Here is a 144,179-nt window from a genome sequence, read left to right on the forward strand (position 1 = left end):
CTAGACTCGAGTGTCTAAGTACCACTTTCAATGTGTGCATGAAATTCTTACATGTGATGTACAAACACACTCTTTAATGGCCACTTGGAGGTTGGGGTGCCATAACAATACTTTGTTTTCTTAAAGTGTCAACTGCCTTGAGAACCTGACTCCAAGTCAAATAAGTGTGGGGTATGTAAAAATAAATATATTAAATATTATGGATTTTCAGATCCCCCCATAAGATCTGTCCCACTTACTATGCCCCATTTTATCAATTGCTCTAGTATAGTATTAGTATATGTATTGAATAGAAATGGAGACAGGCTGGTAAGAAACCCTTACACTTGCTTTTGATTTCAAAGGTAGAAATAAAATTTACATGCTTCTCAAACACCAGGTACACCCTGAATTCATCTATTGATGGAAGAAGCTTCTGTTCTACTGCTCATGTCAATTTAACATATTTGCCTCGGCAGATCAGAGGAACTGCTGTATCTTGCAAGAGGATGTATCAGCCTGCTTTGATGAGTCTTGTCATTCTCACTTATTTCCACCCAGATCGATACAAGAGTTCATGGAGCTGCCTACAGATACAACAAAAGCTAACCGTTAGAGCAACAATGCAAAGGACTAGCTTCTCCATTGCGAGCCTGACTAACCAAATACTAATTTAGGTTTAGGTACTCTGTGGGCCTCCAAAGATTGATGGACTCAAACTCCCATAATTCCCAGTTAGCATGGCAAATGTTCGGGGGTGACGGAAGCTGATGTTCAACAATATTTAGAGAGCCACAGCCTCCATATTCCTCCCATAAGTTATCATCAGAGGTCCTTCTCTGAGTCCCTCTGCCTTTCCAAATGGGAAAGATAACCGGGGAGTGTACCTTCTCAATTGCGGTGCCCCATATGTGCAGTTACCTCCCTTGGAAGGATTTCCTGATGCTGAAGTTTGGTGCCAGGCTTTCTGTTAGTACAAATGTTCCTGCACAGCATCAAAACTGATGCAACCATCTGTATTAGCGCTACTGATTTGTGCTGCTCAACTCAGGTTTTGATTGCTCTGCTGTGTTATGTTTATGTTTGATGTTACAGTGGTACCTCGGGTTAAGTACGTACCGTAATTCGTTCCAGAGGTCCGTTCTTAACCTGAAACTGTTCTTAACCTGAAGCAGCACTTTAGCTAATGGGGCCTCCTGCTGCCGCCGCGCCACCGTAGCACGATTTCTGTTCTCATCCTGAAGCAAAGTTCTTAACCTGAAGTACTATTTCTGGGTTAGCAGAGTCTGTAACCTGAAGCGTATGTAACCTGAAGCGTATGTAACCCGAGGTACCACTGTATTTGATTCTGGTTTGATCATGAATGCTTATAAGATGCTCCGTTAAACTGAAGGACAGCATTAAATTATTATTATTATTATTATTATTATTATTAGGTAAAGGTAAAAGGTAAAGGTACCCCTGACCATTAGGTCCAGTTGTGGACAACTCTGAGGTTGCGCGTTCATCTTGCTCTATAGGCCGAGGGAGCTGCCGTTTCTCCACAAACAGCTTCTGGGTCATGTGGCCAGCATGACTAGGCCACTTCTGGTGAACCAGAGCAGCACACGGAAATGCTGTTTACCTTCCCGCCAGAGTGGTACCTATTTATCTCTTTGCACTTGACGTGCTTTTGAATTGCTAGGTGGGCAGGAGCTGAGACCGAACAACGGGAGCTCACCCCATTGCGGGGATTCGAACTGCCGACCTTCCGATCGGCAAGCCCTAGGCTCTGTGGTTTAGACCACAGCGCCAACCTATTATTATTATTATCACCAGCATTATCATTGTGCAGGCACTGCATTTCAGTATCATTCTTGAGCCCTCTGAGAGAGCCCTGACACTGACATGTATATGTTCTAACATTATTATTTTTTGCCCCAAAGTTAGGCTGAAGGATTGTATGAAGGTACTTTTAAATTGCTTCATAGACAGTTGACTTGCATGGTAATCTATTCTAATCTATTCTAATCTGTATCTATTTGTATCTGTCTATATCTTTATGTATCTCTATGTATCTATGCATCTATTTATCATCTACCAATTCACACACAGATCTATTGACAGATTGATATATACATTTCAAAAGCATATCATGAGTTTGGAACTGTTGAGAGTTGATTCATGGTGTTTGATGGAAATGCACTTGAACTTGGGGAACATGCAGGCCACAGAAGAGCCAACGGCTATCACTCAGCTGCTCACCTGAGTCCCAGCTACTACACCTGACTCCTTCTTCTGTTTTGGGGTAGCGAAAAGACTAGAAACCAGGCAGCTCACCTGAAGCCCAGCTGCACCACCCCACTCCTCCCTCATCGATTTCTGACAGTGTAAAGACCTAGAATCCTAAAGAGGAGAAAATATATGCAATGAGAGCATGTGCTGGAGAGGGTAGGAGTCCAATTTTTGCCAAAGTGTATTATTTTATGTAAGCTACTTTGAGGATTCTTTTAAAGGCAGGGCAGAAATCAAATGAATGAATGATTGGGAGGCAGGGCTGAAATTGCTTTGTATGTTAATCCCCATTCACTAAATGCCACTTGTGTGCAGTTGGCAGCATTGCCAGAGACTTGTGCACTCCATGTGTGCAGGGAGCCAGTTTGGGCAGTGAATAGTAACCCTGCAACCAGGTGGTTATGTGAATCTACCCCATCAACAAAATACTGCTATTTTCCCCCCCTTTTTAAGTAACAGAACATTGGAAACTTTGAGTCCTGATGTGTGCTTTGATCCACAATATGTGGAATCAAACTTTTTATTTATTTGGTGTATTTATACCTTACCCTTTTCTCCTAGGAGCTCAAGGTGGTGAACGTGGTTTTCACCCACCTCATTTAATCCCCACAACAACCCTTTCAGGTAGGTTAGGCTGAGAAGCAGTGACTGGTTCAAGGTCACCCATTGAGCTCCACGGCCAAGTGAGAATTTGAACCCTGGTTTCCCAGGTCCCAGCCTGATACTGTAACACCTACACTGATCCAAGTGACAAGAGTAATAAAAGTGCTTCCAAATGTATATACCAGCTCTGTAAATGGTCCCTTTCTCCACAGCTGAAAGTTATCACTTAGGAGTTGCTTCCTGATAAATCTGGAAAGAATCTAATCTTGTAGCAATCTGGAGGAGAGTTTACATGACCACAAAACGTTTGGCGCATTTGCAGCTAAAGTGTCTTTTAGACTCCATGTTGTCTGTGTGCATGTTTAATTTGCTCAGCTTCAGGTTCTACCAGAACCTCCAGCAAATTATATGTTCCAGTGGCAGTCATCTCATACTTAAATATTATGACACCAATTCACAACAGGTGAAACAAATTAAGTGGCAGAGCATGGAGTGCTATCCAACAGAAGGCTGAATGAGTATTTATCTTAGCAAGGGATGATTCTGAGTGATGGGAAGCGATGGCAGGACTCTGATAATCAACACTCAGCAAAGGGCTCTCCAGCTGACTTTTTGAAACTAGGAAATCATCTGTGTTGTATGAGGAGTTTCTGCCAGTAGCTAATTTGATAAAGAGTGCTTCCTGGGCTCAGAGTTGTCTCTGGGTCAAACTAGACTGGTATGCTTGGTTTTGAGTCACTAAAAAGAACTGATAGGAGTGGGGATTTAATCCTTTGTCTCTTAATAGAAGCCAGGCTCATGGTAATGGCATACACTGCACATGTTCAGAAATACTATTGTTCCCTTTCCATATTCTATAATTGAACCTTAGCATGCTCTCTCTCTCTCTCTCTCTCTCTCTCTCTCTTAAAATGAAAACTCCAACCAGGACTGAGCTTAGGTTAAGGACCCCTGACCATTAGGTCCAGTCGTGACCGGCTCTGGGATTGCGGCGCTCATCTCGCTTTATTGGCCAAGGGAGCCGGCGTACAGCTTCCAGGTCATGTGGCCAGCATGACTAAGCCACTTCTGGCGAACCAGAGCAGCGCACGGAAACGCCGTTTACCTTCCCACCGGAGCGGTACCTATTTATCTACTTGCACTTCGTGTTTTCGAACTGCTAGGCTGGCAGGAGCTGGGACCGAGCAACGGGAGCTCACCCCGTTGTGGGGATTCCAACTGCCGACCTTCTGATCAGCAAGTCCTAGGTTCTGTGGTTTAACCCACAGCGCCACCCGCGTCCAGCTTAGGTTAACCCTGCCACAAATTGTGCCTTGTGAGCTGAAAGTTTGTGCTCTTGGACAAAACTCCTTGTCCAGGTCATAACTTGAGTCGAGGTTCATCAGGCTCACTTTCAGACATAGAACTACAGAACTGTAGAGTTGGAAGGGACCTTCAGGATTCATCTAGTCCAACCCCCTGCAATGAAGGAATATGCAGCTGTCCCATATCAAACCTGCAACCTTGGCACTATTAGCACCATGCTCTAACCAGCTGAGCTATTTTATTGTATTTCTATCCCACCTTTTTTCTCCAAGGAGCCGAAGGTGGCACACATGGTTCTCCCCTTCCTCATTCAATCCCCACAACAACCCTGTGAGGTAGGTTAGGCTGAGAGGCGGTGACTGCCCCAAGGTCGCCCAGCCAAGTGGGGGATTTGAACTCTGCTCTCCCAGGGGCACTCTAACCACTACACCACACGTGCTCTGCTTGCACATACTGAACAAAACAATGGCCAGTGTGTCCCTTTGAGCGAGCGCTGCTCCTTCTCCATTGGACAACCGTAGCGTCCGAAGGTCTCGCCTTTTCTCTTGCAGAGCTGCTTTCAGGAGCTGTCCAAATGCTGATCCCCTGATCAGAGACGACGCCCAAAAGCGCAAGCTGGTACCTCGATCTCGCGGCTTGGGAATTACCCCGCATCCCGCATGCAGGGGGCAGGGAGGAGGGCGAAGGGTCCGGCTCTTTTACGCAGTCTCCTGGAGAGGGGGCTAGCGGGGTCCTTCGACATCGCAGCGCGTGAGAAACCGGGGCTCGCTCTTCGCTGGTTTCTCCCTTCTCCTGCTACCACCTCCTGTTCACCGTTCAATATTTCCTAGGAATGGTGAGATGTCAGTGGACGCGCAAAGCTGGAACTCGGGCGCGTCGGAACAAGCATACCCAAAGGATCGCCCCCTCCCATTTGGGGAATTCTTTGGTTACATGCAAGATCCATTGGGTCAAGGCTGGATTACACGGAGGTCTCTTTCACAAGTGCAAAGAGTCGATTCCGCTTTCGCTCAAGTTGTGCAGGGGAAATTGTATCATCATCGCGCGGTAGCAGACCCTTGCCTGCAGATTACTCCTTCTTTTCCGACTCCCAAACTCGTCGGCTTCTTATACACGTGTTCATCTTCTTTGGGGATCCCGCACGAGCTGTTTCCAGGCTTTATTCTTTACGTAGGCGTGGGAGCGCGATTTCTATCCAGAAGGATGCCAAGATGGCATTTGCACAGCAATACAATACAGCATGCACGTGTAAACCTGTTACTGCGCATGCTTGGAGGTTTCACAAGGAAGGAAAGTACAGAAGGTCTCAGGTACAATATCTTGGTATCTCCAGGTCGGACTGACAACTTCTTCTGTCTGAAATTTTGGCGAACTGCTGCCCCTAATACAGAACTAGAGGGACCAACGATGTGACGCAGTATGAAGCCGCTTCCCATGAGAATCTTTTTACTTTTATGATTACTTCAAAGCTCCCAAGTCACGAAAGTATACGAAAAGTTAAAGGCAGCCATGTTGGCCCATAAGAAAACATAAATTCAAAAAAATCCATGTTAGCAATACCTTTATTAGGCCAACCAAAATGTCACAGAACAGTCAATTAATCAGTCAATCATTTTATCTGTATGCCGCCTTTCCGAAGTTAACACCATGCTCAAGGCGGCTTTCAGCATGTAAAAAATTACATAACTACAAATGTAAGAAAAGTAGTCATAAAGAATAAAACATCAAAAAGTACACAACTGAATCGAACAGTTTCCACATAAATCATAAGATCCAAAATAAATATACAAAAAAATAACAACACCCACCGCAGCAACAACCTGCCTAAACAATACCCCAACCCAAGATTCGAGTTCGCCGGAAATCTTCACCAGGCTGGATGGCAAAAACAGACCCCGCAAGGGCAGCGGAGGCTGCTGTTCAAGGCATCCTTTTATAATCTGAGATTGCTTTAAAGATGGAGTGTGGGACCCGGAGGAGACATGCAGAAAAGAGTCTCTTTCAGGTGGCCTGCAAGTTTCAGGTCGCCCCCAGGCGTCCTGGGGAAGAAAAGCCAGGAAACGGCCACCCCCGATCTCTGCAACTACAACAGCCGCAGTTAAGAGAAGCGTTCCTGAACCTAAACCGCGGCTGTGGATTTGCCATTAGCTATTGGATGGGCTTAATTTCAGCCAGCATTCGTTCCCCAGCGCTGAGCCCCTGAAGTCTTGGAAGCACCTCCGTGCTTCTGACCATGGGCAGAGTGCTCCCCCGCCCCTTCTGAATCAATCTCAGGCAGCTTCTCCCACGCGCTTAGACTCCCGACGGATTTCCATCCAGGTGCGCGCGGAGGGGTGGGGGCAAGTTAAGCGCAGCGACGGCTGGCGCCCATTGGGATTGGTAGGGCGGAAGGCAGGGAGACCACCAGCAGGGGGCGCCAGAGCCAACGGCAGGGGCGCCCCCCGATTCCAGGGTTGCCCCCGCGCTCCTCCCTGCTGCTCTCCACAGCCCGCTGCACTGGCTCCTCTAAGTCAGAAGGCAGCCAGCGGCGGCGGCTGAGAGCAGACTGCGGCTGGCAGGGTCCCGCTGGCCCGAATGGCGTATTCTTCTTCCGCGAGCAACAGCTCGTCTGTCCGCCAGGCTTAAGCTCCCGGCAGCACCTCTTGCTGCGGAGAAACGAAGCCTGAGGAGGAGGAGGAGCCGCAGATACCAGCAGCCGGAGTCGCCGTCGCGTCCCGCTCCCGCCCGGTCTGGAGCCTTTGGCTCCTGTGCCGTCGAGGAGCCTGAGGCGGGGAGGTGTTCGAAGGCGCCTCCTTCCCGCCTCCCGCCGGCGCGTCCTCATTGGCCGCCGCCCGCCGCCTCCCCCCCGTCGCCGTCGCGTCCTCAAACCCGCCGCCTTCTCTCGCTCTTTTGAGGCTGCCTGCGAGGAGGAGCCGGTGGCAGTGAGCGCCGGCGGCGGAGGCTTGGCGACCGAGGAGCCCTGAGGAGAAAGAAAGAGTCTGCGCGCGCGCGTCGTGTGAGGGAGCGAGCGAGCGAGCGACACCAGGCTTCCCGCTTCCCCTCCGCCGGGTCGCCTCGCGCCCTCCATTGTCTCTCTCCGCCGGGTTCCCTCCAACAGGTTCTGGGGCTGAGGCGCTTCTCGCGGCTTCCCGCTTTGGCGCCATTCCGCGCCCTTTTCGCGCCTCCGGGCGGCGGCGGCGGCTGAGGCGCCTCGGAGATGGTGCTGCGGGCTGGGGAGGACTCGACTCGCGGCGCCGCCTCCTCCTCCTTCGCCCGGTGGATTCTGGCTTTTTGCTGAGGGAGGGAAGAAGAAGAAGGACGCCGAGGGGTGTGTGTGTGGAAGAAGACTGGGGCGTTCGGCCGCTTGGCTTTCCTTCAGACCCGGCTTCTGCCTCGAGGACTATGGAGTGATTCTGGGCGCCGCCGTCCTCCTCCTCCTCCTCCTCCTCGCGCGCGATGGAGTCCCCGGGCTGCTGCTGGAGCGCCCTGGGCTTCTTCCTCTTCTGCCTGAGCTCAGGTGAGACTCGAGCGGGGCGTTCCAGGCTCCAGCCTCTCCTTAAGGCATGGGGGGGGGGGGAGTCTCGGGGTGTGTCTCTCAACCTCCCCCTTCCCCACCCCGATGGGGAATCGGCTCAGTCTGGGGAGGTGGGGAAGAGGGAAGACGGAGGATCCGGGCAGGAAAACGATCCGAGAACTTTGCGAAAGGGATGCTGCGAAAGTAGGTCATGTAAATAGGACTGGCTGGTGCGGCTGAGCCGAGGAGGAGATACCTGCGCCTTCCAGAACGGGAGTGGCAGCAGGATCGGGGTGGGAGAAGAAGGAGGAGGGTTGGGGGGGGGAGGTGGAGAGGAAAAGTTAAGGGCGTCGGTAGTAATTTCTCTTTTCTTTTCCCCGCTTGGATCCAGCGGTCGGCTTTGGCGTGGACCCTTCGCTGCAGATCGACGTGCTGGGCGAGTTGCAGCTGGGGGAGTCGGTGGCCGGAGTGGTGCAAGTGCAAGGGCTGCACAACGGGAGCAAAGCTTTCTTCTTCCAAGGTATGGGACCTTCATCCATCCATCCATCCAGGGGTGCCAACTTGAATAAAATATTGGGTGGGGGAGGGAAGCGCCGCCCCACACAATCTATCGCAGGATATGGCACACACACACACACACACACACACACTATTTGAATGGCAATTCCCATCAACTTTTTTGGGGGGGACAGGGCCCCCCTCCAATATTTTATTGTTGGCGGGAGGGACCCCAAAGGGAGCTCTGTCCCTAGGAGTTGGCTCCTATGCATGCATCCATCCTTCCTCATTCTCGCTTTGGCTCCTGGGCTGGCTCTGCGGGCAGGGTCAGCCCAGGCCACCTGAATAATTCCTGAACTTGCTGGCAAATGCGTTTGATCGAACTTTTTTGCATTAACTGGATGGCAGGCGATGCTCCTCTGGGCTTGCGATGCGACTTGGTCCATTTGCTGAGCGATGCTCCTGCCTGCCTGCTCTGTTAAGCCTCGCTGATTCTCCCCCTCCCTCCTTCCACTTTTGTCTCTCTCCCGTCACTTTTCTGGCCCCTCTTTTGATGGATAGGCCCTTAATTAATGGTCAGCAGGAAAGCTGATGGCAGATGGCTTATTTTGCCAGGCGTGGGGAGCCCTGAATAATAAACAGATTCGTCTGGGCTGGCTGAGATTGGTTTATTTGGGAAGACACGCCAGGCTAAGCTCTTGTTCTCGCTGATGGTTAGAGGAGAAGATAAGACTAGGGAGAAAATATGAAACTAAGAGTGTGAAGAAGTGGGGAATGGGGATAACATACTGCATTCCCCCCCCCATAAAAAATGTCTGCAGGAAAAATATAGAAGCCCTTGCAAAAAGATTTGTTAACAGGTTATATGCCCTTTATCCTTGTTAAATTTTGAACTTTTTTGGGAGTGGGTGGGAATTCTTTGTGTACATAATGGGTGGTATAGTCATACTCAGAGTAAACCTATTGAACGTAAGTAACAAATCCATGACTTTCATGAGTCCGTTCTGAGCATGACTTAGTTAGCTAATCACCCACTAATTTTAAGGATTTTTAATAAATCTAAATGTTCCTTCCAAGAATAAGGAGGCAGTTGTCTTTTGATTCGATTTTGCATTAATATATTCAAAGACACTTCTAATGTAGGATTCCAAAAAGCAGCATTTATTTCGTGCAGTTTATAGTCTATTGTATAAAGGTAAAATATTCTGAGATAAATGCTTTTCCCCATCCCTTGTAAGTGAAAAAGATTACATACAGAATTAGATTTTTAAATCACAATGCAGAACATTTCTGAAGCTTATCAGACTGTTCATTTAAAAGAGGGCTGATATCATAGTGGCGTTGGGAAGGAAATGGAACAATGTTGTATGTGCGTGCTGAATGTTGCTATGTAAAGTTGGAGAACATGGTTCACACGGTGAATTAAGAAGAATTTTAATTTGCTTCTATATAGCCCATAGTCTATGTGTATCATTTGTTTTCTTAGGAGTTCCAGTTATAGGGTTTTTTTAAATTTTCTTTTAGTACAAGAGGCAAAGGGAGGCCTTGCAAAGAAGCTGTAATTTAAGGAAAAATCCAGGCAATGATGTTGGCTTGAACTTCTGAATCAATAAGATCATGTATCAAAAGCTGACTACCTAAGTCACTGGAGGACTCTGTGGAAGGATGTTATTCTACATTCAACCAGAGTGTGTCACTGTGACCATTAACACAGAAAAGTCAGAGCATACACTTTTAAAAAGAGAAATTGACACCTGCTATTTTTAAACAGAAAAAGCCTTCTTTCAACAGGATGTAGACATCTACATGAAAGGGCTCTTGACAGAATAAAAATCTAAAATTCCAATTTTGAGGCTAGTAATATGAACATTTCAGGACTGCACATACAGTGGTACCTCGGTTTAAGAACAGCCCTGTTTACGAACTATTCAATTTAAGAACTCCGCAAAACCAGAAGTAGTGTCCCGGTTTGCAAACTTTACCTCGGTGTAAGAACGGAAGCCAAACTGTGTAAGGGCACCAGTGACTGGAGGCCTCATTAGGGAAAGCGCGCCTCAGTTTAAGAACGGACTTCCAGAACGGATTAAGTTTGTAAACCACTGTATCACTGTGTGCATTTAAAAAACAAAACAAAGGCAATTCCAGCAAAGAGAATTTTAAAGTTTGGACATTTCTATTTCTCCTATTTTTGCTGAGTCTGAAGACTTAGCCTGCATTTCTCTTTTAATTTTCAGAAAAAAATGGATGCTCAGCATTCATTTTTTCTTTATACACCTGTAATTGCAGATGCGTTTTAGCTTTCCTAAATTTGCTATGCATCTTGTAAAGTGATATAATTTATAATTTCTTCTCCTTGGAAGAGAGCCAAGCAAGTAAAGCAATTCAAAGACTTTACTTTCATTCTGATTCTTGTTGTTGTCTCTTTCTCTTACCATTCTCTCCCCCCCCCCCCCCCGGGAGTTGCGAAGAGGCAGCTTCCCCAGAATTTGTAGAGTTGGAAGGGCTCCCAAGGGCCATCTAGTCCAGCCCCCTGCAATGCAGGAATCCTGCCTGCAGCTATCCCTGGGTGGGCTTAAACCACCAACCTTCTGGTTAACAGCCAGATGTGCTGACCCATTGTCCCACTGGAGACATTAAGTTTATCTAGTCAGGGATGCCATCAAGGTTATATTGCTTGAAAGATGTGGCATATTAAAATTAAATAAAAGTAATTTATATAAATTGGGCAAATCTCAACCAGTACCGCTGGCCTTATGCAATTATTTACCCATACAAATCTCCCCAGTCTCTATTTTCTTGGCTTTGCCCAATGAACCCAAAGCGCTAACAACTTGGGTGCTTTTCACCTAACTGGCATGCATAAAAACTGTTTGCTCATGGTGCAATATAGTCCACTATGTATTTATGAACCATGTGGACAGAGTTGACTGGATGGATCTTTCTCATCTCATTGGCCCCCAATGAGACGGAGCATGCAGATTGCATGGGCCTCTTCCACCAAACTTTCCATCTATGTTGTTGTAATAGTTGCACAAGCTTGTGTGTGAGTATGAATGAATGAAGGGGGGGGGACACAGTTCCCGCAAATGAATATTTACAAGGATAATGTAAAGTGGGAATGAATAACTATAGAGATCACATTGGTCACATGTACATCTATTTCAGCTATGGAAATATATGTGTCTTAGGCTGTAAACTTGCCATCGAGACATCTCATGGATGTTTTTAAGACTACTCTGGAGTACATTGGCTGAAGCACTAATTTTTCTCAAGCTACAGCATACGGTAGTGAACCTTCTGCCTCTGAAACTTAGATTTTGCATTAAGATGTTTGCTGGAACACTGAATATTAATAAGAGAGTACTAGTTTGCTGTGAGGTATAGAAAACAAGATGTCCTTGACCTCATAAGCTGATGCACCTTTTCATGGACTTCTTTTTGATTGAGTTAATGAAAGTTGAAGATAAATATCAACAAAACCATGTCATAATAGATATAAAATGAAAACAATGATATAGAAATGAAACATATAGATTGATTCCTGGGTTTATATACATTATACCTGACTGAAATGACCTCAAAGAAGCTTCTCTGACTTTGTGAATTTTGCAGAGTGGGTTCTCCTGGGCATTTGTTGAATGGAATGGAATAAAACAGCCAAACAATCAGAAAACATACATAAATAAGCTTCAATATCTTTTATGATTGGTTAATTCTATTACTATGATCCAATGATGCATTTTACCATGTTTGTTTGCAAAACAAATCAACGTAGGTAAAAAAATAAAGGCAAGTTATATGAACACTGGTCATTAACTGCAAAAATCCATATTTTGTTAAATAATCCACCCTCTGTTATAATTATTTCTGGGATGAGTCATAGAAAACATATTGACTAAAAAGGAAATGGACAAAACGCAACACTGCACCATTAGAATTAATGAATACAGCTGTCTACTGACTTTATTTTACAGTGCTTGACATATTGAGGACAATTAATTACGTTTTTGATAACTTTAATGCATACTGACCAGCTGAATGAGAGCTGGTGCTCAGTGTTAGAAGATGGGAGACATTCAGAAAAGATGTTCCTTTTTTGTTAGAACAGTTGGCATGTATGTATATAAAGTATGCTTAGTTATTTCAGCAAGCAAATGCATGCACACACCCCACCAAGCACCAACAGATGGGGTGGAATTATATGGTGGGTTGTGATAAAGCACACCATGGAACAGAACCACCAAAGAGCAGATTTAATCTGTCAGCATGATGCATGAAGGAACTTCACAGTTAGTGGCTCCTCAATGGTTCTTTCTGCTGTCAGAAAACAAAACTAAAACAGGTCAATTTGTACTGTGGTATAGCAATACTATGTAGCTATGTTTAAAACTTGTTATTGTTATGGCGTTACAGTTTTCATGCTAACTTTATTTCTGTCTACATTTTTGGAAACAATGTTTGATGTGACTCTGTGATGGGACGATGAGCTGCTTGTGTGTAAAATCCAAGTCCCTCAGAGTTTGGTCAAGTTTGTAAACCTCTGTCTGTAACGGAGCCCCTTAAACATGGCTCCGTCAGTCGCTGGCAGTTCCCTGACATCCACCTCCCCTCCAGGGCCCCCTTCATCCCCTCTCGCCCCCTCCTCTACGGGCGGTGAGGAGGCAAAACCCCGGAATGAACTTCCTTCATCTTCCGATGTCTCGAACACTTCTCTCCACCTGTTGCGGTTCCTGGTCTCGAAGTACTCCTCCTCCTCAGAGTCCAGCCAGGCGTTGGCTTTTACTTGCTCCGGTATTTCTTCCTCTCTTCCCTCCACAGCTCCTACCATCCCTTGCCATTCCTTCCTCTGGGGGCAGACTCTGGCAAAGTGACCTGGCTGTTGGCAGAGATAGCATTTCCGGGCGCCTTTTCCCTCCTTCTTTCCCCCCTCACTGGGCTTTGAAACTGCGCGCGCGCGCGCTGTTCCGATTTCCATCGGCTCTGCCGGCGGGAAAGTTGGCTCTGGAATGTCTGGAATGCGGAACTCCTTCCAACGTTCCCCCTTCCCTTCCCGCCTCTCCAATGCTCTCGCCTCCTGGCGCGCTCCTATGGTCAGCGCTGATTTGGTCAGCTGGTCCATAGACTCCGCCCTGGGCGCCCGGGAAAGTTCGTCTTTCACAGCCGAAGAAAGCCCTTCTTCAAAGAGCATTTGAATGGGTTCCGCCGATAGATCCCACCCCAATTTATGGATCAACATGGTGAACTCAGTCCAGTACTCACGGACAGATCGGCTCCCCTGTTTGCAAGCCATTAACTGTCTGCGCACCACTCCCTGTTCAATATCGCTGGAAAACATCAGATCCATGGCGCGAAAGAACTTCATCGTGTCCTTTAGGACGTCACTATTCGGTGCCATCAGGGGTCTAACCCAGTCTCTTGCCCCCTTTTCAAGATGCCCAATCACGAAAGCCACTCGTGATTCCTCGTCAGGGAATTCATCAAACTGCAGATTGAGGGCATATTGCATCTCTGTCCTAAAGCCATGATAGTCTTTGGGCTCCCCCCCAAACTTCTGCACCAATCCTGGTACCTTTCTGGCGAGCTGGGTGTCTTTCCCCTTTTTGTCTGCATCCTGAGCCCTCCTCTCCTCAAGCCTCGCCGTCTGCAGCGCTAGCTGGACCTCCAACACCCGGTACCTTTCTTCCAGGCTTGGACCCGCTCCAGCTCCTGCTTCTCCGGTTCCGGCTGGGTTGCTCATGATGCCTTCTCCTGCACAAGCTGCTCACGGAGACTGTCGGAATGCTGTGATGGGACGATGAGCTGCTTGTGTGTAAAATCCAAGTCCCTCAGAGTTTGGTCAAGTTTGTAAACCTCTGTCTGTAACGGAGCCCCTTAAACATGGCTCCGTCAGTCGCTGGCAGTTCCCTGACAGACTCAATCATAGCTGATTTTCTCAGGGTGCAAGGCAAACGAAGCAAACTGTTGCTGGTGTAGGGAACTTTGAAAAAGTAGACTTTTTTCAGAATTTGGCTTGAAGACACGGGGGAGAGAGATCTTTTGGCTTTTCATGAGTGTAAGATGAAAGTATGAATGGACTGGAAGCATCCTGCTTTGTCTATAAGCATATAAGCTATTTCTTTAAGAGATTCTCACTTGGTCCATTCAGGACCTGAGAGATGGAGACTTTTCCTAGCTGATATATGTTAAAAACATAGCATGCCCATTGCATAATGCCTTTCTACAAAGTAACAAAAAACAAGCAGAACTAGTATATGGATTTAAAAGGCATCTTCTGCTGCAGAATGAATAAAGCTGAGATACTTTCCATTCTCTACGCACATCATGCCGCTTCTTATAGCAGAGGGTGGGGTGGGGAGGTCCCCTTTTAGCCCAAGGGCTACTTTCTTTCATGAGCAACCTTCTGGGGACTACATGCCCTTGGTTAGCAGAACCAATGGCCAAAAGAAAAGACAAGACTGACTCTTTACTTTGTACAGCAGGCTACATCCTAGCCATGCAAAACCAGAGATTTCCAATACACACTTACTTCTCCATCTAGGCAAGCAGGAATATTACAGTTCATGGACACATTCTAACCAGGTATAATAACTCAAGGAGGGTGTGGAATTTTAGGCTGTGTGCATGTTACTCATATACTCCATCTCCAGTGCATTCCCACGACTGGTGTCTAAAGCTGTGCACTTATGAAGCTGGCCACAATCCATATCTATCATTGAGAAATACTGTTGTTTGATGCATTTCCCCCTCAAACTAGTTGTAATTATTATTATTATTATTATTATTATTACACCCTCTCCATCTGACTGGTTGCCCTAGCCTAGCCACTCTGGGTGGCTTCCAACAAATATAAAAACATAATAAAAACACCAAACATTAAAAACTTTCGTATACAGGGCTGCCTTCAGATGTCTTCTGAAAGTTGTATAGTTATTCATCTCCTTGACATCTGATGGGAGGGTGTTCCACAGGATGGGTGCCACTACTGAGAAGGCCCTCTGCCTGGTTCCCTGTAACTTCACTTCTTGCTGTGAGGGAACTGCCAGAAGGCCCTCGTAGCTGGACCACAGTGTCTGGGCTGAACGATGGGGGTGGAGATGCTGCTCCAGCTGTACAGGGCTGTTCCTTGTGATTTGAAACTGTAAAGCATATTTGCTTTACTGCTAAGCTGAGGCTTGTGCATTTGAGACAGATGACAGCTTTATGAATAGGAGTGTGTGTGGGGGGGGGATTGCAGGTGCAGAGAAACTAAACAGGAATGAATGTGCATCAGGTGAAGACATCCACACCACGACTTGTCTCATGGGTGAGCCAGCCCTGCCCAAAATAGAATGGAGTCAAACCACATAAACTATTCTACCCAGTGCTTCATTTATGAGAGACGGGGAAATGCTGAAGTTCTTGTCCAAATGGAATTATGTCCCTCTGGTCCGGAAACCTTGGTTGCTTGAAGTAACCTAAGATATTGCAAAGTTGTCAATATGATCCCCTGGGCCTTCAGTTTGAAGGGCTCTAAATAATTAGCAGTTATTGCTTGTATGGTAGCTTACAAAACATGAAGCCAACTTAACACCTTAGGGTTGTATCAACTAAGTCTTGTATAGTGTAGGCCCACTGAAATAAATTGGCATGACTAACTGAAGTTCATAGATTCTAGTGGGTCTGTTCTGTGTATGACTTAGCTAGAGACAACAACATTTAGCTATGCTTTCAGATATGCAGGAGCACGTTTCCATGTTTGCCTTTGCAGATATTCTATTAGAAGGCAAGAGATAGACTAGATTTGAAAATAATGTAGGGATCCTGCATTATAATCCAAGTTAAAAATCTTTGTCCTTGATTTTGTTTTCCTTCACTGGTTTTGCTACAGTTTCTTGCTTTGAATAATTATAGTATGTTAAGCAATGATTGAGGTGGGTCTTGTATCAATTCTTTATCTGAGCTGGAGAGGGTGGAAGCTTAAAAAAGACTGTTTAAGTAGCAAGTGCTGCTCAAAATGCCCTTTAATGCTTGCAAGAGTGTATGTTAAGAAAGTACCCTTAGTTAAAGCAATTTTAATAGTTTTTTTAAAAGCAAATTGCTGATACACATTGTTTCCCTGGTTTTGAGGATGAAGCTAATTAATAAAATAGGTTACAGAAAAATGCTAACTAGGTAATGTGCTAAATAATAGGGATCAAGTGTGTGTGTGTGTGTGTGTGCATGCATGCATGCTGAGAATGAGTGTAGGCCTTGTTTTTAGTAATTGTATTATGCATTTGAAACACTAGTTATAACCCTGCTGAAATTGCTGTGTAGTGAAGAAATAGTTTAAATAAAATCGACAATAATAATATGTTTAAATAGACTTATTCATGGGAAGAGATGGAACTCTGCTTATGGGTGTGATGAAAAAGCTTGTCACAGTTAGATAAATGGGGGGCTTTCAAAGAGCATGAACACATATGCAGTTAACTTATCAGCCACAGACAGGCACAGATGGTAGTTCATGAAATGCTCCCTGGTCAGGATATAATAGGACAATAGATGCAGAAATGCAAAATAGTTTACAGTTGAAGAAAAAAATAATCTATTTTACAAACAATGCATGTAGACCATAGTTCAGCTAAACTTAATTTACATTTATCAAGGAATAAGCCCTACTGAGCATAATGAGACTTACTGTTGGATAAACATACATAGAGCGGCACTGCACACCACACTGAAACCAATGAAGCAAGTTATTTGTGACTAACCTAATATTTTTCTATTCATATAAAGCCAGTCCAATTAATTTCAGTTGTGCTTACTGCTGGAGAAGGGGGCAAAGGACTGCAGCCTGTGCCTATGCATGCTTGCTCCTTAGGAAGCATGCAAAGTCCCACAGTCTTCAATGGAACTTACACTGCAATCCTGTGCACAATGACTTGAGAGTAGGTTGCAGCTAACTTTAGGGCCAGATCAGGGCCCTAAAACTTAAATACTGCAATAAGGGATATATGAAGTTAAGCAGGCTCCTTTGGAGCCCATCTGATAGTATTTTATTTTAAAGTGGTGGGATATCCCTTTGATATTCTAAGCTAGCTCCCTACACAGTCAACATCCATGATGCTATTAAAAAACATGGCTAAATTCTATATGATTTCATTATATCCACTGCTGTGTGTGTGTGTGTGTGTAAGATACACACAGCGAAGCACACACACATATACAGTGTGTCGAGAATGCAAAGGTATAAAACCTCCATTTTGGGCTAGAACTGGGTACAAGTGGCTTCTTGAAATTATCCACCCTATTTGTGAGCAGATAAATTGGACAGTGTGGGGAGAACCATGTGGTGGGGTAATTCTGCAGAGTGAGAAAGCCATGTAATGAGGTAACAGCTGTTTTGGATCCACTGGATATAAAGCCCGGTGGCTCCTTTAAGAGAGTAGCGCAGGTTTCTCTGTTATGCCAACTTGGAGCTGGCATGACAAAATAACAAATCCAGCCCAGCTTCCACGCTTGCTGACATGAGCTGGCAGGGCTTTGGATATAGCTCTGCTACTGCAATGCCCCACCTCTGGAATGACCTGTCAGTCTATAATCCTTCACACATATTCTGTACTTGGCATTGTAACTCACCCTATGACATTCAGGTGAAGGGTGGGGATATAAAGGTTGGAAATAAGTAAACAAACTCCATCAAGCACAGTGTGTTTTCAGTAGATGTGTTCTGTTAACCATTTGTAAACACAGTCTGAATTGTAGTCTAACAGCTCCACCCTAAACATGTTTATGAAGAAGTAAGTTCTATTTATTTCAGTTGGACCTGCTTCAAGTGAGCATGCTAGGGACTGAAGACCCAAGTTTTAGGCTTCAAGGCAAAAATGTGACAAGATTTAAAATGGTGCTTGACAGTCTTCTAATTGAAAATTTCTTTTTTGCTCAGCATGGTATGCGTTTTCCATTGGCTTGTGAATTGAATATTTAGGGAAATACGAAAAAAGTGAAGTCTGCATTGAAAGCTGTGACAGTTGTGCTTTTTGTGACAATGCTGTGGTACCTAAAAAGAGCATGATAGAAAAATGCTGATTTAACACACATTTAAGTCAGTGAGAATATAGTAGGCTGCAGTAGCTGTAGAAGTGCATGCAATTACAGTCAATCTCCATAAACCAAATATACTTTTGTTGGAATACGATGTGATTAGACAACAGTGGCTCTGGAGGGTACTTTATGAGGGTACTATTCAGAACAAACTGCAATCAAGTACATCTATAGGATCCTTGACAACACAGGATTGTTATAAAAGATATATTCATCTTTAGAGAGATTCATCACCTATAAGTCCTCACTCAAATTGGCTTAGATTTCTAAGGTTTAACTAAATGGGCTGAGGCTACTGATATTCAGCCTACTTCCCTGTGTTAGGTCTGATCAGTGGTAACCTGGAGGAACCAAAAATTTCAGATAAACTCTGTAGGGGTTGTAGATAAGTGGTCTTCAGATTTTCAGACACCGGCTCCACCTTTAATTATAGCCTTTGATACAAGAACCAGTTTTAACTGGTTTAGGACTCTGTGCAAGAACCTAGCAGCAGATGCTACTTTAGATATCAGGTTCATGGCTTCTTTGCATCCCTAGCAAAAGAAAAAAGACCCAAACTTTTGAAGAATGGTGGCAGCACTGAAGGGTGGCCCACCATAGGTTAGTTTGTGTGTTCCATTTATGTGACGTGACCCAGCAGCTGAAGACCACTTTTGTTTTTTCATTCCGAGAAGCACAATTTGTCTTGCCATAACACTGCAGGGTAAGAAGGGCTGTATTCACCAAAGGAGCCCCATCCCCTATTGCATTTTGTCATCCTTTGTCTCTTATGCCCTGCCACAATCTGGTGTCTCTTGTACTAATCTGAATGAAAATGTGTGATTAAAAATAGATTTGTGCTTTTGCAGAATCACAGTACTGATGTCTGTCTTTGTAATAAATGTGCTTATGTTCTCATCATGGCCATTGTCAGAGGAGAAGCACGTTGTTGCCTTGGAGAACGTACTTAGAGAGATTCTGACTGTTTGATTGGCTTTTTCTTCTATCACATTTATTAAAAAAGTAGCTGAGTGTGGAAATAGCATTGTAAATAATGAAAGTGAATATCATTGCCAGATATGTATTCTTCTTTCCGGATGTTCTGCAGAACTAAGTCCTCTTCCCAGCCAATCTAGTGAAATCATTAATTTATTGCTGCATCATGATTCTGACACTTCTGGAATGCTTGCAGAGATTAAAGCTCCTTTATCAACATTCCCAAGACTATGATGTCTAAAGACCTCAGCTGTTCACAAGTGGCTGAAATTAAATTCTGACTGTTCAACAAATCTACACTTAAAAATTGATTTATAGCTGAAACAGTTAGAAGCTGATTATATGACTACATACTCCAATTTGGTTGAGGAAGTTTTGTCAAAAAGCCTTTTTTTGGGGTGCGGGGTACAAAGTATATGACCCGAGGTATGCTTATTTCCATTGAATGAAGTTTAGAATGAAGTAGCTGATTGTAGAACAAGGATGCTAATATAGTATTTTCTTAATAAAATGACTTGAAGATTTCACTGCCTGAGATTTTAAGCATGGCCAGTGCCACTGAAAAAAGTTTCTATAGAATTAATTTCCATATGCCTGTTTAGGAATAGGGCATCAGCACAATATTCTCACAGTACTTTTCACAGCTTGCTTGCACCAAGCCTTGGTAATAAATTTAATGCCATTATCACCTTTATCAAAGCATGTTGTAAATATGAAATGTGTAAATGAAACATCATGTAAGAAAGGGAAGTTTGGAGTCTTTCTTTATTACCTTGGGGGCCACATTGCCATATTGCTTGGAGTCTAATAGGATTAAAAAAACATCTGGAAGGCTGTAGGCAGGTGTAATGTTAAGTGTATACATGCTTCTTATACAAACCATATGTTGAGCCTTTGTATTGAAGATACTCTTGTGGCAATTTGGTTTGACTGAGACGGTCCAGGAAGCTACTGTATGCCTCAGGAAGCAGTATTTCATATCTGTAGAAGCGTAGGAGCAAGTTGTGGTTATTCACTTGTCAGGTTATACAAAGGACAGTTCATTTAAGAAGCATATTGTTTTCCAGAACTCCGCCCTGGTAAACCCCGGTTTTGCTTAAGCAACAGTTGTGCAGCATAGCCTCTTTCTCTTAGTTAAGTGGCCAAATGTAGCATGGAAAATGAGGAGATGACATCTTATTACTTGCATTCTCTCTGCTCTTCTGCAGCAGCAACTTCCTCCTTAAGTTCAATTCCACAGGCCACTAGAGGACTCTCTGTAGTATATTTTGCTGGGCTCAGCAAGAACAGTGGTAACATCCCTTCTTTTGGGAAACCTTATTGTGTATCTAATAATCTCACCAATTTAGAATTGTCATAAAGTGGTCATGTTAACTGGGGCTGTGTGAGTTGTTATAGCCAGATGTAAACAAGTAGGAGACTTCATTCAGTTTTGATATTACCTATTCCTGTAATGACCAGTGTTTAGGAGTGATTTAATTATGTCTTTTTTTTATAAGTTAAATTCAGATATAATTAAAGCAATGCTTCCTGACATCAGTTACATACCTCCTCCACCCACAGGATGAACTTTTATCTATAAAACTTTCTCATAGCTAGGAATGTCCAGTTAGTAGCTGCATCAAACTTTCAAATGGATATCAGGCACCTGAAGGAGTTTTGGGAAACAGTAGTAGGCAACTGTATTGGCTTCATGTGGGGGAAGCCATGGCACTGTTCAAGGCTGGTGCACAGCTACAGAGAGTAGTTTCAGTTCTAGAAATAGGTGAATTCAGGTATCAGTAGGAAAGAAGCACGGAAGAGCGAACAGTTCACATTAGGAATGTAGGATGTAGGCATCAGGACCATGGACAGAGCACAGTAGGCTGTATGGAGCCTGGCAGACAGATGAGCATCTCTCAGAAAGAGTAGCTCAAAAATGTAATCTGTCAATACTGATAAGTGTCTTGGAACACTACTTGTCACTTCTGGGTGTGGTATGGTAATGATGGCAGGATGCTGGGTGCTGCAGAGATTCTGAAGAGCATTCCTTGCTATTCGAGGCAACTAGAAGGGAAATAATCCTAGGGACTGGTGATCGTTGTGGTGGGGATTTAAGATGATTCTGTTACTTCTTTAGTGGAGGAATCTGTTCCACTGTGTTTTCTCATTACAGTGGTACCTCGCATTACATACGCTTCAGGTTACACACTCCGCTAACCCAGAAATAGTGCTTCAGGTTAAGGACTTTGCTTCAGGATAAGAACAGAAATCGGGCTCCGGCGGCGCAGCGGCAGCAGGAGGCCCCATTAGCTAAAGTGGTGCTTCAGGTTAAGAACAGTTTCAGGTTAAGAACGGACCTCCGGAATGAATTAAGTACTTAACCCGAGGTACCACTGTACTGTTATCTGAGATATCCCAGGGACAAGAAACTTATGGGTCTTGGAATTATTATTTTTCTCCAAACTTTTGACATGGTACTGAAGCAGTTTCTGCTCCTGCAACTATCTTTTCACTGAGGGAGAAAGTCTTAACTCTCATTTCACATGAATTTTGGGCTCTTTAATAGATCTCCTTTGAAATTTAATAGACAAATCAATCTAAATTATATGGGCTCATAGGTTCTGGAACCTATGTTCCAGGCTAGGGAAAGAGAACATGTGACCACCGAGACACCAACTGCCACGCTCACTGTAACTGAGGGAGCTGGTGTCCAACAGCATCCGGAAAGCAGCAAATTCCTCATCCTTATTCTAAACCATGATTTCTATCAATAGTAAGCCAATAAACTCTGCTTCATCTTGTGTGCTCTTGTGTATTGGAGATATATTTCCATATTTGGGATTAAATTTAAGCTTTGCACAATATAAATTGCTTATGTAAATTACATTAGACTATAGATGCCGTATTAATAAACCTTTCAATAACAGTATTCTGGAATTCATACCTTTGAAATATTTCATGAAAGTGCTCATTTTTAGGTAAGTGCTTAGGTTGGAAACGTTTTATTAATTCATGAACTATTACTTTAGGAGGCAGGTGTCACAATTAAACTTGCGCTAACAATTTGCTGAAACACAGTGGATAGAACATTTTAAAAATTGCTCTGATAGTTCAAGGGCAGCCAGAATAAAAAATGGGTTTGCATTTCAATTATCAGCACATAGACATTTTGCTGAACTTTTGTCCTGGTTCTTCTTCACTGGCACCCATTTGAAGTCTACCTGGATCATTTTTCATATTCCTCAAGGAAGGGTCAAACAGAACAGGAAGTAATTGGTTTGGGTGAGAAAAACACCTAGAGCTGGGTCAGATTGCAGTAGGCTTAGTTAAGTAAAGTTCCCAGACATTTCATTAGTAATATGGGTGAAATTCTAGTAAAATCTGTTTAGGTCTGGATGGATATGGGTTTATGAGGTCAGGCCATCCATTGGAGAAGATATTGCAAAAATATTACTTTCTATAAGTATTGTAGAGTAGCCATGACAAGTGAACTGTTTTCATCATCCCTGTGTCTATCAAAAGGTAGCTATATCTCACCAAATTCAATTGGCGTTAGAGTTGAAGGAAGTGGCTAAAATATGGTTTAATAATGAAACAGTCTCCATTCCAATTAACACTGGGAACATGCTAATTGAACATTTTGCAATCATTACTGATTTGCTTATTCTTCATTTATCTTGTTTCATTTCTACCAAAAATTAACTTTTGATACTTATTATTTTCTTCTCTGGCTCTAATTATTTTTTAATACATTTATATATTTTGCATAAGTTTCTCCCTGAAGCTTTTTATACATGTCATTCATGCAGTACAGCTCTGTGCATGACTGTGCAGAAGTAAACCCCACTAAATTCAATGGGACTTACTCCTCAATGAGTGATTTTATTATTATATTACAGTTGATTTATTAATTGTCTTCTAAGCCACCTTCTCAAGGCAATTCAGACCCAAATGATTAAAAATGCAAATGCAATGAATGCATTAAAAACAAAAACAAAACTAAAATCCTAACAAGCAGACACTCATAGTAGAAAACCCATTTACTCAACTGGGAGTATCATAATAAAAATATTTATGTTCTGAAAATGAAAGAGATAGCCACTGTTCTGGCAGCTGTTTCAGAGAGCTTCTTCCAGAATTTCCCCCCCCTTTAGATATAATAGTTATAAAGCACCTGATAATCATCTTAGAGTTACTAGTGGATAGTTTGTAGCTATTAGTCATTGTATCCATTATATTTTAATGTTAAATAATGCCAAATACGTTTGTGTCAATCCCTCTGATTTTTAAAAAATCAATTACAACAGTATCCTCTTTTGGCCTCATTTACTAGGCTAAATTGGCCCACCTATTCTAACCCTGTGTCTGTCCAATACTCATTTTTATATGTCAGATGAAAACTGGAATCAGATAAAAACCAGGGAATTTTAACATTTTTTAAACTTTGGAAATCATCACAGTTGTATCTGTTGTCTCAATCAATAGAACGATGGACTTAGCTCACGGGTATGTTATGCCTAGATTGCCACCTCTCTCCGTTAGAGAGATATTTCCAAAGCATTTAGAACCTTCCATCCTACCTGAACTAGCAAGCATGGTTTAGAAAGTTTAACATCAATCCAAATCATGGTGTAATGGGAAAATAATTTCTGTATAAACCTGCATCTCCTGCACAAATCATTGCTGGGCACATATAGAAATAACTGAAAAGAAGCCTATCTTGTTGGCAGAAAAGCCAGAAAGCCGTACTCCTTTCCCTTTTAGCAAGTGGTACCCAGTTTTGGCACTGAAATCTAACAGCACACCCAGCTTTAAACCTACCTGTGCAGGGACACATTGAGAGTAGGCAATGGGTGAACCAAATCTTTACTATTGCAGCAGACTCCATAATGTAGTCTTTTGATTCTTCTCTTTTAAGAGTTTTCACCAAGGCAAGGGAAGTAAATACTGTACAAATTCATTTCCAAAGGTTGAGTGAGTCAGATTTCTTTGCAGATGTTGAGGCAGAGTGAGTTGATCTTTGTGCAAACTGACCCATAACCAAGCTGGGTAGGTCCAGGAACTCAAGCACTTTATTATAATAATGCTTTATTGATAGAAAGTTGCAAGGTTTAAACAGGTTTCTAATAACAGCACAAGGTAAAGTAGTTTGGAAGCTTAAAAATACCAAAGCTATCTTTTCTGACTAACAACTGAACAACCACTTACGCAGCATAGATGAAGTTAGGTAGGAGATCGCTGAGCATACAATCACTTTTCAGATTTAGCAGCATAACAGGCAATAGTAACTACATTGTGACGAGAGCTCCATTTAATGACTTAAGCCAGACTCAAGCAAAATGCTGGACCCTATCCCATGACTTGATGTAATCAATCATGATTCTTGATTAAAAGAACCTTCAAAACAGTGCACACTCATCCCTCCCATCTTGAAGGGTTAGAATGGTCTCAGCATACAGCCTGCTCCCTACACCCAAACTCATAACAATATTGTGGTGACGTAGGCAGTCAATGCTTAAGGTAGAATACAGCATAATTTAAGAATTACATTCTTCCACAACAATCTTAATTTCTAACTGCAAAATCACATTCTCCCTTAAATATTTATAAACACTAGTGCTTATTAGAAAACATACTGTTTAAAATTTTAATGCTTTTGATTTGAATTGTGGATTTTATTCTTCATTCTTTGCAAAATGTAAAGTACCATTGTGCTTTGTAGAAGTTTGCTGCATGTTAAGACCTTGAGGTGAAAAATATTTCTCCGTGTGTGTTTTTCCTTCTGTCCTTTGGGGAATAAATTGTTTATATTGCCAGAAATTGTTAGTGCACATCAAACCATCATACAGAATACAAAAGCGTGTTACTTGAGTCTGTTAGTATGCCATGGCTAAAAAAGAAAGAACACTGGGAAGTAATTGTATTTGAGTTGCTTCATAATTTATTAAACACTTCCATTAAATGGTAAAGATGTATTGCATTCAAAGAACCATATGATCCAAAGCAGCAAGGATAATAAAAGTATTCAAAGTTTTTAAACTATCAGTTTTAATTTGATATTCTTTCAAAAATGAAATGCTTAAGTATTCTCAATTGGGCTAAATCCATCCTTGGTGATCTCTAGAAAGAATTGGCTCTCATAAATAGTGCCATTTTATGCTCAGATTTTAACAATAGATTTCTGTGTAAGTCTTTAGAGACTTTAATTGACAGGATAACATTTTATTCTTCGGTATAAATACAAGACTATGTGGATCCACACTAAAAGCATGTAATGGTTTGGTCCAAAAGATGGTTGACAGCTTTGTGGGACTGAATTGTCAGTTGAGTAGTTAGTGGGCTACATCCAACAGCATTGCTCAGCTGATGTTGTGGTTTCTATCAATGGAAGAATGGGAAAACTAATTCCAGAGATTTCTGTTCTCTTGCACCTCTCTTACACACACCTAAATATCATCTATAGGGTCCCCCAACACCCTGGAGCAGATCTGGGGAATGCAGAGACTGAAGGCAAGGGGGGGGGGATAGCTGGTAATTGCTGCTTCCCCTTTTTGTTGATGGAAGCACTACTGTCATCTGAGTTACATTGTGGAATACTATACAAACTACAGTTTCAAAGTTTAATCAACTGTAAATATTTGTCTTCATGCTTAGTACTACTGATACATAGAGTACTTTTGGTAAAAAAAAGCAACTCTCATTTTTTGTTTCATTCTAGGTGCTTCAAGAAATGTAAAAGCATCTCCAGAGAAAGCAGAACTCTTTTTTCAGAAGCTAAGAAATAAACATGAATTCACAATTTTGGTGTCACTCAAACAAACTCGCTTAAATTCAGGTGTTATTTTTTCTGTTCACCACTTAGATCACAGGTAGGTGCAGATACCTAATATTTATTGTTTTTTGCTGGCATGCTGAAATGTGAAATAAGATTAAAATAAATCAGAAAGAGAAACCTGAGATTAATATGCAGCATAACCCAGTGCATTTATACTCAAGAGGTAAACCCCACTGAGTTCAGTGGGACTTACTTCCAGGTAAAAGTGTATAGGACTGCTGCTTTATGCTGCGATACTAAGCATATCTATGTAGAAATGAATTTTGTGGAAGCAGATTGGAGTCACTTTCCACTAATTATATGATTGGAATATTAGCTGACATATATGCAACACTACTTTGAAATTACTGTGGCTCATATGACTGTGAATAATGTAAATAGATAGAAATTCACAAGTTAAGATCTATCAACAGATTATATAACTAGTATCTATCAACAGCTGTCACCATTTAAATGTCTCCCACTGCTAAGGGCATAAAAAGTTTTTCTACCATTTGCCTGTCACACTACTGTGGATCTCATCCTCCTCTAGTGTAAATCAGCTCAACCTCATTGCCTGTAAAAGACCTGTACTATTTCACAGCATCTGTTGTCTTACCTGTGTGCCTTCTTACTATTTGCCTCACTTACTTTCAAACAGTGAAGACTATCCAAGGTTACAGAAATAACAGCGATAGTAATAAATGGAAAAGCAATGCTGTTTGGTTTAAGGAAAGCAATGCTGTTAGGTTTAAGAGACTAAACTATGTGACCTGAGGGCATTTGAGAATGATTTCATCATGATACGACAAGAAAATTGTTGTCACAGTTAAAAGAGGTGTTATTAAGATTGTTACGCATCTGCTGCAGCTGCTGAAACAGTCAGCATATGACCCTAGCAAAGAATTGTCAACAATGATCCATGAAACGATATGAATTTTCAACTCAAACTTCAAGCTCCTATAGCATCTCATTGAAACAAATGGGTTTTGCTGCCATTAAGTAGCATGTGATTGGCAACTGAGCTATCATGCTGTAATAGGGACATTTTCATTCTTTCTAACAGACTATGGGAAAGTTAAACTACCTTTAACTATGGTAGGGATGGTGTATACCTTTTATGTTATTACTGTTGAACAACTTTATATTGTATCTCACAGGGATTATAATGATTGTTAACATGGTAATTTTAAATTAAGTGTTAAAAGCTCCTTAGAGTGCCTCTTAAATTTATGTTGTCAATTGCACATGCGAAACAAGAGGAACAATGGCAGAACCTTTCTAAGAAGCTGTTTTTGTAAGAATTCAAGTCATTTGAAATTGGTACAGTTGGTTTGGCTAGAACTTTGTACATGCTTACGTAAGCAGATGCCTGAAGATATAGAAAGTTTTTCATCACAGGTGCATATCATATTTAATAACATTTTAGCATCTTTCAGATAATGCAGAGTAGCAGTGAGCTCGAAAGGCACACCACATCCAACATAGCTGGGACTATTATAATCCCAGAAAGAAGATGGTCATGGTATAGGGATACTTTGGGCTTTAGCGGCACATCCTGAAAATATTATTGGAGTTTTATTGAATTTTCTTGGTGGGTTAAATTTCTCAATTCAGTCCCTCAGAGAATTAAAACAAATATTCAGAACATGCTCCTGTAGAGGTTTAGGCACATGATTTGTCTGATTTCTACTCAGAGGTAAGTGTCATTGACCTCAAGGAGGCTTACTCCCAGGTAGGTATGCATAGTAGGAGTAGGGAACCTCAGGCTCAGGGTTGAATGTGGTCCTCCAGGCCTCTGCATCTTGCCACAGGCCACACCACTATGAATCCTTTTCTGTGCCCTCTTTGAATATTTGTTCTTGCTTGGAAAGCCACTTGCCATGTGGATGGAAGATAGAGATGTGCGTGTGTCTGTGACTTTTGTTTGTTTGGAATATAGCCTGCTGTACAAAGGTAAAAGTTGGAATAGAAACCAATATAGCTCACCTACTCCCTACCTGTGAATGTGAGTAACTCCCAGAGCAAAATGTTAGGTCTGCTGCCACCAGCCCTCTTGTTTTCTCTCTGTCCTTGAATCTCTCAAGTCAATGAGAGATTGATTTTATTTAGGGAATTGTGGGAGTTTCCGGTTCCTTTCAGGGATGGGTCCAGGGAATCTAGGCACAGTGGGGAGAACACAGTCAGTCATGTGGAGCCACAAATCCACATCAAATGTCAGCAAACCATTTTAAGAGAGTTTATGAAGAATAAGGTTAAGAAGACAAAAGGGAAAAGGCAGGACAGCTTATACAACAAAATAAATACACATTTTAAATAGAATAGAATAGCTGATGGGGAAGTTGTTTGAAAGTCAGCCTTGAGAACTGCAGTTCTTGCAACACCTACTGTACACTTTGGGCCCACCCACTTTGACATGCAGCCCCTGGAGACCACACCCACTTTGACCATGCAGCCCATGGGTAAATGTGTCCCTTGGACTGAGAGAGTTTAGCTGCCCTTGCTGTAGAGCTTGTAGAGCTGGCTCAGCCCACTGTCTAATTATGATAATGTGCTTTAAAAAAATATCTCCCAGTGGCCTTCTTCAGACTCTTACTGGGCTGGTCCACAATGTGTATGGTGGAGGTGTGGTTGTGTGCAATGCCCGTCTTACATGGGTATAGTATGAAATGTCGTGGGCAGTTCATCTAAGGGCAGTATGTGCAACAGCCCATTTTTCTCTGTTTTGGGGTAGGAGCGGGAAAGTGTATAAATCAGACCATCACACGTATGGGCTTTCATGTGCAACACCCATGTCACATGTGATGAAAAGGTGGGATACACCTGTATTCTCCTTCACTATGTGAGTCACAGGACAGTTGAAGTAAGGGTCCAAATTGGACCTACATTCTCATGTGCACTAGTGTCAGATATGGGACAATTGCAAGCAGTTCAAAATATGGTAGCATAGATGAAATTTAGAAATTATAATTCAACAAAACAAGATTAGTATCAACAAATCAGATTATTAGGACAATGATGGCAAGACTGACTTTCTGCAGATCAAATTCCTTTTCTGTAGTCTAAGTGCAGCTATAACATAAAAACTATGAATACAGCTTCTGATTAATGAAAGCATCTTAAGCTGTGTTGAATGAAATACATTTTATTAGAAACTAACCAAGTATGATCTCTTAATTATATACAAATTAATGATTGCCACCAATTGCTCCTCTATTACACTGAACCATGGAGTGTGAATCTATTATCCATTTTGTGTGATTTCCTCATTAATCTTTCATCTTGTTGTTGATGATAAGAGGTCATCAGTACTAATAAATGTTAATCCCAATGCCCTAAGAAATCTTTGTGGATTTTGGTTTAAATAATGAGCACAAATGGGTGAAGCACTTTTCCCTTCAGATGAGCAAATAAGAAAATGAGAAATTAGAAAAACTTCAAACATAGACTATATGTTTTGAGTTGAATACTTATTTTATTAAATGATGCTAGTCAGAAACAGTGAGCTCATTGAACTGCAACTGTGCTCAACTTAAGACTGTGCTTGTACAGTTTATTCATATCTACTGAAGGAAAAACTGAAGTAAATACTTGCTTTGGTGTTTAGATACATGGTTACAGCAGAAAAAACAATATAAATGTGTAAAAGGTTTTGGCGTAAAGTAGGGGGTAGATATCTAAAGTGTACAAGACCATTTGCTCCAAAATAAGTATTTGGATTTAGAAGTGGGTATGATTTGCCATAGTCCTCATTATTTTCCTTCTGTTTCTGCTTCATTACCTGATCTCTCATAGTTTACAAGCAACATACCACAGCTACTTTATCTATTACTTGAATCTTGTAAGTTCCATCAAAAGAAGTAACAATGACATCAATTTCTTTTTGTCTTTTTCATCTAATATTTTCTTATCACTCAGTTTTAATAGCATAAGCATCAACCAGATTTCTTTAGTCATTTGGGCAACTGTTTGATCATTCTTGAACATTCTTGACACCGTGAGTAGTGGAAATGTGTTGAAGCAGTTAAAATAAGTATTTGTTTTCTGTTTAACCTTGTCAAGTTGGAATAACCCCAAATATTGGTTATAAAGCAGGTCATTAAATTGATGGATGTCCTGCTATATTTCTCTGGGTTTTTTCCTGGCAGCTAGGCTTCATTTAATTTTTAAACTTCTTGTCAGTGAACAAAATGAATTCTGGCAATATGGTGTAAAATATTCCAGTTTATAAAACTTCCCATGAGCAAACACTTTAATGAGTTATATTTACTGGCCCACCTTGTGTATGAAGCTTCAGAAGTTACTCAGAATTTGCTGATGCAACAAAAATATCATGGGTTCGGGCTAGATTTCACCTCTAGTCATCAGAAAGGCTCTTATTTATAGAAGGCTTTTGATTCAGTAGAGTGGTGTGTGTGTGTGAAATTTGCTGATCCTGCACTCTCTAATACTGTTCTATGGCACCTAACCCTCTGGAACAGCATGGGAGGTGGTTCTGTGACTCCAGAGGGAAGGGCAAAAGTTATCTACCACTTCTCTACCAGCAGGAACATCTGCAGAGAGGAACTCTACTTAGATCATGCTCCCAGTAGTTGAGATACCCCCCCCCCTTTAGCATTGTATTGGCATTGTGTTTTAAAAAGAAAGTTTATTTATAAGTATAATTTATGCAGGTCAGACAGGAAGCCAAATTGTAAAATTTCATTCACTGAAGTTCTTGCTTAAAATTGTTCTCTAATGGTAGAGTCCAGGCACATTTGAGGGTATATTAGAGTTTTTAAAAAGAACATGTAGAATAAAAAAATAGTTCTGTCTTTTTTAGTTTGGCAAATGCTAAGCTTGTGAAGATTTGCATACTTTGCCTTCATCAGTTTTTGCCTGCATTGCATGGTTGGTTTTTTTCAGTAATCTCACTTCTGAACAAATCACCAGTTAGGAGAAATAGAATTCACTATCTGTAGACACTTTTTTGCCACTTTCTTTCTAGCTTCCATTTTTGTAAACAGCAGCAGCAGCAGCAGCAGCAGCAAGCAACAGAATAATAATTTGGGGGAAAATTAAAAGCAAGTTTGAAAAATTAAATGAAAATATCAATCTTTTTTAAAAGGTTCTCTCAAAGCTGAATTTCAGAAATGGAGTTCAAAAATCTTTGAAAATGCTGGAATATTGCTGAATTTTGGATTTTAAAAATTGAATTTTACTTCTGCTCTAGTATAAAGTTTTGAGCCAATAGAATTTCCATATTAAGCATCCATGAGAAAAAGCAACACAAGTAAAAGGGAAATGGAAGGTGCAAAAACCTAATCACGTCAAGTAAAAACAGAATAAAGGCTATTTAGGTGTGATTTCTGCATATCAGGGGTTTGGACCACATTACCATTGAGGTCCCGTCAGACTCTATAATTCAACGATCCTACAAATTATCATTATTATTATTTCCTTTGTGCTTATGCTTGGTGGGGTAGGGAGCTGGATCCAAATGGCTGCCAAATTCTGACTTCTCCAAACCAACCTGATGTTTTACGACCACTACCTCTATCATGGTATCAGGCGAAGTGTTTTCATTTGCCCTTACAGTTTGAAATCAAGCAGCACAGGCAGAGGAAAAGGGTTTTGCACGTGCTGCTGACCAGTACCTGTGAACTGTGCTTTCGGTAAAGGGCTGCATCTTTACATGCCTGCAAGTGATATCATATATGATGTTAGGTGTAGGGCAAGGGTTGGGGGAAATGGCCTTTGAGATTAAGTAGACCAATGGGTAGAAGATTCTGCACCTCTGCTTTAAATAGAAAGATTAGTTCAGGAGTCACTGATACTATTGCACAGCCATGATAATCCATGAAGCTATATTCTATTCAAGGGGTGTAGGAGCTCATTCACCATTCAGTCAGACTGAGAGGTGCATGTTTTATGCACTGCTCCTGTAGGTAATTCACTACTAGTTCATGTGAACACAATTAAAGGGGCTAGATTATTTTGTCGTAATGCCATATCTCTGTTGTTAGCGCTCAGAGTTATGAATAGTTCTGCTTAATTTTGCATTGTTTCACATGTTAATTTTAAATAAATAGATAATTAAGATGTGAAGAGTGCTTTGGCCTATTCTATCACTGTCTTGTTTTGTTTCATTAAAAATTGCCTTATTTCAATCCTTTTAAGATTGTGGTGATAAAAGAGGTAATTCAATTGGCATATATTCTGTCAACTCTACTATTTTGTTTGCAGATATATATATATTCAGTTGGTTTTGACTTCTTGCCAGTGCAATAAAAATTGGCCACAGAACAAAGAATTATTGCATGCATAACTTTTGTTGCTGACTTCAGTTAAGTGTTCATTAATACAGAGACTAGAGTGCTTTGAGACACCTTGAATGTTGAAGAGAAAATAAATGCACTTTGCTAGGTGTGCAAAACAAGTCAGAAATGCCTGAATTTTTCTGTTAGCTGGGAATGTTTCTTTGAAGAGAGAAGTGCAGAAATAAAAGAAAGGCATATGGTGCTGCTTTTCTAAGGAGATTTTTTACTATATATGTATATTTCAATAAAGGGAAATACAGTGGTACCTCGGGTTACATACGCTTCAGGTTACATACGCTTCAGGTTACAGACTCCGCTAACCCAGAAATAGTACCTCGGGTTAAGAAGTTTGCTTCAGGATGAGAATAGAAATCGTGCTCCGGCAGCACGGCGGCAGCAGGAGGCCCCATTAGCTAAAGTGGTGCTTCAGGTTAAGAACAGTTTAAGGTTAAGAACGGACCTCTGGAACGAATTAAGTACTTAACCCGAGGTACCACTGTACAAATACTGGAATCAACAGGAATGTTGTTCCACAAAATGGGGGCTGTCACACTGAAAGCCTGTTGTCCGCAAAGAAAACCCAACACATGGTGTCTTGCTCATATATAAGGGCTCTGCACGATGGAGGCCTCTTCATGTATCATAATCATGGCATAGGCCCTACTCAAAAGCAGGAGCTTGCTCATTGCAGTTTCTTTACAGACAACTGTGCACAATGTGCTGTGGTTGGAGGAAGAAGAAGACATCACATCAGGGGAAGGGCTAAAAGTGGGACCCCATCCAAGAGGCAACAAAATCATGCCTTAGATGTGAATAATGTATAAATTGGATTTTCTCTCGTTTCTGTTTATAAACCAGTATGAATTCTGTTTCCTCCTTATTAACATTGCTTCATGAATTGATGATCCATTTCTGGTGCAGGTACTTGGAACTAGAAAGCAGCGGCCATAGAAATGAAATTAGATTGCACTACCGTTCAGGAAGCCATCGCTCACATACGGAAGTGTTTCCTTACATATTGGCAGATGACAAGTGGCACAGGCTCTCTTTAGCAATCAGTGCATCACACCTCATTTTGCATGTAGACTGCAATAAGTAAGTGAAGAGTTGTGTTTCAATTACTTGAAAGTGCTGCAGCATTTTAGATCATTACTGGATAGTATGAAAGTAATTTCTTGTTCTTTTTTACTTTGCTCCTGTTCTCTCATTTAAAAACAGGATTTATGAGAGAGTGGTGGAAAAGCCTTATCTCGATTTACCTGTTGGCACAACCTTTTGGTTGGGACAAAGGAATAGTGCACATGGTTACTTCAAGGTATGTTTTCCTCCATATACATATATATTTAATTTTAAAGTTAGGATCTTCTACATGGATTGTAGAAGTTATCTCAAATGAATGTGAACTTGGGGCACTCGTATCTCTGATTTCAAGATTTGTACTACATTTCATATGAATTGGCTGATCATTCAGTTACATTTTGGGGGTGCTATATCAGGCCAAAGAGTGCATTTGTAGCTTTATTGCTCAAGTCAGTACTTGAAAACTATGTTTTTGTTTGTTTGTTTGTTTGTTTGTTTGTTTCTTTGTTTGTTTACTAGTGCACTGGTGGTGTTTGTGTTAAATAAGAATGGTTAACATTTTATTTTCCGCTCTGTAAATGTAATATAATGACTTGCAAACTTCAATGAGCCTGACCTGGAACTAAAAGTCATTTATTTGCCCAGAAAAAACAGTACTTTTGGCAATAGTGTGTATTCAGTGTTGATGGGTTTCACATCTATGCAGCCGTGTGAATATAAGCAATGCAAGAACTAAGATAACATATTGAGTCAGGTCAACAAAATCTAATATGGCATTTTGTATCTGATAAGGTGACCAATACAGAAGGGTCAAGGAATATAGAAGAAAGAAGGACAGAACAGGGGAATTTGGAAACTTTTTTTTTTTAATGCTGTACTTCTGTAATGAAAACACTTTTCTCTAATGCATAAGCTCTAGGCACTCATTACTCAGATGTAAGGCATACTCAAGTACAGAATGGGGTATGGCTGCTATTTTAGCAACCCCCACTTTTAAACAATTGCGCACAGAGCACAATTGTCTGTATAAAAAGGCCAAAGTTTGTCTCCTTGTACGTATGGAATCAGCATGATTGGAATACCTGCACAACCAGGTGTCTTCTATATGGTAGAAGGTGCTCATGCAGTTGCCTTCCTATGCAAACAACCATGTTCAGTGCATGGCTTAAAAACAAACAAACCCCCAAACTCCCTGACATCAAATGGGGCTAAAAATGCTGCCCTTTTCCATTCTGTGTTTGAGAATGCCTTACACCTGAATAATGTGTGCATAGGACTGTAGATCATTCTGCATGTTGAACAGAGGAAAGATGCTGATATGGAGTAGCACATGAAGAGATTGTTGCTTACATCTGGGCATATGTTGAGCCCACAGCTTTCTGTGCAAGAAGTACCATTATTGGCTTTCATATGTTGCTTTGAGAGTAGTACCACAGCCTACATGAATTAATTAATTGGCTGCCCTTCACCAACAATTATCCCAGGTTGGCATACAATATTTACAGGAGCATGGCATTATCATCACAAAACAATATATTAAAATGAAAAACAATTGGAAATCATTAAAACACACCAGCAGTCCAAACAGCAGCTATCAATAGCTCAGGACCTGATCAATTCAGTTTATTTCCAAATGCTTGCACAAGTAAATATGTTCTCAAACTGGGCAGAAACCAACCATTCATGAGGCAAGCTGAGGGCATTTCAGTGGAACACCAATGCTGAGAGTGCTCTGATAGGACTCAACATCACATGCAAATTTTGGGTTCCTCAGACTTCTTTTTCAGACTAGATGTTAAGGGAAGGAGAGAAAGGGTAAACAGGATGGGGAAAGCTCCAGACCTGTAGACACCCAGAATTTGTTCTTGTTTTTCCTTAAAGGGTTAGGACACTGTACTGTACAGAAGATTAATTGGACTTACTTTAAAGTACGTTTACTTTGTTTTGTTTTTTTTTAAATAATATTTATTAAGATTTTCCAAAGTACAGAAAGTAAGAATTAACATACAGTCAGAACCTTATTTTCATATATCCACTTTCTGGGACTCCCCCCTTCCCCCACCCCTACCATATTCCTTGTTCATGTTGTTGGCTCCACAAGCTCTCGGTTCTGATTAAAAACTTAATTTGTTTAAACCATTATTCGAATTTAAAATTTCTACATTCCTCGTCAATACCCTTAATAAAGAACAAAAAATTTCTTTCCCAGGGCCCACCCCATTTTTATTCCACAATTTCCCTTTTTTTTTAATAATAAAGACACCCCACATAATAGAAATATCAGAAATAAGAAATGAAAGATATAGTAGATAAAACAAAGCCAATTCAAAAAAAGAAGTTAACAAGCCTAAAGTACGTTTACTTTGGCTTCTGCTGCAATTTGCTCAAGGCACAGCTGCTGGCAAGGCAATTGATATTGTCGGGTTATTTTATTATTATTTTAATTATTTTTCCAATTTCTCAGTTTAGAGATCTGCTCCAAAAGAAGTGTAGATTAAATCATGATGGTGAGGTTACCAGCAAGGCCCCCACTACAGATGGCAGATTCCAGGAGAAGTCTTTGGTAGGGCTGTGCATGGAACCCTGACCCCATTTGTGGCTAATAGATTAGGGAGGCAGGAATAAAACCAGTTATTTGGCAGCTTCACTCATTCATAATTAGCTTCCAAGCCCAGTTCAAGACTCTGGTTCTGACTTTTAAAGTCTTTCGTGCTCTGGGTATTATCTCCTTGAGAGAGCACCGTTCCTTTATAAGCTCTTTATAAACTATTGAGAAAATATGCATGGACATTGTGCTTCTAAAGCAATCCACGCTAAGTAAACTAGATTATTTCCAGTTGGCATATTTTCATCTCTTAGCAAGCCTTCTGCTACACTAAACCTTGTAAATGTCATTATCTGTATTATTAGTCATTCTTTCAGAACTGGGCAGACGGAATATGAATATTCATAATGTATTTGGGAAGTGCTTATCCACATAGGCTTTCCACCCTCTTCAGGTGGGTTCTTCCCCCACCATGGACAGTAGGCAGGCACAAGTGATTGAGGGCTTGTCCATACTTCTGCTTGTCCCCCCTCCCCCCCCCTCCGAAACCTGCCTTGTACTGCTGAATTGGAGCAAATCCCAATCAGGTTTTTCCACAGATTGACGGTTGCTCAGATTCAGCAGTAAAGAGTGGGTTTCCCCAGGGAAAGTGGTGGGGCAAACCAAAAATCTCTTGGACTCGTGCTTTCTAGGCGTGGGATGAGCCAGGACTGCAAAGGAACAGTAATTTCAGCTCCAAAAGAATATCTCAAAGTTGCTGCAGTTAAAAAGCTTTTCATTTCTCCAGTCGTATTACTGTTTGAGAGCAATTGAATTGGGAACATAAGCTTTTAAGTTTGCCTTTCTATTTCCTTCTGGATCTTTTTCTTTGTTTTCAATTTTTTAGCACACTCTAGTGGCCAGAGATAAAAAATATTCCATTGAGAGAAATGCGGCTACAGGGGGTTAGAGACAAGAAGGCTGAAGGCAGCAGCTTTCTCCCTTCATTGGGTTGGACTTGATATAAGGCACTAGAAGCTTTCTCCACTGCACAGAACCAGGAGAGCATTCCCCTTGCCTTCCTGCAGAATAGGAAACAATGTTCAGAGGGAGGAAACCCAATAAATATTTAAATGGATTTTTCTTCTCACTGGAAATTCTGAGTATAAACTCATTGGCTGTATCAGGAGAATATGGTCTGTTCATTGCCTTTGGAGGAAGGACTGTTCTTCATCAGCATCCTTTGAACTGGAATCGCAAGGCCTACATGATAGCCAGGGTCTGCTACGTCCAGAGCAAGTTAATTGATAGTATTGATTGAACTTCCTTTGGCATACTTATGGGTTGCCTTTGACAGAAGAGATGAAAATACTAAGAAACCAGAAGAATGATTTATGTCTAGGAATTGATTCACCGCTGGCTTACTTGGGAAAGGGTTAATTGGTTAGGCTATTATTGTTCTGCCCAGAGAAATGGAAAAAACACTTCTTACTGGGTTCGTCTCTGGGTTCTTCACTCCCCTAGGGATGCAATACTATGTTCATCTGGAAATATATAGAAGTTAATTTTGTATGACCACATTTGAGTACATAGTGACCTTTGCTACTCTGCTGGATTACCTGCATATTTTAAAGGTGTGAAAAGTAGCTGAGTGAATTTGCCCTTGAGTCATGGCCCTCATATACTTAACTGCCCAGTCCAACACTCTGGTCACAGTTTTTGTTTCTTTCCATTTCACTTCTATACCTCATTGTTCTGGTTTTTCCATACATGGATATATTTTTCTCCTAGAACTAAAGCCTTGGACTTTTATTTGTTCCTTCTTGATAAACACCAAATTTCACAGATAAAAGCAATGAACATGAAGGGTTTTGTTTTGTTTTGAAGAAAGGGATCTGGGCTTGAGATGAAAGCAAGGACTGAAATGATAGATTATGTTCACAGAGTTCTGGGATAATATTTTACTATTTTTATGATTATATGCTGTTTTGTGCATGTGAGATCATTTTTTTTAAAAAGAAATGAGACAGCTACTCCTAGCATATATTAAAATAAATCAACAGGCAAACTTGGTAAAGCATATAGGTGAATGGATGTATTAACCACTTAAAATAATTGAAGTATAGAGGGGTAATGACAATGAAAAGATACAGCATAAGTTAAGGTGCCTACTTTTTAGACCTAAATCTCATGCCTTTTTAATGAAATGTCAGATTTTGCAGACTCTATCCCTCCCACCCTAAAACCCAGACAACCTTGCAGAGTGTAGAAAGAATCACAAAACACATATATAGTATGAATTGCACCATCTACTTGCAGTTTTCAGTACCTGCTCGCACAGGTTTTTTTTGTAGCTGATTTATGAAGTTTTGCTAACGAGGTCCTTGATGACTTGGTGCACAATCTAACATAAAAATCTCCTGCTTAAACTACATTGACATGAATGGAAATTTTGCAGTACAATATCATAGTTGTGACTTGTACTCTTGCTTTTCAAATTTTATTTAAATGAGTATCTTAAAACTCAGTGAAAGTACAAATTATTTTAAAATTGTTTTTAAAGGTCACTTGAAAGCTCTCGTTCAGTGACTAAATAAAAGTAATGGCAAAGTCACGGCAACTAGTCTCTTGCTGCTTAATTACACCTTGACATTTAATCTTAAGTCTCTGAAAATGGTTGAATGCATATGTATGTATCAGTGTGTACATGTACAGCTATTTTCTTTCTACTCTACTCTCCTAATGATACAGTGAAGGAGAGCAAGATATAATAATTTTGTGGAAACTGCTTTTTGTGAGTGAAGTATACCTATTTTGTGTGCTAGAATGTTTCACATGGAAATGCTAACTTTCTAATATAATGCTGACAGACAAAAAATAACATAACCTTTCTCTTCCTCCACCCCCATTTGCGCAGGGCATAATGCAAGATGTGCAATTACTTGTCATGCCTCAAGGATTTATCTCTCAGTGTCCAGATCTTAATCGCAGTAAGTCTGCTACTTCTTCTACCATAAGAAACAATGAGATGCACTTTGTTTAATATTTATCCTGCAAGATCTCTCTTGAGATTCAATTGATAATCAATGTATTTTGGCAGACTTGGCCTAAGTACAATTTGACAAATTTAGTGTTTGTAATTTCAGCATGCCCAACGTGTAATGACTTCCATGGGCTTGTGCAGAAAATTATGGAGTTGCAAGATATTTTAGCCAAAACCTCTGCAAAGGTAACAAGTTCTCAGGTTGCTGTTATTTTTGCTTTTTTGTGTGTGGGTTGGGGTAAATTGCTGGAACCATTGCTCTATTTAGGGACTTGTACATATGAATGCACATATGTATATTTTTATGGACTCTTGTATAACACTTTGCTAAATATTTATTTGTTCTTTGAATAAAAAACTGAACCAAAATCAATGAAAAATATTCAGAACCACTGATTGGCATACAGTGGTACCTCTACTTATGAGCACCTCTGGTTACGTATCCTTCAGGATACGCACATGGCAAACCCCAAAGTATTTTTCCGGGTTTTGCCGCATGCACATGTTCAGAAGTGCTCAACCACACCACACGCATGCGCAGAACAAGCACTTCCGGTTGTGAAAACCTTGGGATCCAACTGGAGCTCCGGAATGGATCCCATCCACAACTGGAGGTACCACTGTATGAAGATTTGTTGTTGAGGTTACCTATGGGATTAGTGGCTGTTAGATTAATATAATTCTAGGTTAATATAATTTTAATTACTGTCTTATGTATGATGCTAGAATGTCTTGGAGTTAGTAATTTACTTTATAATTCTTGATTAAGACAAATGCAATATTAGTATTATAACATGGGAGATGCACAAAACATTTTCAAGGTGTTCCCGAAACCCTTTGACCTTCTTATATTTTTAGTGTGCAAAACAGCATTCCTGGATGTTGTGTCTATGCTAATGTGATAATAATTTTACTACACATGAAATACCTGCAACTACTTAATTATGTCCCAAAAATTATACATCAAAAGTTTGCTAAGGGCAAAAAGTTTCATTGTGGAGGAAAATTCCTGCTAAAAGTTTTAAAATGAGTAAGCACAAAACCAAAATAATAATGTTATATTAGAGTGTAGGTATTGTCATCACCTCAGGAATGTACAACATTATGGTGCAGTGGGTAGAATGTTGGACTAGGACCCGGTAAGTCAGAGTGCAAATTCTCACTCAGTCATGAAGCTCACTGGGTAACCTTAGTGGATTCAGTGTCTCAGCTTAACCCACCTCACAGCTTTGTTGTGAGGATAAAATGGAAGCTAAGGGAGCAATGTATGCCACCTTGAGATCCTTGGAGGAAAGGCAGAACAGAAATGTGTGTAGACAGATAGATAGATAGATAGATAGATAGATAGATAGATAGATAGATATAGATAGATATAGCTTGTGGGATCAGGCCAATGGGGTTCAGCATCTGTGATATCCTGTTCTCACAGTGGCCAAACAGATGCCTGTGTGAAACATGCCAGCAAGATCTGAGAACAAAACCAGACTCCCCTCCTGTGTTTTCCAGCAACTAGTGTTCAGAAACACATTGCCTCTGACCATGGAGGCCCAGCATAAACTACATTATGTCTAGTAGCAACCGACAGACTTATCCTCCATGATATTTACACTTAAGTTCCCTCTAAGCAATCATACCCCAATGCCAGAGCAGTGAATATATCTCAAACTAACATTGATCACCACAAGCACTATGCATTAAAAACCAGTTGCCACATATGGCTCTGGGTTGCTAATTATCATCAACACAATCTATTTATTATCTGTAATCTTCTGAATGCATTCAGATAAAAAACACATATGTGGATCAATCCTATTCTCAGAGGAAGTCTTTTCCATAGAAGAGATCTGTATGCTCATTCCATAGATAGTTCCATTGGAATTAATGGGGCAGCCCATAAGCACAAGAGATATAAATGCACACATTTATATCTAGACTAAGGCATAAAACACCCAGTCATTCTTACAGCCTTATTCTGAGTTGTTAAGATGAGGTGAATTATATTCAAACTTCGCATTTTTGTTCTTAAGTGTTTGGATATTCGTTTCCATATTTCACAATTTCCTTTTTTGGCTTCAGTAGTGCTTGATGATACAGGATGGCTTAAATTGTTGTTATAGTTTTAGGTAAGCCTTTTCACAGCTAACATGTCCCTCTCTGTGCAACATGTACCTAGTTGTCCCGAGCTGAGCAGAGGATGAATAGGTTGGATCAGTGCTATTGTGAAAGAACCTGCACTATGAAGGGTGCAACCTACAGGGAATTTGAATCGTGGACAGATGGCTGTAAGAACTGCACTTGCATGGTATGGCTGTAAATTGCGTAGAAATTCAGGGACCTGGTTATGCAGCCTGCTGAAAATGTTTATGCATTTTAGACATGAAAAGCTGTCAGATTAAAAATAAATTTGTGTTGGAATGAATTTACTTACCTACATTGTTCTTTATGCATTATGTTGCATTTTCTGTAGAAAAATCTGGCTCTTGCCTATGCGGCGGGGGGGGGGGGGGGTTTGAGCTGTTATGCCCAGCGCTGGAAGGCGAAAGGAAGAGTTATGAAGGAAGATTGGCATGGCCAGGCATATCTTCTCTCTGACTGATGTTACACTGAACAGTGGGCTCAAGGCTCAGATTGTGGAACAATCCAATAGGAAGGCATATTGCCCATTAGTTTGCTAGGGCTATATAATGAGGGGCCCTTGAAAAGGACTCAAATGTGTTCAACTAGGTTAAATTTATGTGGGACAAAATGAGTTTATATATCATGGCCCCGGTGCAAAAGAAATACATAAACTATGGTCTTTGGATCAGGTAGAAAGTACATATCCACTTCTGAAGTATAGTGTGTCTGTTTTTAGGGTTCTTTTTTACTTAATAAAAACATATTTCTGGAAAAGAAACCTCTCATCCAGTTTCGAGCAATTAAAGTATTTGGAAACAGTAAAAAAATGCAGGATGAAGCAGGTATCAAACATCAGAGAAAGTGGCATATAAATGTGGTGTTGAAGTGCAGTACATCAACCACAATCCAAAGCTCTATGCTTTTCATACCAAGTGGGCCACACAATGCCTTGTTGTTGGGGCAAGGGAGTGAGGCCAAAATTTGATGCCCCTCCAGCCCTTGTGCTGCCTTCCTAAAGCCAGCTAAGCAAGGTGCCAGGCTTTGGGAAGTAGGCACAAGGATCTGGCTGGGTCCTAGAGCCATCCCACCTCCTTTCCAAAGATATAAGAGTGGTAAAAGGCTTTGTGGAGGAGGCTGGAGGACTCTGGGACATTGTCAGAGCCTTCAGGCTTGCTTCCCCAAAGCCCAGCACCTTGCTTACCTGGTTTTGGGAAGGCAGCATGAGGGCTGCAGGGTGTGTGTGTCAAATGTTGCTGAGTGATGCCAAAAGAGGCCCTTGGGCCATGTGTTGGACCGCCCTGCTCTATGCCGTTCTCATGTTTGGGAATGCTCTACAGGAGTGGGAAATCTTTGGGCTCAACATATTGCTGGACTACAACACCCATCATCTCTGACCATTGGCCATGTTAGGTAGGACTGAAAGGAACTGAAGTCCAGCAATTTCTGGACGGCTCACAGAGTACCTACTATTGCTCTGCATTTTGTGACTAAAGTATTTCCAAGATTGAAAAGAACAAGGCAGATTATGCAGAACATATCCAAGTCACTTTCTTATAAGAATGCCTCATTGCAGGCAATTTTTACAGGACTATGATATTATTTTTAAACATGCATAATGGCTGTCTTGTGGAAATTATTGGAAAGGTTTTATTCAATAGTGTTTTTATACTTCAGAGTAATCTTCCAATTTGTTCAACTGGCAGAATGTCAGGATAGCAAATGATAAGTTTTAAGGACAACATTGCATTGCTGTCACTAGATAAAGAACCTGTTATGTGTGTATCAGAAATCTATGTAGATAGAAATATAAAAATATAGATATATAGTATATTGATTCTACCTTCATAATCAAGACAAGAAAAATTGTGTATTCGGTATGAGATGTTATCTTTTTAAAGAAACCTATAATTTAAAATAGCTATTTATCTGACCATATTCTGTCAAATTATTTCAAAACAACCTTTTGTTGCTTCTAGAATGGTACTATTCAGTGTGAGGCACTGATCTGCCCGCTTTCTGATTGTCCTCTTAATTCTGCTCCTGCATATATTGATGACAAGTGTTGCAAGGAATGCCAACGTAAGTGGTTGTTTTTCATAGATGTTTTGATATCTCAGCATTATAAGGTTTCTAAAGCTTACATCCTATGCAGTAGTCTCCAGTTTGGATGGAACCATACTGTAGGCATGATTCATTTAAAGATAAGCATTTGAATACCATTGCTTTCAACAAGTGAATAAGCATATATGCTTAACTCTCTATTGAAACCAATGACACTTTCACTAATGGCTAGATCATGACTGTAATTACTTTCTTCATAATTGCTTACTGCACTGGTTACCTATCTGCCACCAGACCAAGTTCAAGGTTTTGTTATTGACATATTAAAGCCCCAAACAGCTTGGGACTATGCTGTCTAGCAGACTGCCTCCCCTACTCTAGTTCATATTGATCTTTATGATCATCAGACGAGACCTTGCTGGCCATACTGCAGCCAGCAGAGTGCCATCTGGAAACCTCTTGGAAATGGGCTTTTGCATTTATAACACCAACCCTGTGGAATACTCTCCCAAAAGAGATTCACAAAGCCCTATCTGTTGAATGCTTGATATTTTTTCCTAAAAATCAGTTGCTTACCAAGGTCTGTTTGGATGTTTGAAAGTACCTATCCTGTTCAGTGGCTGACTTTCGGTTTTACTTATGGGCTTCCAGTTAATCTGGTTTTCATTTTCATGTCATGTTATTGATATTTTATAAATACAGAATGCTAAGCCAAAATGCCAAAAATGCTAAGCAATATATACATTTTCTAATAAATGGCCAAATGTAACCAATTTTAGTTTTAAATCTCTGTGCAATCCGTATGAATTATGGGAAAACATGCATTTGGAGCACAAAGAATTAAATGAGACTTTCACAACTAAAAAGAGTTTCAGTGTGTAAGTGTGTGGGAGGGGGTGGGTGAGTTGCTATTGAAACTGCAGCTAACAGTGCAGTGCCAACTCCCTAGAGTTTGCATTAAGTGACAGAGATCAGAGCATTGCTTATTTCAGTTATGCTTCTAGCAGGCAAGTTCTCAAAATGATCTTTAAAAATGGTTTTGTATTGTCTGACATTTTCATTAAGTGTTTTAGTAAGGCTGCTAAATGTATGAATGGATGCAGTGAATGCTGACACTTCCTTAAAGGAAGCAGCCCAGAATCAACTGATACACTAAACAAAGATGCTTTTCCAGCCATTATCTTTTCATAAGGCTGTGTCTTCCATGCTTTCCATGGAAAAGGTTCCTGGTTCAGACCATGGTGCTTTAAGGTAGGGCTAGGAATGACTCCTGCCCACTGAATCCCTGAAGATCCATTGTTGGTGTTGACAGGGCTGAGCTTGATGGACGAGGGGTCTCACATAGTATGAGACAGCATCTTCTGTATGTAATATACAAGTATATGTACATAATATAATATCCAGCTTCCAGACCTTATAGCTATTGGATTGTACCCAATGTTAGTCCCAACTACTAGAGAAGACCCATTGAAATTAATGGATCAAAGTTAGTCATGTCCATTGATATCAATGGGTTTGTTGTGAGTGGGACTAGCAGTGGCTACAACCTGTTGTATTTATCATACACTACTCATACATGCATATGCAACATTTTTTTAAAGTCCGAGATACTTCAAATGATGTGTCTAACAATAATGAATAAATAACGAATCATGTAGGTAAATGTACTATGAGCAGGCTATTAAACTTTATTCTGAGAATTAAGTGGTGTATGAACTCCTGAGCATTTATAAGATTCAGATTCCTCCATACTTCAAAAGATGAGCCTTCCTGTGGTGCAATGGGTCAGTGTACCTAGCTGTTAACCAGAAGGTTGGTGGTTCGAGCCCACCCAGGGACAGTTGTGGGAGGGATTCCTGCATTGCAGAAGCTTGGATTAGATGACCCTTGGGATCCCTTCTAACTCTAAGATTATATGAAATAATTAATTGCTATATGAAATAACTAATAATTAATCATTCTCCAGTGGCAGAGATGCAGTAACTAGATTGAATATAATTACCTAACTGAATGTGATTGGCTTGTTTCTGAATTTCTGAACTAAGTTCAAGCTCATATCACTGACGAATCCTTAAATATTTCAATATTTCAGAATTTTCCTTCTAGGTAATCTTTGTTACAGCTGTCAATCTCCTTCCAGACTGCATAGGTTCTTGATTTCATTGCAGTGATGGCAAAGGCAGTGGAATCACACCACAACTCAGAATACAGTAGTCTATAATCATAAAATTCAGTAGCAGATGGGCTTTACAACTGTGTATGAAAATAGGTATTCATAATTAGCTATAGCTCTAGAATAAAATAAAATTCCCAGTAGCAGTTCTGCACACTTATGCTGAAATTTATCATATTTGCTGCAATCTTTCAAGCTCATAAGCAGGTGGGCAGGTGAGTCTAGGGGCACTGAGTGCAACATAGTGTTTCAGCAGGTGAACTAGCTGAGAGAATGGGCAATCTAGTCAGACCCGGCTATTCACAGTGGGAGACAACCTCATTGAGCAATGTATATGTGCGAGCCAAAGAAAATAGCAGCTAGAGAGAGGCTGAGGATGACAGAGTAATTGGAAAAATGTAGGTGAAATTAGATGCTTTTTGGAGGCTGCAGGAAGTTCATTGGTTTAAGGATAGAAAACCCAGCAGGCATGTGTTTGCATTGCCTTCTTGTGAGAAGTAGCTGTATGCTTCATTTCTCCTAGAGAAACATTTTAAATAACTGGTTTCAAACCACTAGAGAAGTCCTTAATGCAAGAAGCAAAGGTCCAGTTCATAAAAAAGGCATCAGTGGTGTGTTTTATCACAAAACACAGTAAACCCTGACATTTTGCGGTTTGAAATTACACCTGTGAAATGAGGTGGTAGGTGTGTGTATTAGGACAGTCTGGTTTTCAGAATGCTTTGTTATCAAATAGCATTACTTCATCCATAAAGTGTTCTCCGAGAACCAAACTATAAAGCTGTGCATTCTGCAAAAGAGGAATGTTAGGAAATTCGGGAGCAAGTATCAAGACTGACAAGACAAGAGCCGTCAGTTATTTGAATCAGATATGTCTACTCTAATTTCATAACCAAAACACACTGTATCCCTCAGTTCACACAAAACAAAATACATTGGATATAGGCTAACCAAAGTTAAGCCCTGTAAAGTTGCATTTGAACCAAATGCCTTTTGATTTAAAACAGTTTAGCTCTATTAGACTTCAGTGGACTAAATTGACACAGATTCAAATAATTGTGCTTAATTATATTGTGCACAGTGCTCAGAAGACTACTTTAGTGATCAATGGAAATAATGGCTAAAAATAATGACCACTTTGGTGAGCTGTGATATGATTAACTCAGTAAAGGAAATGAGCATTTTCTTTTCATATCACTACAAAATGATAGGGAAAAGCAGAAATTATAAAAGACTCTATAAATGATAGGTTAAAATCAGACGAAGAGTTTAGATTAGAACAAAAAGAGAAGTTACGCACATTGGTTGTTTATTTTTCACCAGATTTTTGTACAGTTCAGTAGAAAATGTTGCAGATCTGCATGTGAGATTCCTTTTTACAAGGCTGCTTACTGACAAAGCTGCTAGATTTCACTTCCTTCTCTGTGTGTTTCTCATTTATGGCTTTTCAGACTCCCATCTGTAACTAGTCGTGGAAGTGTGAATCTACTGAGTTTTGCAGTGATGCTTTTTTGTTTTGCGGTGCAGCAAAGCCACTGACATTATCCAGTGCCTTATTTGTGTCAAAAAGAGATGCAGCTGCTTCATTATTTCCCTACTTGCCATCCATGAATTCAGACTTTCCTGGGCTGCACTTCTTTGATCAATACTTTACAACAAATCATGATGTCTTTGAGAAAGCCATAATGCAGTCTTGTAATGGAGGCTAGTAAAGTGGAGTAGAGCACTCAAGGAAATGTCCATATAAATTAGAACATATTTAAGAGCAGATTGGATAAGTGAGTGGTAAGACAGCCTTTGAAAATATGAAGTCACACTAAATGTTCAGAAAAAAATTAAGTCAGTCACCTGCACGTGGATGTGGTATTCCCCTAGGGAGAAAAACATTTGTTCTTCCTCTGCTTGCCTCTGTAATGGCTTGCACATCCTACCACTGGTTCAAGAATGTTCAGTGCTAATTGCCTATAGAGCTCAGATTGCTGAAATGTGCTACTGTACTCCTAGTATTTTTCATGGATATGCCTGTGGTGCAATAGTCTACCCTCAAATATATTTGTGACAGTTGCTAGACCTAAATTAGATAGAAAATAGGTAGTTTCTGAACCAGTTTAGTTAAGAACAAAATACCTTCCATTAATATACTACTACCACCAACACTTACTCTGAACTAAGTCTAACTTCCCTTATATTGAGCTATGGAGGGGTTGGATTGAGTGGTGCTCATTTGCTTGCTTTTGCTGGTTCAGCTGGCTGCCACAGATGGAGTGACACAAACTTTCTTGTGCACCCACTGAATATGTGTGTGGGTAGAAGCCCTGTTGGTGATGTCTCTCCCAGTGGACACTGCTGGAAGATGGTCCCCAAAAGCAGCATTCTGAAGGCTGGACTGTGACAACACAGGATTCATTGGATCCTGAGCCAGTCTCATCGCCAACGCTGGGACCAATTAGAATCCAATTGCTTCACCAGCCTGGAGCCAATCTGCCTACCCACCACCTCTTTTCCCTGCCAAACGCTCTAACAAGTGGGATGCAGATGCCCCAGTAGGGAGTTAGGATCGGTGTACCACTTTGGTTTCAGCTATCATCTTATCCCTCTGTTTCCCCCTTCTAGCTTGAATTCTTCTTTCGCAGTCAAAGAGTTAGTTTGTCAGATAGTTTGTAGCAGCTTAAAGGGGGAAAAGAAACAATAGCCGCTAGTGGCGACACACTTTCACTTTTAGCAACTTTGCTTCCCCAATGCGCACAAGTTGATTGGAGATAGCGCCGGTCTCGCAATTGCTTACTTGTCCTCCGGTGCTTTCCTTAAAGTTCTGATTTATCTTTGATATTAATTTAAGCCCGAATTCCTTGGTTTCGAGAGTTGTGAGCTCCCCCGGCAAGCTCGGGGCTTCGTTTCCCGGAGTTAGCTATGGCTTCCCCTCAGCCCGCTTCTCCTCCCCGCCGCTCTCTTCGCTCCGTTGGAGTTACCTGGCGGCCGGGTGGTCTGCGTTGTGGCTCTCTGCGGGAACCTGAGTGTCTGAACACCCTCCAGACACTACTTCAGGGGGTCACTGCGCCCAAAGACCCCCCTAAATCCTCCGAAAAACCCGGGATTCTCCACCTGGAAGCAATCCCCGCTTGCGATGGCGTCGCTCACAACCGGAAGTTCAAGGGGAAACTCGTTTTCAATCCATTCTTAAAGTATTTGCCTTACAGTGAATAGCGTTGTCAGTATGGGAAATTGTGTGAACGTACAGAAAAGATCTTATAATGCTAATTAAATAACTTAGAGTTATTCTGTTTTGCTGCCTAAGGTATAAATAATAAAATAGAATGTTTAAGGAAACATTAATTCATTAAGATGACGTGGCACACATATATGAAACTTGTCTTCTTTAAGGAGTTAAAGGATCATAATATTTGCAATATTTTGCCAGGGGAGAATTAAAAATATCATCATACAGCAAATGTGCTTTAGGGGTTTTTCTTTGTTTTCTCCTTTTAAAGAATTTATAATTTATTTTATGTCTAGATGTTTAGCTCTTTTCCTCTTCATTTCACCCGCACCAGGGAGTTTGCAGAATACAAAACTCCCTTCAGCTAATTATTACTGTAATTTTGTTTCCTGTGCATAACAACGTTTAAGATGTTTTAAGGGACAGAGTTTTCATATTGACTGGGAAATGTGCAGCTATTTCAGTATTCCTTAGCAAACATTTATTCATATTCGTGTAGGGAGTTCTTATAACTAAAGCTGCTGCATAGCCCAAACCCAGAAAAACTGTGACTGGCTGTAAAAGGTAGACAATATACTAATCATTCAGAGTGACTTACAAGTGAAATCAAAATCCAATAACGAAAAGACCCTGTCAGGATCCTTCCAGCTGGGTAGCAGATGACTCTGTGGGAGGGAAGGGATATTTTACACTTTCTATTACCATTTTGTTGAGCTTTCAAGACAAATATATAGTTATTAGGAAGGGAATGAGATAAGGCTGGCCCTGTTCTATGTTCTATACAACAGTTTAGTGATTCTTCTGATCATTATTTACTGGAAGGTATCTGCCCCACCCCATCCCCCAAACTCTAAGGAAATTTGGAACTCCACAAATGGTGACATGTGAAGAACTGTTCTGTGTAAGGGACAGGATTCCTTCTGCACACATGCAAATAACAACAACAACAACCACAACAACAACAACAACCACACACTCTAAAGGGCCATGAAGAAGCATAAATTTGTGCATGGGGCTTTGCTGGTATTTTCTATACCTGCTTACACAAACTTTTTTGTATTTAGAGAACATTAGCTCAAAGCTGTCATTGACAATTGCATGTTTTTGTTTAAACCTACATATACTGTAAATGGTAGGATTGCAGCTGTAAAAGGCATCTTACATTGTTCTGAGAAAAAAAACTGTTTTTTTCTGGTTTGCACTTTGGAGCATCTGCTTTCCCATAGGCATACTCAAGGTAGCCAACAAAACTTGGCATTGCTGTCAGCAATTATACCAAATCAATGCCAAATAAGTATATTAAAAATAGAAACGTTAGGATGAAAATGCCCCAAAAGTGCAATAAATAATGGAGGACTGGGTGTCACTGGGTGTGTCCTGGGGCCACAGCATGGATGTCAATTAGACTGTGGACCTTGGCCTCTCCTACTTAGCAGTCACAGATATCTGCTATGTCAGCAGGAAATATTAGGTTACCTGTTTGGAAGCTTAGTGTTCCAGGCACATGCTGGATTGTTCATGCAAAGTTTTTGTAACAGAGAAAGGGGAAACCTAGCAACTATCCACAAGGCTATCATCTTTGCTGATGGAATTCGTTATCATTTGTCTTCCTCAGCACCCTTTTTAGATCTGTTCTTCCTTAATATTATTATTTAAGTGACAGTTGAGTCAATCTCCCTGTGACAAGTTATGTGCTAGATTGGGACTAATGCTTGTGTAACATTAGGAAAGCTTGGGAAAGGGCTGCCTGAAAATACCCCATAATTATTTTTTTTTCTTGGCATGCCACAGAAATTCCTTGCCCTAAATGGTGTTTAAATGTGAATGTCAATAGAAACTGGTGTTCTAATTAAAGAACAATGTATAAAGATAATCTCACTGCATGCTAAGTATAGATAGCAACAAAAAACCACCCCACAAAAACCCATTTATAAACCAAAGTTTTCCCCTTTGCAAACAGCTTTTAAAACTGGTGTTATTGTTTTTATATATTTTAAAAAATGATGTAATTGTTATGGCAACGCATTTGAGACTAAAAATATTGACTAGTGAGCAATTCCTTAAGGGTTTCATTATATTCTGAGTACCCTGAATATTATACTATATAATATTCTAAGAACGATATACAGTATATTCAATCTAACCCCAATAGAGTACACAAGGCTAATTGCCAAATACTATTTGAATATTTAGGGATGACCTGTTGCATAGCTGTAGGGCACATGCTTAGCTCTGTTGGTTTAATTTTCAAGGTAATGCTGGGAACGGCTTCAATTTGGAACCCTATTGAGTCTCTTTAGTTAGTGCAGTCAACATGAAGCTAGATGGGCCATTGGCCTATTTCAGTATAGGTTTGTAAACCACAAACTAGCTAAGCAGGTGAGGTTTGACGTAAGCAAATATATTTTCATTTATAGCTTTAATGGAACTCTTATCTATTTAAGTGGATGCATTCAACAAGTTTATAGAAACTGTATCTTATTACTAGAAAAACCTGTGTGTCTATAAGGTGTTTGGATATCAAGCTTTTTTTGCTTACCTACTATCTACAAAATTCCCCAGGGAAGAGCCTTCAGCAAATATCTGTTGGGAGATTTTGGAAGTGAAATTTCTGGAAGCAAGCCTGCAGCTAGGAGCTGTCACTCACAGTTTTCTCCTCAAAGCACTAGGGCATGCCTTGTGCCACTGAAGAGAATTAGGGTTGATCCAGTGCAGTGCTTTAGAGCATCAAGCTGTCATGGTCACTTTTAAGAAAATTCAAGAAAATGAGTTATGCTAGACCTTTTCACCAGTAGGGTGGCTAATCCTGTTCAGCTGAATATCAGTGGAACTAGGCAGTAACAGATTGTTGTAATAATTATACTTGTTCTTCATGTTGCTTCTCCCCTCCATATGGATCACACACCACCTGAGATTTCACATATCTATCATGCAGATAGGTGAGAGGTCAGAGGGTTATACATATGCTGTGAATGTTGTACAGGTCAAGTGTTTGGATTTGATATAATCAAGACATGCATGTTCCAAGTACATCCATCTAATATAGAGAGCTGCAGTGAGCAGAAGCTGTTTAAATACTCAACAATGGAAATAAGGAAATGGAAATGCAGTACAGTATTTAATACAGTATTTAACTATCAGGTTGTTTTTGAAGGGCATGGTAGTGCAATCTGGGCATTTCAGCATATATTCACTTTACAAACTATTCCTAATAAGGTTGCAATGATTTGATAATTAATTTGGCTAGAATCATTAGTCAGAAACACTTTGATTCACTAAAACGTTCCTCACTGATTAGTGCCATGGTTTTATGCGATCTGAACATAGATTTATCACTGAAAAATATAAACAATGGGTTGGATCCAGACTTGTTATGCAATCCCAAATATGTATACTCAGAAATAAGCTTCACTGAGTTCAGCAGGACCTATTCTTGGGAAACTGTGTATGGTGTGCTTAATGTAGAACAACATGCTATGCTCAGTTAAGATAGATCCACAGCTGAAAATAGTGTATCTGGTGGCCCTCAAAAAACATAGCTGGTCATTTGGATCTTTCAGATAAAATAATTTTAGGTGAGGCATTTCAAGGACAGTAAACCAATTTGATCTTGACTAAAATGACATTGCAAATGGGCTATCTCTCACTCAGTGGCTACATTTAAGAAAAGCCCACTGTCCTGTTATTTCTGTGATATTTCTGGAACAGAAGTTAAGATGAATGAAGATAAAACAGCCCAATAGGGAGTTATCAGTGACAGAATAAACACATTCTCATTCCTAGGAGGAATGCCGACAGGCATAAATGAAATCTTCACTGGACATTCACTGGATACTTCAGTTCAATATGACCTGCCTTTCACCCTTATTTCCAAGGTCAAAATACACATCAAAATCCTGTTGGCACAGGAAACTGATACATACAGGCTTGTGAAATTTGCAGTTAAGAGACAGTATGTGTATATATATATATATATATATATATATATATATATATAATGTATATTCTTTAAAAGGATATAGCTACTACAAGTCGGGAAGGCTGAATAGAGCATTCCACATCTTGCTTTGGTGGAAAGTAAAGTGAATTGGAAATGGAACTTAGTGTAATCCATCACCTGGCATAGATGCATAGCTGTCAACGTTTCCCTTTTTAAAAGGGAAATTCCCTTATTCTGAATAGGGTTCCTCGCAAGAAAAGGGAAAAGTTGACAGCTATGCATAGATGGTTCCAGTAATGGCACACTGAACAGGAGAGGGATGATGCTTATACTGTACTAGATTTCTCCATGCACAAATTATCTGAACAGACCTTCTAAGCATATGGATACATGTGAACACATAGACAGTCCCCCAAAAGAAATATGCAACCACAGACAATCACATGTCATCACAGACAATCACATATTATGTTGGCATACATGTTGTAGAAAATACAAGAATGCTATACTTGCCTGCTCCTTTCCATCTATGCTGGTAGTCTTCTCTGTTACTTACCTTGGATTTATAAGATTTTTTATTTTAACAAAACCCCAAAGTGCTTAAAACTTCAACAACAACATTACCACTATTTAATTTCTTTTTCAAGAAAAGACTGAAATTCTCAAAGGTCTTGGGATTTGGCTTTATTATTAGTATGTACTAAATTTGTATACTGTCCTTCACCTGAAGATTCCAGGGCAGTTCACAACTGAAAAATACAAAATGAGAACACATAATACACAATAAAACGAAAACAAGAAGCAGGCCAATAACCCCTGTCCCAGAAACACATTTTAAAAAGCCATAAAATCAGCCGAGCGCCTGGTTGAAGGAAATCGTTTTCACCTGGTGCCTAAAGATATGTAAAGAAGGCGCAAGGTGAGCCTCCCTTGGGAGAGCATTCCCCAAACAGGGAGCCACCACAGACAAGGCCCGTTCTTGTCTTGCCACCCTCTGGACTTCTTGTGGAGGAGGCACATGAAGACAGATAGGAAGTCCAGCTCTAAAGCATCCCATTCATGCTCTGACCTTGAACCCAGTTATCCCACAACCAGACACTTTTCTATCTAATTTACAGTGCCTATGTTTCTAAGTGGCCATTACATTATGTCTAAGCTTACATGATCTCGCATGCTCTGCCAGTGTCTTAAATATGAAATATTCTCGGGGTATTTAATGTAAAACTTGTGTACCTAAATTAAACCAAAGTTTTGTACTGTTTTCAATTCTGCAGCGATATGTGTGTTTGAAGGCAAAACATACTTTGAAGGTGAAAGAGAAACCGTACGTTCAAACTCAGGGGATTGCATTCTGTTTGAATGCAAGGTAAGATCACTGTTAGCTTATTCTCTTCCTTGTAATGTGCCCTTACCCATAGTTAAACCTGGCAAAAAATATGGTAGCAGTGGCTTTCTAGGTTTGCTGCGTTTTGCTAGTTTTTATACCAATCTTAACTGAATATATAAATATTTAAAAATGGGGTTCTATGTAAGTTTAAGTCCCTTAGTAGTATGCTTGTTTTGCAAGACAAATGTTTTGGAAAAGTGGGGTGTTATTGAACAAGAGAATGCATAAGCGGGTTGCTGGTAACGTCGCCGCACAACAGTCGCACAGTTTTTGCCAATGCAGCTGTTGCATAGGATTCCTTTGTTGAACATTATTATTAAAACTCATCTGACACAACAGGTTAGCCCATACCAAGGGTTGGCAAAGTTTTTGTGGCTTGGGCCAGTTCACGGTCCCGCAGATGCTGCGGTGAGCTGGAGTGTGCCTGTATGCATGCATGCGCAAACGATATTTCCTGCGCTCCTTCCGGTGCGGAGGAGGCATGTGCAGCTTCCCATGGGCTGCAGGAAGCTCCTGCAGCCAATGGGAAGGTGGCCAGAGTTGCAGGAGGTGCTCCCTGCTCTGCTCTGCGCCGGTTTAGCGCAGCACATGGGAGCTGACCCAGCAGGCAGCGGGCGTCCATGGGCTGGATAAACGACCCCCCCCATGGGCTGCTTGTGGCCCATGGGCCTTAGGTTGCCAACCCCTGGCCCATACACTAGCCGACAGAGGATGTTGGATATGGTCCTGTTTTGTTTTGATTTATGTTATCTGAGGTGAAAATTGAGAGCAAGTTTGAAGCCTGCACCTTCCACTTTGCCATTTCCCTCATCATTGGTAGAAATGAACAGAATAACCAGGAAGTTCTCACATTTGGGACATGATCCTTATATATAAAATTCTCTTCTTTATAATTATAACTAACTAATAAGCTCTGCACCCTAGCCACATTGTGTACAATATTTCACTAACTTTGTAATATTGTTTCATCATATTTATTGAAAGGTTGAGTAATGTGGGATTTTGTTAGTGCTTTTGCTTTTGCTTTACAGCTGAATTTTATACAAAGTTTCTTCCTCCAAACAATACTTTCCTGACATATGGCTATTGACTTCTGTAGAGAGAGAAAAAAAAGAATATTGATAAAACTGAGATCAGCTTATTTAAGCTTCTGGATTGTTGTGAGAAAGAAGGAACTCTGAAAGAAAAATGAGTTTTGAGTTTCTTCTATCTGTAGCAACCTGCTAGTAATCCATATCAATGAAAGCATCTGTCCTTTAAAAAAAAAAACTTTTTGAAAACATTTTAGGAAAATTACAGCAATTTGGGGTAGAAGGGAAACTATTCTTAGTATTTTAATTAAACATTTTGATTCATTGCTTCTCTATGGTTTTGTGCCTATGGATGTTGTTATGAAGTTGGATGATGACAAAAACAACCTGGCTGTTGAGTAACTTACACTTTCCAGCTGCATTTTTATTACATGCTTTAAATCTGCATATGCACTTAATTTGGTGTTTTTTTTAAAGTACATAATGATCTCCCCCCCCCCAATAGGACTACAAAATGCAACGTATAGTGAAGTCAGATTGTCCCGCCTTGAACTGTCCCGAATCTCAGCAAATCTCCCTATCTAACAGCTGCTGTAAAGTTTGTAAAGGTAAGGCAAATGAAATAATTTACTCTTGCAACCATGCGGGGAAATGAGCGGCTGAGATACAAAGATTGAGTGAACTGGGGCACATTTATATATTTATTCATTTAACCCAAAACCAATCTCCACATGGAAACCAAGGTGTGGGATCTAATTAATAGAATGTGGGTGAGCCAACCTGTGACTCGTTCCTCTACTTTCTCTCTCAAGCATCACCCTCTCAAGTGAGTAAGAAGGCCTTCCTGATCCATCCCATCTTTGGGGCCCCAGCAACTCCAGGCAGATGTTACTTGTTGGTACCAAAGGTGCTGCCTAACCATGCCAGTGTTGTCCCACAGCCCTGAAGGCAAGTCTTAGGACTATGCCACTTACCCTTAAAGATGCCTGAGGTTGCTCGCCAAACCTAAACTGTGTCATAACTACCTGCACCTACCTTATAAAGGTAAAGGGACCCCTGACCATTAGGTCCGGTCGTGGATGACTCTGGGGTTGCGGCGCTCATCTCGCTTTATTGGCATGACTAAGCCGCTTCTGGTGAACCAGAGCAGCGCACGGAAACGCTGTTTACCTTCCCGCTGGAGTGGTACCTATTTATCTACTTGCACTTCATGCTTTCGAACTGCTAGGTTGGCAGGAGCAGGGACCGAGCAATGGGAGCTCACCCCATCGTGGTGATTCGAACCACCGACCTTCTGATCGGCAAGCCCTAGGCCCTGTGGTTTAACCCACAGCACCACCCGCATCCCTACCTTATAATGTGGTCAATTAACCTCTTTAAAGACTATCTCTCCTCTAAGTTCCAGGCTACCACATCAGTACAGAGCAGGCAAAACAAGCTGCCCAGCAAGGCCAATCCGCTCACGAGCAAAAAATCCACCCTCAGCACCCCAAAAACAACCAAAGACTGTCTATAGGGTGGGAGGATAGGTAACCAACAGAATGAAGAGGATGCCAGAAGAATGAGGTGGGCTTAAATAGCCCCCCACCCACTCCCAGTTGTCAGTGTTGCATGCCTCTGCACATGGAAGTCACTTCTCAGGCCTCTACAGTTCCTGAGCAGCTGCAGCAGTTGCTTGCAGCCACAACTGCTTCGAGCATGGTGACCGCGGGAATGCTGAAAAATGAAAAACTTCTCATGCATCTGATGCATGCGAGCAAACATTTATGCCACAATAGATCTATGAATCTTCAAGGTGCCATTCTGTTTTGCTGCTGCCTCAATATACTAACATAGGTACCCTTTTGAAAAAAAGTATCAGCCCGTGACTGTCTGAGGATGGAAGGGAATCTGTCAGCAGAATGGGGAAGAAAGCAATTTGTGGCATTCCCCCCCCCCCCACTCCTGCAGCACACTCCAAACCCCTGTGTGTGTGGGAAAGTCCCCCAATCCACTGGGGCAGATTTAGAGGGGGGTCTCCAGGAGTGAGGTGGGATTGCTGAAAATGGCATCCTTCCATGTTCCAGCTGCTAGAAGCAGGACTGTTGCAGTTACCTAAATAGTAGGGAACATATGGATCGCTTCCATGCTGTTCCTGCTGGGCTGTGATCGTGGCTGATTGTGTGTACTTCATAATAGCTGTAGTTGCTTTATCAGTTAACATGGTTTGGTTTGCTGATAGAACACCGAATTCCCACTTTAATGTTGTTCACTATGGAGAGTTAAAGGAATACGAAGGATTATAGTCTCACATTTATCACATGGCACTTTGAACAGATGGTGTGTGCCGTGATTTGCAATGCAGGGTAAAAGATAAAGGTATTCTCTGGGGTTTTCTTGTCTGCTGTTCTCATCCAGGGCGATATTGGTTCCTTCAAAGCTGTGAACAGTTGCATCTCTCTCTCTCTCTCTCTCTCTCTCTCTCTCTCTCTCTCACACACACACACACACACACTCTTCTGGTTTTTCTAATAGATAAACCATTGCAGATATGAAACAAGTTCCCAGTCTCCTGGGCTTCACAATATACTTGTGTTTCGAAAAAGAAAGCCACATTCGGTTCCTGGGTTATCCAGGCACCAAGTATGTAATTAGTGAAATCAGACATAAAAATTAAATGAAAGAATATGACAGAAACTGGGTAAGATCCTGGCTATCCTATCTATTGAAATAAACTCAAAAGGACGTTTTCACAGATGGATTTAAATTATTTAAATGGCTCTGAGGGATATGTTCATTACGATATTTCTTGATTATTCATGGAGACCACACAGGCTTGAGAAGTGTAATTGGCAGGTTTCATGCTTGTTATCAGAACATTCCCATGTCTGTCTGTGTGTGGGGCAGCTTGAATTTGCCTGTCAGGAGCTGCCTACAGATCTTATCTCTGAAAGCCTAAATTAGTATATAATTAATCTCCTGTACTTGCTCTCTCATAGTGCCGCATAGCCACAAGGAGCATATTGATCAATAATGAAAATGTAACCGCCATCTCCTGTGATGCTCAGGTTCTGACACAAACTGATATAAGCCGGGAAAAGTCTAGCCTAAGGCTAATACTTTGTCCTTAACTAGGGCTCTTTGTGAGGGAAGACAGAACAGGACAAAGGCTGCCATAGGACCAAATACTGCTATTCATAAGCAAATAGAAAAGCCATAAATGCTGAGGGTGACATACAGATTGGGAACAAAGAATGGCTCTTAGTAGACATTATTGCTTCAGAATTAACTACTAATTAGCTGGCTGCCCCTGCTGAGGAGCACAGGAGGTGGCTAGGCAGACAACATACAGCTTCCGAGTCATTTTATTGTCCCACAATGGCAGCTGAAAGTTTCTGCTTGTGAATCACTTGCACTGACCATGGCTGTCACATCCTGCCAAGTGTTGAGGACCATTTTACTGAACATTTGAACACAATGAGAAATCCAGGAATGTAAGTGGTGGGAGGAGAGAGAATCCACCACTTAGAAGGATGTTACAGGTGACATCATATGTATACTGCCCATAAGTTACATCCCCCCATAAATGTTTTCTGCATTTGCCCTTAGTGACTTGCCCATGAATTCTCTCGGAGATTTATGGCTGGATAAGGCTTAAAACTGGTGCCTTGCACTTCAAAACACTAAAATACACTGTTACATTTCTCTTTAGCGTTGGCCATTGTCAAGAGGTGGTAACCGTTAATTAAAGACAGATAGTTGAATTCAGCTATGGTATTTAACTAGATTGTATACCGGACACGGGTGGTGCTGTAGTCTAAACCACTGAGCCTCTTGGGCTTGCTGATCAGAAGGTCAATGGTTTGAATCCACATGACGGAGTGAGCTCCCATTGCTCTGTCCCAGCTCCTGCCAACCTAACAGTTCGAAAGCATGCCAGTGCAAGTAGATAAATAGGTACTGCTGCGACAGGAAGGTAAATAGAGTTTCTATGCACTCTGGTTTCTGTCAGAATGTTCTGTTGCACCAGAGGTGGCTTAGTCATGCTGGCCACATGACCTGGAAAGTTGTCTGTGGACAAACACTGGCTCCCTTGGCCTGAAAGTGAGATGAGCGCCACAACCCCGTAGTTGCCTTTGACTGGACCTAACTGTCCAGGGGTCCTTTACCTTTTTTACCTATTAGATAATAATGATGATAGCACTGATCTGGGTCAGTTGAACATAATTTTCCCTCTTGATCTTTAGAAGCCTTGGTTTAGTTCCCACAGTGGCAACCACCAGTTCAAGTGTTTTGATAATCATAATCAAGTTAGCCTTTGCCAACCTGTGTAGTTTTGGACCATTATTATTATTATTTATTAAATTTGTATATCACCTTATACCTGCAGGTCTCAGTGCTCTGTTAGCTGGGTCTAATGGGAGTTGTGGTCCAGAAAACCTGGAGGGCACCATGTTGGCAAACACTGCTCCTAAGTACTTGAAAATGATAGAGGTTGTAAACTATAATGGTTGTTGAGGAAGAAACTACTCACCAGTCCTGCTGATGAGGTGCTAGGCTCTAAGTATCAAAAGCAAAATTCATATAGCAGCTGGTGGGGCATTGTTGCTCACTTGGCTTCTCAGTGTCAAGTGTTGCTGTCAGGTACCAAGAGGGAAAGTGAGAGGAGCTGGAGGCAGTGGGGAGTTGGGTATGGTGCAGAATGGTTCAGCTGTTGCATTTGCACCACACCAGGCTCCCTGCTGCCTCTCTTCCGCTCTCAGTACCCAGCAGCAGTGAATGCCATTAGAAAGCCAAGTGAGTAATACTGCCCTGCCAGCCACTACCGAATATATGTTTGACAAGTTTTTTTTTAAAAAATCCGCTCTACTTCCTAGTGGGGAGGTGTTGTGGTGGACCACGTGGCCACCCACTCCCCACCGGGGGTGGGGGACTTTGTCCCCCGTTGCCTGGGGATCCCAGCACGCCAGCCAATCCGCTATTTGGGGGAGGCATGGCTGGGACAGTTTAAACCAAGGAGTGAGCCAGAGGACTTCCTCTTTGGCTCGCTTCCTCAATCACCCGCCCTTCCTCCCTATTTCGCAGATTAGGCACTGGCCTTGCTATGGACCTCGGTTGGTTGCCTTGGTTGTCCAAGGGGCCTGGTAGGAATTTTTCCACTTGGCAAATTGGCACTGGCCATTTGGTTTTCGCCTACCTCGTAGCAATCGTCACAACTTTGTTAGGATTGCGGTTAGGCATAGTTTGACCTTGTTTGGGGGAGGGGAGGTGTGGCCATCACCTGCCCCTCCATGCTTAAGGGTATTCCGTTAAAGGAATCCGGGGGTGCTGATCTTGTCCGAAGCCCAGTTGGGGGCTAGGGCCTTGACACGACCCCGATGGGAACACCAGGGGGAGCTTGAGTTGGTTCGCACCGACAGGGCTCCCCCTACTGGTGGTTTACCCTTACCAGACTTCCTGCACATGGGCAGGAGTCAGATATAGTTGGGTCCATTCAATGCCTAAGCCAATACAGCTCACATTCTGTAATTCAATAAAGTTGTGCCCAAAATTTGCCCAATAACATAAACCTAATATCTGTGTCCTTGTGTGAGTTATTTCCAATGAGGGGGTGGCTGCGGGGTTTCGACATGCAAATACAGAAATGGCCATGTGGCCCAAGAAAGACAATGAATGGATATACGTAAACTTCAATCCTAGAAAGTTAAAATTAGTTGGAATTGTGCTGCTGAATTCAGAAGGAACTGAATAGCCTACTTCAGTTGTTTAGCGTTTCTAAGCATCATTTTTACTTACTTTTAGGCCACGACTTTTGCTCTGAAGGACACAAGTGCTTGGAGAATTCTTTTTGCAGGAACCTTGAAGACAGGGCTGTCTGTAGCTGCCGGGATGGATTCCGAGCTCTCCGAGAGGACAATGCATACTGTGAAGGTAATTCTTTGTAAATAAATCTGTTTCAGGTACAATAATTAGTGTGGATTACTGCAAAAAGTATGTATTAATTCACAACTTGTCAAAGTGATGGGCTCATTAAATTCAGGGGACTTAATTTAAAGCATATTAATCAGCTGAAGTAATTATCTCTCCAATTAAGGTTCTCCCTTTCCTAAAAAAATAATAATCTGATCTGTGTCAAAGTAATATGTTAATACAACTGAATTCTTGATTTGGAAATTAATATATTACTATAGTATATACCGTATTTTTTGCTCCATAACACTCACTTTTTTCCTCCTAGAAAGTAAGGGGAAATGTCTGTACATGTTATGGAGCGATGCCTATGGATGGCGGGGGGATCTGCTGCAGTCGTGAGCAGAAGATCCATGGTTCCCCTTCCTTCCCTCCTCCGTGGCTCGCTTTGAAACAGCAAAGCGGGAGAAGAGCCACTGAGTGGGGAGAATAGAGGGACAGAGAGCCTGGTTACAAAGCACGGATCCACATGGATCCTCAGGATTTTTGCACTGGGTCACCCCAAATTCACCATCAGATCACATAGCATGTCCATGGCTACAGCTTGCACCAAAAAAATCACGCACCCACTGTGGCCTGGGGCCACAGTGGTGCAAAAACGTGGTTACAAAGCATGGATCTACATGGATCCTCAGGATTTTTGCATTGGGCTACCCCAAACTCACCGTCAGATCACATGTCTGTGGCCATAGCATGAACCACAAAAATCATACATCCACTGTTTCGTTTAGAATATTTTTTTTTCTTGTTTTCTTCCTCTAAAAACTATGTGCGTGTTATGGTCGGGTGCGTGTTATAGAGCGAAAAATACGGTACTTTTCCCCATTCAGATCTCACTCAGATAAGCTAAAATTTGAATATCGTGTCATTTTAATATAACTCCTGAGTTGTTAATTAATCCCCAGGTATATTTATGTTACCTTAAAGGTTGTATAAAGTAAGCAACAGGAGATAGATTTAAATATCTTGTGGTAAGCATCATTTTAATAACGAATATCTCATCCAAAAGATGTAGCATTGTTCCCATAAGGGGGGGAAAGATGGTGGTTCTCATTGGCCAGCTACAGGCTGATGTGCTGGAAAGCACATTTTTGTTTTTAAAGTTTCTTCAAAGTTCCAGGCCAGTTTGTGATCAAGGCCAGATGACACACATTCTAAGGCATTCCAGTTATTGCCTGATGCCTTTTGATGGAATGAGTTCAGCTGTGAGTCAGCAAGTATTGAATATGGTGGATGTGTAGGTGCTTGTACGAACCACCTCTCATAAACTTGGCTATCATATGGAGAAACATTATTGCTATGTTTGGCCACCTGAATACTCTGAAACATAAAAATGCCAAGGCATTGCAATTATGAGAGATATCCATTATCTTCCTTTCCCACCACCATTTCCTCCTGGCAGGGCATGCTGAAGTAGAACAGCATGTAACTAAATATTTCCTTCTCCATTAATTACAAGTCTGTAAGCAATTACTATGTCAGGTGAAGCTGGAAAATAATTGCATTTGAAAGCTTTATTTGCAAGATCTGTATTAAAATGTAGCTAAGCATGAACAAAATAATTGGTTTTACTGTTCAGGACAAATAAAATAATTATTGGCTTTTATCGTTGCAATCCTGGAATAGGTTGGGTGTTTTTTGTGGCGGTTGTAGAAAACCTTTGCCCCCCCCCCCATGTTGTTGAACACCCTTAATCCATGGTCACTGGCCTTGCTGGTCGTTGGTCGTTGGCACTGATGGAAGCTGCTGTTTGGCAACATCTGGATTGCCAAAGGTTCCTCATACCCAGAGGCTGCAGTTGTAGTCACTGTCAAAATGCTTTCTGCACTTTAAAGCTGAAGTCCACTTCTGAGTAGAGATACATAGGGCTGCACTGCGTGTGGTCTATATTATGCAGTTATAATTGTTTGTGGCTGTTGAGATTGTTAATAATAATAGAAGGAATGTGCTTGATGCCAGCCATGAAGGCAAATGGTAAACCTATTTTTCCACTAATGAAGCATTTTCTAAAGATGCAGTGTTTGAGAGATGAGAGGTAAATCAAACATGCCAATGAAAACACTGGCAAGACTTGTATCACCTGTAGAGTTGATAATTTATTCATGGTTTTGAAATGCTTGTTGGCGTTTTTAAAGGGATTGCATCACGAAATCTCCAAAAATCAGCACATGAGCCTAAGGATATTTGCATAGGAGCATGTCTTATTTATTTATTTAAGTTGGAATTTCTCCCAGTAAATCTGGATGATTTGAAGTTGGTATAATAAGTGATATTTACTGCCTTAACTTTCATTAGCTCTAGTTTCTGAATAGAATGGACAAATTGGGCAATTTTGGTTTCCCTCAGTTTCTTATATTTTCAGTGTATATTTTCATATTGCTTTCTTTTCAGTATTTTCTGTTCATTATTTTAATGTACATTTCTGCTAATACACATTTCAATATGCGATCTTACATATTATATGCATTACATATTAAACACATTTTTGGAAGCAATTTCTCCTAATAGTGTGCATTTTTCTATGTTATTTTCACTAATTACCCATTTTTGTGGAAACTTTCCCCTGACCTATGTACTTTTGTACAATTTCTTTGGCTGGGGTATTTTGTTTCAAAAATTGGAGAACTGTGAATGGATAGCTATGTTTCTGTTCAATTAAATATAAATTGAACAAAATTTCTACTGCATCCCTACTTCTGATTACCTTGTTGAGAGCTCCTTGTTATTAAATGCCCACTTCTGTTTTTCTTGCTGTTAGCTGTCATATCTTCTAAGGCAACATCTGTATTCACCTGCCTCCTTGGCTAATTAGGTGCTGTGAATAAATTTGCCCCTTCCATTTTTTAACAGCTACTTGTAATCTGGCACAATCTCTTGCTTTCTCATACTACAGATCATAAGAAGGTGAATCTAAATCCCATTATGTACAGTGCCATCAAGCAATTGTTAATTTGTACAAAGGGGGAAAAAACATTTTCAGAACTGTTGCTATAGTAGCTTGTTTTAGATATTCACAATGTTATGTCTCAATTAAAAATAAAATAGATAGAAACTCCACTGCATGGGAATTGAGCCATTAATTTCAGTAGGCATCAGGTGTGCCAACTCTAGGGGGCCGAGGTGTCACCCCGGAAGGCAATCTCTATGCTGTTTGAAACCCCATTTGTTCTATGTAGTACAGTATGTCTTGACAAATTTGTCCTTTATAATGGGAGGCAGTGTGATTGTTTTACTGATGTCTTTTTAAAGGTTTATGGTGATTCTGAGTACATATTTCTGACAGAATAAACATCATTTTCAGTTGACTGCTGTGCAGAGTTATCTTTTAAAATTTAATGAGGACATTCAACCGGTGGTAAATTTCTGCCCATATCTTCCAAAATTAGGTCAAGTTTTATTTACTAGCTGAAATAAATAGATGGCTGGATTTTATTTTATTTTAAAGGCTGGGTGGGGAATTGTACTACTTGACAAAAAGCAGTTCTAAGGAGTTCACACTCAATATTAGTTTGTGATTCCTGATTGATTTAAAGATTCCTGCATCATGATACGTTTGATGATGCCAGGGGTTCTAATAGATGCTTGCATAGTCTGAAAGCTGGTGCACAATTTGCTACAGCAGAGTTCAGTTTCCAAAATCCCAGCCCTGTGTTCCTATGCTACACCTAGTTGAGAGGAGAGCAGCCTCCTGGGACATAGACACAGTTCAAAATAACCGTGGCTGTCTCACTGAGCATGTATTTCTTCAAAGCTTGGCATTTTGGAAAGGTCAGCTGCTGAAGATATGAAGAAAGAAGTAGCAAGATATGTATCAGTTTACAGTGGTACCTCTGGTTACGTACTTAATTTGTTCCGGAGGTCCGTTCTTAACCTGAAACTTTAGCCACTTTAGCTAATGGGGCCTCCTGCTGCCACTGCACTGCCGCTGCACAATTTCTGTTCTCATCCTGAAGCAAAATTCTTAACCCGAGGTAATATTTCTGGGTTAGTGGAGTCTGTAACCTGAAGCGTATGTAACCTGAAGCGTATGTAACCCGAGGTACCACTGTACGTTTATATTGAGGTATCTTCAAGTGATCAGAGACAGTCCCAGAGAACAATAACCATTAGTGCCCTGTGTGTTGCAGCCACTAGAACAGAAAGGATGCTTGATATCATGTGAATAGATGAAATCACTCAGAAAGCAGGTTTTCTTCTGCTGCTTTGTACTTTCGCTGGTCCTGCTACACACCCTCTTTGAATGCTTTTATCTAGCCAGTATGTGTCCTTGAACTGTGATAATGTATCTATCTTGCTTGCCAAGATGGAGTATGGAGGTGTGTGTGTGTGTGTTTGTAGATATCAGGGACAAAGGACAGGAGCAAATCAGTAATAACTCACATGACATCACAACTCTTTATTCAAAGAGCTCAAGAGGTCAGACCTAGTGGGCACAGCAACTCTTCCTGATAGGTCTTGCCCCAATAAGGCAGTTGGGAGGACTGAAGGTCCCTGCCTTCCCACAGGGAAGGCCTAAGCCGCCTCATCTTCCTCTGGGTTCTCCCAAGGCAATCTGTGATTCTGTTGATGCATCTGTCTCTGCTCCACCCTCTTCATACCTCTTCTGGTCCTGGGAGACCATGTGACCCCCTAGAAGATTACCCATCACGGAATGTGCCACTTAGGCAGAATAAGGTTCCAACCCCTAGCATAAGAGCCTGAGACAGGAGACCCTTGTAAGAGTAGAACACAACAAAAGTCCACAGTGAGTATGTATGGGGGTGGGGGGTGGACAACCACTATTTACACATGAAATTTAATGGATCTTGCCTTAATGAATACTCTTCATTATGAAGTATGAAGTAGTGTTAGAAGACCATCTTTGATGCTTTAGTTTTTATCTTCTAATTGAAACTATACAATAGTTTCAACATGTAAATATGTGCTTAATTTTCATTTCTGTTTCCTCCAAATTAATCACCTGATGCTTTGCTTGATTAATCTGCCAATTAAACTTTTTAAAGTCTACCAATCTAATGTGTGTGCATAGATACCTATATGTAAATGACACTAAAACAGCAATAAATATAAATATAGTTTTATTAAATGTCATTGTTATCACTGTTAGTAGTAGCTGAAGGCATTTAGATATGTTTTCCTCCCTTATATTCATAATTATAAAACAATTTTTTAAAGCTTTTGCGAAAGGTAAAGCTGGCTGCATCTATGAATCAATGCATCACAACTGGTGATTTGAGTTGTTGCAACCTGATCCTATGAGTAATGTAAAAGGCAGAGGCAAACGCTCCAGTGTGCAAGCTGCTTTCTAGTCTGTGTAAACAAAAGGAAACCCCAGCAGTACTTGCTCAGTTGGTTTCGTTGCTCTGTCCACAGATGCTGATGAATGTGCTGAAGGAAGGCATTACTGTCGGGAAAATACCATGTGTGTAAACACACCAGGATCATTCATGTGCATCTGCAAAACAGGTTACATCAGGATTGATGATTACTCATGTACAGGTAAGAGACAGCAGTTAGTCAGTGAAAAGTCTCCATATTTCCAATGTTTTGAAAACGTTGCTTTGCTTATGGATAACAGCACTTTTAATTCCTGAATGGGAAACAGTGGAATGGAGCGGTGTCATAGCCGTCATATCACGAATCCTGCCGTTTGGCCTGGCCACATCAGAAGGTGGGAACTCTTTCGTCTTCTTGTTGTGCTGCGACACCCCAAGGCTGTCACATCTGAAAAGCCCAAATGGCTTTAGATACAACATATTCAAAGTCACCAGTGCCTGCCTTGCCCCAAGACACCCTGTTTTGAGGAGAACAACCGGTAGCCAGGGGTGTACCTAGGGGTTGGCTAGGTTGGCCCCTGCCCAGGGGGATGCAAAAATTGTGCCTCTTAGCTCTGTCTCAGAGTGGTTATGAGCCCATCTGCCTGTTTGTGTGCTTCTCAAGCTCTTTCCTCCACTGCTCTGGGTGGCTGGGGCAATACATGTAGGCTCCTCTGACAAGGGAGCAAGGGACAGAGGATGCCAGTGCAGCTCCTTGTGAAGGGTGCAAGGGAGTCTAGGTAGGTTGGTGGTAGCTTCCTGCCTTGTTGGATGCAGTAGAGTCCTCTACAGAGTGCAGCTTAGTGGAGGGTCAGTTCCAGTTTATCTTAACCCCATCTAGTGCACTGGAAAGGAAGCAAGAAAGTTAGTTCATTAAAAAAGTTTCCTAAGTGACAGCTACTGTGAATCTAGCCCCAAATCAACTTGGTGGCAGGGCGAATGTTTAATTAGGTTTTTAATTGGGAGGTGGGAGGCAGAAGGAAACTTCATCTCATTCCTCTTCCCCTGACCACACTGGAAGTAAGAGGGGTCAATGCTGCTGTCTGCTGCCTCCCCAGTGCATTCTCTGTGGAAACATGATGGCAATGCAGATTCCTGCAACCAGCATGATCGAGTTGTCCATTCACCAACCGGTGAGCAGATGATTCAATCCTGCTTAGGGTCTGCTTTCCCTGTGAGAGAATACACAGAATCTGTCTTCTTCTCCTTTTTCTCACTGATGGCCCTCCTTCTGACAGCCCCAGGTTTCTCCAGGCAGCCTGATGTGGGGTGATCCAGGGCTGTTCCCACCTAACCCCAGTGAAGCCTGGATCCCACCCTCCCTGTTTAGTATGGGATGTAACAAATCCAGTGCACAGCCCTAGAATATGCACATACTATGGCCTTATCTGGGTTATACCAGATTGTATATCATGCATGTGTGATGATGTCATCATTTCATACCAACATTCCGAGTCCTTTATAGGTCTGCCCTGAGGGGCACAGTGGTGTTCCATATAGACTGCAGTTGTGCAGATCATGAGATCAATTAGTAAATTATTTGCATACTTGCTTTTAATTGCATAGATATATGTTTCTGTGATATCACAATTATATGTTGCTTGATCTGTGGAAAGCTAATAATATATATACCTCATTTACTGGTTTCACAAACCATCAATAAATTGAACCCTATACTTGTTTCCTTTAAACTGCCTAGAAGCAATTATAAGCTGAGTTGAATAAGTGACTTGAAATGAAAATAATACAACACTTGAAATGTTAGTTTGTTGGAACTCATTAGAAGTTCCTTAACTCAAACTGAAATATAAATTTGGTTACGAACTGCAAGTTATTTTCATATAAACTATAAATCTTGGTAACACAACAATAAAACTTATGGCTGTGAAGAGATTAAATTATAAGAGAAGTTTTTAAGCAGCTATTATGCTGCAATTTGCTTAATGACGACTGAGAGCATTTACAAATACAACCACGATCCGTGTTTACAATGATTACTGAAAAGGAAGAGCAGTTCCATTTGAGAGTACCGAATGCCTTTGACCTTATGTTTTGCAGAATGCATCAAAGTGGCATTTGCAAAAATGTTACATAAATATACTTCTTCCTCATCAACATATTAAAGTGAATGATGTCAAACCAGATGCACAGTTCTTCATAGTTGAGAACAGGAACAGTTGCAGAGGTGGCCTTTTAGCTTGGTCCCAAGCTTGTTGCTATGCTACAGAAAAGCTGCAAAAGTCAGCATGTTTTCTTGTGAAATCCTGAACATAGAATCTTTGTTAAATCTAGTAGCATTATTAATGGAAAGCAAAGAGGGTGGTTTTTCATACTTCCATTTTTTTTTATGAAACCCAAACCTTTAATTTTTTTTTTAAAAAACCAATGTTTCCTAATTTCATTTTTTCTTCCCAAGCCCAAATGCAGCTGGGAGCAGCTGTTTATAGCATCCAATTATAACGGGACCTGTTTCTTTCTTTGTCTTGTTAACACACCTGCTCTCTTTGCCCCCATACCTATTAATCAAGCTGTTCTGGAACCCAGATGCCGTCTTGTTCACTGCCACAGCCAGCTTTAATGCAAGTTTAGGTCTCTAAGGGCTTCTGTCTGGTACTTGCCAAATGAAGGAACACCCTATAAATCTGCACACAATAGGGAAGGTGAGAGCTGTAGAAACCAGCTGTCCCCCAGTGAGACAAATAATAATAATTATAAGTGGGAGAGTAGAGCTTTGAGCAAAGCAGACAATTTTTTTAAAAAGCAGATTTTCCATGTGGGCACTTGCATAAATCGTGGAGAACAGGAATGAAAAGGGCAAGAATAATACGCTTTGGCCAGTGCAATGATACACTTTTAAGATACAGGACTGAGACATTGTTTAGATTAGTAACTGTTGAATGGATTCTTTAAAAATGGTATTGTTGACCTGCAAGGGAGTAATAATTCTCACAATTTACATATGTGTGTGTGTTTGTGTGGAGAGAGAGCCTTTAGCACAAACTGCTGAACTTATGGTTGGTGTTTTTGAATGAGTACTTTTACTCAGCAGCCACCCGGATTCTTAGAATCAGTTTGTTTTGCATGGGAGCCCCTTGGTTGTGGGGCTGCATACAAAAGTATGATAAGTTCTTCAGTTCTTTGGTTAAGATATTGTTACACAGACTGCTTTCATTTGTTAGAAGTGGGATTTTTATTTTTATTTTTTTGTCCTTTAGAATAAAATTGCAAAGTGACTCTTCAAACTCATATTGAGTGTGTTTGCGCATACAGTTAATGTTAAACAATGCAGCATTTAAACAATATGGCCTCATTATCTCTGACATCTCTTAATGTCTGTTTTAAATGCCAACAAAGATCACTAGTTGCCTGGTAATTTATTCTGAGTTTCTGGCAAATGTGCTCATCTGACACTTCAAATGCTACTTCACATTCTGCTGCTATAAAACCCCTTACTAATTTGATTATGGTTTCATGTTAATTTAAAAATGGTGTGTGTGTGTGTCATCTCAAGCATTGTAATCCAATGATCATGATGGTGACACATTCCTGTTAATCAGCAGCAGCCCATTTGGGTGTCCCTACTGTTTACAAGTAAGGCAGGATAGTGGCAAGACTGGGACTACATATCCACACTAGTGGAGCTGCTGAAGTTTGTACTTCCTAAATATCACAACAGATGGGCTTTTGGACATGTATGCAAGAAAAACAAGTCACTGTGATCTACTTAAGCTGTAGGATGCTCCAAAGATTCCCTCAGATACCGGTACCCTTTTGTGTAGAAATGTGTCATAACACATAAAACGTAAAATCTGACACTATCATCAGAAAATAGGAAGGTATAATGGAGGTCCATCTGGACTGAGATGAGAGATAGCACAAAGTTGGAATAGATATTGCTCTGGGGCTGCTGTCTAAGGCTGTGAAGGCAGGAGAAACCCAGTGGAGCTGTAGGCAGATAAAATCTGTGGCCATTTGTTTACTTACTATACTTTACATCCTGCCATTCCTCTGGGGAGCTCAATGTGGAATACAGGGTTTGAATACCCATCCTTTTATCCTTACATCCCTATATGCAAGCCTGAGAAAATCAGTAACTGCATACTCCTCAACCATCCTACTTTGAGTGGGACATCCTGGAATGTCCTGGGTGGTTTTTTTGGTCCAGTGGTCTGGCACGAGTCAGCTGGTTTGCACCAGAGCACTGGACCAAAAGACACTTGTTTTTGGTCTTACACTTTGGCACAAATCAGCTGGCTCCACGAGAGCTTAGGACCAAAAAATTATGAGTGTCTCAATCGATCAATGGGATGTTGGAAGGTATGTGACTGGCCAAAAGTCACCCAACAAACTTCATGGCTGAGGGGGGAATTTGAACCCTGGCCTCTCAAGTCCTAGTTAAAAACTGTAACCCCCACAACACACACTGGCTCTCTGAGGATAAATTTGTTTTGAATATTTTTTGTACATGTGTGGATTCAGTCTAAAGTACTTTGAACATACGTACATTCCAGATTTTGTTAGATTCCAACTCACATCAGCCTTAGCCAACATGGCGAATAGTCAGGAATGATGGGAGTTGTAGTCCAACAATATCTGAAGGCCAGAGATTCTCCATTCCTGGTATAAATATATAGAATTTTGTCTGAATTCAATAGCGCTAAGCTAAGAAAGCATGATGAGACAATAAACAATGGTTTGACCTCGATGGAGAGATCATATTTAAACAGGATTTTTTCTTATACATAAACATTTGGTTAGCTAATTTTTTTTTGTCTTTACCATTCATTCACATGTAAAGTCTTTGTATTGTTTGTGTTCATAACCCCAATGACATGTCAGATGAAAATAGAAGATAGCTAATTAGCTTGCAAATTGATGTTAAAATGATAGGAATTTGTTTGTTTAAAAAGCAGTGAATTTACATGGCTTTCATCAGTATTGGTCTTTAATTAATGGGATTTCAGGAAATCAGTATCTGCATAACGATATTACAAGCATGTTGAGGTTAGGATTGCACTGACAAGATAAGAAGCAGAGTCTCATAAAGTGATCACCAGGGGAAAATATATTGTCAGTAACAGTAATTACAGCAGGTAATTGTGTCATTTGCTCTGTTTCAGTCCACTGAGCAATAAACCTACCAGCTGCAACATGATTTCTCCCCTTTGATCTTCAGGGTTTTAGAAAATCTCACACAGCTTAGTAATGAAGATAAATGCTAAGAACATCTGACATTGTATAGATAGGTAGATCTCAAATTAATTGGATTGATTCCTTGGAAAAACGACTTTCCTCTTAGATATGTATTTTTATTCATGCTTTTCATCTCTTAATCAATGTGTATGTTTATTAATAAAATATTGCTTATTGTTTTGGCCAGTGATTTTGTTGAAATGTCATATTAAATAATACCTGGACTGAGAAGAATTAATTTCAGGAAAATTAATTTGGGATCTGATTTAGCCAAAGTTACATACATATTTAATTACTTATATCTACCTACATACATATTTAATTACTTATATCTACCTACATATTAAAAACATTGTGATAGTGTAGGATTTAGGGGCCTACTGGCTTTCTGGAAGATTGATTGCAGATATCCATGGCTCATCAGGTCTTCAAAGTATCAAACAGGTCTTGCTACAGGTTGCTAGTGAGGCCTACACAATAATTAATGGAAACTTGCAGAATATTCTGGGAATGGAAACTAAAGCTTATAAACAGGTGTCGAAGATTACACCCAAACTCTTAACGGACGGTGCTGGCACTAATTGCGCCCCTGCAAGAGATGGGAGTTGCCCCCCCAATCCCATATCATCCTGACCCAGCCAAAGGACCTCTGTCTTCGAAGGATTTAACTTCAACTGGCTCCCACGTAACCATATGGCCACAGCTTCCAAACATCTGATCAGTGTGTCTGGGGCCGAGTCAGGATGGCCGTCCATCAACAGATAGAGTTGGGTGTCATCAGCATACTGATGGCAGCCCAACCCAAAACTCCAGACAAGCTGGGCGAGGGGGCGCATAAAGATGTTGAAAAGCATCGGGGAGAGTATCACACCCTGCGGCACTCTACACACCAAGGAGTGGCGCGACGACAGCCCCCCCCCAAGTGCCACCCTCTGTCCCCTGAAATTTATCTGAGAGATAGTCAGTAAACCTGATTTAGAAATAATTTGTGGAAATAGCTTGCTTGCTCTTAATGAACATATATGCAAATCCAAACCTGCAAATTATTGCAAATGTCTTGCAGTTTTATTTCTTTGAAGTGTTGTTATAAAAGTGTAATTCAATGACCACCAAAGCCAGTATTGCTTTGCCAAAGTCAATGTAATGGACACTGAATCAATTTGTAAAAAACTTTAAATCCTAAAATACCGATTCTCCAAAGCAATGCAAACCTAAAATGAAAAACACACTTAATGCTGCTGATGTTTTTGATTTATGGTCTTTTAAAACATCTATGAAGGTAACAGAAAGTGCATGGCATAATATCTGCAAAATCAAATTAATTCTGGTTTTATTCTTACTTCTCGCTTGAATAGCCAGTGGTTGGTTTTAGGTGTGATTTTTTTCTGATTCGTCACCTAAGCCATGCACAGCATTCTGCCTGCTCCCTTGGAAGAAAAATGGAATGTAAAAATAATCAATGAAGAAGAGCAAATATATCATTTTGTGTATTTAGGCCTTGGTTACAGATGAGTATGAGTTCCTTAAAGCAGTTCTTCTCAAGCAAAATATTGATCTGCACATATGTTTATGGAAAACTGAAAAGGAATGATACCACTCCTCGACTTTCAAAGGAGTACTTGCCAAAGGTTGCCACTGTTGTACTCTGCAGCTTGTTCCTCTATTAACTATGTAATTGATACAGTTACTGGACTGACAATAATTCTGAGACTAAGGAATTAGATAAATGTGAAAAATAAATATTCTCACACTTCCGCCTTCCTTTTTGAATAAAATTAGATTCATTTTATAAAAATGCCAGAATGTTGCATTACTTTAGGTTCAACCTCTTTATTGCAATAATACCTCCCCGTTTGTGGAATGTTCTCTCCAGGGAGGTTCGCCTGGCGCCTTCATTATACACCTTTAGGAAACAGGCAGAAATGTTCCTCTTTATCCAGGCCTTTGGCTGATTGACATCCAATGCCCTGTGTTGGGGAGAGTGGGGGTTATTGTGTTGTTTTTGTTTTTATTATGTATTTTGTGTTTTTATATTATGATTTTTTGTTGTAACCGCCCTGAGACTTGCAGGTATAGGGCTGTATACAAATTTAATAAATAAAAATAAAACATTTCATGTGGGTGTTAATATAAACTATGGAACACAGCCCCACAAGCTGTAGTGCACTTATTTGTTTTTGAAAATGTAATCGTTTTAAACTGTTTTTAATATTAACATGGTGTTTTAATTGTTGTAACCTGTCCTAGGACCTTAGAGTAAGGGCAGGCAATAAATTGTAATAATAACAATTGCAGCAGCAATAACAACAGCTGCTAACTTTGATGACTTTAAAACAGGGGTCAGCAAACTTTTTCAGCAGGGGGCCTGTCCACTGTCCCTCAGACCTTGTGGTGGGGCCGGACTATATTTTTTGGGGGGAAAAGGGAACAAATTCCTATGCCCCACAAATAACCCAGAGATGCATTTTAAATAAAAACACACATTCTACTCATGTAAAAACACCAGGCAGGCCCCACAAATAACCCAGAGATGCATTTTAAATAAAAGGACACATTCTACTCATGTAAAAACACGCTGATTCCTGGACTGTCCACGGGCCGGATTGAGAAGGCAATTGGACTGGATTCGGCCCCCGGGCCTTAGTTTGCCTATCCATGCTTTAAAAGATTAGGCCAATTTACAGTGTATAGGACTATAAATGCCTTCTGGCCCTGCTGACTATGTTGTATCTCCACTGTTGGAGGCAGTATGCCTCTGAAGAGCAATTACTGGGAACCGCAAGTGGTGAAAGTGCTGTTGCACTCAGGTCTAGCTAGCAAGCCTCCCATTGGCATCTGGTTATCCACTGTGAGAACAAGATGTTGGACTATAAATGACCTTTGCTTTGATCCAGTAGGGTGGTTCTTAAGTTCACAGTCACAGGCAAGGCTTATAGATGCTGAGCAACAGGGAGTTAGCTTGTAAAGGTAACCTTTCCACCTGTCAAAAATAGTGGCTGGTTATCTGACCCCAAGGTGAACTCCCCTTTCTACATCTGATTGCCCCTGGGTTCCTTTTGAATTCACCAAAATATGCTTTTGAAATAGAGATACGGTCCTGTGTTCCTTAGAGAGGCAATAGCAAAGAGCCTCTTTACTGAGAGTTCCTGATTAGTTCTGAAAAAAGAAAGAAAATAAATGTGCTTTAGAGGCAACTGAGTATAGGCAGGCTTGAAGCAGGAAAAGGGTTTACCTAAAGCAGTGGTGAGTAACCTCTGTCTCACAGGACAAATTTGGCCTGCCTGGCCTCTCCATTGGGCCTGCCATTTGTTGGCGAGATATGTTCAGGGGGTGCAAGATTGGATATCTGTATGCTAAGCTCTTGGTCCAGTAAATTTCAGGATCAGATCTTACCAATATATACAATCTTTGTTTGGAAATAATGTCCTTGGTCACCTGAACAGCTTTCTCAGAAGCGATGTGGAAAGCACATTAGGTGCATCATTCAAAGTGCATGCTGCGAAGCAAATGCAGAGTGCAGTTTGTATTAGACATTTAATGGAAACACAACCACTTCATTAACTCTGCGGCATTATTATGTGCTCTATATCATTATGCAATCCAAATAGGCTGTCAACAAGCATGACGTTTTAAGCAGCTTTAATTTAAATGTGATCTTTGTTTTAAATTTAGACAATGCCTTCAGGAATCCATATGATCACTCAGTGATAAAGCTAATTATTTCTTCATGTAAGCATCGAAATATACCTATATGTGGCAGAAATTTAAATCAGCCCTTTGCTCGTTGTCCCCATCTATCCCTGAATAAGCAATACCTTAAGTGTGACTCTGTTAGGAACATGATATATTGTACTAATATACTAGTAAAAGCACCGTGCACCCAATAATTTTGGCCTGGAAAAACAATGTTGGCTATTTTTGTGGCAATAAAGCTATTGCATCTGACTGTCTACTCAACCTGAAATCTTTAAGAAAGCATCTTTCTCCTGAGAATTCCATTACAGCAGTATAGTAAAAAATGGATGGGCTCCCTTCCCAGAGCACTGCAGCATTAAAAAAAATAAGAGTGTCTTCTCTCTTTCCCCTCTCTGTTGCATTATTTAGCTGTTAGAGTGGTTGCTTCGATGGTGGTGTATATTTTGAGGAAAATTCCATTTTAAAAGCTGTGAATGCCTAACCCTTTTTATGCCAAGGCTGAGAATCACTGAAAAACCATATTATTTCTTAGGAGCAAATAAACCATACTTGATCTTCTCGAAAGCTGTAGTTCATAGAAAACAATTTAGGTGCAAGTTCTATTTCTATGCATGTAACTAAAGGTCAAGCTAGATGTGTGCATTAGTTCCCAGCCCCTGTGTTTAGCCCAAATCAATAACAAGGAAGTAATGTTTTGTCCAGTCACGTTGGAAGAATTTCAGTTAGTTCAAGGATGTGGACAAGGTACATAGATAGGTGCAGGGAGACACTTGCATTCCCGACCCATAGCCCTGGTAAATTGTCCAGGCACATAGTACTGAAAGCTGGCCAAGTTATTTAGCCATCCAAGGCAGGGAATCACTTTGTCTAATGGTAGGGCCAGCTCTGTCTGCTTATCTAAAAAAAGCTTTACCAGTTTAATTAATGCACATTTGGCAGTTAGATGCATGGCAGCAAGGAGAATGTAAAAGCTGGAAGTGAGTAGTTTTGATTGCTTCAAGACACAGTCCTATGCATTCTTACCAAGAAGAACATGGATAGGCTTTGGCCACTCCAGCATAACCCTGTGAATGCTGGCTTAGAAGGAAGCCCCCTGCAATATTCAATGGCTGTTACTCCCAAGCAAGATGTCAGCCTCCCTCCCAGATAAATAAGTTTAGAATTGCAGCCCACTAGGAAGCAAGTGTAAATTAACTAAGTGGGACTTACTTATAAGTAAGCATATGCCAAATAGTTTTGCAATCTTCTCATTTATTGATAAGATCCCTCCTGTCCCTGTAAAATGCATCCTGTTCGTCCCAGACAACCATCAAGGCTTCTCAGGTTGTTATTTAAGCTAGTGAATGGTTGTTGGGGCATGGCAGCCCAGTGGTGAATGGAAGTCACCTTAAATCTCACACTATTTGCTCTCCTAAGCAAGCCATAAAGACAAAAACAAGTACAGTAAAAGGTAGGGGAGGAGAGTCATTAGTCTTTAATCCACCACATCTCATTTTCATTCACCCCCCCCCCCCTTCTGAGGTTTGTAGCGGAGATGGAGGACAACATTTCAATGCAGAGTGACAGGAATGAAAATGCCTTTAACAAAATTAATAGCCTTTCCCTTTTACCTTGGACACCCCAGTGAACCACCTGCACTCCTTGCCTCATTTCCAGTTTTACTTCTTTACTTACAATGTGTTTTTTCAGGCAGGAAATCCCATAATCGAAGCGCATCCATAAAAAGGTTCTGTGTCTGATACTCACCAAACAAGTCTGATGTAAAGGGAGACTAGATAACAGAGCCTGGGAAGACAACCTTATAGGTTAGGGAAGTTCATACGGGCAAAGGTGCCCCTTTGAATAACCTCTAAATTTGGGCAAAGGGGGTCCTTTTAAGATTATGATCATTGTGAGCAGAAGCTTATAGATTTGGCTTTTCCTGAGTTGCCATGGTCCAGTAATGCTATAGGATTACAGCTCCCCAGGCACCAGGGGGTGGAAGAGAACAGCTGAGAATTGAATCAGCTGAGCTTAAAATATGATTGAATTTCAAAGCTGCCATTTCTAGCTCAAGGCCTTTGCCTTGCAATAAATATATTAAAGACCACCTTTATTCAATGATTTTCACCCCACAATCAACCTTACAATGAATCAATCTATGCAAGAAATACATTTTTTGGACACTACTATAAAAATACAGGATGGACACATAGACACCACCTTATACCGTAAACCAACTGACCGACAAACATATCTACATGCCTCTAGCTACCATCCCAAACATACCAAACAGTCCATTGTATATAGCCAGGCACTACGTTACAGCCGCATCTGTTCCAATTCTACAGAGAGAGACTCTCACCTAAGAGATCTACAGCAAACCTTCTCAGAACTAAAATACCCAGCAGATGAAGTTAGACAACAGATCAACAGAGCCAGACTGATACCCAGAGAGAACTTGCTGCAAGACAGACCCAAAAAAGAAAATAACAGAACTCCACTAGTCATCACATACAGCTCCCAAGTTAAAACAGTTCAACGCATCATCAGAGATCTACAACCTCTCCTGGACAATGACAGTTCTCTTTCTCAAGCTCTGGGAGGAAGACCTTTCATTGCCTACAGACAGCCACCCAATCTTAAACAACTCCTAACCCACAATAATACTACAACCAGACTTAACACGGACACTGGCACCAGAGCCTGCAATAAACCCAGATGCCAACTTTGCTGCCACATACACCCGGACAACACCATTACTGGCCCCAACAACATCACACATACCATCTCGGGACTATTTAATTGCTCATCGTCTAACATTGTGTATGCCATCAAATGCCAACAGTGTCCTTCAGCTCTCTATATTGGACAAACAGGCCAAACCTTACGCCAAAGAATAAACGGACATAAATCTGACATCAAGAATCACAAAACAGAGAAACCAGTAGGAGAACACTTCAATCTCCCAGGACATTCTATACAAGATCTCAAAGTAGCTGTTTTACTACAAAGGAATTTCAGAAATAGACTGGAAAGAGAAGCTGCTGAATTACAACTCATTACCAAACTTAAAACAATGGAGAAACCTGGTCTGAACAGAGACATCGGATTCTTATCTCATTATACATGACTAAGCCATTTCTCACCTTCTCACCCCTTGCCTTTTCCTGTAAGACCTATTACAGTCATTAAGAGTCGTCAACAGGCTCATCTCAGCTATCTGCCAATCTCCGATTCCCACCACCCTTCTAAGTAATACCCCTCCCCACCTTCTCAATATATAGAAGGATCTGGTAACTTCTGTTTCAGTGTATCTGAAGAAGTGTGCATGCACACGAAAGCTTATACCAAGAACTAACTTAGTTGGTCTTTAAGGTGCTACAGGAAGGAATTTTTTTATTTCGACTATGGCAGACCAACACGGCTACCCATCTGTAATTAAACTGTGTACTTCAGGAATCAAAAACAGAAGTTCTTTAATATAGTTTGCTAAAGACTAAATAAAGGCTTGCAAGACCAAATGTTCTGACCATATCATTATGATCTGAAGCAGATGAAATGAAGCAGTTGCACAATGACCCATTTCAGACAACCTTTTCTAATTTTCCGAACTATTATTTGGACCACTGAGAACTTACTGTGTGAGAACTTACTTTCCCTGCCTCCTCCTCTGGAAGATTTCTAGCTTCGTTTTCTTGTTGGTTATAACCATAGTTTCCTGTGATATCAAAATCAGCCAAAACTATGTAACTAGGATTGCCTCAAAACCATGGTTTGCAAAACCAACCCATACATAATTTCAAGTTATGTGTTGGGGGAATCATCTCAGCTGAGCCACTCAGTGCTACAAAGTCGTGAACCACAACCCAAAAAGAGGTGCTACTTCCATACTGCAAATTTATGAGATATTTGCATATGTTATACAGTTTTAACTATTAATCAAAGCCAGTTTCAAACTTGCATCCTTCAGATCATTCTTTTCATATCTATCAAACAGCCAAGGAGCCTCTGGTACATTTGTCATATAATCCTTGCACATTGTAGACAATTTGGGGGCACATTTCCAGGTCCATAGATCACAAAAAGTGGTTGCCACTAAAAAACAAAGTGCGAGACTGGCTTCATTATTATCAGATAATGGAGGCATACAATTTGGACAAGAAAATTGGCTTCCAGGTGGAAAAATCAAAATTAGAAACAGAATTGTTAGAACCCAAAACTAAGATTTTGTCAAAGATCATAGAATCATAGAATCATAGAGTTGGAAGAGACCACAAGGGCCATCGAGTCCAACCCCCTGCCAAGCAGGAAACACTATCAGAGCACTCCTGACATATGGTTGTCAAGCCTCTGCTTAAAGACCTCCAAAGAAGGAGACTCCACCACACTCCTTGGCAGCAAATTCCACTGTCGAACAGCTCTTACTGTCAGGAAGTTCTTCCTAATGTTTAGGTGGAATCTTCTTTCTTGCAGTTTGGATCCATTGCTCCGTGTCCGCTTCTCTGGAGCAGCAGAAAACAACCTTTCTCCCTCCTCTATGTATAACTTGCTGTTGAAATGGAACACTCAGGATGAAACGGTGAAATCTGCTATGATTAAATGGGCACAAGATGTTGGACATGACATAATGTTTGCTGACTGGGAACAGTTGTGGACCACAGGTATGAAATTCACGGCATGTAATGCCTTAAGAGAGAATATTATGAAAATGATATACAGGTGGTACATAACCCCAGTCAAGCTTGCAAAAATCTACCATTTGCCCGACAACAAATGTTGGAAATGTAAAGAAACTGAAGGTACATTCTTTCACCTTTGGTGGACGTGCCCAAGGATTAAGGTTTTCTGGGAGATAATTTATAATGAATTAAAAAAGGTATTTAAATATACCTTCTTGAAGAAACCAGAGGCCTTCCTCCTGGGCATAGTCGGCCAATCGGTGTTAAAGAAGGACAGAACTTTCTTTATGTATGCTACAACAGCAGCAAGAATACTTATTGCAAAGCATTGGAAGACACAAGATCTACCCACACTGGAGGAATGGCAGATGAAAATGATGGACTACATGGAATTGGCGGAAATGACTGGCAGAATCCGAGACCAGGGAGAAGAGTCGGTGGAAGAAGATTGGAAGAAATTTAAAGACTACTTACAGAAATATTGTAAAATTAATGAATGTTAGAATGATGTCAGATTGAAGTTAAGTGGTTTCCAGCTGTAATGGTATAAAAGAATATGGAAAAATTGGTTTTTTTAATACGTTAAAATTTAATGTTATAATATATCAAGATTAAAGATCAGGATTAAAAAGGAGGGAAAGGAATTGCTGGACTAACAAATTGAATTGGAATACAAAAGAGGGTGGTATGAGGAGGTCCGGGAAACAAGTAAATGTAAGAGAAGTGATGAAAAGATGGAATTGTTTTTAACTGTTTTTTCTTTTTTTGTATTTTGTATTTTTCCTTTTTATTGTTAATTTTCTTATTAATGTAATCTTTTTCTTTTCTTTGAAACTTTAATAAATATCATTTTTTTAAAAAAAGTGGTTGCCAGAGGCTTTATTGGACTTCGATTTTCCCTGCAGTGTATATCCTAGTACACACTCCATACCCTGTGGCAGCACACTGCGGGAAAAGACCAATAGCAGTAGGCAAGCTGTCTTTTAATGAAGTTTGTCTGGTATAACTGATCTTTTCTTTCAAGTACCTCTGATAAGCTTCAGAGGAACTCCAGGGTTCCCTGAAACACAGTTTGAAATCTACCAATCCAAAGCATCAAAAGAGGCTGATGTGATGTATCTCAGGTATCTGAAATTATATTTCTAAAAAGAAAAGGTGTCTAGCTAGCACCTAGGCAGTAACCTGAAGTTCAGATGGGCGTGCAGTCCTAAACTGGTTAGCCTTGCTTAAAGGACTAGCTCCACAAAATTACTGCTTTATTCCCATAAGCTTAGAAAATGAGTGACTATAGTTCAAGAGACCCGGGGAAGGTTCCAGAAGAATTAGTGTTAAATTCAGGAGTTCTTGACTTCAATCTCTGTTGTTAAATGGGACAGAAATAAGGAAGTATGGTAGCAATAAGCAGAGTGAGCATAGAACTATGGACATTTTGATGGACAATAGTCTGAGAAATGTTTGTTGAACAATTGTTCAGTGATGCTTAGAGGGTCAAATTCAGACCTGAGGAGGCTCAGGTGCAAATCCCAGCTCAGCCACAAAGTTTCTTGGATGATTTTGGGCCTCCCACTCTTTCTGGGCCTAATCAACCTCACAGGGTTGTTGTGAGAGTAAAATGGGTAACTTGTATTGAACTCTTTGAAGAAAAGGCATGGTAAAACACTTAGTAAAAATAAAATAAAATGCTGGTTTAATTCTATGCATCAGTTGTGGTATGAAACTTTAAATTATATTGATCTTCTCACAAAAGAGCAAAACATTTATTTCTGCCATTTTAGAATTGTATGTGAGAGGGGAAGCACAATTATTAAGATTGTGGTGTACTTCTGTTCTTTTTATTACATTGATTTGTGGAGACAATGATGGCAAAACTCCCACTGATTTAATAGTTTTGGACTGTACTTTGTTTTGAATGATCATAAGAGAGTTACCGTATTTTTCGCCCCATAGGACGCACCGGCCCATAGGACGCACCTAGTTTTTTTGGGGGGGAATAAAGGAATTTCCCCCCCTTTATTTCCCCCCCCCCAAACCAGGTTGGGGAATCCAAACCAAGTTGGGGAACAGCGGGATGGCGGCGCTGCGCCTCCCCGCTGTCCCCCGAGCTTGTGGGGCTGCCTGATGTCTGCCCAAAGCGCGGGGCGCTCTGCTTCAGTGCTCCCCGCGCTCCGTGCAGCAGGCTGCTATCCGCAGCCTAGGGAGCCCTGCGGGAACTCCCTCAGGGCTCCCCAGGCTGCGGATGTGTTCCCGAAGCGCTGGGCGCTCTGCTTTCAGTGCGCCCCACACTCCAGGAAGCAGGCTGCTATCCGCAGCCTAGGGAGCCCTGCGGGAACATTGCTTTCCCCCCTGATTGGACTCAAGACAGCTTACAGATAAAAATAAGGACTGCTAGAAACAATTAGGGAAACAAACAACATTTAAAACAATTAAACGTTGATAGAAATAAAACGATATACATACATAAAATCTATTAAAATCATACCGGTAATTAAAATAAAAACAGCACAGCACCATCCCTTTCATTAAAAGCAGCCAGTTCCCAAAAACGTATTGGGATTCCCACTGTTTCAACACCCAAGCTTTGAAACAAAATATCAATTTTATTTCTTACAAAGCTTTTTGAGTAAATAAGCATGAACCACTCCTACAACTTTCAGCTTCTTAGCATCAGAAATATAGTCATTGTTGCTGTTCTAAATAGCATTGTTTCACCTTCTAGAACACGATGAATGTCTCACAAACCAACACAGCTGTGATGAAAATGCACTCTGCTTCAATACCGTGGGAGGACATAACTGTGTTTGCAAGCCAGGTTTTACTGGAAATGGCACTGTATGCAAAGGTAAGGTATCAGAACAAAACCGCAATTGTTTATTGTCTTGCTGGATTTTACCTTTTCATTGATAAATGCTAAAGCTGCCTTTGTACCTGGAAGACGAATAATTCAGGCCCAACAACTTTAAGCAGAACCAATAGAAACCTAGTCAATTCATTTTAGCATGCACTCTACTTATAAATAATATGCTGTTTCACACCAGACAAAGCAGTGATTTCATGTTTACCACCAAATGCAGTGGAGAATTGTGAGCAATTACAACTCCTGGGAATATGCATTGATGCAAAACATTCAGTGATAAATGCACTGCCAGTATGTTGTGTCAATATCTGCTTTGTGTTTCATATAAGTGTTTGTATTTCATATAATCATAGCATTTGTAGAATTGGGAGGGACTGTGAGGATCATCTAGCCCAAGCCCCTGCGAAGCAGGAATATTTTGCCCAACGTGGGGCTTGAACCCACAACCCTGAGATTTAGAGACTCGTGTTCCACCATCTGAGCTATCCCAGAATGTTGGAGAGGTTGTGGTGGACAGGCTCTGGGTCAGCCTCCTGTTCATCCAGCAACCAGTGAGAGCTGGGGAGACTAACAGCCAGGGGGCAGGGAGTTAAAGTTGGAAGCTTACAGTTTAATGGCCAGATAGGGCATTGACTCTCAGTGAGGATTATTTGTTAAGCTAGGTGGGCGTTAGCTGCCATTGTGGGCAGTTGGGGGTTTGGGCTATTTGAGTGGGGTTAGCTACTCAAGGCAACACAGTTGACGGATGAGTGAGTGTTGCTGGATAGGAACATAGATAGCCATTCTAAATGGGAAAAATCTACCTGAGATTTGGTTTGGGAAATGGTTCTGTTTAACAATTATCTGCAAAGGGTGTGTATCTTAAACTAGGTTTTGTGCATCCTTTGTGAAACAATAAACCCTCATAGGGTGAAATTAAATAAACCCTTAGTTTTGTTCCAGAAGTCCCTCCTTATACTTTGAACTTCTAGGTGGGGAGTGAATAGACATTGAGCCATCTTTAAAGAGTTGCAAGGTATTAAACTTATGTACAGTGGTACCTCGGGTTACATACGCTTCAGGTTACATACACTTCAGGTTACAGACTCCGCTAACCCAGAAATATTGCTTCAGGTTAAGAACTTTGCTTCAGGATGAGAACAGAAATTGTGCTCCGGCGGTGCGGCAGCAGCAGGAGGCCCCATTAGCTAAAGTGGTCTTCAGGTTAAGATCGGTTTCAGGTTAAGTACGGACCTCCGGAATGAATTAAGTACTTAACCCGAGGTACCACTGTAATCTTAAATTCTATTAGTTATTTCTAGACCCCTCCTGTGTGAATAGCAGAAAGAGTTTTATCCATCAGCACACCCACAAAATCAGTTATGTTGCCCAGCCCCCATCTTCAGGTATGGCATCTGTCACAGAGGCAAACAAACTTGGTTATCGGCTGAGTTTTAGAAACTTCCAAAGTCTGTAATTGAAGGCCTTTGCTTCCTGCCAAGGGAGTGACAGTCATTAGCTGAATAAGCATTCATGCAACATTTAAAAACACACCAAACATAGACAGAGCCATTTGTATGGCCCTGGCTCCCTCCCTTCTAGCAGGATGTCAATTTTCTTGAGAAAATCGCAGCAAATGACCACCCCCCCCCAAATGTTTTTGAGGCTTAAAATGTCAAAGCACCATTGAATGAAGGCTGTGCATCCATGGAAAAGGGCCTACCATAGCACTCCTGCAAAGTTCAAAGAAGACCTCAGGCTGATGTAATTAAGCCCATCAGATTTATCACTGGCAATGTGACAAACATCACATTAGACGCTTCCTAACTTTTTAAGATCATGGATCAAAACATGATGGGCTGGAAGGCTACAGTGTCTAATACATGAGCAAATGAGGCTCAAAATCCTTCCTAGTCAGGCATGTAGAAAAAAGTACCTTTGCCCTTGGACTCAGTACAATTGAAGGCTACCACATTAACTTAAAACATTCACAGTGTGTTAATTTAAGATATTTACAGTGCTTTCATTTTTTGGTATTTGCAGTTCATGTCTACTCTCAGGTAAGTGGGTATAAGATTGTTTCCTTAATATTTTGTTTTTTACAATAGTATTGTGGGATCCTTTCCCACAATACTATTACTAATACTGAGAGCCAGTGTGGTGTAGTGGTTAAGAGTGATAGACTCGTAATCTGGGGAACCGGGTTCGCGTCTCCGCTCCTCCACATGCAGCTGCTTGGTGACCTTGGGCCAGTCACACTTCTCTGAAGTCTCTCAGCCCCACTCACCTCCCAGAGTGTTTGTTGCGGGGGAGGAAGGGAAAGGAGAATGTTAGCCGCTTTGAGACTCCTTCGGGTAGTGATAAAGCAGGATATCAAATCCAAACTCCTCCTCTTCTTCTTCTTCTTCTTCTTCTTTCTTTTTTTTTTTTTATGGTTTCAGCTTTCTGCAAAGATGGTTGTAGAAATGGTGGAGCCTGTATCGCTTCCAATGTCTGTGCCTGCCCACAAGGATTCACAGGCCCAAGCTGTGAAACTGGTGAGAAATCCTCTTGTTGACTTGCAAAGTCAGTCTTACATTCTTACATAAAGTCATACAAAAAAAATACACTTTTTTAACATGTATCTAAAATTAAGTGCAGCTGTGGAAGGATAACTAGATCATTTGCTCCGTGTTTCCTTTCAGTAAATTCTTCTGCATCAAATGTAGTCATGGAATATATTTTTTGCATCACTATTTTTGGTACATAGAATTGTTACTGCGTGTATGTGGGCATTATTTTAGTTTTAATTGTGATTGTTTTCAGTTGTTGCTACAACCTAGAATGGAGTTGCGCAGATCTTGAATTTATGTTTATCTCAGGTTGAAGCAAATAAGCATCTTTCTGCAGCATAGATATATTGAAATATTATCTGAAGCTAGGTAATGACAATATTAGCAATGCAGCGAATCATAAGTACATTATATTGTAGCAGTAAGCCCCGCTGAGTTCATTAGAAATTATTTCTATCTTATGGCTATGATCAAACCAAACTACTTATGTGTGGCTTACAGTGTACTGGGGCAACAAGAGGGAAAGTCTGGGTTTTGAAATTTATGCAAAAAGCTTTCCAATTGTGTAGTTTTTATTTGTATAACCCTGTTTGTCTATGTCCACTTTCACAAGCATACTGCACGTTACATAGATTACAGGACTACTACTGATCCATGAGCAGAAAGCTATATATATGTGTGTGTGTGTGTGTGTGTGTGATTTGCATTCCATCTCTGATTGAAAAATGAAAATAGAAATTTAGCATTTTGGCTAAAATCTGAAAATTGCCTTGCGTTCTGTCAGAACTGCCTCCCATGATCTTACTTTGATTACAGATGGGTAGCCGTGTTGGTCTGCCATAGTCGAAGTAAAAAAATTCCTTCCTGTAGCACCTTAAAGACCAACTAAGTTAGTTCTTGGTATAAGCTTTCGTGTGCATGCACACTTCTTCAGATATCTGAAGAAGTGTGCATGCACACGAAAGCTTATACCAAGAACTAACTTAGTTGGTCTTTAAGGTGCTACAGGAAGGAATTTTTTTACTTACTTTGATTGTCATTCTAATGCCAAGGAATGTATTCAAATTTCAGTGAAGTCCAATCTTTGTTGTGAACTATCTTACCTGATCAGTCATAAGCTAAACAGTATTTGTACAAAACATCTGGAAGGAAGATGCTATAAAGAGATACAGGATAATCAAGCCATAGTTCTATCAAAAAGATTTTCAAACAGCTGTCAGGTCTGTGTGTGATGTTATCAAGCTCTAAACAGCAATGGTCCACCTGAGAAGTGAAAAATAATCCTGTTGTTCTTAGGTAGAAACTGCCATTGTAGTAACAGTTTCATCTAGAAAGAATACACATTTCTCTGCAAATGGATGGGGCTATTTTCAAACATTACTTGAGGGCAAATAATGCATATAGGTTTGTTTTGCTTTGGGTGGTATCCAGTGGTGTCACTCAGCTGATGGTAAGGCTTCTAAGGATCTCAAGGTGGTGTATATGGTTCTCTTCCTTCTTATTTAATCCCCCACAACAACCCTGTGAGGTAGGTTAGATTGTGAGGCAGTGACTAGTCCAAGGTCCAAGGTCACCCGGTGAGCTTCATGACCAATAATACATCATTTCTCTGTTTTATAACTTCATTTGCATACCTGAGGTTTGGAAGGTTTAAATTCAGCTCAGGTTAGAGGCTTGCCCAGGTAATTGCTATAGATTAGATCTCTCTAGAGTTACGTGTCACATTCTGTGGAAGCTAAACATTTTGCATGTGTGACTGCTGCTCTTCACTGCAACTTTAAATTAATTTGTTCAGGTGCACTGGCCATGATAATAGAACGATTTAGATTATGACTGTTCCTAGGGGAGGCTTGCATAAAATCCTTTTAATTCCAGTACTCATGGTTTCTTAGAAAAATAGTTTTACTACTACTCAGAATATAATTTATTGTCAAAGCTGCCACAAAGCTTGTTAAGTGTGCTGATACTGCTAAAGCTGCTGGAGTATTTAGCACTTCAGATTTACTGCTGTGTTCAGATAACAGTAGTCACAATGAACCCATACCCAGTTGATCTGTAAGATTGCTAACTGGATTTGGTCTGAGCAATTATATAGGACTCCAGGTGACCCTAACCAAATTCTAATCAAGAAAGTTTGCCCACGTTTTCCCTCAACTCTCAGGAGAGAAGTAACGCTTCATTTTCCCTTCTCTGGTTTCTTTTCGTTTCTTCCTTTGCCCATCCTATTGAATGGGTAGCCAGGTAGCAGAAGGACAAGAACTTGTCTCTTTGTGCTTCATCTCTGGCAAGGCAACAAACAGATTCACTCACTAAAGAAGAAGTGAAATCTATGGTTCCCGATAGGTTGCTGATCAGCCCTCAACAAATATGTGGATATATCAGCCTTGTACCTGGCACTGCTCAGGAATTCTTGTTGTTGTTGTTTAGTCGTTTAGTCATGTCCGACTCTTCGTGACACCATAGACCAGAGCACGCCAGGCACTTCTGTCTTCCACTGCCTCCCGCAGTTTGGTCAAACTCATGCTGATAGCTTCGACAACACTATCCAACCATCTCATCCTCTGTCATCCCCTTCTCCTTGTGCCCTCCACCTTTCCCAGCATCAGGGTCTTTTCCAGGGAGTCTTCTCTTCTCATGAGGTGGCCAAAGTATTGGAGCCTCAGCTTCAGGATCTGTCCTTCCAGTGATCACTCAGGGCTGATTTCCTTAAGAATGGATAGGTTTGATCTTCTTGCAGTCCATGGGACTCTCAAGAGTCTCCTCCAGCACCATAATTCAAAAGCATCAATTCTTCGTCGATCAGCCTTCTTTATGGTCCAGCTCTCACTTCCATACATCACTACTGGGAATTCTAAGAAACCCAAAAGTCAGAGCAGTTTTGAAAGGTTCAGCCCACCATCTTGATTCAAAATGGACTCCAATTGTATCCAGTCTTAGACAAAAACCAGCTCTGTGATGTCAGGAACCATTATTTAAAGTTTGGTTATGGCATATTGAGCAAACAACTTTCTGAAGTATACAGTAGATACAATCTAAAGAAAGATAGAATATAACTCAAGGATCTTTTACATTCTGTGTGCATCCTAGCCCTATTTCCATAAATCAATCTTTTGCCCTCCTTTAATTAGTATTCAGGATGAATGTCTGTTTCTACAGATGTAAAGATAAAATAGGTCACCATTAAAGTTTGTACTTTTCGCTAAGTAAGAAGTGTGCCAGGATTTAATAAGTCAGACTGGGGTCAATTTCCTAGCTTCTTTTATGCCATAAAGAAACGCATTGTGGTTCATTTTTTCCTAGCAACTTAAATGTTATACAAAATAGAATTTTCCTGTCAAGTTAATCATGCAGCTCATAAAGCACTTTGAGGAGTGTGAAAGGAAGAAGAAAATTGCTTAGTCTCTGCTCAGACTAAGGTTCTGTTTCTTTTATATGCTGCTTTTATTTTATATTTTAGTCAAGGGATTCCCTGCACTACTACAAGAAAGAGGAATAATAATTGTGTATTTTGATAATTGCCTGCGTATCTCCTTGGAAAAATTAAAGACTTCTTTTACAACAACAACGTTAACATGTTGCTAAACATGTGTCAATAGAAGTTCACAAATATTGTCCTGGTTTGTTAGCTAGCTATTATTTCTTCACTCATTTGCGTTAGGGGGTGTAGAAGGCAAGAAACAGCAAGAGTCTCCACTGTTGCTCATTGAAGAGATTACCTTCTACAAACTCTGCCAAAAAGAATTCTACTTACTAGACAGCCAAGGGGACTGGCCCCAGTGAGCTGGCAAGTTGATTTGCGGGTCTCTGGGTATAGTACCACAAAGGACCAATTTGTGTGACCAAAATGGAAGCTATGTAGAGCAGCAGCCTCTACAAAGAAAATGAATGCGTGTTGCAGCTTGGGTTGTCTCCTGACTTGGCCACTGCAACCTTCTCCTCTCTGTTGTTGTTGTTCAGTCGTTTAGTTGTGTCCGACTCTTCGTGACCCCATGGACCAGAGCACGCCAGGCACTCCTGTCTTCCACTGCCTCCCGCAGTTTGGTCAAACTCATGCTGGTAGCTTCGAGAACACTATCCAACCATCTCATCCTCTGTTGTCCCCTTCTCCTCTCTAGCCTTTTATTATTTCTTTATCACTATTACATCTCCATTCACAACTCTGCTACCCAAAAAAGTTCACCTTCCTTCTTATTACTAAGATGACATGCAGCCCTGTCTTTAATCCCTACACTGGTATCCTCTCTACTCACAGTGTCAGCACAAGCTCTTCATCCTTCAAAGCTTTTCTCCATCCTCTTAACTAAACTTCAGTATGTGGAATTGAAATGAACATAGAATAATTCAGTGCATTCTTATGTACATCTACCCACTGGGTTAAATGAGACATATTCCCAGGTAAGTGTGCATAGGATTGCACCTGATACTTCAAGGTCCTATATTCCTACCCCCTTGCTGTATTGCCTGCTTATATATGGTTCTTATATAGATCTGGTTTTATGTTGTGTTTTATTTTGGGGTTTTTCTTATAATACTTTTTTTTTTCTGGACTCCCTTGGGAGGAAGAGCAATTCACAAATGCAATAAATAAATAAATCCATTGTGTTGAATTCCGAATTGCAAGCTCCAAGGGGTGGCAGGAGTCTGCCTTCGTGTTTATTTTCCGTAAAGCACCCTGAACACTGATTGTGTGCTGCATAAATAACAAAATAATTTGGGGATTTCCTGAATATTTATCTTGCTTTGTTTTTACTAGGAGATCTTTGAAATGGAAAGGTTTAATTCTGTTCACTTCAGGATACAATGTTAATGTATAGAGGAGTGGCCAGGAGAGACTGTTATCACTACCTTATCATATTGAGTTGGTCCCCTTTGCTCTGTCAAGACATGTGAGGAGGTGGGTTGGGGGCAGGGATAGAGGAAGACCTCCCATTCTCTGTCACAAATGTGTGTAACCCTACACAAGGCTAGGGAGAGAGAAGAACAGAACTCTATTATTTCTTATAGCAGTCTTTCATTGCAGAGGTGCTATGCTTGGGTGGACTGGATCAAATCCTTAGTTCTTAAATTTATAGTGTGGCATAAATAAAACATGAAAAGGAAGTTTCAGCAATACATTATAAATATAATTTCTTTCCACATATGAAGAGAATAAAGAATGACCTTCATTACTCACTCCAAGCTCTTTCCTTTATGAATTATGGTCCATTATATTATTATAGGAAATAAAGTGAATAATGACAACAGCCAATTTCCCCCACCCTTTTATTATCCCTTTCCCTGTGTTCATTTTAGAGGTGGCAACAGTGTTCATATTTAGTACAATATACATATGGCCTATTTTTGGCCCAAGCCTGTATTATCACTAAAACATTGTTTTAAATAGATTCACAAAATGTATGCTTTCCCATGGGCACGTGAATCCAGACTAAAAGAAGAATACATTACCCATATAAAAAGAGCAACCTGATGCAATTAATCAGCAACAGGTAAATGCTACTGTTATCAGGCTTAAATCCTGGTCCAGAAAAGAGAAGAAAGTTTGTGAATGCGTATTTCTTTGAAGGATTGCAGCTGTTGCAGATCACATGCATAAGGGACAGAAAGCCGTTCCATACACCTGCCTTCCACTGGGCAGATGGGAAGGTGTATTTCATTGGCCTTGCAAGGCTGGTGCCTATACATCCACGAACTCAAGCACTAGGCATGTGCAACATCATGACAAGGCTAGGAGCTTGGACTACATATATCCAGTTTTTACTTTTCATCCTAAGCCATGGTAAGCTATGTGTGACGGGTCTCACCTCTGTATAATTCCATAATGACCAAGGGTTGTCCTGAGGTTTTTGTGGTTTTGGAAATGTTAATTTAATATATGGGCAGAAATTGATTGATGGATAGTTGTTTGAAAAGGATTTAAGTTAAAGAGTAAATATATGGTAATGACAGCCTTGGCTATGTATACCTGAAGGAGCATCTCCAACCGCATGGTTTAGCCCAGACACAGAGGTTCGGCTTCCACAGCCTTTTGGCATTTCCCTCACTGTGAGAAGTGAGATTATAGGGAACCAGGCAGAGAGCCTTCTCAATAGTGGTGCCCACCCTGTGGAATGCCCTCCCATCGGATGTCAAGGAGATAAACAACTGTGTGGCTTTTAGAATACATCTGAAGGCAGCCCTGTATAAGGAACTTTTTAATGTTTGAAGTCTTACTGTGCTTTTATATTTGTTGGAAGTTGCCCATAGTGGCTGGGGCAATGCAGACAGGTGGGTGGGGTACATCTATCTATCTATCTATCTATCTATCTATCTATCTATCTATCTTGGAGGTAAGCTTCATTTTGTTCACTTGGACTCACTTCCTAGCAAGTTGCCCCTGGATTGAAGCCTAAGGAACAAAAGGAGTGGAAATAGGAAAGATTCCTGATGACATTCTGTTTACCCTTTTTAAAGTGTGCAGCTGAAAATACTCTTTCTGATACTATCAAGGAGTTAGATGCATCATCATCATCAATTTTCTATTTTTCATAAATTTCAAAACTATGAAGGTCATAGGAAACCCAGTTTAATTTTAGAGGATGAGTTAAGAGAGAGGCACAGATGTACCTAAAGATTCTGTCTGAGTCAGGATCTAAATATAGTTATACAGTATTTTCAATTAGCCTGTCTCTTTAATGGGCAGTGACAGTAGCCAAAGGCACACATCCCAGTAGACAAAAAATATATTCCCCCTTTTTAAAGTATTCAAGCATGCACTCAATTCATCATGCCTAATTAGGTGCTATGAATTATCATCTTCAATTGTTACAAGTGTCATATCTTTTGATGCTATTGGCTGCCTAATGAGAAACTATCGTAGCCTCGGTTGTCGGTAGGGTCTGTGATTGATCAATTTCTGACAACAAAGAAATGTTAACAAGGCCACATGGTGAAGCATTCACTGAAAAAACCCCACACCTTTCATAATGTTTCTATCTAATTTTGGAGCACTGCCACTGCCACACATGAAATAACAACAGGACTGAATTTCCTTTCGCTGGCATTTAGCAGGACTTATAGGGGTGTGCAGAAAAATCAATGGGGGATCAGGAGTGTGGGAAATTACATACTTGAAGAATTAATGAACTATAATTCCATACTACATTCTCAATCACATTTTGCTTCCTTCTCATTAATGGAACTAAATTAGTTTTCCATAGACAGGGTACTTAAAAAAACACACCACAAAATACCACAGCCATGCTCTTGCAAGGCTACAAAAAGCCCTGATATGTCGTAGAAATAAGTTTGCTCTTTCACACAACATGACAGCAGAAATATTGCATTGAAGAACTGCATTAATTCAACCTGTTGAAACAGTTGGGAAATGGATTTGCTGTAACCAATTTCCTCCTCTTTGTGAGAGATTAATACTTTAAGATAATTCATGTAACATTTTTGCTGGGTTCTCGCTTTCAGCATTACAGGAGCAGAATATCCGCTACTCTTCAGAGGAAAAATGGGCAAATTTGTCATACACCGGGCCAGTTCCCCCCTCCCCACAAATGAGTAATTACTGAGCATTTATTAGTTATAACATATTCTAGGTATGCAATGTCCTCCATAGAAATGCTTGTTGTCTAAGATGTTGCCAATTTGGCACCAAGTAAAGTCCTAGTTTTATCCTATTAACTGTGTTTTGGCTTTTTAAATAGTGAATTACCTTGATACAAAATGTGATGGTTCGGGCACCTTTTACTGTTGAGTCAGACCACATCAGCTGGTAAAATGGAACCTTGCTTGCTTTATCTATTTCTATTCCTCTACAGGATGCTTACGCCGTGTGTTGTTGTGCTATGGCAGTATAGGAAACCAAAAGACTGATAGCTTGTTTAAACATGGAAATAGCTGCCATATATCAAAATACTTCCAGGCTGTTATGTCTCCCAAATGGGGTCTAAGATCCATGCACAATCTCAAATAAAATATGTGACTGAGGACTGTGGTGTGCTCGAGTATGCTAAAACTGTACTGCATGCTCTTTTTGTTTGTTGAATATAAAACACCAGTAGGCCTTGCAGCATTAAAATAAAACCTTTTATAGCCATTCCCAAAAGTTTAACAAAGAGAGCCAAGAAGATATTGATGGATTTTTTTCAGGTAGGTTTGGTCTTGCTAGTAGATATGGAAATGCTCAAGATAGGTATACCAGAAGCAGCTTTGAGATACTTCTTTGAGATAGACATTGATGGTCAACATATAGATTTGTAGCTGAAAGGGTCAGCTCGCAAAAGAAGTCCCTGGTTCAACTAAAGCTAGTAACACTGCAATGCATGGAGCCTGTTGGTTAAAAGTCGTTTGTTTTCTTGATTTTGAAAGGATTTAACAATCCTTTTAGGATTTAACAATCAAATTTAGGATTATTAGGGCCAAAAAGTTTACTTTTCACATCTGTGGCAAAACATTATGCATGCCTGTGAATAAGTAATCCACTTCCCTCCTTCTCCTATCATAGCATCAAACCTGAATGACTTACGTTTTTCTGAAATTCAGTAATTATCAAGAGTGTGGAATTCGTTTGTCTGGAAAAAAAATCTCAGGGATGTCACCTGCATTTCTGAACTGGATTAGGGCATTCTATTTCTCCATTCTATTTCCTGTTCTTTCCCTTCCCTCCTTTCTTGATCAAACCTTTTGGTAAAACACATCTAATTATTAGGGGGTATGCACTAAGCATGAAATTTTGCTTGCACTCCCAATTCAGCTGCTTGGAAGTAAGCCTGATTTGCTTCTGAGGACATCTGCTTCACCTCAGGTTTGAATGAGAACCTGTGAAGCTTTGTGTCTCCACATTCACTGTCATGGGGAAATAATAAAGCAGTTTTAATGTCGTTAGCTTTTGGTGACATTTGATGGAATTTGTGTGCTTAGTGGCCCCTGTTGAGTGGATATAAAGCCTGCCAAATTTCAGACAAATATTTGTAGGGGCATTTTTGCTGGTCACTTTTCTCATTTAGTCTCATTTAGAAGAGAGAGCAGAATCCATATAACTTTTTTCTGGCAGAACTGCATGAAAATTGAAGGGACTCTGATAGCCCCTCCTGTGGGGGTGAACACTGCTAAATTTCACAAGGGCAGGTGCAGGGGTAAAGGGCAGCCTTTACCATTTTGAGTTGTTGGAAAGGATTGGCCATGACGAATATGTTCTGCCTCCACTGTTGGAGAAAGCATGTATCTGAATGGCAGTTGCTGAGAATCACAAGTGGAGAAAGAGAGGGAAGTTGTGCTTGTTTTCTTCTTGTGAACCAGGCATCTGGTTACTCACTATGGGAGGCTGGACTTGATGGGCCATTAGCCTGATCCAGCCAGCCATTCTTATCTCCTTGTGATTCACTGTTGTTTTGTGGGCAATTTTCAAGAAAACAACAAACATCAAAGAGGTGCTCTTGATAAAGAAGCCAGTGAAATTTCAGAAGCATTCATGTGGGTATAAGGAATAAGAAGAGAGTTCGTGGTTCTTCCTGGGATTGTTTTCTGTCCAATTGACAATGAGCAAATTCATTCCTTCTGCATCCCTTCCTAGGCCACTGTGATTTACAATAAAATGGAGAGTCCTGGAAAAGCTATTCTCTGTTTAGAAGCTAGAGTTGACAGTCACAAAACTTCACCTCTCATCTCCCTCCTACAATTGCCCTTCTCCTTAAATGGGAAAATGTAACTATTTGAAAAACACTGTCTGAGCCTGTCCAAGTTCTCTGGGACCTCCAAAGCAGTCCAAATGCTTCAGAAGCAGCCTGATTCAGTTTGGGACACCTCAAAGGATACCCACTTGATCTCAGGAGAGTCTCATATCTCTCTGAAACTGCCATTTTTATTTTCAAGTTTTGGGATTCATCAGAATCAAATGCATGCCCCCTGATAATTATAGTAGTAAATGTTATACTAGACACTAGTATAAATATCTCATGTCTCCCTGAAGCCCCCTAAGTTGATTCATTTTCAACAAACTCTTGCTGTTAGAATTGGGTCTTCCTGATTCTTTAGGATAAGAACCCAGCCTTGCTTCCCAACTGAGAACAATGACCACAATCTTATGCACACTTACTAGGAAGTAACACCCGTTGATTTTAGAAGGTCTTACTTTTGAATAAAATGAATTAGGGTTGCACTACTAGGATTGTACTCCTGGCAACTGTCTCTGATGCCCCCAATACTGGTCCAGAAATGATCTGATTTTTCATCGCCAATGGAAGGGGCTTGGGAAATGAAGCACACCAATTCACCAGCTCTGCACCCCTAAAAGGACCAACCACATCCTCTTTGTAGCAGCATCAGAATATTTTTCTTCTCTCTGCCCCACCCCCCTTACTTATTGATGTACTTAAACAGCAGTGGCCTTTGGAACTGCAAGTCTTCTAAAGGGCTACTGCAATAAAACTGCCTCTTGTAGCCTTAGGGAGCCTTTACATCAAAATCTATTGCCATTGCCATGTACTGTCTTGGGGATAAAGGTCTTCTGCAATTTACAGCTGATCAAAACTCAACTTTGGGAGTCCAGAGAGCTATGTTAAATTATTGTTTTAAAAGGTTAATCCTGGCACCACATTCTTCTAAGTAAATAAAGGTCAAACTTCCCACAGCAAATGCTACTCACCATCTCTACATCTGTGTTTGGGATGAGTAAAAAAAAGCAAAGGTTTTCAGTTTTCAGACCAATAAATGCAGTTGCCCATTTGCAATTATCCATAATTTTCAGATACATGGAAATGCAATTTCATTGAGAGTGCCTTCTGTTTTGCTTCTTTACTGAAACATGCTTTCATTCAAGGAAAACAAAAATAAACAATGGAATCTAACAGCTCATAAAGGAAAGCATAGAAAGTGATAGGACAGAGTTGTGTGAAATCAAGATTGCTATGGAAATGTATTATGAAAATCTTATTTAAACTTCAGCATAATAAAAACCACTGGTAGAATGAGTAAAAAGAAGGGGAAGTATTTGGCTGGCTTGTGGAATTTTTTTCCCTTGATGAAGAGAAACATTAATAGTCTGATAACTAACAACACAAGGCCTTTATTATTATTATTATTATTATTATTATTATTAAGCTATTACATGATCTAACAGATGGATATAACTTTATGTCAAGTTGCAATAGGAACTTGCAGAGCTTCGAATGTTGTTGGACTCCAGTTCTAGTCAGTCCCAGGCAATATATCCAATAGTCAGGGATGATGGGAGTTGGAGTCCATCCTTGCCCCAATAAAACTTGAAATTGGCTGGCAGAGAAACGCAGCAGGGCATATCAGTAGTTGCTTAGCAACTGCTCTGTGCAGTTTTGCCCCAGAGCTAATCAAGAGACCCAATGGGAGACATTTTTGTTGCTGGTCAGAAGCTGTTGTGTAAAAAGTGAAGAAAATGGCTCCTGATGATTAATTGGGAATGACTCTGAGATAAAAAGTGAGAACACACATTGGGTGAGAAGAAACCCATTAGAACTCCTTTGCTTTGGACCGCTAAAAAGAATCTGGCACAAGGTGAGTTGGGAAGGCCAGCTTCACATTTAATTATGTACAATTGCAAGTGTCTGAAAACATGTCTGTCTTAAACTGCCATTAAATGGCATGGCTATCAAATAGACATGGGATCCATTTAATCACAATTATTGAGTAATAATCTTATACAGTGCCAACTAGTAGAGGCTCCATAGGATAGTCAGGTAATGAGCTAGACAGATTTTTCATGCCTCTTGCTATAAATTGGCTTCCCAGCAGCATCAAGATTTGTCATTGCTTTTAAAAGTCACTATCTTCCTGTGAAGAAAGCACATACTTTGCACAATACCTCATTGTGTCACATTGGTCTTCACTGGGGTTTTTTTTCCTAGATCGCAAAGGCATATATTCCTATGTTAGAGTCAGCTTTCTAATGTTTAACCAGTTCAGTGTTAAATTGGCCTTCATTAGGAGTGTCACTGCTTCTCAGAGCTCAGAGCTGCTAGATAAGCAAAACTTTTCAGGGAGCCACTAATTAACTATCAAATCACATCACAATATAAATCCACTGGAAAAGGAAAGGAAGAATATTCCACACAAAGAGTAATAGCTCAGACTAATACTAAGCATAGTGTACTATTGTACTATTGTCAAATTACTGGTGTGCTACTCAAAACTCGTGAGTCTTCTGTTTTTCTGGGGTACAGTGATGTTAGCATCAGCAAAGAGAACAAGTATTATATAGTGGTTAGCCAGCCTTTCTCAATCTTGGACCCCCAGATGTTGTTAGAGTACAACCCTAGCAACCCTAGCTAGCAGGAACAGTGGTCAGGAATGATGGGAGTTGTAGTCCAGCAACATCTGGGAACCCAAGGTTGAGAAAACCTGGATTAGACAGTTCATCTAGGTCTGGAGAGTCAGCTATGAAGGTCACTGGATGACCCAGTGCTTATCATTCTTAGCCTGATCTACCTTGAGTTCCTTGGAGGAAAGGTGGTGAAATAAAATGAATAAACAAATCACACAAATGTTTGCATGAATTAGGACAAGGGGTATCCACATTACCCACTTTGCATGATTATTTTTTATTCAACATGTTTAGCTAATCCACTGCTACATCTGGAGTTGAGAAGAAGGCAAAATAAAGCTGTGTCAAAACCTCCAGATCAGTGTCCCCTGGCAATGTCTCCTGGATTTTAAACAGCATTGGAGACAAGAGCTGAGAATTTTACAGGCTGAGAATTTTCGTTTTGTTTGTTACCTGACGTATGCATTGTATGCTATGGTTTTTAGTGTAGAACCTGCCCTGGAATCCCTGTGTGATGAAGGGTGGGGTAGAAATTGAACAAATAAAACCTTTGCAACACCTGCTAAAGAACTGCCATAGGGTTCCAGGTGGAAAAAAGCCCTGGTTCCACTCATCATTGGTTTTCCCTCCAGCAACTGTTGGCATGTTTGGTTGGTCTCCACCTACAGATTATCCCTGAGGATGTGCAGACCTTGGCAGAAACAAAGGTTGTCCATCCCTTGCCTAAAGGGATGGGCTGCAGCCGCAGCTTTAGACCTCTAGTTTAGAGGGTAATAGAATACTATTCAGTACTGACTGACTGACTGCAGGCATTTTCAGTGGAATTGGTTGTTAGCAGACAATCTGTCATTTCCTAGAGACCAGCAGAATTCTTCCATCAGCATATTAATGGCAGACAGTCCTACACAGCTCCATTCAACAACTTTGCATTCTGACATAAGGAAATGAGAGGAGAGTATTTCTTTCTTTATTGGCATATGTAAAAGCATTTCATCCGAAGTAATATTTCTTGTGATATTGGTTTGTCAGTTTTTTTGAAAATAAATACAGAATAGTTATTTTGGCTGTCAGTTTACCAATACTGACATGTCAATCAAGATTTGTCCCCCCGTCCCACATTTGTGAATAATCAGTAAGAGTGCTTATAAAAATGCATAACGCCTCTGACTATGATGCTCTGTTCATAATTAGGAAGTTTACAGCGTCACAGTGTTGTTCTGAAGAGAGGAGTACAAAATTTGTTTAATTCATTAATACACCTTTGACCTAACTTGTGTGTTTTCTTTCCTGTTGTTCTCAGTAAATGAATCCAATCTCTCAGCAAGAGAGAAATCTGTCTTTCAGTATTTTGAATGCATGTTGCTAAGTGGTGGCTATAATTCTAAATGCAAACTCTCTTCTTACCTCCCTTTGCAACAAAGACTGCATTCAACATTTTTATGGTTTTGGCTTGGAGATTTTCACTATTCCTAAACCATCAAGAATTCTGTATGACAACCACTGTGGGCTTTAATTCAATGTCTTAGTTCAGACATCATGATAAACTATAGTTTATTGTGATGTGAGCCTAGCCTCTCCCTCGATTCACCAGCAGTTTTGCCACACTTCTCCAATTTAGTTGTAGGAAAGGAATTGGAAGTTTTTGCTTTCAGTTTTGATTAATTACAGCTTAGTGTTACATCCAAACTCCAAACTACTTTAATTTTAACTATGGTTTGTTTTAAACCAGTCCGTTCCTAATTTATGGCTTGAAGTTTTGTTTTAAACAAGTCATTGTTAAAATTAACCAGTGTGTTACTGTCAACTGGTGTTGACAGGGCGAACTGGGGTTGATCAAAAATTGTAGCTGAAACTTCCAGACTCCTCTTTGTGGCCATGTCAGGAGTTTGCAAAACCAGGGGAAGCTATGCTAGTTCCCATCATGATAATCCATGGGTTCTCAAGGCATTCAGATTTGGCCAATATGTACTAGCAGGCACTGATAGCATCCAAGGTGTCAGATGAGCGGGAGTAAACATGCCAGGCCAGGCTGAAGCTAGGCTCATTCCCATCACAATAAGTTGTGTTCTACTATGATGTCCAACATGGCCAATATGTGGTAGTTGGCATGAAAGCATCAGAGCAATCATTTCCAAGGAACACAGTGGGGTTTCTGATGATAGGCTTTCATTTTTCCTTGTGTGTTGTATAGCACGTCCAAATGCATTCTTCCTGCCAACAGAAAAAGGTTCATTCCCTTCAAATCAACACAATTCTCATTGATATCTTCATCTCATCTCCCTCCGCCACCCAATATCTCACTTACAACTTCTTTCCAAGAGCAAGCAAAGACAGAGGCAGAAGGGAAGTTGGGCTTAAATTTGCAATTAGTTTCCTGAGCATAGTTTGTGTTATAGGCACCTAGGGATTCGTTACAGAACTGGAAGGTCTGGTGTAGATTTTCTTCTGTAGCTGCAAAAGCATTTGGGAGGGAGGGTGTGAGAAGCTGTAAATAAAAGCGTTGGGTTTGGATTTGCTGCTTAATACTATAAAAGGCTAGCCAGAAGGAGGCTTAATGGTCTAATGTGTATAACTGACAAAAGGAAATGAACTCTGGGAATATATTTTAAGTCATATCACAGAGTAGATGGTAACCTGAGTACACAACATTGTAGCATGCAATTTACTTCATTAATTAACCAATTTATGCATTATGTAGATTGGGGCGGGTCCAACCATAGTCTTGGTTTGTCGTAACTGGGAATATCAATATTGCTAAACAAGATAGATTTCAAATTAAGCATTTTCCCCAAGGTATAATGAAATACTATGTTTTTTTGAGAGAGCTGGATCAATTGTTCCTATGTGGGTTTTTGTTTGGCTGGTTTTTAATACACTAGCTGCTGTCCTTCCTATTTCTGGAACTAATTTGTAGAGCACTGTTCACTACTTACTCTTTATTACTTTAGCAAACTCTAGACATAGATTTGCTTTACTTCTCTCTTTATTTTTTTGGTTCCACTTCTCAGAGAAGTACTAAACAGCATCTGCAGAGATTTGGTACAATCGCTTGTGTGGCTTGAAAGTTCTACCTTTTCACATTCTCTGGGAAAACAATATGTAGGTCCAGGAAAATTGTTTGTTACAGCTCAGAAAGCGTTCTAATGATTAAGAATCAAATGGTGCGATTCATATTCAAAAATGTGTTTAGGACCATTCTCTCTCTTCTATCAGCAGTCTTTGCAGTCATTCCCAGCAGCATTAGCTTCTAGATAATGGGAGTTAGGATTTAATGTCTTGACATTCTACAGAAATAGATAATCCTGGTTTACATGAGGCAGCCTGGTGTAAGGATTGCCGGGAGGATATAATGGCTAGAAATATAACTATTGCTGGAATCATATTTTTCCCCGCTTGCCATGGTCAGTTGAAACACAGACTGTTTATCATTGTCTTCATTGAATGAATTAGAAATGTTTAAACAATACAGAGTATAATTTAATGTTGTTTTGTTTATGGTTCTCATTTATTTTTCATTTCACATTTTTTTTCAAGAAGGCTTGCGAAGTTCCAGTTCCTATTAGATTTATTGCATACTAGGATATGGAGTTTAAACACTTCTGCTTAGAAATATTCATATATCCTGATCATGAATGCATCAGTTTCTTTTGTGTGTCCACAAACAGCAGCTTATGTTACTTTATGTTACAGTCTTGTTGCTGTTTTCCCTTTTCTGTTTGATGAACAGACATTGATGAATGTTCAGATGGCTTTGTTCAGTGCGACAGCCGGGCCACCTGTATTAACCTCCCTGGATGGTACCATTGCGAGTGCAGGGATGGCTACCATGATAATGGCATGTTTTCACCAAGTGGAGAGTCATGTGAAGGTCAGTAAAGGGGTAGCATAATTTATGTGCTTTTGCTATGCATTTGTGTTTGAGTCATGCTTGGTGTGGCTGACTTTAGCCTGGTTTGCACGACACTCTAAGCCAGACTTTGGCTTCGCTCAGTGTGGTGTAGCAGCAAAAAGGACTAAAGTGGCTGCAAAATCCTCTCTAAGAGCTCACACTTTTGCATGGCCTTGCATGTTGTGCAAACCAGGCCCCAGACTGAATTCATTGTGCTTGGGCCATCTTCAAATATAAGCTTCAAGGTACTTTCTGACCCAGGGAACTTAAATTCTTTGATGACCGAAACAGAAAAAGGGAATTATTTTTAAAAATCATATTAATATGCAATTAATCAATTGGTACACAGATAGATAGAAAGATGCTAGATTTCTCCAGAAAACTCAGGATTTCTGTGACTGAGGATTTTTCCAGCAGTGTGAATTACTCAGAGCAGACCCACTGAAATTAATTATCAGGACAAAGTTAGGTCTGTAAACATCAAAGGTTCTAATCTGATTAGAATTTAGTTGAATACCACCCTATATCACTTCCAGAAACCTATCACACCCAGACCAGAAGAGCAGCCTGATCCATAACCAAGTAAAAAAGGGATTCATTTTCTCATAGATTTCTTGATTTGCTTCTCCTTCACAACTCAAAGAAACAGGAGGGTCCCAGCACTCAGTGGTACATATTCATGTCAAAAAAGGCACTGCACACTATGGCTTGGCTACAAAGCTAAATCCATGGAAGGAAGTTCATGGAAGGAAAGAAGTGTACAAGGCGCCATCCAACTGTCTTAGGGACTGTGCTCCAGATTTGTGTAGGATTTACTCCTTAGCCTTTTCTTCCCCTAAAGATGTTTCACAAGGCAGCGGGTATGGATTTTTCCTCGAGGTTTACTCCCCAAGCCTTTCTCACAGATGAGTATGGCAGCAAGGCAGTGGAGGTTTCCTTCTCCTAGAGTTTTCCTTCTCCTAGATGTGGCAGTGGGATGTTGTTGTGCAAGAGAATGCAAAAATAAGCATGTCGCTGGTAACCTTTGTTGCTCAATAGATTGTGCAGCTTTAAAACTCACCTGCCCACTAAGCTCAAGAGAATGTTGGATGCAGCCCTTAGTTCTATCTAGTGCTGAACCAGAAATGCCAGCCGGTTCCTATCAGCCATTCAGAAACTATGGAACTGGGCAGAAATTCAACAGTTTCCTCAGGTGTGGGAGATAGGAGGAATTCTAAAAATGGTGCAGAATGGTGGGCTCAGGCTTATTAGAATAATTGGCAGAGGTCTTGTTGTATTGTTTTCTTCCTTTTAGAAGCAACTTATTTTTTCCACCAGTGCTAGAGCTGCAAATGACACTCAGCGAGCTGCCATGTTCTATTACAGTGCCTCCTTGGGAACGACATATTATGATGGACTGTAGTCCATTCCAGGCTAGAACTGGGGAAAGAAAGATGGTGGCTCCCGATGACTTGTCCCATCTCTGCTGCTGTCTCCAGATAGCTACAGTATGCAGGACTGTATGTTCAAATACAATCTGAAGGCATGAAATGCATGACCAGGCTCAGATTATGTAGTAAGAATCCCTGATTAAAAAAACCTGGGAACCGATGAAGTAAGCCAGGTATAGGCAAACTCGGCCCTCCAGATGTTTTGGGACTACAACTCCCATCATCCCTAGCTAACAGGACCAGTGGTCTGGGATGATGGGAGTTGTAGTCCCAAAACATCTGGAGGGCCGAGTTTGCTTATGCCTGAAGTAAACTTTGCAGGCTATTTTGTGTACATGGGCCCTATTAAGATGTAATGCCTCCATTGGAAGGTGGACTGTCCATTCTACTGTCTATGTGCATTTATGGTGGATCTGAAGAATTGTATCTCTAAAAGGCAAGGAAGGCATTAACTTGTGATCTCTGTTTAACCATAATGATGAAGGTATGGTTCACCTCTTCCACTGCTGACTTCTCAGTCTGAGACAGAAAGAGAGAAGTAGATTGCAGATGCAATGCTAGCCATATAATCACTCCCAAATTTTACTGGTTTCTGAGTAAAAACCATCTAGTTTTATGTACTTCCTCTTTTGCTGTAAATAATAAATATACATTTTAAGGAAACCTCTTATCGCACAGTGAAACTACTGCCACCTGTGGGGTAATATTATGCTGCTTTTGCAGCTTGTAGAAACTACTGCATTTAGCAAAAAGCAATTTGAGCAACAGTATTTCAAGCTTAGAAACACAGCGATCGTTAGATGCTGTGGCAAATGGCATTACATGGAACAGCAGGTTAGTGGGCATGCAGTTATTTTAAGCTGCTGCTCTTCTAAAACAAAACATCCAGTCGTATTTATTTATAAGCTTTGGGTTGAAATGTATTTGAAGGAAGACAACACAGCATGTTCAGTTATGGTCTGTTAAAACCAAATTGTTGCGGGAGGGGGGGGTTACATTTTCTCTAAACCTAAATTTCAAAAATTCTCTTAACTTTTTTTTTTTTTGTGTATCATTGACGGTCCAGATTCTGTACATAATCATACAGAAAGAAAATTAATCTTTGAAGGTCTACCAGTGGATTTTTTTCTCTTCTCGGAGATTCTTTTTTCCTTCAAAGTCAGAATGAAGCAATGTCTGTTATGTATTTTCTTCTGGTGAAGGTTAATTCTCAGGCAGAAGGGATAAGCAGGGCTATCACACATATCCACATTCAAGACATTGGATTGTTTGCATCATGGGATAGCAATGGGGCAAAACCTGAAAGCAACCGGTTTTACTTTCAAGCAAAGATTGGAAAGCTAGGACTGGGGTGCAAAATATTGCCCCCTCGTATTATATAAAAATAACACGGAGAAAAAAAATTGGCTGGCACATATTATACACATATAGTCTGTTAATACAGAGGAAAAAATAAGGCTAAATGTTCTACATAGCATGGCAGTACATAATGAAACACAGCACAATTCCGTGAGGTGGAAGCTGCAATGCATTTATATAATGTATCATTTTAAAATGACATGGGAGTGATAATAGTGACATACCACCTGGTGCCTGGAATTAACGATAACTCCAAGCTCCGACTCCCACTCTCTCCCTTCCTTTTGCTGTGTGCAGCAGTAATTGACACTCTGTTTGGTCCCTCCATTCTCAGTATTTTATGGGGCTTGGTGTTCCTGTTACAGCTGTAAACAAAATGTCAACCACATAACTCACTCTTTATGGTGGTTTGCTACCAGTCCAAAATCAAAGCGTAGAGCAAGATTTTTGCAGGGATGGATGATTTGTGGTGCAACACTTTTGCAGATAACGGCTGAAAGTTTGATGCTGCTAAATAATGCAGATGTGTATTTCATTTGTGCAGGCTTCATGTCTATTTCCTTGCTTTTTTTGGTTGTTGCCGATTTTCATAATATTTATTTCCAGAATGCCGTAGGCACATGGCAACCCAGTCTGCCTGCACAATACCGAAACAAAAACAAAAACCAAGTATTACGCAGCAGCTTGCAAAATATTAAAGTTAAACAATTAGAATTTAAAACAATACTAATACATATTAAAACATAACATTTAGGAAATGTAGCACACGCTTCATGCCTGCAACCCAAAGGCTTTCCTGAATGCTAGTTTAAGGAATTTTTTTTAAAAAATGATATTTATTAGAAGTTTAAAGATTACAAAAAAAAGAGAAGAGGAAAATAATAAAAAAATTAACAGAACATACATTACAATAAGTAAAAAGAGAGACATAAAAAAACTACAACAATACATCAAAAAACAAAACAAAACACTAAAACACATCCAGTATTCCATATCTTTACCTTTCATTTACTTGTTTCATCGACCTCCTCACACCTCCCTTTTTTGTATTCTAGTTCAAGCTAGTTTAAGGAAATTTTAAGGTTGCTTACCACTCTTCTCTTTTAGACAAAATTGCAAGCAATGAATGCAACCAGGGAGATCCCAAGATCTTGCTGATTTCAGGATGTAGGCAGTGTTGGCTTTACTCAGAGTAGACCCACTGACATTAATGAATATGAGTAACTTCGGACAGTTTATTTCAATGGGTTTACTTTGAATAAAACTTAATTGGATACAATACACTTTCTGTAACTTTGTGAACTCGAAGTCGGACCACCTCTAGAGAGCAAATGACAGCATGTGTGAGAGAATATATAGGCACATTAATTTGTAAATACATGGATATCCTGCTACTAGTTTAGCCAGGCCTGCACAGAGCTTATATGAGGCCTGGTGTGTGAGTCTTGTCTATGAGATGTGCCACTGCCTCATTTGAACTGGCAGTGACACAGGTCTGGATTTTACTATCAAAGCCTTGTAAGTGCATACATTTTGCACATGGCCATTCCACCCATTAGGTCCCTAGTCAGCTGGGAGGCACGGGGTATTCTTGGCATGACAGCATAAATCTGGCACGCCTCTGGCCGGGGCCCCCAGCCAGCTTAGCCTTCTGAGGCCTGGGGCAAGTGTACTCAGCTGCTTCCCCACAAGGGTCTGATTTTAGCTCTAAAGGATTCAGCATATTTATTAGCCATAGCCCATATTTGTTATATCACCTTTAAAATCTGTTTTGTATGTTTTGGCTTAATATGTTTAGTTGTGAGATCTTGGCTTGCTTGCTTTTTTTAAAAAAACTAAAGCAAAAGCTACTTAAATAAACTTGATATACAGTTCAATCAGCAAACAAAGTTCTCCCTTTATTGCTTTGCCACCCTGCAAATGCCACTTTTTACAGCTGTAATTAAAAGACCTGATGCTGTAGTAGAGAGTCTGAGTTTTCCTCAGGCTTCCAGTAAGAACAGACACTAGCTTGTCCCTAAAGTTGAGACTCAACAAGGCAGGAGTTGATGGAAAAGTTAGATGAAGTAAACTTAAAATATAACAAGGACGAACTTGTGCTGATCACATCTAACAATGTCCTTGAAGTCCATGTTGTTCTTGTTTAAATAGTCCATAGCCCATAAAAGCGTAACCCATGTACCTGAAGTGCATCTGAGGATGGTTCCAAGTTGCAAGCCACCCTGGAGCCAATGCTGGCAAAGCTGGCATCCATATCGGGTTGTTGCATGATGAAAATGAGGCTAGCTGACAGGCATAGCAGCACCCATTCTCTTCTCACATGCCTTACTCACCCAGCTTGAGCAAGGTGTATATCAGGATTGGGGAACCTTTGGCCCTTCAGATGGTCGCTGACTATTGGCCATGCAGCCTGGGGCTGATTGGAAATGTAGCCAAGGGCCAAGGTTCTCCATCCCTGGTGAATGCTGTGATGCAGTGAAGGTATGCCAACTGCAGGTTGCACCAGCAAGGCAGAGAAAGCTCAGTCTGGGTCTACAAGCCACATGCAAACTTAAGGCTTATCTGAGTACTTGGCAGTTCTGCTTTTTCCAGTGCCACATGGGTCCTCAATTCTGCAATGTAGGTTGGGGCTGCCTCCAAGAACTCTCAACAGTTCTTCTTGTATGGGTCACAACAGCCCCACATATTGGGATAGCAATCAAGTATCCCTTTGGCATGGCCCAGTCAACTTCAAGGTACCCATGAATTTGAACCTCAGCAAGTTGGAATCCAAGGGTACAATAGATTGAATCAGAATACTACCCCAGTACTTAAAGCTAATATCTGGAAGTTCGTACAAGAATTTCCTTGCTTAATATACAGTAAGTAAGGCTCCGCACAGTTATTTCACTTGAACTTCCACTCACGTAATTAATGGTGTGTAAATTGTAATAAGAATAATTTAGACTTGAATGCTTATTACTATGGAACTGAGGCTTAATAGCCGAGGACAATTTATATCAACTATAGCCAGGCCAGTTTTTGTTAGTGTCTTTGGTTTAAAATCAGTCCATGGCTATTTCTTTGCAGACATTGATGAATGTGTGACAGGAAGGCACAGTTGTGCCAATGACACCATTTGCTTTAACTTGGATGGTGGCTATGACTGCCGGTGTCCCCATGGGAAGAACTGCACAGGTGACTGTGTCCACGAAGGCAAAATTAAACACAATGGGCAGATTTGGGTTTTGGAAAACGATAGGTGCTCTGTCTGCTCCTGCCAGGTAAGTCTGATCAGCGTTAGCGGGGGGTTCTTTGAGGGGTGGGAAAAGGTGAAAAAGCAAAGCAGGAAGCTGAAGTTAGAATAGTTTGTTTCCTCCCCCGCCCAAGGGATGAAGGTGGTATGCTTAAGTCACCACTGCCGATTTACTGAGGCAGAAAAATAATCAATTTAGCCCAAATTTCCTGTTTCCAACAGATGGCAAGGTGGGAGGAGCTGTCGGCAAAACTCACATGCCACAATTTGCACCAACAGTAGCTCATTCTGCTAGAGCAAAGTCACAGCTGGATCCAACCCACTATATTCAAAGAACATAGCCCATCCTTATTTGAACCATTATATTGTCAATATTACAAATTTTTAATCCTTTCCTTCATTTTAAATTAGCTTTGAGAATTTAAGAAGAGCCCTGCAGACTTACATAAAAGGCCTATCTAGCTGCATGCAATAACACACTCCTCTCTTGTGACTGTTGCTCTGAGGCAGTGGAGGTAGAACTTAGCCTTACCTACAGTGAATTAGTCTAATCCTGTTTTAAATCAAATCTCCCATTCTTAAACTAGTTCTGTAGCTTTGCAAACTATTAGTTATTCACTTCCCTCACCATAGTTATGCAAGCTGATTCTAATTTTTACTGCATGCTGCTATGTTTTGCAACGGTAGAGTGGATACGTAATGTGTCGGCGAATGGTATGTGATTGTGAGAACCCCACAGTTGACTTATTCTGCTGCCCCGAATGTGACCCAAGGCTCAGCAGTCAGTGTCTACATCAAAGCGGTGAGATCTTATACAACAGTGGAGACACCTGGGTTCAAAATTGTCAACAATGCCGCTGTTTGGTAAGTCCTCCTCCTACAATAGACAATTAAATCAAAACCATTTGCAATCATTATGAGTTACATCTGCCTTAATTGTTCTTTTACTATGCATATTTGTTTCAATCAGCTTTTAAAAAATGAAATTATTTTTTTCTATTGCTCAATTGATCAAAGACTGGAAATTTCAGACTGTAGATAGAATCATAGAATTCTAGAGTTGGAAGGGACACCAAGGGTCATCTAGTCCAACCCCCTGCAATGCAGGAATCTCAACCAAAGCACCCATGACTGATGACCATCCAACCTCTGTTTAAAAAACTCCTAGGAAGAAGAGACCATAACCTTTCAAGGGAGACCATTGCACTGTCAAACAGCTCTTACTGTCAGAAAGTTTCCCCCCATGATGTTTAGTTGGGATCTCCTTTTTTGGTAATTTGAAGATACATCTAATCACAGCCTGAAAATCTATTGTTCATATTTGACTGTAAAAAAAATGGATCTAGGGAATAGAAATAATGCCTCATTACCAATCATGGTTGAAAGAGCAGCTTGAAATAATTGAAACCCAAGGAGTACATTGCAAATATTTATTGAAAGTGAGTCCTTATCACGGAAAGAAGTTTCCCCCCAGCACAGGGTGCAATTCAAAACACGCTTGACACCTTTTGAGATCCATGGAACTACATGAACAATTCACTACTTAACTCTGTTTAAATCAATGTGACTTTAGCATGCCCAGTTTTCTCAGAGCTAGATCCTTAATCATTCAGTTTCCATTGCTTGCCTTTAGTAACTGCAAAGAAATCCACATCACACACCTCTGCCATTTTTTTGTTAGAAGTCCCACTGTGTTCAATGGGGATTCCGGCAGGTTAGTGGGAAAACGCACCCCCAGCAGCACTCAATATGACCCTCAGCCTGAACAAGCTTCCCTGTCCCTTCTTATGGTGGTATAATAGTGTCTTAACATAATATGAATGATGATGATATAACAACGTAGAATTAATGCTCCTTTGTCCATTTTTTGTAAAAAAACAGCAGGGTGAAGTGGACTGTTGGCCCTTGCCTTGTCCAGATATGGAGTGTGAATTCAGCACCCTGCCTGAGAATGAATGTTGCCCTCACTGCGTCACTGACCCCTGTCAAGCAGATACCATTAGGAACGATATCACCAAGACTTGTCTGGATGAAACTAATGTGGTTCGCTTCACCGGGTCGTCTTGGATCAAGCACGGCACAGAATGCACCCTCTGCCAGTGCAAGGTACTGAAGAGCTAAATCGAGCTGTAGAAGGGTCTTTTCCAGTCAGCCTTACGGTTTATAAATATTGATGCATCTCATCTAGTCACTGGGATGTCTCTTTCCACACTTGCAACATAAATCATTCAGTGTTGTTGACATCATTCTTTTCTGCTAGGGGGACAGGAGCATTCAAGAATCTGGATAATGGTTTAGATGTACCAGCAAGGCAAAATTCTCAAAGTCCACGCACTGTCTGACCTTGAAGCTATCTAGCCCTCTATACATCTACATATGGTATACTTTTTATGGAAATATATTGGCTCAGCTGTGATTGCTGATCTTGCTGTTATCAGTTTTTTGGGGGGCATTTTGAAGACATTTAAACTATCAAACGATTTCTCATATAGGCTATAACCTTCTACACCTCCCCTCCCCCCCAAAAAAGTATTTTCTGTCAAGAGAAGAAAATTACCCAAGACAATCTTGAAGCTTTGCGGTGATCAAACACTTTTTCATGTTCTGTCGTGGCAATAATGGAAATACAGCCATTGCTTCCTTGTTTTTATAAAGTGAAGGGAACAGAATCCACATGATAATTTGGGTCTTTAGTATTCCTCAGGGTCAACAAGAAACACTTATCTGAAGAAGAAGGGCGCACAGTGATATGCTGACATGACTCTTGCAGCCTCTAAAAATAGTTAAGAAAAAGGGACTGGAATAAACTGTTCTCATTTATACAAGTGATGTAAAGTGCATTTCCTATTTTTCTCACTGAACCCAAACAAGTACTCTACCTGCTACACCCCACCCCACCTTTAGGGCTCTTCGGTTTAGAGGAAAAGTGTATAAGGTTCTTCATGGTGCAGACAAAGTGGATAGAGAAAAGTTTTTTCTCCATCTCTCATAACACTAAAACTCCGGGACTTCCAATGAAGCTGAATATGTGAAGATGTAGAGTAGACAAAATTGCACAGCATGTAGTTAAACTATGGAAGATGCTCCCACAGGAGGTTGTGGTGTTTACCACCTTGGATAGCTTAAAAAAGAAGATTATGAATGATAAGACTACTAGCCCTCATGGCTATGTTGTGCCTTCACGGTTGGAGGGAGGATGCCTTGGAATACCATTTGCTGGGAATCACAAATGAGGAAAAGGTTGCAGTCAAGTCCTGCATCTGATTGTCCACTATGAAAGCAGCATGCTAGAGTAGATGGGTCATTGCCTCATCCAGCAGGGTCTTCCTATGTTCTTAACTCATACCAATAAACTGAGCAGAATTAGATAAATTGAACATTTACCACCTCCTCTTCCCAACATCCACAGTCTTATTATGTCATCCATATGATCCATGCCTGCACAGCTTTACTTGAAAGTAGCTCACGTGCATTCAGTGGGGTTGGCTCCAAGTAATGGGTTGCAGGATCACAACCTAACAGTGTAATCCTTTACATGCTTATTTTGAAGTAACTCCTACTGGCTTCAATGGAGCTGATTTCCAGGAAACTGTCTATAGGACTGCAGCTTAGTGGATGAAAAGAAAACTCAGCTGTAATTTTAGGACTGTGCACAACTCCCTGACCCACCATTGGGGGGGTGCTCATCTGTGGCCCCCATGTTGTGACCCAGGGACCACCCATCCCATATCTGTTCCCAAATAAATTTAGGGGTGGACTAATTGTTTTTTTGTTTACCTAATGGATTTATCAGCATACATCCAGATTTTATTTTTCCTTGTAACCACATACACAGGGGAATGGCTGGGGAAGAATATGTGAAATGAAAGAGCAGCTGGGTTTTTTTTTTATGTTGATGCACTGGAAATCATAATATACCACTTTATCCCTGAAACAGAATCTGTGCTTTATTTCTTGCCTAACATATGGTATAAGCATTTTGGCACCTGAATTTTAAAACAATCCAAAAAGGTCATTCAAATTAGACTAATAGTACAGTATACTGTGTATACAGTAAAAAATGAAACATTAATGCTCTGTACATTAATAGAGTGCATCTCACAGAAGGTCAGAGCTGCAGGATAAGCCTCTGTAGCCAAGCTACAACAAAATAGGTTTACATAAAATCATTTAAGAATCCAGAAAAGCCGAGCATCGGCTGAAGCAGCTTTAAGCACAAAACCATTTTAAAACTGCAAGTGGAAAAAGTGAGCAGCAGCATTGCTGTCATGGTTTTCTAGGACCCCGTCATACAGCAAGTCAAGAAAATAAAACAACAAATTGCCCAAATGCAATTCTAAGCAAACTTGTACCCTGAACGCACCTGATCTTGTCTGATTTCGGAAGCTAAGCAGGGTCAGGCCTGGTTAGTACTTGTATGGGAGACCACCTGGAATACCAGGTGCCGTAGGCTAAACTTGTTTATAAAGGCAGCAACTATGTGATGTTCTTAACATGGGACTGCCACCAGAACTGGCCACCTCATGTCAACATCTTTCCTCCTGTAATGTCTAAGCACACCTCAGTGTTCTGGCATTATGGAGTCTGTCTTTCCACACAGTCACCACCAGCAGCCAATGATAAGAAAGCAGAGAAATGCATAACTTGAAAATGTCACTATACAGGGAGGGGTAGATCTGCTGCAAAAATGGTGAAGCTTAAGCTTGAGGGCCCTTAATCCTGGAGGCGCTCCAGAAGTGACTTAAGTCCACACTGCTTAAAACTTTTGGGTCTAGTAGACCCAATCTGAGTCACAAGACTCAAATGGATTACTTCTTTGTTGTATGTATTTCAACAATCCTAAAGTCTGAGAGTCAGTAGCACAGATGATGTAAAGGTATGGTGAACTGTCATGGAACAACCCCATTGAGTGACAGTGGTTAGCCAGACCTTGTTGCTGGTTGCGAAAAGGCCCCCATAACCGTTCAAGCTTCAGGGCAACAAAAATGTAGGTCCGCCACTGTACACAGCTAAATGTGTCAAAATATTACAGAGAGACAATTTGTTTCTCTCTTCACTTGCATCCCAATATGAAGATAAACATGTAGTTCCCACCAAACTTGAAAACAAGTAAAAATACAGTGGTACCTCGGGTTACATACGCTTCAGGTTACAGACTCCGCTAACCCAGAAATAGTGCTTCAGGTTAAGAACTTTGCTTCAGGATGAGAACAGAAATCATGCTCCAGCAGCGCAGCAGCAGCGGGAGGCCCCATTAGCTAAAGTGGTGCTTCAGGTTAAGAACAGTTTCAGGTTAAGTACAGACCTCCGGAACGAATTAAGTACTTAACCTGAGGTACCACTGTAGTCAGAATTGACATGTAATTGCATTTAGTCCTTTCAAGTGTGTGACTTTATCAAAATGTGTTTGCTTTTGTTTTGGTATTGTTTTTCTGAACGATCACCTACTTTAAATCTTCTGTACTGTAAGAGACCCAGACTGGGAAAGGGAAGGAGAAACAATTTTATCCTCCCTTTCTTGAATAGTTTAAGTTTATTCAATCACATCTTTCCCTCTGTTCACGGGAAATGTGTGTCGGATGAAGAAACAAAATAAAAAAAAAATTCCTTCCAGTAGCACCTTTAAGACCAACTAAGTTAGTTCTTGGTATGAGCTTTCGTGTGCAAGCACACTTCTTCAGATACACTGAAACAGAAGTTGCCAGATCCTTCTATATAGTGAGAAGGTGGGGAGGGGTATTACTCAGAAGGGTGGTGGGAATGGGAGATTGGCAGATAGCTGAGATGAGCCTGCTGACGACTCTTAACGACTGTAATAGGTCTTACAGGAAAAGGCAAGGGGTGAGAAGGTGAGAAATGGCTTAGTCATGTATAATGGGATAAGAATCCAATGTCTTTGTTCAAACCAGGTCTCTCCATGGTTTTAAGTTTGGTAATGAGTTGCAATTCAGCAGCTTCTCTTTCAGAATTGCTGAATTGCAACTCATTACCAAACTTAAAACCATGGAGAGACCTGGTTTGAACAAAGACATTGGATTCTTATCCCATTATACATGACTAAGCCATTTCTCACCTTCTCACCCCTTGCCTTTTCCTGTAAGACCTATTACAGTCGTTAAGAGTCGTCAGCAGGCTCATCTCAGCTATCTGCCAATCTCCCATTCCCACCACCCTTCTGAGTAATACCCCTCCCCACCTTCTCACTATATAGAAGGATCTGGCAACTTCTGTTTCAGTGTATCTGAAGAAGTGTGCTTGCACACGAAAGCTCATACCAAGAACTAACTTAGTTGGTCTTAAAGGTGCTACTGGAAGGAATTTTTTTTTATTTTGACTATGGCAGACCAACACGGCTACCTATCTGTGTCTGTGGATGAAGAAACGTAAGTTAAGTTTGAGTTTTGGGGTCCAAAGGCTCCACAAATCCATGTTTGCAAATTTATCTATTTAGTGCCTTAATGTTCTGCCTTTCTTCCATCATGAAACTCAAGGTTGCATACAATAGATGGGCCAGCCAGATGCTGCCTTGACCCATATCTGCTTAGGTGCAGCAAGGTGGAGGCATTGTGGGCCTAGGCTTTATAATCCAGAGAAATCAGGCCCCATCCACAAGCCATTTAAACCAAACTACCTGGGGGAAAGCTTATTTAGTGCTGCCTCCTAGAACATACAGTCCAATTTAAACCACAGCAAATGGATTTAAGCTAATTTACAATCTTAATACCTCAATTTAATTAGCTTCTGGACATGGTTATCCATCTCGTGTGCATCAGTACTTTAAAGCTAAAATGAATTGTGGAAACTTGCGAAAGTTATTTCTCCAGTTTCATTCACCTAACAATTCAATTTAATGGAAACACTGCTTTAAGTTAGGCTTGTAAAGCGCTTCTGGATAAGTTACTTCTGGCCAGTCCTGTTTTCCTCCTCTAGAAAAATAGGTGCCGGTACTCAACCATGAAGTTGTTACAGTAAGTGCCACACTTTTTAACAACAACGAAAGTTCAACCCTTGGGTATCTCCTAAAAGAACACTGCTTCTGGCTAGTAAAACAGGTGAAAAGGACGGAAGGCTACTGTAAGCTAGAAAAAAAGTTGAGTGTTATTTTTTCATGCAGTCCTTTCTTGACATTAGTGAAGAGTGCTGGCTTGTGTGGCATTTTCCTCCTTGGAACTGCTGACCATTCATGAAAGCAGCATTTGCCTCACTCTGCACTGTGCAAATGTGTGGTTGCTGACAGCATGGCTCAGCAGTGGAATCTGCCTCTGCCATGCAAATACGTTGGGTGACTGCCTGATGGGAACTCAAATTGCTCTCTTTATGTTGACATTCAGAAGTAAAAAAGCCACTAAGTTAATTTTCACCGGAACATCAGAAAGAATGTAATGCAGAATTACTAGGTAGCAAATGCTGGTATTTCAGCACGTGTCCAAGCAGTCATGTGTAAATGCTTATATTCTGTTTAAACAAAGTTGTTGCATGAATGTAAATCACTTTCTCTTGTTTTTCTTTGTCTTCTCTAGAATGGGCATGTTTGTTGTTCGGTGGATCCACATTGCCTTCAGGAACTGTGAAGCTAATGACCATGTATCACAGGCAGGCAGTTTCTGGCTATAGAATTTTTTCCTTCGCAAAAGACTTACAGACCAAAAATTGTATAAAGCCAAAACTGGAGCAAGACCAGTCCCCCCCCCCCCCATGAAAATGCAGAAATGCTATGAATTGAATGAGCTGTCACTTTCCTCATTCTGGGTGAAACGTGTAAGACTAGTAATGACTTCAGATGTATAAACCTGTGTTTGGGTGTGAGGTTCAACTTCTGGTCCAGTCTGTGTTTGACATCATTATGTAAGATACTGGACTAAAGGAAAATTGACATGTTGTGCGTATAAAGGTGTCAGAATCCTCAAGAATGTAAAAAGCTTTCTGGAGTTTTGAAAATACACCTCATCCATGGCCACAGATTTATTTATTTTGTAGCCTAATGATATTTGAATCTACATCATCATTATTTTTTATTGCTCACTACAGAATTTGCCAGAAATCTTTTTTAAAAGGAAGATATCTTTTGGAAACACTGAATGTTGCAACAACATATGTACAGCTCTGAGAAACTGATTCAAGTTATTGTAAAAATAATAATAATAATGCACAGGCATGACTACTTAATATTGTCTGATGGGAGAAGTCATCTATATTTCCTCGTTCGACTGCACTTAGTTCTTGATTAAATTTGTTCAGTATAAGCTCGTTCTTGTGCAAAATTTAAATAAATATTTCTCTTACCTTATACTGTTGAGTATCTGTCATTGTTGCGGGCTACAGAATGCAGTCTTTCATTGCTTCTCTTCTTTTGTTGTAAGTAAAGTTTCCCATTTGGCAAGTTTTATTTGACATCGTGCATTCTGCCAGGTCTTACCTCTGCAGCCGTTACTTCAACTGGTTTTAATGGGGCTTTTGCAGTGGAGTTTCGATAGCAGCTGTGTTTGATAGACAAATCAAACTCTGTGGGGGAAACCAACAGAATCCTATGCATGCTTACTCAAAGGTAAGTATCACTGGATTTGCTTGAACTTATTCCAAGGAGGTGTGGATAGGATTGTAGCTTTATGCCAGTCCTCTAAAATCCTTTATACACTCCCCAGTGTACACTTGCTTCTGTGTAGACATGCACAGGATTGTACAGTTTCTGGTACAAAGTGAAGCAGCTGTTAGAGTTCTGTTCTTCTGAATGTAGCTAGAACTTCACAACAATGGATTCTTTGACTGGGATGCAGGAGTGATCATCAGATATAGGTAAAGGTAAAGGGTGTTAAAATATGGTTGGAAAATGCCAAACTAGCAGTTAACTTCAAAAAAATAAAAATAAAGATCTTAAATGTTTTGTGGAAAATAATGTAACATTCTGCTGAAAACCATGAAGCCTATGGAGTTTTTCAGATGCTATCTATTGATATACAGATACATGGAAATAAGCACACGCACACTTTTAAAGACAATGTCTATAAATAACAGATACTCGAGGGATTTGATGTTTTATCCACAGATTCTGTCAAGCAGCAATCAGTGTTTTTTCAAGCAGTAATGCAGGCTCCTTGGAAAGGGGGCTGTTTTAATGTAGCGTTTTCCTGTTTTCTAATAACTACCAGGGGATCGTGTTTTGCCCTTCAGATGCAATGACAGTTGTCTGCAATGACAGTTGTCTGTGGGAAACACAACCGTCTTATGTGATGGAAGAAAATACCGTTTAGGGATTCTGCTGTGATTTTATTACAGGATGTGTTTAGGTCAGGGGTCTGCAACCTTTAAGACAAAAAGAGCCACTTGGACCCGTTTCCGAAGAAAAAAAACCTGGGAGCCGCAAAACCATTGCGACATTTAAAACAAATGTATCTCCGGAGCTGCGATCTGACAGCGGGCGGGAAGGTGACGTCGGGACGGTGCGTGACTAACGCACGCACTGCCCCCATGTGACGTCACAGCCAGTACAGCACCTGCCACAGTGGGGAGTGTCGGGGCGCACAATGCGCCTCCTCCCCTCGCTAGTATCCACCCCGGAGCCGCGGCAAAGGTGTAAAAGAGCCACATGCGGCTCCGGAGCCGCAGGTTGCAGACCCCTGGTTTAGGTAGTAATGGGAGGCAAAAAAAGAGAAAGATGATATTCTGGTTCAGGGAAAGAAAAGCTGTTGAATTATATAGATCCCAATGGAACCAACACTAGGAAGGACCAGGAGCATATCTATAACACCCAGATCACCTAAATAGGAGTAGAATTGTGCTAAAAGAAGAAGGGCAAAATCTTAGTCAATAAATCCACAGCTTGCATAGATCTCTGGGCCTCAAGATGAGAATATAAATGGCAAATGAGACTGCACTGCAGAAATACCATTCAGGCTATCCATGCTCAAGGCTCTTAAATATTCAACAGAACATGGCTGAGCATTGACTATGTGGACGGAAATCCATATTGTCACTCAGGCGCACAGCTGCATCATGCAGAAGCCTACAGAACATGAGATGATAATGTGATTAGATGTCACGGAAGGGAACAGTGCTAGACGTGTCAACGTGCTGGCAAATTGATGAATGCAAGGGCAAAATGGTTCCTTTCTGGTACTATGGGGAAATAACTATGGCTCTGGCATTATGGAAAATGAACTCAATGAAGTATGGAGCTTGTGACTTGTTCAAAGGGGGAAGAATGCAGAAAGAAGCATCCACACTACAGTGGTACCTCGGGTTACAGACGCTTCAGGTTACAGACTCTGCTAACCCAGAAATAGTACCTCGGGTTAAGAACTTTGCTTCAGGATGAGAACAGAAATTGGGCGGGGGCAGCGCAGCAGCCCCATTAGCTACAGAACAGTTTCAGGTTAAGAACGGACCTCCAGAATGAATTAAGTTCTTAACCCGAGGTACCACTGTATTAGGGCTTCATGTCACATCAGATGATGTTATGCGTGTGAGGGATCATGCCTCCGCTGTACAAAGGCTTTCACTGGTCAGGTAAGTGGCTGAGCTGAGGCATAAAATTCCCTTCACATGTGACTTTAAGTGTACCACAATCAGTGCTATTTTTGTAGAAAAATGAGTGCCTAAACTCACCATGAATGCCTTCCTTGTTCTCTTAGAATGGCAATGGCACCCACCTGAGAGGTGCTGTAACTGAGTTTTTGCGATGTTTGTGAGTGTCAGCGGCGGTCAGACGGGTGAGAGATTTGTGCCACCCCCCTCCCAAAAAAGCTCAACAAGTCTGGGCAATCTCCCCACATTTTCTGAATTTTGAAAAATAGGGGGCGTCTTATACATGGGGGCACGTTATACACAGAAAAATACAGTACTTTGATTCTGCACCAGTCATATTTGATGATTTAATCTCAGATCTCACTCTCATGGATTTGGTTACTGCCAAATCAAAGCTACCTCATCCCTCTGGGACTGGGGAACACCCTCCTGCTGTTACTTCTACAGTGAATGTGCCATGCTAAGAATTAAGTGTGTGTTCATCTGACATGATTGCCTTATCCTGTGCTGAGTTAGGTCTGTCACTGAAATCAATGGACTTGGACATGTAAATCTGTGCAGGAATGGGATGCATACGTGTAATGAGACATTAAAATGGGAAAGTGAAAAAAGGGACTTCAAAAACCCTGGTTGTAAAAATGCCATTATTGTTTTTAAGCATATAAATGCCAAAAATCTAGAAGCCCAATGTAAAATTACTGTTAATTAGTACATTTCCCTATTATTAGAATTTTTCTTACTCTTTAAAACACCTGTATAAAACCTCCATACTTCTGCAGACAGCGTTCACCATATTCTTCTAGACAACTTTAAAGATTAATTTCAGCAACATAAAATTTTAATTATTGTGTAGCAGAACAATCTATCATATTATACTCTGTCCATTAACAGCAGCCATGTACAATTACCATGTTCTGAAACATTTCCCCCTCGCTGGTATCTTTTTACCATTTGTTCCTACTTTAAGCCATAACTCTTTTGATGTCTTCTCATGCATCAGACTGACTATGTGAAATCATGAATATCATAAAAATTCCATGAGTCCTTCAACTTATCTATCTGGAGTCATTCAAGGTCAAAATAAACTGATCTGCATCAGTGAAGATATAGCCCCATAACAGTATAAAACAGTAGGCCAATAACAAAAAATAAAATAATAGAATTGTGCTACAGTGTGACCCTGCTCCTGCCAACCTAGCAGTTCGAAAGCACGTCAAAGTGCAAGTAGATAAATAGGTACCGCTCCAGCGGGAAGGTAAACGGCGTTTCCGTGCACTGCTCTGGTTCGCCAGAAGCAGCTTAGTCATGCTGGCCACATGATCCAGAAGCTGTATGCTGGCTCCCTCGGCCAGTAAAGCAAGATGAGCGCCGCAACCCCAGAGTCGGCCACGACTGGACCTAATGGTCAGGGATCCCTTTACCTTACCTTACAGTGTGATTCATTCAAAAAAAATGAATATAATCACAGCCTACAATACAAACCTCACCTGAGAATTACCCCCATTGAACTCATTAGGACTAATTCTAGAGTAGACATATTTAGGATTGCAGACAGTCAATGTAAATGGATTCTCAATGCCCTTACATCTGCAAAAAGATTGATATATTGGAAGGACAAAAACATGGCTTCCTTTGATCAATGGATAGATGACATGACAACTCTTGCAACCATGAATGGATTGCTTTCAGAAGAAGATTGTGTATGGGCAAATTTAAGGATATTTGGAAAGTATTCATTGAAACCATAGTGATCCTTGAATCAAAGTATATTTGAGGGAAACAATAAGTTCATCCTTTTACATGTATGTTACAGTATATAGTTCTGTAATCTTATTTGCTCTCCATTTGATGAATGGCAGTTCAATGTATCAGCTGACTCCATTTGCCATGGCTTCAAGCACAATGGAAAGACATTTCATCGTCACAATCTCTGAGAAGCCCTGTGATGGGGTTCTTCAGTTTTGTTGACATTTTCCATAAGGGCTGAGGAGCTTCTTTCAGAAAGAGACGTCCAAAAATGAGAAGTCCCATTGTTCTGGGCCACTGAAAGAAAGGTTAACATGTGCTTGGGTTGAGCACATGCTTTTTCTATATATGGCAGGGGTGGAGACCTGAGGTTTTCCAAATATTGTTGGGACTACAACTCCCACAATTCTCTATGCAGGCTGGGCTGACAGGAGCTGGAGTTCAGCAACATCTGAAGGACCACAGGAGGCTTCATACTTCTGACATAGTGGATGTGTAGGTCATTTTTTATTTTTACTGTGTAGATCAAGATTGTTTATTCTATCTGGCCGCATCTCCCTAAGGTCTCAATCAAAGGCCTTTCCTAGTCTTGATTTTCTAATTCCTTCATCTTGGAGATGCTTTTCAGCAAGCAAGACATCTGCTGTTATCACTGAGCCAAGACCCTGGAGCTCTGAGGGCCACACATTTATTCTACGGTCATGGTTTTATTTAGCAATTATAGATTACTTTCCACAATGAACTCCCAGTTGCATTAACAATGCAATCTTTTTGATACAGTTCTTAGTGTTGGGTGAAGGGCACAGCATGCAAAAAAAAATTATAAACGAAATATTTCATGCTAAGATGTGCTGAATGGTGGCTGTCTCCATTGATCTAATATAAATCAGATTACAGAGTGAGAGAGATGTGGTCATGCAGTTGCCTATCTCATATCTGGAGAGAGAAAATCCTCCAAAAAAGTATAATGGCAACAAAGAACAATGGATGGTTTTTGTTGTTGTTAAATACAGCCCTTGCAGGATATGAATTTCTGCCACTGTAATCCTAGCATGCGGTTTCTTGTTTGCAAGAGACTACACACTCTCTTGCTGAGATCTATGGGGATTTGCAAGCATGAAATTAGCCACTGGAAAATGGCTACATTTTCCAATCTCAACATCTCCAATTAGTAAAGAAACTACAGTAAGTGAAAGGGGAAGGGATGGAAAGAAGAACAGATGAAATAGCTGCAAGTTGTTTTTGTTTTTTACTCCTGTAGAGAATTTTGAGTATAAACACAAACCCCTGAAACACCCCCAGAAGTAACGATCTAGGGACTGCACTCTTCAATGGATGCTAAGTGTAGAATAAGCATATGCTCAGAAAAATTCAAGGTGCCTTTCACTGATAGCATTTGGCACACTAGCTGAACCCTTCTCTGGATGACACCAAACATATTAGAGTGCTTGACCTTGCTTTCGTCATGCAACCTCCAAGCCATCTGAAGGCAGCTCTGTTCACTGTGGTCACCTGCATCAGAAACCCAGCTTCAGAGGTCAGAGGAGCATACCTTGGATGCAAGGCTATTTATGTGGTTCCCCACATAAATGAAATGCCCTTGCCATAGAGACCCATTTGACATCAATGCTCTTATCCTTCATGCACCATTTGATTTCGTGGTGTTTTATTGCTGCTAGTTTTTGCAGCAGCGGCTGCTCTGATAGTCTTCGTTTGGCACTTGGAGCTATGTTATCTTCAAATTTCTGGTGTCCAGTTTGCATCTCTTTAAAGTAAAAAACATAAACAAAAAATGGGACACAGATTGGACATTGGCGGGGGACATTCAAAAGCCAGTAAGAGAATGTTTCAACCTTCCATGACACTCTGTTGCTGTTCTTAAGGCACTCAGCCTTGAACAAAGTAACTTCAAATGGGGACTCCAGCAGGAAACTGCTGAACTGCAAGGGATGCTAGGCTTCAGTATGAATCAAGATAACTGGTGTTGTCTGACATACCAAATGAGAGCCCGGAGGGTGGCAACCCAAGAATGGGCCTTCTCTGCAGTGGCTCCCTGTGGGAGTCATAAAGCCACGGTAAAGGCTTGTAATATTGCAGGGTGCCCCCTGACCTCAGCTGACCAGCACTCTGAGCTTTACAATGTAATGGAATGTATTGCAGTTGTGTTTCCTCTGGGCAGTGATCACCCTATATGGTGTTGGGGGCAATAAAAGCCTTGACCGGATGAGGTAACGTGAGACACTGGCAAACAGCCATGCGGCTGGAGAGAGACAAAGGATAATAAAGAAGTTTGCAGGAGGAGAGGGGAGTTCGAAGGGAGCTGCTCCTACCATCATGAAAATATTGCTGGCTCTCTGTGTCATAATTTTATGCTAAACTTCGCCATTTGTAACGGCTGGCTCCGACAGCTCCCCGTTTGCGGAATGCTCTCCCCAGGGAGGTTCACCTGCCGCCTTCATTACACACCTTTAGGCACCAAGCAAAAACATTCAACAAGGCCTTTGGCTTATTGGCATCCAATGCCCTTTAAATTTGTCGTGGGAGGGGGAGATTATTGGTTTGTTTTGTCCTTATTTTTATTATGTATTTTGTGTTTATAATAGTGTGATTTTATGTTGTGAACTGCTCTGATATAATAAATACAAATATAAATATAAATATAACAACTCTAAGTCAAGAAAGCTTATTCCATAATATATTTGTTAATCTTTTTATCTCACCCATTGTCAAAAATTGCAGGGATGGCTACAGCAGTACAACAGCTAATTAAAACAGTCAGAAGTTTAAAACAGTACCTAATGCAACTACATTCCATTTGTTGCAATTACATGATGGGCCAGCATATCCAAGAATACTGAGCAAACCACTGAAAGAAGACTGAAATAAGATCTTAGCTGATGCCAAAAACTAGACAACATGGGTACCAGCCAAAGCTAGAGGGCAAGGTGTTCCGTAATCGAGGTGCCTCCCCAGGCATTTGCCAAGCAAGAGCAGGACAGGTAAATGGCCCCTAAGCATTTAGGACTTTGTACATCAAAACATCACCTTTCAGTGGGCTTAGTAGGAAATATACAATCAGTGCAGGTTTTTCAAGGTTGAATCACATGAGCCATCAGGACCTTCGGAGCAGTGGCAGCTGTGTTTTTCACCTGCTGCAATCTCTAAACCATTTTCAAGGGAAGTCCCAAATATTTATAAATTCCTTATGCACAGGTAACTATGCACACAGGGAGAAAATATGTACTGCACATACAAGACAGTTACAATCACAGGGTATGGCAAACACAGGCGTTTTATTTCAGCTGAGTTTCTATATATGCATCTCCTGCAAATTAAGATGCATTTCCTGCTGACATGTGTATTATTAAACAAAATTTTCAGGATGTCAGGGCAGGTAGAGCAGCCTGTGCTGCTTCCTTGCCTGCATGGAGGCTTCTCTGCTCTCCTGATTGCAGGCTGTCGGAGAAATCAATATCTCATTTCTCACATCAGCCAGATGGCTAAACCAGGCAAAGCTTTCGAACGAAGCCTTGTGCATTCAGACGCAGGGCGGGGGGGACATGTTTTCCCTGTTTCAAACTCTACACTTTACAAGCAGCTATTGACAGCTTTGAAGTACTTTCTTCCAGGTCTGATCCATCATGGCGGAGTAAGAAGCTTTTCTGCATGTGTGGTAAAAGTTTGTTTCCCAGCGTGACCTGCCAAATGCAATTATAAATTCACTAAGTGGTTCCTACCCTTAGATGTGATTCAATAAACTGCAAGGCCTTGCCAGGAATCTGTTGAGATACCCTGAATCACCTTGAGAGGTGTAGCCCACAATTATATTTCCAAACACTATTTCCTAAGATCCCAGCTAGAGTAAGGTTACCAGACATCCCCGTTTCCCAGGGACAGTCTCCGGATTTACAAATCACTCCCTATACAAAATCAATTGAAGTTGAACAGTGTCCCTGGATTCATTGAAAAAAATCTGGTAACCTTAAGCTAGAGGAAACAAAACTCTTCTCTGGCAGCTTATAAGGTATAGCCAGCATGACTCTATCGATCCTTACAGAAATGTGGATTTAGGCTGCAATTCTATACAACCTTTCCTGAGAGTACGTCCCATTGAATGCCGAGTGGCTTACTTCTGGGTAGACATGTTTAAGATTGTATTGCTGGTAGGATAAAAATTAGCCAATGCTATATTTGTGCATTCTGAGAAAAGGAATCTTCACATACAGTGGTACCTTTGGTTACATACGCTTCAGGTTACATACGCTTCAGGTTACAGACTCCGCTAACCCAGAAATATTACCTCAGGTTAAGAACTTTGCTTCAGGATGAGAACAGAAATCATGCAGTGGTGGCAGTGGGAGGCCCCATTAGCTAAAGTGGTGCTTCAGGTTAAGAACAGTTTCAGGTTAAGAACGGACCTCCAGAACGAATTAAGTACTTAACCCGAGGTACCTCTGTACATCTTTTTCATATAGCCATTTAAACTACTTACAGAACATTACTTCAAATTACTTGGTAACAGAAATGCAGAAGGCCTACAGGGGAAAGCATGCAGGGGAGAGCACGCAGATTTCCTGCAGCCCCCAGGGCCACCCCCTGACTCCTGATCCCCGGGAGAGGGAAGGAAAAGAGAGCGATGGCACAAGGTTGGGAAGAAGAAGAAGAAGAGTTTGGATTTGATATCCCGCTTTATCACTACCCGAAGGAGTCTCAAAGCGGCTAACATTCTCCTTTCCCTTCCTCCCCCACAACAAACACTCTGTGAGGTGAGTGAGGCTGAGAGACTTCAGAGAAGTGTGACTGGCCCAAGGTCACCCAGCAGCTGCATGTGGAGGAGCGGAGACGCGAACCTGGTTCCCCAGATTACGAGTCCGCCGCTCTTAACCACTACACCACACTGGGAGAGAATGGGGAAGAGCAGGCTGAACTCGAGGATACCTCACGGCTCTCCTTCCATGGGGAGGGCACACCAGGGCTGGAGTTTGGGGGACTTGCAGAGAACTGAAGGCGAATGGGAGCAGGTGGCGAGGTGCCTTCCTGGCCGACCGATATGAATTGCGCCGCCAACAACCCATTGCAGAGATGCTGGGCAGCTAGACCCGCTGCCATTTGCCCAGTTGCCACAGGTACACAAGCACAAAGACGGCTGTCTCTCACTCTGCAGGGGAAGCACAACAATAAAAGTGTCTCTCTGTTTTCCCCTTGCACACAGAGAAGTCCCAGAAACCAGACGCATTTTCACACAGCCCAACATTTATTACCACTTGAGCAATATGGGTGTACTCTGTCACACACATAACTGCAGCATCAAAGACCCCCTTTTCCATTTCTGGGAGATGCTGAGCAAGGGAAGGCCGGGCCAGCATTATAAATTCCAAGTAATTTTATTTTTCAGTTGCACTCTTTTTCTTTCTGAGTACTAAGATGGAATCTCTTCACTTCACATTTCCATTTTATTTGCTGATTTAAGCCAGCAAGAGACTGATCAGGTCAATTTGCTCAAGTTACATGAGGAATTCTTAGGCATACACAGCTCATCACATTTCTGATTTGTTTGGTTTGGGCATTTTGGATAGAACTGGAAATGTTAGGTGTTACAACACATACGGTTATGTGTTGTAAACTGCATTATTGCCAAAAAGGAGAAAGGGTGGCATTCTTTTGGAGTAGAAAACAGTCTAAAAATGTAGTAAATAAAAGCAAAACACCAGTGTTACCCCTAGTCACAGGTCTGACCGAGCCACAGCAACCCATGCTCTAGTCTTGTCTCTCCTTTTTTGCCTAGAAGGTAGAGTATCCTGTTGACAACTCTACACATTATTAAGTAAAGGAGCTGGTCTTGTCAATGTCAAGCAAGGCTTGCTGAAAAAAAATTAAACTGTACTCTTCAAGTGATCACTTTTGTGAGGCAATCTTCTCTCCCTCTGCCCATTCCTCTGAGCCCTTTATACGCAGTTCCATTCTACAAGCTACCATTATGTAAAAGTCCTTCTTCCAAGAACCAAAATGCATGTCTCTCCGGCCTGATTATGGCTTGGAGTGAGGCTGGCTGAAAATGAATTGCGTAAACATTGATTCTGAGACCTTTGGCCTCTCTGAGGACAAGCTGATCTTTTCATTCTTCTCACAAATGAACAGGTCAGGTGTGCTATTTTAAAACACCCACTTCCAAAAGTGAGATATTTTACCTTTTCCGTTGTCCAACTTTACAGGGTATCTTTGTGGTTCTTGTTGGAGGGGAAACACCTTTCAGCATAACAAATTAGAAGTCATTCATTTGTCACTCCAGATAGCTTGGGTAACCATTAAATGAACAGAAAGTATTCAGCCCAGCGGTGTAGCTAGCCGCTTGGGTACCTGGTGCGGGGGCGTGTCCTGCAGCCGGGGGCGTGGTGATCCGCCCATGGGGGCGGGGCGAGCCTCTCCGCCACTTGGAGCCTCTCTGCTGCCTCCCCCTCAGCTGTAGGGTGGCAGAGAGAGAGGTGGAGGGCAGACGCAAGTCCCACACTGCCGTTTAAGGCATCGTGAAACCTGCAGGTGACTAAGCCACCACGTCACTCCTAAAACGTTTTGTGAGCCCAATTTTTTTAAAAAACTCATTTTGTCACTCCCCTCCCCCAGTGATGACACCTGGGTTAGACCACACCCCTTCCTCCGCCACTGATTCAGCCACCACCCTTGTTTTCCAGCAAATGAGCTAACATAAGGCTGCCGTACGTCCAGAATTTCCTGTCAAAAATGGTGTCCTGGCAGGGTTTTCAGGAGCCAATTAAAATGTCCAGGAAAACCCAGGCATATGGAGCCCATATTTGAAGTGTTTATATATATATATATATATATATATATATATATATATATATGTCATGTGCTGGTTCCACGTGCTGGTTCCATGTTAAATAAATATAATAGCTTCATTGTTTTTAGCACCTGTTGAAGCTAGCCTACCCAGAAACTTGACAGGTGCTTAAATATGTAATTTTATTTTATAATGAATATTTTATTAAAACTCTTGATTTTATTTACATTTTGAAATTTAGTTTTGTTTTCAGCATCGTATTTTTATTGGTAATTGGAATGTATATTTTAAGCAAATTGCTTGGTGGTTTTTGATGATTGAGTGGTATATAAATCCTGTGAAATGAAACAGGAAGCGTTTAATGCAAAAAGTAGCAATTTCTCCCTCACCCATTCACACTCTCAGTATGTGGGCATACCATTATTTCTCAGCCCCCGCCCCCACCCCCGAATCAGCGGGGCTTAGTGACAGGCTTCAATACTCCTCTCATGTCACACACTGTGTCTCCCAATTTATTATGCACACGGGGTTTGATTGACGCATCTCAGCATCCCACCTGCAAGCAATCAGAGGAACAGTGAAGCTCTTGCCACAGTTCTGCTGCTGACTCCTATCCCTAGCGGGCTTGTAGTGTCGCTAAAAATAGGATTTACTAGGCTGACACAGAAACAGGCTCTGCACACCTACCAAAAGAAAAAGAAGAATCCGGAACATCCACACAGAATCTTTTTACCTATGTGGCATCATCTTAGATTTACAGTGGTACCTTGGTTCTCAAACACCAATAACCTGGAAGTGTTCCGGTTTGTGAACGTTTTTTGGAAGCCGAAGGTCTGACACAACTTCCACTTGAGTACAGGAAGCTCCTGCAGCCAATCAGAAGCTGTGCCTTGGTTTTTGAACATTTTGGAAGTCAAAAGGACTTCTGGAACGGATTAAGTTTGGCACTTTTGTTTTTGCTATTTACTTCACGTTTTTGTTTTTGAGGTTTTTTCAGTTAATTTGTTTTTGTGACTGTGTGGAACCCAGTTCAGCTACTGACTGATTTATTGTGTGACTGTGGAAATGGATAAAAGCCCCCCCATACAAATAATGACTATCATCAGTGCAGGTAAGAAAAAATAATAATTTATTTTTATCATCTACAATACTGTCTTTACAATACTAGTAAAATTGTTTACAATACTAGTAAAATTCATGTTAAATTGCTGTTTTAGGGGTTGTTTTTAAAAGTCTGGAACCCATTAATCCGTTTTGCATTTGCATTTCAGTGGGAAAGCACACCTTGGTTTTGGAATGCTTTGGCTTTGGAACAGACTTCCGGAACGGATTAAGTTTGAGAAACAAGGTACCATTGTATTTCTGTATTTCTGGCAGCCAGGCTGTACAGGATAGGAACAGGCTGAAGGGAATGTCTGATAGGGCTTGCCCTGGGAATTACCCCAATTTCTTGATAACATAGGGTTTTGAATCACAGGGTTTGCAACAAACAGGCTCTGCCTTCCTTGCAAGTTAAGGACCCCTGAGCAATCTGTGGTTTACTGTCTCCTCCCCCCCCCCTTCACAGTGAGTTCCCAGGGTAGCTTTAAACAATATAACTTACCACTACAAAAACAGATAAAACAATTACAATGATAAAACAAGTAAAACTATTCTAAGTGGAACAAAATGGCATACATGAGTATTGCCACAGCCACCTATGTATTGATACCTTAATCTAAACATGTGGAAATTCAAACTCATAGTACATTCTATGCCCTTTTAAAATGTGGGGGTTTGGGGGGGTGTTATTGGGTTGTTATTATTTTGATTATGTATTTTGTGGTTTTACATTTTGATTTTATTCTGTGAACCACTCTGAGACCTCTGGGTATAGGGCAGTATATAAATTCAAGGAGGAGGAGGAGGAGGAGGAGGAGGAGGAGGAGGAAGAAGAAGAAGAAGAAGAAGAAGAAGAAGAAGAAGAAAGGTCAGCACCTTCAGCTTTCCTCCTAGTAATTAAGTAGCATTGGACAGAGCTTGTTTTTTATTTATTTATTTATTACATGTTCTAATTTTAAATGTTTACTAAAGATTCAAAGTGAATGGCTGAAATGCTGTGCTGTATTAAAAAATAAAATATAACGACCAGTGTTGTCTAACCAACCAATAAGCTTGATACACATCCTAAAATAAGTTTCACTAACATGTAAATCTGAAGCGCGGGTGGCACTGTGGTGTACACCACTGAGCCTTGGGATTGCTGAGCAGAAGGTTGGTGGTTCAAATTCCCATGACGGGGTGAGCTCCCATTGTATGGTCCCAGCTCCTGCCAGCCTAGCTGTTTGAAAGCACACCAGTGCAAGTAGATAAATAGGTACTGCTCCGGCGGGGAAGGAAAACGGCGTTTCCGTGCGCTGCTGTGGTTTTGCCAGAAGCAGCTTAGTCATGCTGGCCACATGACCCAGAAAAACTGTCTGCAGACAAACGTCGGCTCCCTCGGCCAGAAAAGCAAGATGATCACCATAACCCCAGAGTAGTTCGCAACTGGACTTAACTGTCAGGGGTCCTTTACCTTTTTAACATGTAAATCTGAAATGTTCTGGAAAAGACAGAGCTTTCCCAGGCCAAATGAAGCATGATAAAAACTAGACACTTTTATGTTGAGGAGAGAGCCGTCATGGCGGGAACCCAGCGCCCAATCAAATGGGATTATTTGTTTTTCAGTTTTAGCACACACAAAGGTTGGTGACACTTAACACATTGCTTTGCTGATGGAATAAACTTAAAAGGTGTAAACTTGAGACACTTTTTTCTTCCTGCTAGATGGGATGAACCCAAGAAAACCATTGTCTGTTGGATTTCTGCAACATTTCAGTGATGTTTCTCAGCTGCCTTTGCCAAGGGAGAGAATCGTTGGCAAACATTGTGATAAGAAGATCAATACTTTGTATTCCATTACACTGAGATCCAACTCTGAGGGCCTTCTGGTGGTTCCCTCACTGTGAGAAGTGAGGTTACAGGGAACTAGGCAGAGGGCCTTCTCAGTAGTGGCGCCCGCCCTGTGGAACGCCCTCCCATCAGATGTCAAGGAAATAAACAACTATTTGACTTTTAGAAGACATCTGAAGGCAGCTCTGTTCAGGGAAGATTTTGCAACTGTGCTTTGTAATATTTTGTCAAGAGCCATCCAAGGTGGCTGGAGCAACCCGGTCAGATGAGAGGCATATAAATAATAAAGTTGCTGTTGTTAGCACACGTTCTAACAGGGAAAGAAGCAAATGGCATACAGCACATGCAACACACCCTGCAGTATGGAAATGAATGAGATGAATAAATGAGATGTGAAATCAGAAGGGCTCAGTGCTACACTTAGGGGAGAAAGTGGGATGTAGGTACCAAGGGCATGACATGTGGCTAGGAGGAGCAATGAGATAATCCTTGCTCAGACATTTCTTGGCACATGGTTCTATCATCACATTTGGTCCCCTTCATCAGGGCAGGCTGAAGGTAGTTCAGTATATATGGTGGGTCTTTGAATGATTAGCAAGTCTTTCTGACTCCCAGTGGGGATTTTTCCTAACTCTCAGATGTCCGTTTCAGTCCTGTATTTACATTAACTTAATACTCAACAGATAAACGGGAGTCATGAATGTTGCTCTCATGATTTTTCAGAAGATGTCCCTTAAATCTTCAAACTGATCAACAGTAGCTACAGAAGATAAACTGTGATAGCATAACCCTGTCAATGAAGAGGGGGCATTTTCAACCGTTTTCTCTCAAAGACTGCAGTTTCCAGCTAACTTTAAGGTAGTTCTTAATTATAACAGCTAGAACAATTCTTTTTCTTTCCATGTGTATTAACAGTTGAAGACCCAGTGAATTCCATGTCTTAGGAGAAAACTCAAACAGGAGCAACAAAAAGGCTGTCCTCCACTTTAATATTTGGGTGTTGAACTGCAGAAATCTTGATGAGTGGATTTTTTTGAGTGAAAAAGACTGATTTTGGTGCTCCATGTTCCAGGAGCACTCTTTTTTGTATGTGATTCCAGTAGGTGGATCTCGAGGTAGTAATAGAAAATAATGCAAATCCTGTAGGATTGAAGTCTGTTCATCCCTTTAAATAAGGTTAGCATGGAAATCAACTACCTGCTTCAAAGTAGCTTAGTGCCTTCTTGAAAGTCCATAAAAACTCTATTTTTTCACCACTGGAAAGCATGGAGTGCCTTTTTGCGAGCTTAAAATTGCTGCCATAATATACGGTAAATGGAATAGGCAGAGGATTCCTGAGGCACAACTCTAGAGAAAGCACACTAAATTGCTGGAATTCAACAAATACAAAGCAGGATTTCAGCATATACATTGCAGACTTTCAGTTAATAATATCTGGCCATTTGCGGATGAGTTAAGAGTGCTTTGATATGGCCAGCTTTGATTTATGTGAATACCAGATTTTCTGTTCTGCTAAGGGGTACATTTTTTTTTATCTAGTCACAAAGAAATAATGAACAACTCGAAGGGTTATTTGCTCATCGGTTTTTATTTTCTTATCTTGTGATGCCAGAATATAAGATTTTTCTTGATGCTATAATAAACAACCTCTGGAAGGGGTCATATATAAAGCTGTAGAAATGACACCATCATTTCTCAGAAGTAATTTGGGTTTCAGGATTATTCAGTGACAGAGTGTGATGGGGGTCTTTACATCTGAAGAGAATAAAAGTGAATTTTAATAAACTGCCCAAGGACTGGGTGTAAAAAATGTTTTAAAATCCAGAGTTTTATTTCCCTTGGACCTAATACATTTTAGTAGTAGGCACTGAATAGATAACAGCCCAAGATCACCTGCCATTTTGTCAGGTTGCATCTTTTTTCTTCCCCCACAAGAGGAAAAGTGTGTGTGTGTGTGTATGTGTGTGTGTGTGTGGCCCTACCTCAAGGCATAGATTCTTCCCAGGTTGAGTCATGTTCTGAGAGCTCTGGGCCTAAGAAACTAAAAGTTGTGTTTAATGCATGCCATGCACTATCACCAGTGGGCTTCTAAACATTGAGTGGTTTTAGATGAGTAATAAGTTCCAATGAAAATTGGGGTGCCTCCTGTGCTCTTCCATTACAGACCAATCTAAACTTGTCATTTATGCAGTGGTTCCTTGGTTCTCAAATGGCTTAGTTGTCAAACAAATCGGCTCCCGAACGCTGCAAACCTGGAAGTGAGTGCTCCCGTTTGAGAATGTTTTTTGGAAGCCAAACGTCTGATGCGGCTTCTGCGGCTTCCGCTTGAGTACATGAAGCTCCTGCAGCCAATCGGAAGTCGCGCCTTGGTTTTCAAACAGTTTCAGGAATCGAACAGACTCCCAGAATTGATTAAGTTCGAGAACCAAGGTACCACTGTAATGTTAAAAATGCGTTATTAAAATGTGATACCAGAGGGCGCTGTAGAGCAGCGAGCCTTTGACAATGGGAAACTGTATTGAGAGTTACATAATGTTATATTTAATAACATTTTTACAGATCCAGTCCAAGTGAAGTAAGTCCCAACATTATCATGTTTTCTTTCCTTTTTTCCTAAGCCTTCCCAAATTAGTCTACTTCGCCTCTACAGTTTTAGCTCTTACTGGCTTTCTTGCTCTCATGCTGTTTTATTATTGGTTTTATGCTTTGTAGTTTGTTACTGGTGAGTGCTTGGCACTACGTGGGATTTTTTTAGAAACATCTAACTTAAAATCAGGTGAAGTCAATCCAAAGCCATGTTCTGGTCCACCATCTGGATTCAAAATGGTGCCTGGCATACAAACATCAACAAAGACTGTCACTCGGCCCAATATACCTGAAGGAGCGTCTCCATCCCCATCGTTCTGCCCGGACACTGAGGTCCAGCGCCGAGGGCCTTCTGGTGGTTCCCTCATTGCGAGAAGCAAAGCTACAGGGAACCAGGCAGAGGGCCATCTCGGTAGTGGCACCCGCCCTGTGGAACGCCCTTCCATGAGATGTCAAAGAGATAAACAACTACCTGACATTCAGAAGACATCTTAAGGCAGCCCTGTTCAGGGAAGTTTTTAATGTGTGACATCTTAGTGTATTTTTGGTCTTTGTGGAAGCCGCCCAGAGTGGCTGGGGAAACCCAGCCAGATGGGCAGGGTACAAATAAATTATTATTATTATTATTATTATTATTCCATCTCTGGAACCAAAAATAGTGTGCTGTAATAGATTTCTCCACACTTCTTGGGTATTCTTGGAATGGAGAGGATCTAAGTGTAAAATAAAATAAATCATATTTTCTATTGTGGGACTAAGTGAGTGGTCAAGGAAAGGAAAAATACTTTTAAGTTGCTGTATCAAAACCAGGAAGGTGAGAGTGGCCTCAACTGAAGGTCAATTCTACACCAGACATTTAAAATACAAGACTCGCCCCACCCAAGAATCCCAAGAACAGTAGTTTCTCCCTCACAGAACTACGATTAGTTTCCAGGATTCTTTGGGGAGAACCATGTGCTTTAAATGTGTGTTGAATGTGCTCTCTGTGTGTGGTGTGGATCTGGCTGAAGCGTCATGGCTGTGTGAAAGGAGGTTTTGCCACCAACAACTTGATTTCCTGCTTAACATTCCCTGGCAGGTTACGTCTTTATATAGTCAGTCAACCTATATACCAACATACCCCTAAATGTGATGTATGTGTGCTGTTGCTAAAGTAAACTACCCTTCAAGATATTCTCTTGCTCTCTGATTTAAAAGGAATATTCTTTTCATGGTTGCTGGTATTTGCTGCATTTTTGTGTGTGTGTTATGGTGATCCCCCTCCTGTTTATCTTCTAAGCTACCCGGGGAAATTCTGTTATAGGGCAGCATGTAAATTGCATAAACAAATGGAATAATGACAGAATAAATCAATAGTGAGCCGGTGCAGCCAGGATTAGAGACAAGCGCAGAAGGATGTTCGGTGCTTGCAGCCTCATAACCAGCCTTGTTGGTTTTTACTTCCAGCCATCACTCTCATGTTCTACTCACCTGGAGGGCAGCCATGAACATAAAGACGTGGGGCTGTACCACAGGCCTTGCCCCTGTCCCTACCCTCGCATCAGTTGCTGGCCTTGGGTCCTGCATTTACACTGAGATTTGCAAGCGGACTTCTAATGTGAGGGGAGCCCTCTATTTTCATTTTTAGCCAGATACGTGGGTGGCACTGTGGGTTAAACCACAGAGCCTAGGACTTGCCGATCAGAAGGCTGGCGGTTCGAATCCCCGCGACGGGGTGAGCTCCCGTTACTCGGTCCCTGCTCCTGCCAACCTAGCTGTTCGAAAGCACGTCAAAGTGCAAGTAGATAAATAGGTATAAATAGGTACCACTCTAGCGGGAAGGTAAATGGCATTTCTGTGTACTTCTCTGGTTTCGCCAGAAGCGGCTTAGTCGTGCTGGCCACATGACCCGGAAGCTGTACGCCGGCTCCCTCGGCCAATAAAGCGAGATGAGTGCCACAACCCCAGAGTCAGTTACCTAATGGTCAGGGGTCCCTTTACCTTTACATAATAAAACTCTGCCAATCAGTTACAAAAGAATCTTTGTGCTTTAAACCCAGTGGCAATTTTGTTTCATTATTTAATTTTCCCACAGGTGCTCTTTGCCACACTTTCTGGTACCCAATTTGTCAGAGACACACCCACTAAGTTAAGCAGTAGTCTTTGGCGCCTCAAATTTCAGCGGCGTGCCATGTGTCACGATCCGGGGCATGATTGGCAAGGGGCCTGGGCAGGAACGCTGGGGCCAGGGTAAAGGCAGTGGCACTGGGAGCAGAGGCAGTCCAAGTAGCCGATGCAAGATCCAACAGAGGAAGGGGGTGGGGTAGAAGAGGCAGTCCAACTGGCAGGTCCACAGTTGGGAAGCAGCAACAAGTCCAGCCAGGGTCAGAGACGAGAGGAGATCCAGAAACGTACCAAAGTCAAGGCAGTTGAAAAATCCAGCTGGGTGAGGTCACGATGCATGATCATAGGAACAGGCTGCAGCTCAGCAGAAGACTTCATTGATGTGGCAAAGTCCAAGGGCGAGATGCAAGACTTTTGTAGTCCTCCTGGGCTTGCTCCCAGCCATAGTGCATCTCGTCACCTGGCCGTGCTTGCTGGCTTGCATCTCATTCATTTAAGGTCAGCACAGTCAGGGCCTCCTGACTCTTGCAAACCCTCACAATGCTCATTACACCATGCAATGCCAACATTTAGCTCCACCCACCTCTCACTCTCCATTCGAAACAATAGTTGTCTCATCCCCAAGTCTCCACGCCCAGTGCAGCCAAACCGGTTGTGCTTCCCTAATTCCGCTTCTGCTAAGTTCTTCTGGTCGCTCATTAGTTTGACCTTGGTTGCTAGTAGCAGAGAACATACTAGAAGTTTGAGCTGAAAGTTAATATTCTCTTCCATGAAAAGACTGAGGAGCACCAGCTCTGGACATTGAGATACATTTTGTCTAGTAGTTGCTTTTATTTGGACAAATACTTCCTCCCGGAACTGAGCCACTTTCCCACATGTCCACCACATGTGTCGATAAAAGCCTTCAGCATCCTGCCCAACAGTTTGATCAATAGTGGACACTAACAGAACTTTTTTAAAGCCAGAACTTGCCAAAACTCAATTCTGGCACCTCTCAGGTGGGCGCCATTGACATTCTAAGAGAATGAGGGAAGTGTTCATGGTGAGTTCTGGCACCTTTTTTTCTAGAAAAATAGCACTGGGCACTAATATGGGCTAACCGTATTCATAAGATGACATTTTTGCAGTATATTGCGCTCTACCTCTCTCACTGAAGCAGAGGCCAATTGTTGTGTTACGTAACTGTGGCTTTTTCACCGATATACCGGTATGCTATGGTAAATTTCACACCGACTCTGATTTATTTCAGTGACGTGCAGAATATAAGCTTCTGGTTGATTGCAACACACTAAGAAATCACTTTTCACAAAACAGGGACAAGATAAAACAAAATAATAGAATATTTTACAATACTTGGCCATGTTTCAATTTTCATAAAATGTCACATAAATAAGAAAATACATTTAAAATAGTCGGCCCTTTATGGTAAGTATGGAAACACAGAATCAAAGATTATTGGAAGTGATTTGCAATTATTGGAAGTGATTTGCAATTACAGGAACTATTCTAGATGACAGAGAAGATAAAGAGCCCTTGAGTTCTGAGCTGCACTATCTGGCAAAGTGGATGTGATCAAGCAGTAATGACAGTCACTGGCATCTTTTATCGTCTAGAACAGCTTTATGTCTTACCACTTTTGAAGTGGTGAAGTTTGGCTCCTAGTCTCCAAGGAGCATTAGTACTGAACAAAATTTATTTAACATATTGTTGTCACTCTGCAGATCCAGGTTAGGATAATCTCTATTATCCCAATTAAATTAAAAAGAATAATCAATCAGTCAATCAATCAATCAATCAATCAATCAATCAGTCAATCAATCAATCAATCAATCAATCAATCAAAGGGCCACTTTGTGCATGCATGCATGTACACACACACACTATTTATTTTACAACATTTATATACCACTTGAATATACCACTAAGCAATTTACAAAAATGCCCAAAGCACTTGCCAACCCTATGCCAAAACACTTGGCACAGGAAACAACACACATCTTTATATATAAGGTCATCATGTATGTAGAATCACCCTCATCCTTCATTGTTCCAGTACGTGTCTTTTTGCACACATCGCTTGGCTGGAGAACTGCGTGGCAAAATTCAGAGATGTGCATTTCAAAGGATAGCTGTGTTTTCATGCACACACTGCTTCCATTAGGTAGGTCTGTCTTGGAATAAAAACTTCATCTAACTTCTCCCCCATCCCTAGGTGTGCAGAAAGGGGTTGATCTCTCTGTTCCATGGTCCTGATAAAAATTGCTCCTGCTACCCAAGTCTTAATTCACTTGGAAACCAGTCATTGGCACCAATTCTCCTTTCCATGCTAGATGGTGTCAATGGCAACTTCCTCCGGAAGAAAACTGCAGCTTTGGGGAGAGTGTTCACCAGGATGGCAGCTCAAGAGTGGAAGGATTAAGTCTCCGCATATGCAATGGACCCAATAGTTATCAGCCCGCCTACCTACAACGGCTAAACACACATACCACCAAACTATGTGTTTCATTTAACATACAGTTTGGTCCATTCCAGTCTTAACATGGATTGAGGAAGATGTTAGACTTAGTAGCACACTCCTGTACTTGTCTTCACAAAAAGCCCATTGAGTTCAGTGGGACTTGTTTGCAGGATAGTGGCTATAGGATTGCAGCCTGAATTAGGTACCAAACAGACAAGCAAGTCACAATGGTTGTTCCTTCTTTTTTAAGTAAATGCTCAGCTGAACTGCCTCTCTTGTGTGGTAATTGAGTTTTTCCACTACATGTACCAGGTTGGTGCAGTTTGACAAAGCTTTCAGCGTATGTCAACATTCAACAAAATCTCAGTGCGCGCGCAAATGAATGTCATGAGCCCCAACTGCCCCAATGCAATAGGCAATGTGGCTCAAATGAGTAGATTTTGCTAAGGCGTTTCAGAAATGGCTCCACCAAAACATTTTTAAAAAAAAATTACATTTCTCGTATGATTTACAAAGGCTACATATTCATAAATATGCACATCGCAGCCAAGCGCAAAGGATGAATAAAGCCCCACCTCCATCAGTCATCATGAATTGCAGCCCATATCTCTATCTCTGCATTTTATCCTGGTTGAGATAAATGAGACAATTATGGATGCACCCGAGATTAAGTCCCACTGAGCTTAATGGGGCTTATATCTGAGAAGATTGTATGGTAGATCTAATTCAACATAGCTAGGCTTCCATTGATTTATGCAGGCCAAAATCTGTGATGGATTGTGGTTTAAACAGATCCCCTTTAAAATAATTAATGCATATAGGTTTGTTGATTCAAGTTATTACACGGTGTGCAGTCATAAATGAGAACTGTTGCAATAACTTAAGAATTCCTTTTTGATTAAGAGGAATTTATGCATGGACTGAATATGGATTAGTGATTTCTGAAATTATGCCCTAGGGATCCACCTTCATATTGATTCCACCCACCCCCACTCCAACAACCACAAACTCATCAAGTTAATGGATGTTACTAGCATGCCTAGTTCCAACAACAAAGATAACTCTTTCATGAATAATTCCAAAGAGTGACTCCAGGTGATTGATTGCAGGGGTTATGAATTGGAGAGATAAATGACTTCTTCAGTATGCAAATACAATACAAGGCAATAAACACACACTGGTGCATATCAGTGCAAAACAATAATTGCAATTAACTCCAGTGTCACAGACAATCTATCTGATATACATTTCTGCGGAAATGCCATAGTCTACTGTCAGGTATGCTGCTGAATTTAACCCTGCCATACAGCCCTAACACAAAGAGCCCCAGTCCAGCTAGGCTTGAGCACAAGAAAGTTGTGGTGAGTGATGAACGGCCCAAGGAGAGAGTTGATGGAGATGCAGATTGCCATGTAAGATGGATGGGACATAGGCGGCAGCCTGAATGGGGATTGCATATAATACCTCCCGCTCTTGTTGTTGGCATGCTCATTACTATGTAGATTCAAATCCAAATTTGCATCTGCACCTTTTCCCCCAGAGCAGTTCTCACTCTAACAAGGGAAAGGGCTGGATCTGATTGACAAGAGTCGTGGGCCCATTTGTCAAATAAAATGTACAAATCCTCAGATCAGGGGCCTGGAATTATCAGGCATTCTTGCTAAGCCAAAAGGTTGACTATGGTCATTTCCAGGTGATTCGTTTGGGGATGAATGATCCTGATTTGTTTGATATATAGTTTGTGGAGAGATTAGATGACAACAAAGCTTTATTGAGAATAGACAGAATCTTTTTGTTTTGCTTTTCAGATGTGCTGCTGCCCCAATCATGGGTAGCTGCTATTAGCAATCAAGGCAGCCCTTTCCTGTGTATCACAAAATCAAAGTTACAGCGGTACCTTGGTTCTCAAACTGAATCTGTTCTGGAAGTCCGTTCCAAAACTAAAGTGTTCCAAAACCAAGGTGCGCTTTCCCATAGAAAGTCATGCAAAATGGATTAATCCTTTCCAGACTTTTAAAAACAACCCCTAAAACAGCAATTTAACATGAATTTTACTATCTAACAAGACCATTGATCCATAAAATGAAAGCCATAAGGTAAAGGGGGCCCCTGACCATTAGGTCCAGTTGTGGTCGACTTTATTGGCCGAGGGAGCCAGCGTATAGCTTCTGGGTCATGTGGCCAGCACGACTAAGCCGCTTCTGGCGAACCAGAACAGCACACGGAAACGCCATTTACCTTCCTGCAGTAGCGGTACCTATTTATCTACTTGCACTTTGACGTGCTTTCGAACTGCTAGGTGGGCAGGAGCTGGGACCGAGCAGCAGGAGCTCACCCCGTCGCAGGGATTCGAACCGCCCACCTTCTGATCAGCAACTCCTAGGCTCTGTGGTTTAACCGACAGTGCCACCTGTGTACCATATAATCAATGTACTGTACTATAAAATAAATAAGACGGCATTGTAAATGATAAAAATAAAAATTAATTTTTTTTCTCACCTGCACTGATGATAGTCATTGTTTGGATGGGGGGCTTTTATCCACTTCCGCAGTCACACAATCAATCAATCAATCAATCAATCAGTAGCTGAACTGGGTTCCACACAGTCACAAAAACAAATTAATCGAAAAAGCCTCAAAAACAAAAACAAAAAATAAATAGCAAAAACAAAAGCGCCAAACTTAATCTGTTCCGGAAGTCCATTTGAGTTCCGAAATGTTCAAAAACCAAGGCACAGCTTCTGATTGGTGCAGGTGCTCCAGAAACAATAGCCAACAGCCGCATCGGATGTTTGGCTTCCGAAAAACGTTTGAAAACTGGAACACTTACTTCCCGGTTTTTGGAGTTTGAGAACAAAAGCGTCAAGAACCAAGGCATTTGAGAACCAAGGTACCACTGTAGTTCTTTAGCCTTTGGACCTGCACAAGCCCCTTTGAAAAATCTGGGAAATCCTGCAATGAGGGTGGACATTTATTTAAGCCCCCTTTTTCATCCTCCCCTCTGCTAGTCTAGACTGGACTGGGACATTGGCCAGGCTGGCTGGGAAGGATGGGAGTTAAGAATACAAGCCAACAAACCCACTGGACTCCAATGATATCTGGAAGGCTGCGGAGTCCCCCTCTCAGCTTCCGAAAGAGCCTCTGTAAATTTTTAGGCCAGAACGGCATTGGGAAAAAAGAAAAAGATCATCTGCATCAGTTGAGTTGAAGAGTGCCAATTTACTCATTAGAGCAATTCCAGTGTGTTTTAAGCAGTAGCTGTTTTGTCATAGACGACACTGAAATCAAACAGTTACAGGGAGACAAGTCAGGTTCCAACGAGATCTCAAGAGGGGTAAAAATTAAAAGGACAAGTGGGAAGAAATGGAGGTTGAATGTCAGCAGCAGAGAAGCTATTCAGATGCCAAGAAACCTCCTCATGAAGCAGAGCCAAGTTAGGAGGCTGCCTGCAGGAATCTGATAAGTGACCTTTCATTTGCTGCCCCCTTCTCTGTTCAGAGGAACAGAACAGGCCCCCTGAGTCTGTGTGTGTTTAGAAGCTTTCTGAAAAGGGATGCCTTTCCTATATGGTTCTCCAGCACAAAGCTAGCAATAGAGGAGGGTTATCTTGGAATATGAACAGAACAGGTTGCTGTTCTGTGGATCCCAGGGATTTCCCCATAAAAAGGAGAAGTGGTATCTCCTACTGCATCAGCCTAGCAGTATGCAAGCTGTGAAGTCATTTGTAGTCCTCACTGGGAAAAACGGGTATGATAACAAGTTTTCAATTGTATCTGTTATGTTTTTCTTTTAAAAAGTTACGTAACACATTTGCACAGCCAATGTGTTGTCATGGTTAGTGTGTCTTGGCAGGAGGGATTTCTAAAAATTACCATTGATCCATAGCTGTCAACTTTTTTCTTTTTTAATGGGAAAATCCTATTCAAAATAAGGGAATTTCCCTTTAAAAACGGGAAACGTTGACAGCTATGCATTGATCCCACCCACCCACTACAACCAGGAGAAAGTGAAAAGAGGAAGAAAGAAGGATCCTGCCAACGTGAGAGGGTTTTCCAGAAGGCCCCATGGCAAGAGGCCCCTTAAACCTGGAGATGATCTTAAGGATGAGACCTGAACCACACAGCCCATAAATAGGTCATTCTATGTGTTTTTCCATGGAACTGCAAAATCAACTCATGAAAGGGCAACTGTGAAACACAGAGGCCAGGCAGAGATTTATAAGCACATTTCTTCTAACTTCCAGTTTGGACATTGCGGTTGTTGTTTTTTAATGGTGGATCAAAGTCCCTATGTAAGGCTTATAAGGATGCCATTCTGAATGTAAAGCAGGTGCAATGATACAGAAAGAAATGTGTCTATGCTGCGTTGCTAACTGTCTGAAAAAATGTGTGACCCAAATTGATTTATGGGGCCTTCATGTCTTCCTCTGTGGTCCTCCCCATTAGTTCCTCACCGGGTGTGATTGACATCCATACAATATGTGTATGGGGCCATTTCTGTTGCAAACACACGTGTGTGTGTGTGTGTGTGTGTGTGTGTGTGTGTGTGAAGTTGGATCCATATGCATTGTGTTACCAGAATAGTCCTTTGTCCATATAAGGCCTGCTCAACTTGTCCCCCAACATGCTGAATGTAGCAGATTGCAGAAGCCTACATGAATCTTATAGGGTTGTAGACTATGAAGTTGTCTTCTTCCTGCAAGGACTTCTGTTTGCACAATATAATTTCTCCATCCTCAACTTCTCCCCTGTGTGTCCTCCCCAAATTTGTTCTAGGTTTTTTTTAAATGTTTCCCCTTTCTTTTGCTTCCATAGGGAGGGAAATGAAATACTCCAGCTTTCTCCATGTCTCGTGTGTGTGTGTGTGTGTGTGTGTGTGTGTGTGTGTGTGTGTGTAATGAATGGGTAGACTATGGATCCTTTGGATCACTGTTTACTGTTGATCCACTCCTAGCGTGCTCCTTGACAGCAGTGGTAGGGGCGGCACACCAAGATCAGATCTTCCCTTCTCAGACCGTTCACTCTGCCCTTGGAAGGGAAGATCTAAGACAGTCTATGGTCACCTGGAATAGCCCCAAAATCTTCTTGGTGGCTGCTGTAGGTAATTTCTGGAAGTCCTCTTCAATATAATGAAGTTTCTGTTTGTTTGCTTTTGCAGACCCCAATAAAATCTCAGGATTATTAGACTCTCTGATTACTGCTAGATTTTTAGGTAATTCGTGGTGGCTTTGGAAGTATTAGTGTGATGTAAGGTCAAATAATTTATTCTAACGGTGAGCCTGCTGCTTAATAACCATTGCTTAGGGTCATGTAATTGTGGAGGCAGCCAGGCTCAAAGCGCTCTTTCATTTTTCTTTGCACTTTAATTAAATTAATGATTTTCCCTCATACACTAAGCAAAGGAAGTGGAACACACACACCACACACACAAACAAGATTTTGATATTTTGGTGCTCAGCACAGAAGGATGAGTGCTGGCAAACCCAATCAGCCATTTGTGTGCCTCTCGTCCAAATGCACTCCAAAATAAAATTTAGCTGAAAAACTAAACAAAGCTAATCATCTATGCAGCAAAATCAAAGTCTTTGCATTTTAATAAGCTTCCAAGCAGTGGGCTCCCTGTAAAATGTAAATTCTATTTTTCTACAGTTTGAACAAGTTTCCACTTACCAAACACTAATGAGAGCTACAATTTCCAAGGGATACAAATTCAGTGGTGATTAAAAGTTTCTGCAGATAAAATATTAAATATTCTGTAGGCAAAGGGGGGGTGGTGGTGTTGGTATTACTGTGATCCTGATGTCTCTGTTTTTTAAAACCCTTCCAAGAACCAATAAAATCTGTGGAATTTCCAACATCCTGATGCCCACACATAGGTGCCAAGTGAAGAAGTGTTAAAGTGGAGCACCAATGCATCATTTTCAGCAAGGGCATCATGGCAGAAATTCAAGCTCGTGTAGTGCTGTGGGGTTTCAGAGTACAGATGAAAAGTAAAAGACACATACTTCAGCAAGGATAGGCTCCAGCCATATGCTGATCAGTTGCTGAGTGTTTATTAAACTTAGCTCTCAAAAGATGGGTAATAAATGCATAGTTCAATTATGCATGCTAATTTTAGCAGGCAGCCAATTTGAAAAGCAGGCAGATCAAAACAAAATGTGCAAGCATCAGGAGACAGCTGAGAAACAAGGATTGTTACAGCAGGATTTGGGTCTACATCTGAGGCAGTTTAAGTGCTTGGGAAAAAGGCAACTGACCAACCGGATCAACCTAATGAGAGGCAGTGTTGTGTAGCGGTTAGTGTGCCGGAATCCAGCATTGCCTGAGCTCTGTGAGTGCAGCTTTCTCCCGATTGAAGTGCAGAGTGTTTGAGGACCAGAACATTCACAGGGAAACAAAAATGCTTGTTTACAAAGCTATTGTACTACCAACTTACTGTATGCTTGTGAAACATGGACCACTTATAAACACCATCTCCAATTTCTCAAAAGATTCCATCAATGGCGTTTCTGAAAAATTTTACACATCACTTGGAAGACAGGCAAACTAATGCTAGTGTACTGGAAGAAGCAAAGATCACCAGTGTCAAAGTGATGATTCTTCAACATCAGCTTTGTTGGACTGGACATGTTATGCGGATGCCTCATTATCGTCTTCCAAAGCAACTACTCTGTTCCGAACTTAAAAATGGAAAGTGTCATGCTGCCAGTCAACAAAAGAGTTTTAAAGACTGTCTCAAGGCAATTTTTTTAAAAAATGTAGTATAACACCAACAATTGGGAAACACTGGCCTGCGAGCACTCCAACTGGAGAACAGCTTTTACCAAAGGCTTTGAAGACACTCAAACTCAGGATGCGAGGGAGAAATGTGCTAAGAGGAAGGCACGCTTGGCAAATCCACACCGTGATCAACTCCTGCCCGGAAACCAATGTCCCCACTGTGGAAGGACCTGTGGATCCAGAATTGGCCTCCACAGTCACTTACGGACTCATTGTTAAAACCGTGTTTATGGAAGACAATCTTACTTGGCTACGAGGGATTGCCAAAGAAGAAGAAGTATGTTGGAAGAGGACCCAGGTTCAAATTCCCATTTGGCCAGGAAGCTCACTGGGTGATCTTGAGTCGTTCACTGCCTCTCAGTCTAGCCTACTTCACAGGGTTGTTGTGAGTGATTAAATGTGGAGGGGGAGAGCCAAGTAGAACTCCCTTGAGCTCCTTGGAGGAAAAAAATCATTAAATAAAATAACTAGGCATTTGTTTATTTATTATCTAACAAGGCAAAAGAGAAAATAAACACAATTACACCTTGATTTTGATTCTCAGTTTTCTTTTTTATTAGCGGACACAGTGTTAATTCCTCAGAGTAACAAAACAACACAGAATTTGCTATTCTATTTCATGCATTCAGTCCTCATACCACAACCAGCCAACAAAGTCTATTCCCTTGGTGGCATTGCCCAAGTTGCCTGCTGGTAGACCCAAATGCAGGGGCAGCCAGATATCAGGCTTGATGGAACTATTTTGTTTTCTGCTTGGACTTTGAGATCCACCAACCAGAGCTGGATGCAAAACGATGGCACCAGGGGATGAGGCTTGGGCTTCTTAATATTAAGCACCTGTTCAGCCCAAGGATTTGTGTTCAGGACCGGAATAGCTTCCACAGTCCTTTCACACATCAGTCAATCCCTGGTTCCCCACCTCCCCAAGCTTTCTATGTTTCAGCAACCTGATTTTAGGAGGTGGGAAGTCTTTTTGAGAATGATGAACTCTTGCCGATCTACTGCA

General features: G+C 41.1%; 2 protein-coding genes across 4 annotated transcripts in view; one reads left to right on the plus strand and one right to left on the minus strand.

Moving 5' to 3' along the window:
- The first annotated feature begins 6,876 nt into the window (after positions 1-6,876).
- Positions 6,877-115,540, plus strand: NELL2 (neural EGFL like 2). 2 transcript variants are annotated; one of them, XM_081022334.1, is made up of 20 exons: positions 6,878-7,657; positions 8,046-8,174; positions 25,893-26,043; positions 33,209-33,382; positions 33,506-33,602; positions 38,809-38,881; positions 39,038-39,120; positions 41,108-41,236; positions 43,029-43,131; positions 53,718-53,809; positions 55,367-55,469; positions 60,643-60,771; positions 66,184-66,309; positions 82,392-82,514; positions 84,950-85,045; positions 101,068-101,208; positions 107,088-107,281; positions 107,941-108,117; positions 109,135-109,359; positions 114,774-115,540. In XM_081022334.1, the coding sequence occupies exons 1-20, from the start codon at positions 7,597-7,599 to the stop codon at positions 114,822-114,824; spliced, it is 2,457 nt and encodes an 818-aa protein (XP_080878460.1). In that variant the 5' UTR covers positions 6,878-7,596; the 3' UTR covers positions 114,825-115,540. The 2 variants fall into 2 exon arrangements, with proteins under 2 accessions (XP_080878461.1, XP_080878460.1); XM_081022335.1 differs by lacking the exon at positions 101,068-101,208 and having other exon boundaries at positions 6,877-7,657.
- A 28,164-nt stretch (positions 115,541-143,704) lies between these two features.
- TMEM117 (transmembrane protein 117) overlaps positions 143,705-144,179 on the minus strand; it is a 244,250-nt gene continuing 243,775 nt past the window's right edge. For both annotated transcript variants that reach the window (XM_081022359.1, XM_081022360.1), the window contains exon 8: positions 143,705-144,179. This exon is cut by the window's right edge and continues 1,916 nt beyond it. The gene's annotated coding sequence lies outside the window, so the exon portion shown is untranslated.

This window comes from Podarcis pityusensis (assembly GCF_964106645.2).
Source record: "Podarcis pityusensis genome assembly, chromosome: 10".
NCBI lineage: Eukaryota > Metazoa > Chordata > Lepidosauria > Squamata > Lacertidae > Podarcis > Podarcis pityusensis.

Coding starts and splice junctions, on each gene's coding strand:
- NELL2 (XM_081022334.1), top strand. CDS start 7,597: ATGGAGTCCCCGGGCTGCTGCTGGAGCGCCCTGGGCTTCTTCCTCTTC. Junction 7,658..8,045: donor CCTCTTCTGCCTGAGCTCAG/GTGAGACTCGAG, acceptor GCTTGGATCCAG/CGGTCGGCTTTGGCGTGGAC. Junction 33,603..38,808: donor GTGCACATGGTTACTTCAAG/GTATGTTTTCCT, acceptor CCATTTGCGCAG/GGCATAATGCAAGATGTGCA.